The 144,179-nt window shown below is 38.5% G+C and overlaps 3 protein-coding genes and 1 long non-coding RNA gene across 5 annotated transcripts; 3 read left to right on the top strand and 1 right to left on the bottom strand.

Annotated features, from left to right (window-relative positions):
* The first annotated feature begins 355 nt into the window (after positions 1 to 355).
* Positions 356 to 60,043, top strand: LOC132013182 (uncharacterized). The gene is made up of 3 exons (XR_009402904.1): positions 356 to 475; positions 22,933 to 23,091; positions 59,635 to 60,043. It is a non-coding gene; the product is annotated as an uncharacterized LOC132013182 (long non-coding RNA).
* Positions 14,651 to 25,348, bottom strand: CA1 (carbonic anhydrase 1). The gene is given in 7 exon segments (XM_059392909.1): positions 14,651 to 15,079; positions 16,636 to 16,791; positions 17,721 to 17,913; positions 19,993 to 20,088; positions 22,549 to 22,667; positions 24,199 to 24,396; positions 25,225 to 25,348. Coding segments are annotated over 5 exon segments (540 nt in total). The 5' UTR covers positions 25,262 to 25,348; the 3' UTR covers positions 14,651 to 15,079; positions 16,636 to 16,791; positions 17,721 to 17,823.
* Positions 60,044 to 101,909: 41,866 nt separating the features above from the next.
* On the top strand, positions 101,910 to 111,256 carry CA3 (carbonic anhydrase 3). Its single transcript, XM_059394810.1, has 7 exons — positions 101,910 to 102,017; positions 102,822 to 103,019; positions 104,990 to 105,108; positions 105,953 to 106,045; positions 107,082 to 107,144; positions 108,373 to 108,528; positions 110,539 to 111,256. The coding sequence occupies exons 1-7, from the start codon at positions 101,984 to 101,986 to the stop codon at positions 110,656 to 110,658; spliced, it is 783 nt and encodes a 260-aa protein (XP_059250793.1). The 5' UTR covers positions 101,910 to 101,983; the 3' UTR covers positions 110,659 to 111,256.
* A 12,094-nt stretch (positions 111,257 to 123,350) lies between these two features.
* CA2 (carbonic anhydrase 2) lies at positions 123,351 to 138,971 on the top strand. Of its 2 annotated transcripts, XM_059394811.1 has the most exons (7): positions 123,351 to 123,441; positions 124,570 to 124,767; positions 132,642 to 132,760; positions 133,266 to 133,358; positions 134,455 to 134,517; positions 136,519 to 136,674; positions 138,157 to 138,971. In XM_059394811.1, exons 1-7 carry the CDS (start codon positions 123,408 to 123,410, stop codon positions 138,274 to 138,276), a joined length of 783 nt encoding a protein of 260 aa, XP_059250794.1. In that variant the 5' UTR covers positions 123,351 to 123,407; the 3' UTR covers positions 138,277 to 138,971. The 2 variants fall into 2 exon arrangements, with proteins under 2 accessions (XP_059250794.1, XP_059250795.1); XM_059394812.1 differs by lacking the exons at positions 123,351 to 123,441; positions 132,642 to 132,760 and having other exon boundaries at positions 124,592 to 124,767.
* The last annotated feature ends 5,208 nt before the right edge of the window (positions 138,972 to 144,179 follow it).

Genomic DNA, 144,179 nt, shown 5'->3' on the forward strand with positions numbered 1-144,179 from the left:
CGTCTAGGAGGGGACTCAGACAGACTAAACTATAGATGGAGGAATTCTGTGTAATAAGGAAATGTGTGTGGAATGTAAAAGAGGGTAAGAAAGGAGTACATGTAGGAGGTATATCGTTTGTAAAGGATTATGAAAATTATGTAGGAGAGATAACATGGGTATATTCATGGAAAAGTGCTGAAGAGCAAAGCAGTTGTACTCTGTGCCTAGAAGCCATAACTGGAAGGTCCATGGTTCAAAGTTGCCATGTCTGTGACTTGAGGCTTCACTGTAGAAAGAGAGAGAGAATGGATCTGAATTCCTTACACTCCATTTGCGGAAGGATGATCATACTGTCCCATTTCCCCTAGGACAGGGGAAAGCTCTTGAAATTAAAGATGAGGAACCCATTTCCCGAAGGTGCCTTCAGCTGCCACCGATGATCAGACCCAAGTACATAATGTATTGGCCCAATGGACTGGCTGTGTTTGCTAAGGTGAGTCTGTGAGGTTTTGGAAAGCTAAAGTTTTCCTCAAAAGAAAGCAAAAGCCTTGTGTTATTTTTTTCCTAAGCGGATTCTCTTTATTAAACTATTAGATGCTTATTTATCAAAATATTAGACCCCGTTTTTGGTTGATTGTTCCTGAGCAATGGTAAATGTGATTCCCATGTGGAAGAGCACTCCTCACTGTCCGTATGATACCACATCAGCCTTTCAGAGGAAACCATACCCCAGGAGTTGAAGATATGCACCCTCTTCCATATTTTGTAAATCCACACCAGGAAAAAAACATCGAAGCAGTGTACAAATATTTATGTACATGTTGTGTAAGATGATCAGCACAAATCTGCCTGTCAAGAGTCTATTGACAACAATCAAATGTCTAACTGTAAGGTCTTTATTAAACGAATTTGGCTCACCCTCCTGCTAAACTACTATTTTGCTATTAAATACTATTTTTTAGAAATGCATTAATTGACATGGGGGAGTATTAGTAAATGATTGACAGTCAAAACAAGCAAATTACAAAAGAATAAAGACTCAGTTTGTAGTATCTTCTATTTATCCTCCCCACTCTGGAAGACCACAGGTCACAATAGTGGTCTTTGGGTGGTAAGATTATGGGTAAGTTTTAGTCACTCAGTGGGGTCATTTGTATTTTATCGTTTTTATACAATAAACCTGTATTGCACCCCCACATCCTCTACCCACACATCCTGGAAAATGCCAGAGGGTGGCAACTTCACAATTCTATTTGTAAAGGGGGTTGCTTCTCCGGCACATAACCAGCATCATACCTTCCTGCCCCCCATATTGGGAAGAGTAGTATGGCATTCTGGGTCTTTAAAAAAAAAAAAAAGAGTTCTAATTTCTTCTTAGAAAAGACCAATGAGATACAATTCTACAAGGCAGCAAATGCTGCTGGGAACGAAGTGGAGATGGTTCAGCAATGACGAATCTTCTGGTTTGGTCACAGAAAAGGAAAGTGTTGCCAGTTCCCGCTGTCGGGATGCCTTTTGTGTTCTGCATCTTTTTTTTAGCTCAGGGATTATCAGGGCAGGGTTTCCAGGCCAGAGCATTCAATACGGCTTGCCCACCCAGATTCAGAGCTCAGTGTGCTTACTACCAGCTTTTAAAAACTTTGCTAGATGCGAATTTCGCTCTTGCCAACAAAATCTTTCCATATGGATGACTTGTTTGTTCAGAGAGCCAGCAGACAATGCTGTGGTGACATTAGTGCACCACAAAGGCATTCACTCAGAGTTAATTTCAGCAGAGGATAATCTTACAGTTGCTTTGTTAATAAAATGTCCAAATCGTCTTTTTCCACATTGACACTTTACATACTTGGCTTGCACAGCCTATAGGCGTCATGGAGACTGACAAAACCAGATGATCTAATTACCAGGTATGCTGTCAATAATGAAGTCCTAAGGTCAGAGCTCAGTATCTCTTAGTTCGTCTATCTGTCCATTTTTAAGATCTAAATAAAATACTAAAACTGAGTTTTCAAAATGTTATACCACAGAGTGAAACGTGTAGGCTTTTAAAATTAGTTTTTGAAGTTACTTCTGAAACAAATATTGGGCTGAGCAGGTGTTTGGTCTCTAAGTCCGTTTTTCCAGAGGCTTCCACTAACAAGGTCCTGAAGGGAATTATAACAAATCTAAAAACATCAGGTCACAGATTGAGAAAGCCATTTAAAAATTGAAACTATGCAGAGACAAGATTAGGTTCTTTACTCAATCAAGTTAAAAGTGTGCAAGAAAAGATGACTATCTTCATCCCAATAAACTAGAAAATGATTGAAGAGATTTTTTTAGGCAAAGTGATGTAGGGAGTTCATTAGCAAGATTTTTCAATTTTTTTTTTTTTTATACCCTGGTTAATTATTTAAACTTGAGACATCTTTCTTTTTCTTTTTTTTCTCTCCTAGAAATCTCATTTCTAAAAGACAATATTCACCAACGTTGCTGAACCATTTCTACTTCTACCCTCCACTCCCCCCCCCCCCCCCCCAGCATTTGCTGCCTTGTAGAATTATATCTTGCTGGTCTTCTCTAAGAAGTTGAGGACTCTTTTTTTTTTTTTTAAAGGTGGCCCAGAGTGTGTTATGCTATTCTTCTGAATATGTGGAGGCAGGGAGGTATGATGTGGTGTGCAGGAGAATCATCCCCCTTTGTGAACAGAATTGTTATGGAGTATGGGCTCTGCCTCTGGTTCTTTAATATTGGGTGCCTTGGGATACTCTTAAATCACTGTTGTCTCAGAAAAGTCTCAAAAAAAAAATCACCAATTTGTACATAAGGAAAAGGTCCAGGGTGCCTGGGTGGCTCAGTCAGGTAAGTGTCTGCCTTCAGCTCAGGTCATGATCCTGGGGTTCCAGGATTGAGCCCTACAATGGGCTCCCTGCACAGTGGGGTGTCTGCTTCTCCTCTCTCTGCCCCTCCCCCATGCTCTTGCTCTTTTAAATAAATAAATGGAATAAGAAAGAAAGAAAGAAAGAAAGGAAAAAAGTCCAGAGGGCTGCTTTAATCTGCCAGCCAGTTGGATTTTCCTCTTCTCGTCTTGTCTAATTACAATCCATCCCTTTCTTGCTGGTCATATGACTTTAAGTGGACTTGTCCCATAGAAAAGTTTGGGAATTTGGAAATTTTGGAAATTAAAAAAGAAAAGCAGTGTATTGTCTAAGTAAGCCTTGCTAGTGTGATATTAGAATTCTGGCAGACATTTTCTGTATGTTTCCATAAATCTGCTTTTCTTTTTCCCTCAAGAACAACAACATTTCACTCAGAACAGAAACAAAACACACTTGCCTTATTGACAAATGAATTGTCTGTTATCAATAAACAAATACTCATCAAGGACCTACTACATGGCAAGCAGTTGGAATGTGGCAGTGAAATGATAAGGAGCCTGACCTCATGGGAATCTCCGACATTAATCAGTAATTGTAAGCGTCATGTGTGCTGGGAAGAAGGGCAATATGGGAGCTCTATTACGTTCTCTCTGTTCTTTTAATACCTTCCCTTAAAAATAAATGCCGTCACTTGATCCTCTGTGATCCAGGACCTACGCTGAATACATGCAACAAATGAACTCTTAAACAGTAGAACAGTGACTATATAAACAGTATAAAGTGTGCTCAGCCAATAGAAAAGCAACGGCCTGAGGTATGAAGAATACATTCCATTTCAGGCACTGTGATTTCAGGGGTGGGGGGAGCAGAGGGGATCTCTGACCCTTCTATCTACCCTTCTTTCTTTTTTTTTTTTAAAGATTTAATTAATTAATTAATTTATTTTTAATAATATTATTTTTATTATAATAATAATTTTATAACATTATAATAATGATTATTTATTATTTAGTCATTACTTATTTATTTATTTGACTCACAAGTAGGCAGAGAGGCAGGCGGTGGGGTCGGGGGTGGGAAGCAGGCTCCCTGCTCAGCAGAGAGCCAGATGCTGGACTCCATCTGAGGACCCTGGGATCACGACCTGCAGAGGCTTTAACCCACTGAGCCACCCAGGCGCCCCTACACTTCTAATTCTAGCATACATCCTCAACTTTTCTGTTGGTAAATTATCACTCTATTTCAGTACGAATCAATGGCATTTCTAGTATGACGTCACCATCTCGACCAAATCGACCTCTGTGTACGTTCTTGCATCAATAAGGCGAGTGGCCTATCATCTTCTATGTATGATTCCTCCACTACCACTGCCTGTATTTCTTGTACGTTTTTCCAACTATCTTGTCTAGTTCAACCTGTGAGGGCAAAAACAGCATTGTACAAACTCCCGGGGGAAATGAACTTAAACCTCTCTCATTTCTGGCCATGTTAACAGGTACATATTATAAAACCGGTGCCTGACTATTTTGTTTTCTTTTTTTTTTTTAAATTTTTTATTTTTTATAAACATATATTTTTATCCCCAGGGGTATAGGTCTGTGAATCACCAGGTTTACACACTTCACAGCACTCACCAAAGCACATACCCTCCCCAATGTCCATAATCCCAGCCCCTTGTTTTCTTATGAGATTATACAACCCTTGAGGGGAGAGGATGTCTCATGAAAAGTTTATAAACTCAGTACTATAAGACACCATGGGAACCCCCTCAAATGCTATGAAGTCACTTAGTAATACATGTCTATGATGCCAGGATAATTCTAATTTCATTCTTGAAAGGAGCATTAAAGCCATTGTCTCAGCTCCAAAAACAACCTGCCAGAAATGATTTTATTTCTTTTTTTCACCAGGAAAAACTCATGTACTTCCTGTAACCATAGAATAAAGACCATAGTGCTCATAAAATACTTTAATATCTGAGGTCATTTAGGTGCATGTTGTATTTTTAAGGACTAGTGACTTCTATTTGAGCTCATTGCTTTCAGTCATATTTAGCAATAAAATAGTTGATCTTTTTTGATTTATTGCCTGCCAAAAGTCTATTGCTTTTTTGTTTAGATTCATAATACTTTTTTCCTTGAAATCTTTTTAGGGCATTATGACAATTTAAGAAAAAGTAAATAAAATTTAGCATTAAAAAAAAAAAAAGTACTGTAGGGGTGTGTGTGTGGCTCAGTCAGTTCAGAGTCTGCCTTTGTGTCATGATCCTGGGTCCCTTCCCCTGCTCATGCTCTCTCCCCCTCGTTGTCTCTCTCAAATAACTAAATAACACCTTAAAAAAGAAAAAAAAAGAATACTGTGTTTACCCACAGGTACTTTTCCCCCTAAAGTCCTTGAAGCCTCAACTCTTTCAAATGTGAAGGGGGGATAATAACTGTATGTGATTCATAGGGTGGTTGTGATGAATGAGAGGGTGTCGACTGTAACTTAAAGAGGTGTTCTTGAATTTCATTTAGGGATTTATTTAGTAAATACTGCTTCACGTGTAGCCACAGTTCTAAACTTTGTAAATATGACCTTATTTATTACTTTTAATCCTTCAACCCTAGTGACAACTGTATGAGGGGGGCACTCTTATGATTTCTATTTTATGGATGAGGAAACCGAGGGCTGAGAGGTTAAGGGAACTAATCTGGGTGAAAAGACAGTATCAGAGCCAGGATTGCAAATCTGGGCAATTAAGCTAGATAAATCCATGCTCTTAAACAATGAGGGCCTGTTTTATTTATGTATTAATTCAGCCAATTTACTTAACTCTGACTATGTGTGAGGAATTGTCCTAGGCACATGGGCTACAAAGCTGAAGAAATCTCTGCCCTTGAGATCATCGGTTAGTGGTTAACAAAAAAATTGTGAACAGATAATGACAGTACAATGTTGTACCTCCATAAGAGACATAAGTTCAGTAGCTGTGGGAGCCTCTGGCTCATTATTAACGCTTGGAGGACTTGGGAGGAGGTACAAATGAAGGTCCACATTCCATATGTTCAAATATCTAAACATTATAAATCAAATGTCACAAAGATATTCTTATAATGACAAAATTGAAAGTATGTGCATTTTTTATTACTAAGGGCTGGTACGATATCAAAGACAACTGAATTTAAATATTCATGGACATGTCAGTGTATCCCATTGAAGGGCTAGCAAGGTTTGGGTAAGTAATAAAATAACAATAAGCATAATTCATAAATAAAATTCATTTACCCATAAATATATTTTTCAGACCTTAGTGTTATTAAAATAACTAATTATGACTTTATAATCAAGATTTTCATATAACATATATATTATTTTTTAAAGATTTTATTTATTTATTTGACAGAGATCACAAGTAGGCAGAGAGGCAGGCAGAGAGAGAGAGAGGAGGAAGCAGACTCCCTGCTGAGCAGAGAGCCCGATGCGGGACTCGATCCCAGGACCCTGAGATCATGACCTGAGCCAAAGGCAGAGGCTTTAACCCACTGAGCCACCTAGGTGACCCCATATATTATTAATAGTAGTAACCTAAGTATCTAAATAGATGCCTACTCAAAAGTTTATAAAATTTGAACATATTTTCATCAAATTGTAAATAAAAACAAATGTGCCAAAGTTAAATTATTTTTATATTTTTTCTAAAAGTTCTCTTTATATAAAATATTCAGTTATTAAAATAAAATACAAAATAAAACATTAAAATTTTTAAAAAATTAAAGCTGAAACTTATAATTCAATTTCTTGAATATTTAAACTGTATTGAATATATATATTTTTTGAACATATTTGACACATAATATTACATTAGTTTCAGTTATACAACATAGTGATTCAACAACTTTACATGTTATGCTATGTTCACCACAAGAGTAGTTATACCATCTGTCATTATGCAAAGCTATTACAATCTCATTGACCATATTCCCCATGCTGTACTTTTTATTTCCATGGCTTATTCCTTCCAAAACTGGAAGCCTGAGTCTCCCACCACCCTTCATCTATTTTGCCCATCCCCCCCATCTCCCTCCCCTCTAGAAACCATCAGTTCATTCTCTATATTAATAGGTCTGATTCTGCGTTCTGTTTGTTTATTCATTTGCTTTGTTTTTTATTTTTATTTATTTATTTTTTAAAAAGATTTTATTTATTTATTTGACAGAGATCACAAGGAGGCAGAGAGGCAGGCAGAGAGAGAGGGGGAAGCAGGTTCCCTGCTGAGCAGAGAGCCCAATGTGGGACTTGATCCCAGGACCCTGGGATCATGACCTGAGCTGAAGGAGAGGCTTTAACTCACTGAGCCACCCAGGCACCCCTGCTTTTTTTTTTTTTTAGATTCCACTTAAAGTGAAATCCTATGATGTTTGTCTTTTTCTGTCTGACTTATTTCACTTAGCATGATACCCTTTAGGTCATCCTAAAGTATGTTAAATGTTTTATACAAATAAAATGATTCTCAATTCTAGTTACCAATGCCCATGTAGTAGCACATTGGATTGATGAGTCACACATGTTCATCTATTTATATACAAATGTAAGAGTAATGTGAATTGTTAAAGGTTGCAGAATGTTCCTCAGTGGCCATGTGTAGCTGTTGTGGATCCTTGCTAATTCCTGAGCAGCTCTGGAACCATAAATTTGAGCACATACACAAACAAGAAAATGGGTATTTGGCTCTATTGGGAATAATGGTTTGTGTTGCAAGAATCTGTTGCGCATATGCTATTTGAAAAGCATGATTATTGTTGGCCTTCTCTTGCCTAAACACGATCACTGCTCAAATTCTCCCCACACCCTACAGCAGGGTCTGTCTCCCACATCAGCAGTGGCCTGACCAACAAACATTTATGTGGCCCAGCTGCAGTTGCCTTTTGTTTCAAGGACGTACAGCTAGAGATATAAAGATGTATTTCTGTGGAGTCTGAATCACGAGTCATGGAATAGATATTTAGGGTTATAAGTCTTGCTCTGCTGGTGCTAAACACCAGACCCTGAGAGAAAGAGGTGTCCATATGTTCTTTCATAAATTTATTTTTGTGTTTCTGATGTATGAGGTCCTCCAAAGTGCAGTGTCCTTCTTGCTTTGGTCTTAGGGTAATACTGTGTAACTACTAGCTCCAGGACCAAGGAATTTTTATATGAGACAGATATTTGGTTGAGTCTTGAAGGAGATGAGCACTATGGGACACTTCACTGACAGCATATGCAAAGGCACTGAGGCACTTAGTAGTATAGCCTGCTCAGTCAACTGCAGACATGTCTGCATGGCTAGAACACAGGAGGCTTGAGGGGAGAGGTGGAGGTTCACCCTGAGGTTCACTCACTTATAAGAGATAAGTGAGGACACATCACACACGTCTTAAGAGCCATTAGGTGTTTATCTTAAAACAAGGAGGAGGGGCACCTGGGTAGCTCAGTGGGTTAAGCCTCTGTCTTTGGCTCAGGTCATGATCCCAGGGTTCTGGGATGGAGCCCCACATCAGGCTCTCTGCTCCGCGGGGAGCCTGCTTCCTCCTCTCTCTCTGCCTGCCTCTCTGCCTACTTGTGATCTCTGTCTGTCAAATAAATAAATAAAATCTTAAAACAAAACAAAACAAAAACAAAAAAACAAGGAGGAACATTAAAGGGTTTTTACAAGGGAGGAATTGGTTTAGATTGAGTCCATGTTTGGAGAAGGGCAAGAACGTAGCAAATAGGATAGCAATTATCCCAGGGAGGAATAATGCTTACCCAAACAAAGTTGGGGTAGTGGTAATGGAAATGAGAGAAGTTGAGAGAGACTAGGAAAGTGGCAAGAAGCTGGATGGACAGGAGGACTTAGAACATTGTAGTTGTTTAAATGTTTGCTGAAGTGAGTTGTATTCCTGTTTCCAATGCCTCCAGCATTTTAACTGCACTATCACATGCCTTTGTTTAACTGTGAATTAATTTGAATATATTGTTTTAATACTTGGAATTGCAAAGTGAGTACATTCTTACCAGAGAAAGATTGATACCAAAGATAGACATATCAAGTTCTCAGTTCTCAGAACACAACGATGTTCATTTCCAATAGGAGCCGTTTCTTGGCTTATTTCACAGTTCCATCAGGTCATAGACGGTTGGGTTATAATCTATATAGCTCATTAACAAGTTTTCTGTATATACCACACTGCCCTTCAGTTGGATTCTGTGTCTACTTTGCCCAGTGGGAAACGTTTGGAATCCTTGAGTTTTCTGAGTAGACTGTAAGTTTATAGAATGCTCCCTTTGTTCTTTAAAGTGCTGACTCATTTATTTGCAAATCAAGTTTAACCTAAAATAACTTTTTTGTTGTTGTTTGGTTGTGCTTTATTTGACTTCGGGTAACCTTTCAAAACTGATTGGGGACAGATTTATAACAAATGTAGCTTGAAAATTTGGAAATTGGACAGTTGCCGACAATGGGGATCGTGCTGTTTTTCTCTTTAAAGGTCCCTTTTAATTCATGCTTCTTATATCTGTTTTTTCATCAGAGCTGGGTCCACTGGCCCCCCTGATGCTCAGTCCTGCTTGTCTCTAAAACTTACCCTGACTTTATTTTTTATTTGAGATTTTATTTATTTATTTGACAGACAGAGATCACAAATAGGCAGAGAGGCAGGCAGAGAGAGAGAGAGAGAGGGAGAGAGAGAGAAGCAGGCTCCCTGCTGAGCAGAGAGCCTGATGTGGGGCTCAATCCCAGGACCCTGGGATCATGACCTGAGCCAAAGGCAGAGGCTTTAACCCACTGAGCCACCCAGGTGTCCCAGAACAAGCGGTGGGGAGGGGCCGAGGAAGAGGGAGAGAAGTAGACTGACATCTGAGCAGGAAGCGTGATGTGGGGCTCGATCTCAGCTCCTGGAGATCATGCCATTAGCTGAAGACAGATGTTTAACCTACTGAGCCACACAGGCACCTTAAAACTTACTATGACTTTAAATCGAGGGAGAAGTCCTGCCTTAACCTGGGTCTCCACACCTACTCCGGGCCACTGTTGCTAGTATGTGCTTTGGTTCTTGTAACTGCTGCTTCTGCCTGGGCTCTGTGTCTGGGTCTAGGCATCCATAGCCCACTTTCCCCAAGATATGGACAGACCGCAAGTCTCACTTAGCCATTTTTCACTTTACCCAGGAACGGAAGCCTGGCTTCTCAACTTCAGCTTTGATTTTGTGACCACATTCTGGATTTCCCAAATGGTCCCGGATTTCTTTAGGAAATGCCATTATCTTGTGCTTTGTGAGGTCTATTATTTTTTGTCTGCTGCCTTTACTCTTACGTATTTTGCTTTGAAATCAAGACGGCTTTCCACTGAATTTCACTATTCTCCTAGTATATTCTTCATATCAGGACACAAGGTTGATGATAGATTTCAAACCCTACTATCAGGCTCCAACTTGTTGAAGTAGGTGGGTTGTGTCCTGAAAGACAGGTAAATTTGTAGCTCATACATGGGTAGGAAAACCTTGCTGGATAAATAGCAAGAAGAAGTTAAGATTAAATCCTTTTTCCCTCTGCCTTCCTATAGCATTTGATCACGTGTATATCAGTATAAATTTAATTCTATTTTGGTTTACAGTTATTGACATGGGTATGTCTGCCAATAGATTATCTCCTCTGTGATGGGGTCTATTTTTATCTATTTCTGTATTCCTAGTAACATTGGCATAGTGCTCTTTGAGTGGTAAATACTTAGCAAATGACTGAAGAAATAAAGGAATTATAAAACCAAAGTGCATAAGTGTTGTGCTATCCGTATGAACTACTTAGTATACATTTGAAATAATAAATAAGAATAGAATTAGAGTATCATTTTTCAAATGTCTGTGATAATTATTTATTGTTTGTGATTTTTTCCCTGCATACAAACCAGAAACTGCTGTTAGACTGATTGTGCTTAATTTTCTGAGACAATGTATTATTTTTTTTTTTTTATAGTCAGAATAGCTACATCTGGGTTCAAGTCAAATACACAAAGCACTCATTATATCCTCTAACTTTTTGAGTTCTTCAAAGAGATACAAAGATGAGTGATAAGATGGATCACTGCCTTCCTGCTTTTTTTTTCTTTTCACTTGTTTTTTGTAGTGTTTATAGTCTGAAGGAAGAGCTCAATCAGGTAGTTAAGAATTATGAAACAAGACAAAATAAGAAGAGTGTGGGGAGATGCTCGCATAGTGTTCTGTGGGGCACTCCGTGCTAGGGAAGGCTTGTAACCAGCTGTGGGAAGATACTAAAGATACTTGTAAAGATACAAGATGTGAGTATGCTTGTATTTTTTTCCCCTAGTTTAGGGCTTTATTCTTTTTAATGCTTTAATTTTAATTGAGTATCATTTTCCCCTAGTTTAGGGCTTTATTCTTTTTTATGCTTTAATTTTAATTGAATTATAACTGACATACAATGTTATATTAGTTTCAGGTGTACAACACAGTGATCTGATATTTTTGTACATTACAAATTGATCATCTCGATAAGTCTAGTTTCTATCTGTCATAGGTAACGTTATTACAAAGTTATTGACTATAGTCTCTATGCTGTGTATTACGACCTCATGACTTATTTATTTTATAACTGGAAGTTTGCTCCTCTTAATCCCCTTCACCTCTTTGGCCATCCCCCTGCCCCTCTCTCAGCTGGCAACTACCAATTTGATCTGTGTGAGAGTAGACACATACATACCTTTAAGCCTCTAAGTTATTCCCATGAGTAACTTCTCTATTGAAATCAAGATTTGTAAGCAAGAATGCTTATGGTCATTTCTCCTAACTTGCTTTAAACATGGTATATATCTATTCAAATCTCTTTTATTTTATATGTATTCTCCTTAGCTTTATAAATATGTCCATATAATGAACCGTATTCTTGTAGTAGATTAAATATCTGCATTTCTATTTTGTCAAAGTAGACCAGTCTTGCAATAACGCATTTATTCATTTATATCTATATGTGTCTGTCTCTGCCTACCTACTGAGATTGAAAACAACCAAATCTAGTAAGAGTAATGAGGAAATCCTAATACAGTGTCTCACCGAGAACAGTATATAAATAAACATTTGTTATTTATGGTTAATCATCAAGTTTATGCTCATGAAATAAGTATTTCCATATGTGTTAAAGGCCTTAGATACAAAGAATGCTGATGACTTTCAGAGAGATCGGGCTTATTATTAATCTGATGAGATCTTCAATTGAATTTTCTACGCCTTTTGTACTCTCACATGTAAGCTTTTGTTAGTTTACCCACTAATAAATGAAACAATTCACTAAAGTTTAATTTCTCTTTCTTTTTTATTATTTTATATCTCTTCTGCAATGGGACCCTATACCAACTCAACATAATATTTGTAAAAGAGAAAAACAACAAAAAGATAATTCATGAACTATACTAGATATATAACTCATTCCATCTAGAAACCTCCTATAAAGAATTACATAGAAAAGCAAGAATAAATGTTAAAATAGGAAGCAAGATCGAGAGACCTGGAGTCCGATTGTAGTTCAACTTATTTTTGTCGTTTAGAGCCAGAATCCTCTCGGTGGTCTAGGATTGACTTTGTAACGGCAAAAGGAGAAAGGGGTTGAGTTTCTAAGTACTCTGAAACTCCATGCTAAATTTTGATTGTACCTAATTATTTACATTTTCAGGGGAGGTAGAGAGAAGTTTCATTGCTTTACTTACATATTCATAGAATCTGTGACCACAAAATGGTGAGGAACCACTGGATATAGTGTAACAAGTGTTATAAGAAATAGAAATTTCTTCCTTTGAGTCATGTACAAAATTAAATTTAAAGAATATGTTTGTTTCCTTTCCTTTCACTTTCCCTAATTCTGCCCTTGATGAATTTAATGTTCTTAGAGTTATTTTCCAAAACATACAGAAATGAACACTTTGGAAAATATCTTGGACTCACAAATCAGCAAAAGGATGCCATCAGTGTTCAGCACAACATTTCTGAAAGCAAGGGTAGGAATGTTGGGATGCATAAGACAGAAAATGGCAGGGAGTAGATGCACCTTTTTTACCCTTGAGCCTGGTGCTGCGCCTTTCAGCTGTCATTGTCATTCTGGATGACTGGAAGAAGGTCAGCTGCCAAACGTCATGGAAAAATCAGAAAATCCCTGAAGGATGTTCAAATCTTTTACCTATGTTGGCAAGGGAAGAGGGCTCAGAGCAGGAGGGTGAGTCAAAGAAACATACGAGTTGCTTTCTCAGATGATCCAATGTCTTGTCCACGTATCTCAGCAGCTGTTTTCATCGGCTACTTCAGAGACACATGGAAAGCCCCCATAATGCACCTCGTGAGTTCTGCCAAATAAATGAAATTCTGGCAGAAGAAGTAAGGGGAAACATGCTCCCCAGTTGGCATTCAGCTTAGGGAAAAGTTTGATGGTCATCATATATCTTCTGTCACTTTGTTGTCTTCTCCATAGCATGACTTAGAGATTTATATTTAAATTCAAGAATCCATTTTAACTTTCTTAAAAATATACATATATATATGGGTGATGAATTTAAGTATTTTTCAGGCCCCTCCCTGTTGTGAAATTTGTTTTTTTAAGTTGCTCAATTTCTTTCTAGAAAATATTTCAAACACTGTGTGCCTTGAGTGGCTATATTTTGCAGGTATCTTTTTGTAAAAATTTTTTATATCTTTTATATCTTATGCAGATACATGTCTCAAATTAAAATCATACCACTCTTTCTTTGGCTCTCATGATGATTCTTGATAACTTTAGAATTAAAGTCCTTTCAATGTGACTCATGTGAAATGAGAAGATCATAGGACCCGTGTAACTGTTTCAGGCTTTTTCAGTATCTGGCAAATATATGGTAATATACACAAATGACTTTTGCAAAGAAAGTATTTCCTATTTATATGATGCTTATGGGAGCAGGGCACAAGTATTGTTTGGATCTATTACATTTCAATAAATAGGATTCTTTAAATTCTGGGCCCCAGACCAAAAATTCAAAAGAAGTCTTTTAGTATGGTTTTAATACAACCTTTATAGAAAGGCTTCTTCAGAGCAATGAAGAACCTGCTTGATCTGTCTTTTTAAACTATGTTTATGTTTATTGAGAAGTTTTGACTGATTATGTAACATTAGACAACACTAAGATATTGGAATGTTTACTGCTCTGGTCTCTAATATGATATCTTATATTTAGTCAGGGAGGAGGAAACTAAACTAAATCACAAGACGACACACAAGACACAAGACCCAAGATTTAAATTTTGGATGTAGATATGACTTCAGAAACAACTGACTTCAGGTTAAGGGCACCTCTGACTAAAAGATTATATGATGTTTTTATATGATTCTAAGTCCAAATGACTCTATCATTTTTATAAACCATTCTCTGGTGAATATTCTTCAGCTTCTTCATTATAGATTCTCTAGTCAAGCTAACTTGTTATAATAATGGTGGGGGGGACCATTGGCTTTGCTAATGGGAGGAGGGAAAGTGGAAGCAATAACCAGAAGCAACATCTTCCCATGTAAGATACCATTTTTATCACAGAGAACACAGATGATAGCAATATTGGGCCAGTGTAATAATATTGATTACAGTTGCAATCTTAGCTGTATAGCTGCCTTCAAGAGTAAGAAAATTAATTTCTCAATATTTCATCTCAAGCTACTCTTAGGTTATTACATTTAAGGCAAAATGATATTACAAATAAGGCACTTAAGATTTTTGGAATGTACATGGGCCACTGATTATTTAACATTTAAAAAAATAGAGTACATACCAGACAAGAAAGGGATAAAGCTATTTTACTGGTTCAATAAAATGGAAACAGATACAAATCACTAACAAATTATTTCATATAATTTAATTGCAATTATAAAGAATTCCACAAAAATAAACTTGAATTTAGGACAAGTTTTACAAGCTTATGGATTATTATTTGAATTAAACATTAAGAATGAAAATTAAAACTTTGCTCTACAGATTGAATTTGCAGCTATGCTGCCTTGCTAGTATTGAAATGAATGCGTTTCTTAAAAACTGCTTTACTGGGTTATGTCCGAAGCAGGGCAGTGTTCCTGGAGTAAGAAGTTCCTTCCTGGTCCCATCAGAATGAAGCTCTCACTACTCTGCTGTTCAGAGGCTGGGGTGGCCGGTTGTTGTGATGAATGGGGACAGCTTTGTCACCTTCAACAGTTGATAGAAGGCTTCGGAACTGTGCCAGCTGGGAGGGAGGATGAAATATTTAAAGAATCAAAGGTTATTAAAGTTACACAGAACACTTTATTTCCAGTATTATTAATGCACTGATTTTTAGAAAATGGAGTTGCTCATTGCAACGGTCTCGCCAGGGGGAAGGGAGGAAGTAAAAAAATACCTTCACATTTATTTGAACTAGGTATTTGGTTTAGATTATTAATGATGGGCTGGAATAGAACACCAACTTTTTCAGAATATCAACTGGGCTACTTTGGGGGAGTGACATTCCGCTTGTTACCTCAGTTTCCGTATGATAAAATTACAATAACATTGCCTGTTTTCACTGTGCTGTGCCTTTTATTCCCATAACTTACTCATTTCATAACTGTACCTCCCACTCCCTTTCATCTATTATGCCCATCCCTAACTCCTTCCCATCCGGCAACCATCAGTTTGTTCTCAGCATTTATGTCCTATTCTGCTAAAAATCTAGCCTATTTAGAGTGACTTAAGCTATGGCTGAAGGCTTATTTTGTGGACCACAATGTGTGATAACTTATCAACTCTTACGATAATCACTTTGCCACCCAAAATATATTCCTACCTTTTACTTAAGACGTCACCTTACCAAAAAACCTGTCATTTAATATAGACAGATTTTTAAGAGATCCACAAATACAACAACTGGCTTATAAAACTATGGAGATGTAAAAAGAAAAATCACTGGCTCCATCAAAAGTGAAAATAATGATTGCACCTGAAAAAAACCTGGCATGGCCTCAACATTTCAATACTAAGTATAGGTTTAATATAGGTAAGATTTTATATGGATAGTGCAGTACGAAGCAGACTCCCTAAATAGCTAATAGGAAAAAATATTAAACACTATCAGCTATTTACCTTGGGTTGTTGTGAAGATTAAATTGGTTAGTGCGTAAAAAGTTCTCCGAATGGTACTCACCATGCAGCATACACTCAGTAAGCGGCCATTACCAGTGGGCTACATTCATTGCCTGTCCTATAGGTTTGTTATGAGAATTGGTTGACAAAACCTAGGTAAGGCACCTAATGAAGGGAGTTGCTCCATCAATGGTAGTTATTAATATAATTATAAACTATAATTAAAGACATATCTTGTTGGAGAGTTAATAACTAAAGCTTCAAAAAAAGAACAACAACAACAAAAAAACCCTTTGTCAGCTCTCAGGGTATGAGCGTTGTGAGGCATAGTTCCCCAAATTCTTAGTAGAAGGTCCTGTGACAATCTTTTCTTTGTTTCTGAAACTTTTAGGATGACACTCAACAGAGTTGGATTTTTCCTTAATAAGGTGTAAAAGATAGTAGGACTTCAGAATCTCATTGTTTTTTTCTATATCAAGTAAAAAGCAGTATTACAATGCACATTTCTTTATTATTCTTTAACAGACTTATGTCAGAAATGAATCTTTTTTCAGTAGGAATGGAAAACAAACTCCTCAAAAATCTATTTGAAATCATGACGTCCCCCATTAATACTAGGAACTGAAGTGGTGTTAGTGTTTTGCACTTCTAGTTCCCACTCTTCCACCTTTGATGTTCTACCTGCTCTGGGCTGATACTGATGCTGTCCTTGCGGATGATCCAGGTCACACTCTCATAAAGGGGAGGATGAGTCAGAGAGCCAGAGTAGGTCCAATAATCCAGGGATGAAGGAAGGAGAGTGGATGGGTCAAAATTTGTGAATGGGGCTCGTTTGTTCTGGAGGAAAAAAGAAAAGTAATATAATTATACCATGATATAAAATACATCATATACATATATGATGTCTGTGTTATATTATTTTGGCATATACACTGTCTTGAGATTTTAGCTAGGACTTAAATTAATTTTTCTACTATATAGTATATACTGATGTGCTTGAAAATATAAACAATAAAAGTAATCGAAGACTGGGGTGCCTGGGTGGCTCAGTGGGTTAAAGCCTCTGCCTTTGGCTCAGATCATGATGCCAGGGTCCTGGAATGGAGCTCTGCATTGGGCTCTCTGCTCAGTGGGAAGCTTGCTTCCCCCCGCTCTCCGCCTGCCTCTCTGCCTACTTGTGATCTCTGTCTGTCAAATAAATAAATAAAATCTTAAAAAAAAAAGTAGTAGAAGACTGAAAATTTGCAACACTGACATTTGGCCAAATAATCTTCTTTCTTCCTCATTTGGTGGAACATAAACAAAGGTTAGATAATTTTTAAATAATCTATTCTCTCTAAAGATATTTCATTTCCAAAATAAAACCCTTATTGTTTTTTAGGAATGAAGTCAGATACTGTTCCAGTGACAAATCTGTTATTGACATGCTTATTGGTTAAGTTTTAGCCCTCTTCTATTTATTCTTATATTCTTTTTTGATTGTTTATGTGTGGCCTATTAATTATATCTCAGAATAATACCCTTAACTCCTGCATTTTTTGTACTGCTAAAGAAGCAGAGATCATTTTCTTTGTGAAATGGGAAAAAAAGTCACATTTTAGTTAGATATGTTTTTTAAAGAAAATTTGAATGGCTATGGAACCTGTTCTCCAAATTTCATGCTGCTAAAATAGATTAAAAAAAAAAACTGGGAAAAAGAAAAGTATAAAACAAAACAAATATCTGAGTGAGAGACCTTCTCAGAAGCAAGTAATATCTAGTAGTACCTTGATTTTTCAAATTGGTAACTTTTGCTCTAGTCTTCCTACTCCCCACGTCAAATATATAATCAAATGATTTCAATAGTTCTGTGAACTCTTATTCTCTGTTTTAAACCGATGTATCTAGTCTATTGACCTTGGTTTTAACTGCGTTTAGGGCATCAAGTACTTTCTGCAGTCTTGGGTTGGCCCGATCAACCTGAAGATTAAAAAAATAAATAAAATGTGAGTTAGATATTGTTATAAAGTCAAACTATGTTTAGCTAATTTTTTTTTCAATTAAAAACAGTAACTGAAGAAAGGTAAGGTATTTTATCACTGTTTTAGGAGAAGGAATTTTGCTGGGCGTATGTCCTTGTGAGCCCTTGTCCTCTATAAATTGTTCATAACATGTAACCCCTGTCAACCTAAAAACAAGAAACCAGCTCAAGAGGCAAAGTGTTTATTTAAGAGCAAAGAACTGCAATTCGTGGTGCACATGTTGGGGTAGAAAGCCAAATAACATTCCAATTACAGGACACAGACTCAAGGATTTTATAGAAGAAAAGGGAGATCATGTCAGTGGTTTTGAGAGGAGTTCATTGGTGTTGACAAACAGGACGGCATCCGTACTTCACTGATGGGTCATGCGAAGTGGGCACTATGCAAAAGTTCAGTCTTATCAGATCTCTCAAATGGGATATTCTTGTTCTTGCTGACTTCTTGGAATGTTGGGCCGTTTGGCCCAGTTCAAAGTTTTAGAAAGCAGGGTGTGCAAGACAGTTCTCTTGGAAATGTTATTATGGCTCCGTTTTAAAATGGCTCTCTGTGTGTCATTTTTCATAGCACAGAGAAAGTGGCAAACAAAAAGCTCAGTTTTAATTTAATATGGGCAAGATGTTCAAGGATATACAAGTCAAAATCTAGGAACTTAGCAAAACTGTGACAAAAAATATAACCTCTTACTTTTGGCCCGTTTTATTAGTTATAATTGGTACAGTGTATAATGTGTTGTAAGTGTCCAATAAAGGTTAACTAGAATTACTGTAATTCCAAAAGTTAGCCACCTAAGTGTGACATTTATATAAGAAACATGTTTATGACACAGAGCTCCCGAGCCCTCAGGATTTCCTAAGTGATGAGGAGCAATAAAGGTGTCTTCTCTTATGTTAATTAGGGGACTTAGGGACTGAATCTGAGGATGAGGGCTGGTCACCAGGAGAACCAACCATGTGATTAGAGGGTTGGAACTTTCAGTTCCACTCTCAGACCTTTGGGGATGGGAGAGGGAATAGGGGCTAGAACTTGAATCAATGGCCAATGGCCAATTGAGTAAATAATGAGTAAATTGACAATGAGTAAATAATGAAGTCACCATAAAAACCCACAAAAACTGGATATAGTTTCCAGATTGGTGAATTTGGGGAGATACAGGAAAAACAGTGTGCCTGGGCAGGGCGAGGAAGCTCTTTGCCTGTCCCCCTACCTTTCCTTATGCATCTTTTCCATTTGGGTAATGCTGTTATATTCTTGTATAACTAACTAGTAATCTAGTAAGAAAATGTTTCTCTGAGTTCTGTGAGCTGTGCTAGCAGATTAATCAAACCTCTTCAAACCCAAAGAAGAGGTCTCAGGAACCTCTGACTTATAGTCAGTCAGGCAGAAGAGCACCTAACAAACAGGGCTTGAGAATGATATCTAAAGTAGGGTGGGGGAATTGTAACCTTTGCAAGTCTGAACCCTTAGCCTGGGAAACCTAATGCTATCTCTGTGTAGACAGTGTCAGAATTGAGTTGAATTCCTGAACACGCTGCTGGTGCCCAACAGTTGCTTGTTAGTGGTGGGGGAGGGAGGGGAAAACTGCACATTGGGATTTGGTGGATAGAACTCAAGAGGATCCAAGTATACACAATTTAATGAGAACTTCCCTACAAAACTTTTCAGGGACACTCCCATAGAGAATTTAAGTAACATCTGCCACTTGAAACATTAACTGAACTTTCTTCATGGAAAAATAATCCTCTTAATATTTTTCCCCCAATGATACATTAATTTGATAATAAGTTCAGGAAAGGGAATTTAGAAAATAGAAACTCACCTTCCCATTCTTTCCCTACCGGAAAAACTTAATTCTCTCTTAAAAAGGGAAAGACCAAGAGAAAACTGTAGCAAAATACCGTAAAATGGAAAATTTTTAAAAAGAAAGACTCAGATATCTTTCTGCCTTATTTTATGCTATTTTGATATTTGATTGGTAAGAAATAGTGTTAGCTGAGCTCTGTAACTCTCTCTAACTCACCTTCATCAAAACACCAATAATTGCCAAACCATCAGCCTGTGAGATAGCTTCAGCAAAGCTGGAGTACTTTGCAGAATTCCAGTGAACTAGGTGAAGCTAAAAATGATAATGTGGTCAATTAGTTATTTATACCACTGTGAAGACAAAAAATTATAAATTAACTTGTTAATGTATGAAGATGTGTCTTGGCTTAGATAACATTTATGTGAACATTTATCTAGTGGATAGGAAAGGTTATCTTCTCACTTTGTGGAAGGATTGCGGACATTGTGTAGAGCAGGCAATTTGCAACTTCCATGGAACCAGTGAGTAAAATTTCTTTTCCCAAAATATCATAACTATTCAATATACTCCTTTTTAAAAATTTCTTTTGAATGGAAAGACAAGGAATTCCAACTAACTAGCTTTCAACAAATCTGAAAGAATTTCTGTCAGGCGAGGTTCTTTTTTAGCAACTTTATAGGGAGGGATTCCTGGACAGTCTAGGAATCTTGGCCAAGAACACATTTTCTTAAGAACCTCTAGACACCTGTCAAGACATTATCTTTAGCCTAAGCTCTTTATGGAACTCTACATATGAATATCCAATATGTATGTCTGTCATCTTGTTATCTTCTTGATATCCCCACATGGATGTCTAACAGAGTTCTCAAACTTAGTAGGGCCAAACTACAACTCTTGATTTCCTCCTTGCCAAACCTGTTTCATTTTCCTATCTGTGGAAAGGTACTACCATCTACCTAATTGCTGAATCAAAAAGTACAATAGTTACCATTAATTTCTTACTTTCCCCACTTATCAACAGCCATCTCTCAGCACATCTCATAGATTAAAATTCTTTGCTTGGTTCACGACTTGAAGTCTTTGCATTGGTTGCTGATTTTCTTTGGCATGTCCCTCCCCATAATCTGTCAATGACAGCCTTTTGTCTTGAATTAGGGCTGAACACAAATGCCACTTCTGAAAGAATCTTTTTCTGACCTCCCAATGTAAAGTGATCATCTGGTCAATCATATCACTTTAAATTAATTAATTCTCCACATACCACTTACTTAATCTCTTTCGCTCTCTCTCTCCCTCTCTCTCTCTTGCTTTTCCTTCTCTCTCCTCCTCCTCCCTTTGCCCCAACTCCTGCTCCTCTCCTCTCCTCCCTCCTGTCCTCAGTTGAATGTTGAATTTTGTGGCTAAGTGCCTTTCTTCTCTAGCCGGGATTATTTTTATCTTTCTTAAATTAGGTGAGGAGATTTCTGATGATACTTCTTAGGTGCAACCAGATATGCCTCTAAAAAGGTAGTATTAATTTAGGCTCCCAACCCATTTGACTTTAGTCTACTTTCAATTTTTTAGGGAAAAAGGGGAAGAAACATTTAATAGATTTATGTAGTATTAAAAGTTATTAGCCAAGCTTTACAATGTAACATAAAGCCAATTATATTTGTGTAAAATTCCCAAATCTTCTATTAAAATAAAAAAATGCACATACGCTGTAACTTATCAATCCCTCTTACACAAACATCTGCCCTACTTAAGTGCTTTCACTAATGCTTAAGGTATATGTACAGATGCATTTGTTGAAGCACATTCTGGTAAAAGTAAAAAACCAATAAAACAAAAAGCAAAGGGCATAGTAATTGTCCATCAGTGGGGGCTAGTTAAATAAATTCCAATATATTCATATATTGAAATAAAATTAAAAGAATGAGAATTAAAAGAATGAGGTGGAATTAACTCCACTGACTTGGAAAATGATTATGATAAATTGGTAAGTAGAAAAAGAGGCACAAAACCACAATGTATTATACATTTGTTTTTGTAAAATTAAAAAACAGTCAACCTGTATATATGGGTATATATATATATACATATATATGTATATATATATATTTAATATTCATACATATAAAGAGCAAAAATTCTCTCTCAATCTCCCAGATGCTTTATTGATAGATTGATATAAATATTCTTGATTTTTGTATGTGTATATAGACAAAGTGTCTTGAGAGGGATCGCTGACTTCCACGGGAGGGCAATTCAAGTGGCTGGAGGTTGGTGGCCGGCGCAAGAACCCTCAGAGCCTCACTGAGGTGTACGCTACTCTCTGTGTCCATTCCTATGATTAAACTTGCACTCTTGGTAGAGTCTGACTAAAGTGTTCCAGCCCGGCCACACCCATGCTACCAGTGTGTCCTAACTTGAACATTTGAATAAGAAGCAAATGTTATGTTTACTTTAGAGTTAGAGCTTTAAAGGAGAGCAGCACCTCCTCTTGAGGCTAGCCTAATGTTAAGACAACAGTTTTTTGAGTCATTTTGAAGACAGATGATTCCTGGGCTCAGGACATCAACTCCAGGTTACCTTTTTCACATGAAAAATTCCCTTCTATTACCAAACTTGGTGTGTGTGTGCTTGATTTTAATGGGGCCTGGGAATTCCTTATAGGGATGAGAATCCTCATTCCTTTGGAGCCATTATAAAGGTGACTTATGTAATAAAGCAGCTGCTTCTGAAAGTAATTCTCAGCGCATTTATCTCTTCTCACTTACTAAGTTACATTACCTCTCCAGAATATTTGACTCCATCCACTGTATGTTCAGAACCATAGTCATTTGTGCTGCCCCAGTGAAAATGGAACTGACAGAGCCTATAGGTTTCAGAAAGAGGACCACCTCTCAGCACTAGAAGAAAAAGGAACCATTATTAGTTTTATGATCATAAGCTCCTGCTTGTTGTTGCATTTAACATAAACCAACAATAAATTGGATTAAGTAGAACTGAAAACAAACACCAGTGCCAAGGTTTTTTCTTGTTGGATTCCCCCCAACAACCATGATGATGGTGTTCATATGTACGGTGTGTCTCTGAGCATTCCATTGATAATATACAGTTCTCAGCACATGAGTTGTAATTTCATTGTTTCCTTTTTTCCTTTTTTTTTTAAAGTAAACTCCACATCCAGTGTGGAACTCAACATGGGGCTTGAACTCACAAACCCAGAGATCAAGACCTGATTTGAAATCAAGAGACGAATGCTTAACTGACTGTGTTACCCAGGTGCTCCTAATTTTACCTTTCCCTGCTGCCAAGGAAGTATACGGGAAGGTGAGTGAATTATAGTTTTACCGGCCTTACCTTGAATCTGCTTTAATGTGCAAGTTCATTCATTCTTTCAACAAAGACTATATAGACAATATGCATTAAGATCTTTAATAATTTATTTTGAGTAACAAGTTACACATGACATACTTTGTAATCAGTCAAGTAACTAGTCAAGACACAATGAGTATCTTGACACCTTTGTGGAGAATGCCTGTGCAGGAAAAAAGAGAAAGTGCCAGGGGGGCAATGGGGTCACTCTAAAAATTTCAACATTGAATGACTGTGTTATTTTCAGGGTCTATGTAATCTTATGATTAATTAAACACTCATAACACCAGATCTAATTTAATATTAAAAAATGGATATACCCCCAAGTTGCCTAAAATTCAGACTCAGAACCTTGTAGGAAAGAGGTAAAACAAGTTTTGCCTTTTGTCAATAGAGCTGTCTTATGAAATTGTCATTTAGTAAATTTTTCAAGAAACAGTTATGAAAACCTTACCATGTAGCAGGAAATGTGCTAAGCCTGGGGTATGAAGAATTCAGTCACTACAGTCTAGTAGGGGAGGGGGAGATAGCTAAGTGTCCTTATGCACAGAATAAATCTTGCAAGATTTATGTAAGCCTCATTTTCTTAGTGGTACCCAAGCACTTTACAGTGATAGACTCATTTTTCTGGACACAAAAAATAAATTCTTCAGTCCATTTGTCTTTCTTACTGTGTTCCTCCATCCTCATTCCAATTAGAAAATATTTGCCTTTTCAGTTTCTATATTCACTATGATGGAGCATTAGACCTTCTTGGAAAAAATACTGTTTATTCAAAAATATGAAGTGAGTATAAAGATATTAGAGACCAGAAGAGATAGGATGGTGTCATGGATGAGAAGGGCTGAAAAAAGACAAAGCTGGGAGTTCCAAAAATCATCTTTACCACTTGGCGGTTTTCCAGAAGTCCAAAATGCTTCACCAGATTGCAGCAAATTTACACACATGCACTACGCATGTGACAGAAGACTGAGGATGGCATTTACGTTTCTTAAAGTCCTATTGTTTAAATTTTCTTAGTAGGGTCAAAGAAAATATAATCAGAAGGGTCTTTTCGCTCACCTGATCAGTTATCATTGTCCTCATAGTTTACATGGAAAGAATGCCCCACGTTGATAATTTCTTTGGCTGTGGCTGGATCATAGGAGATACTGATAGGTTTAAGAGAGGTGTCATGTTTCGTTTCGCTCGTTTTAATATCAATGGGAGATTGCTTATTTCCATTTGCAATGGGATACAGCTTGCCCCATTGTTCAGGACCTACCAAGGCAAACACATGCATACAATCAAAACTTCATCAAATGTTTGACTCCCTGTTTTATGACTCCCACTAAGCATTTGCTTATTAGATTATGATTTATTCAAGTATCTTAAATGGTATTCTTTTTTTTTTTTTTTTAAGATTTTATTTATTTGACAGACAGAGATCACAAGTAGATGGAGAGGCAGGCAGAGAGAGAGAGAGGGAAGCAGGCTCCCTGCTAAGCAGAGAGCCCTATGCGGGACTCGATCCCAGGACCCCGAGATTATGACCTGAGCCGAAGGCAGTGGCTTAACCCACTGAGCCACCCAGGCACCCCTTAAATGGTATTCTGTTTAACTTAATATAAATTCAACATTTGAGAATGCATCTTTTCTATAAAATATTTGTCAACAAAACTATAACTATTTTACTATTAGTACTAGATTTCTAATATACATATAACATAAATATGTTGTATATTAATATATGTACATATATACATACGTTATATATTACAGATATATATATTAGTACTCTCTCTATAATATATCATATACTATATATATAATATATCTGTATATATATTAGCACTCTCTCTCTATATATATATATAGAGAGAGAGGAAGAGACAGAGAACGCATTTTATAGACAACCATATCCCAAAGGACAAGTGCTAAGATTACATGTAAAGTTATTATAATTATTCAAGTCAGGCCATTCTAACCATTAACCTATGACTATATAGTTACTTTATTTTATTTATTTTTTTAAATGCTCTATACCCTTTTTTGTTGGGAAAAGCAATGAGCTATTATTTTGATCTACATGAAGCAGAAGCACTTTACCGTTTTTGTCGTCATATCCCCAGTTGGAACTCGCCATGATCTTCTACTTAGTTTTCTTTTCTGCAAAGATAATACCTGGAATAACTGCCTGCAAGCCAGCATGCAGTAAACAAGTCAAACCGCCACTTGTGGGTTTTTATAGGAACTTCTCTGCCTTTAATAGGCCACTATTTCATCATCTCTGCCTATCAGGAAGTATAGATAAGTAAAAAAAAAAAAAAAAAAAAAAAAAAAAAAAAAAAAAAAAAAAAAAAAGAAGAAGAAGAAGAAGAAAGAAAAGAAAAAAAAAAAAAGAAAGTACTAAAAAAAGCCCACAGAGGTCAGATCAGTTCCAATTATTTTATTTTCTTATATTGTAAGGGAGAAATATCAAAATTGTAGGTTTTATAAAACCAAGCCCTATTTCTCTCATGTTAGTAAATGATATGGCTGAATATTATCATATATGAGTCTTTGGGTTTCCTAAATTCAAAATGGATTTGTGCACTTGATATTTCCAGTGTTACCCTTGCTTGAACTTAAGCAATACTACTCCTTACTATTTTAGTAAGGAGAATAGTTCATACATTTACAGGATGATTGTAACTAATATCATGATGTTAATTTAAAATCAGATAACAAAATTACTAACTCTTTGTGATGTATATTATCCACAAAGTACATTTTCATAAAGTACATTTTCAGAGACCCACAGGATGAAAATAAAGTATTTCATTTTAGAGCAATATTGGAATTCATAAGTGGAGATGGTTTTATTAATATTGAAATTGAATATAGCCTAATATTTATTTACACATCAAATTCAGCTCTCCTGGAATAGAAACCTTTCTTTTGTATACTTCATGATTTTTTTTTCAAAGACTTTATTTATTTGACAGATAGAGATCACAAGTAGGCAGAGAGGCAGGCAGAGAGAGAGGAAGGGAAGCAGGCTCCCCACTGAGCAGAGAGCTGGATGCAGGGCTTGATTCCAGGACCCTGAGATCATGACCTGAGCCGAAGTTCAGAGGCTTTAACCCACTGCGCCACCCAGGTGCCCCTTATTCTTGATTTTTAAGGCAATTTCACCACCACCACACACACATACACACACAAATCCTATCGAGTAAGAATTACCATTTTGTAGTTGAGAGATATTGAGGGACTTCTCCACCACTAGCAAGAAGCCAAGACTTCCTCAGCCCAATGTCCAGTTGCTTTCTTCAATATACCCATTGTGTGAGCTATGAGATGGGTGATCCCCTAATTCTCCTCTTACACCTACAGTTCTCTTAAGCCCAACCTCAGCCTGAACCAAGGTGAGAATTGCCACCTGGTGAGTGATAAGATCTACTGGGCTTTCCAAGTAGGCAAAGAAAACCAACTAGGATGTGTTAGACTCTGGCTAGGTCTACACACCCAAGGCCCTAAACATGCTCAAAGAAAATACAAGCAGAAAAATGAGCTTCCATAGTAATGTTTTTTTTTCATACCGTGGTAGTCATTAACTCCTTTCATGTTCTACAGTTGTCTGAGGTGCCTGGGCTTCCTGAAGGAAGAGGAAGATTCGGTGTCATTTTTAGCAGGGTTGACTAGAGACACCGTGTTTGTCCCTTTTTGGCTAATCATGGTCAGCTGCCCCAGACACAGAGTGGACTGTGTCTTGTGAACGTTGTGGGGAGAGGTCTAAGCTCCCGTTTTAGTAGATAGAAGGAGCTATTATTTAAAGGGAAATTTTTTGGGAGGGTTACTATTTATTGAGGGCCCAGTATATCTTAAATGCTATGCTGAAAACTTTACATGCATTAATTCATTAAATTCTCACAATAACCAAATTAGGCATTACAATCTGTCTTCTGCCTAAGAAGAAGGCTTTATAGAGGTGAAGACACATCTTAGGGTTACAAATTATAAATGGCTGCTCACATCCCATAAGCCTAGAGTTTAAATCTAGACCTGTTAACTAACTCCAGAGCTTTTACTCTGTCTTTACTGTCCACTGCCAGTAAATGCCCAATGACCTCCATTTAATTCTATTTTCTGGATGATCAGATTAGTTGATCTTTTCTGGTCTGGCTCAACATGACCATTAGCCAGACTTGATTGTTGGGCTCACTTCATTCCAGACTGTGAGTCTCAGTTTAGTCCAAAGTTGTAAAAGGCACACTTTGCTTTGTACTTGCTTCCTAATAGTTGCTATCTTGTTAAAGATAACTAAAAACAGAACTACCATATTGATCTGCATATTTGAAAAACATATTTGAAAAAGACGACCTCTTTTCATTATATGATTATGTGGTGATTCATCACATGGATATTTTAACATTCATACGGGATGGTAATTCCTTTAACGTTTTTGGCACAAAATTACTTTGAGCCCTGTTAGGATCTTTTGTTCCAATACATGCCTGGGTGTGTTTGTGTACAAGGAGAAACTATACAGAGAAAAGATGGAAAACTGAATGAATACCCCTTTACTTTCATCCCCCTTGTTCTGCTTACTAGCTTTGCCTCTTTCAGCTTAATACCCGTACTCAATCCAAGATGTCTCATTTTGTACTCATTTCACTTTCACCTATAGCCTCCCTCCCCCACAAGTGTCCCATTTCAGGGTTGTGATCCTTGCACTGCTTTTCACACCAAGAGTTCAATCTACACAGCTTCTGCTCTTCTAAACTAACACTTTATTTCCTCAGGCCATCAAGTATTGAAGAAGACTATGTGTTTTTCCTGATAAAATACTCTAGATAAGCATAAACATACTTCAAAATGAATCAGGAACAGCTAGGCTGATGGAAAAATATTTTTTTAAAAAGTAATACAAAAGTACATAAGTAATTTTCATAGAGAATTGCTTAACTAAGAACATTAAGAAGTATCAAGTCATATGTCAATTATATCTCAATAAAGCTGAGAAAAAATAAAAATAAAAAATATTTTAAAACTTTAGAGATTTTTAAATGTTGAAAGTATGAGGCACAGAAGGTTTAACTTTAATAATTTATTGGTTCAGTTAAAAAATTTGATGAAAACGTACTAATGGGCTGCGGGGGAGAAAGGAAAGCTTTCCTTTGTTACCTTATGAAATGGAATTTTAGAGGCCAAATATTCTAGAAAAAAAATGTAAAGATGAAATGTTAATTATCCTAAGGGGATCCACTCTTAAACTCTGTGCTACAGTTTTATCTCTTGACCTTCTTAATAAATAAAATTCATGCAATAAACAAACAGAAATATCAACTGTGCTGGAAGATTGACTGTTACTGGAAGAAGTGTTTCCCCGAGCACTCATGCTAGGGGTTAGTAGGCTGGCTAGAAAAGACTTTGTCTAAAGAGCAATTTTCATCTGCCAAGTCTTTGAAATAATGACCTTCGATCCTCACAGTAGACCCAGTGGTTAAGTTAGTCTCATGTCACTTTTTTTTTTTCCAAGATTTTGTTTATTTATGAGACAGAGAGAGAGAAAGAGCATGAGTGGGGGAAGGGGCAGAGGGAAAGGGGCAAGCAGATTCCCCACTTAGCAGGGAGCCCTACATGGGGCTCATTCCCATGAGGGGCTCTATCCCAGGGATCATGACCTGAGCTGAAGGCAGATGCTTCAGCAGATGCGCCACCCAGGTGCCCCTCACTACCTCACTCTTTTTTTTTTTTTTTTTAAGATTTTTATTTATTTATTTGACAGAGATCACAAGTAGGAAGAGAGGCAGGAAGCAGGCTCCCTGCCGAGCAGAGAGCCAGTTGCAGGGCTCGATCCCAGGACTCCAAGATTATGACCTGAGCTGAAGGCAGGGGCTTTAACCCACTGAGCCACCCAGGTGCCCCCCACCTCCCTCACTCTTGAAGAGAAAAAACTGAGGGTCACAAAACTCAAGGAGAAGAACCAAGATTTTAACCCCTTTCTGATTACCTTGAAAGCCCGTGTGTGCTTCCTCTTCTCAATGCCATCATGCCTTTAACAATCTGCCTATAAACATTTGCTTTAAAGTCAGCTAATTATTATGTTTATTTATTGAGCAACATCAATTAACTTTGATGAAGGCTTTTCAGTGCCCTGAATTGTTTTTTAAAAAACCAGCATCATTTCCTCAGTGTTTTTACAAAATTTAGACACCATTTTTAGCTGATTTTACATTATATTTTAAAGTCTTAGCATTTCTTATTTGAACTTTTCCCTTCTTGTTTCCTAAATGACCATTTTCCTCTGATAGGTTCTTTAACATTTTTAAAGCTAAGATGTAGGTGAAGAAATTGTAGGGACTCTCGAACTTAAGTTTGTGACTAAAAAGAATTCTCTGATGTAGAAGGATGTAAACTTGGGAAGATTGTACCTCCTATGGCAGAGATCTGCTAAATGTCCCTGGAAAGAAATTCCAAAAGGATATGGCTGTTCTCTAAAGCTTCAGAGTTCCAACAACGATGAGTGGCTTCCCTGGGATCCCTATTTCCCCCCAAATAAGAAAATCAAGTGTCATTTCTATTTTTTAAAGATTTATTTTTATTTATTTATTTATTTATTTATTTATTTATTTATATTAGAGAGAGAGAGAGAGAAAGCATGGGTAGGGGAGGGGCAGAGGGAGACAGAGAAGCAGACTCCCTGCTGAGTGAGGAGCTCATCCCAGGTCCCTGGAATCATGACTTGAGCCCAAGGCAGACACTTAACCACCCAGCTGTCCCTCAAATTTGGCATGACTCTCACATTGCTTTCTAACTTCCCTGCCCCTCCAGAAGGGGTACTGTTCAGGGTGGCAAGATAAACCTTATATCTAGTGGAGAAGAGGGTCATGCAGAATGGTGATACTCGTTCAGATGTTTCTGCAGTAAGACAACTGGAAATTCTGATCTATCAATTTAAGTGGTTTATCTGGACTTCACAGCTATCATTTCCCTCAAACTGGCCTTTCTTTCCTCTTGTAACAAAATGTCTTACCAACTTTATTCTTTCCAGTGGATGTCTTTATTTTCATCCATATTAAGCCTGTTTGCCTGTTTAAAAGCTTTTGCATCTGCTGTCTCCTCTGTCTGGATTGTTCTGTATCTAGACTTCCGCACAAGATCACCTCCTCAGAGACCATTTTTCCTGACCTCCAGATCCAACATATCTCTCCTCTTCTCAGTGACTCTGGTATATCATTCTGTCTCTTTCGTTGATATCACGTTTATTTGCATTCTGACACTGTGTGCGTTCTGAAATTTATTTATTTATTTCCTTAGTGTCTATAACCATCTCTACAATGACACCTCCATAATGATAGGTCCGTTTCAGTTTTTAAAACCCACTGAGTTCACTTACAACATGCCTGGAAAACAGTGGTGCTCAATAATATTTCACCAAAGTGAAAGGAGAATGATTAACCTCAGTTACTGTGTTTTTATAAAGACTTAGAAGGGCAGAATGCTTAGCAGGGACTGTGCCTTCCCAATGCACCATCTGACATGTCTCTGTCAGTCATTGCCGGGAGAGTGAGAATATTGGTCTTTATAAGTGTCAAATTTTTGGACATTTTGTAAGTGTCAAAACTTAACTCTTCAAATGTGGTTTGAACTTTTGATGTAAAAATTTCAAAGAACCATACTCTCTTTGCTTTTATTACTGTAATTAAAGAAAAAACTTTCAACCTTATGTTTCCTGTCTTGGAACATATATATATATATATATTTTAAAGATTTAATTTATTTATTTGAGAGAGAGGTAGAGAGCACAAGTAGGCAGAGTAGCAGGCAGAGGGAGAAGGAGAAGCAGGCTTCCCACTGAGTAGGAAGCCCAATGTGGGGCTTGATCCCAGGATCCTGGGATCATGACCTGAACCAAAGGCAGTTGCTTAATCGACTGAGTCACCCCAGGCACCCCTTGGAACACATTTTTGAGTGCAAATTTTTAATGCATAAGTCAATTTTTTTTTATTAACTATCAACTCTACATCGGAATCAACTCTACATCGGTAACTATTTTAATTCACAGCAAACAGTATTTACAGTTTCTTACAATTTCATATTTTTAAAAACATTACATTTTAAATATATCTAGTTGACTGATGTGCTTATTGAAATTACAAGTTGGAAAGATATACTGTGTATATTAAGAACATGGGCTTGTGCATTTTTAAGCTAATGGTTAGGAAGCTCTTTCACTGGATGAGTGGGTAACCTGAGCAGGTTAATTGTACCATCTTTATATTTATTTTTATAGCTGACAAAGCACTATTTATGTCTCATCTCTTGTCATTATTTGGTGAGATTATTGAGTACTTTTATAACAGATGACATTTTAAACAATATTTTTCACCTAAAAATAAAATAACATGAATAATGCTTTGTAAACCATAAAATATCATGCAAATTTAATGTATGTAAATTTTTGCCTTCAGCCTCAAAAAAAAAGTTTGATTTTAGAAATGGCTGGGTGGCTCTGTCCATTAAGCATCTGCCTTTGGCTTGGGTCATGATCCCAGGTTCCTGGGATTGAGTTCCGCATCAGGCTCTTTGCTCAATGGGGAGCCTTATTCTCCCTCTGCCTACCGTATTGCACCCCTCCACCCCCTTGTGAGTTCTCTCTCTAACAAATAAATAAAAACCTTTTAAAAAGTTTGATTTTAACTCTCGGATCAATACCTGATTAAGTAAAAAAAAGTAGTTCAAGTGATTGCGTATGGCCTGAAATTCAAACAATTGCGTAACAAAAATCTGCTTGCCACAGATTAAACTAAATCCTACAGGTAAATATGAAAGAAGATAAGTTCTCAGAGGTAAATATTAAAGGAGGTTAAGGTCAGTCATATAAGTCACCTTGTCAAAATATCTGTCATGCAAACTTTTTTGGGACCATCTACGTAAAATTTACCTTAAGATTTTAAAAAAGTTTCTGCCAATGCCCTTAACAATTTCATTAGCTCTTAAGCTCTTTCATTAAAGACTAGATTTTAAAAATACATTTGTAGGGGAGCCTGGGTGGCTCAGTGGGTTAAAGCCTCTGCCTTCAGCTCCGGTCATGATCTCAGGGTCCTGGGATTGAGCCACACATCGGGCTCGCTGCTCAGCAGGGAGCCTGCTTCCTCCTCTCTCTCTCTCTGCCTGACTCTCTCCATACTTGTGATCTCTATCTGTGAAATAAATAAATAAATAAATAAAATTAATAAAATAAAAAATAAAAAATAAAAATACATTTGTAGCTGAATATGTCCTTTTAAAATAGTGTTTTGTAATGTATAGTCTGTAGGTCACCTGCCTTAAATTCATGTGTGTGAATTAAATTAAATGCATCCCTTATTTTTGTGAAAAGACCTAAGTTGATTTGGATGACTAAGAAGTATCAAGTTCTGTTAGGAAGTATTATAGGATTTTTTTTTTCAAGATTTATGTATTTGTGTGAGAGAGAGTGAGAGAGAACGTGAACATGGGAGGGAGGGGTAAAGGGAGAGAGAGAGAATCTCAAGTAGACTCCCTGCTGAGTGTGGAGAACTGAAAGGGGCTGGATCTCATGACCCTGAGATCATGACCTGAGCCGAAATCCAGAGTCAGAGACTTAACCTATTGAGCTACCCAGGTGTCCAGGTATCATTAGGCTTTTTAGCTACATCTGAGGGTTATGTGAATCTTGCTCTGCAATCTAATTATCAAAAGATACGTTTCAATATGAGCAAGTCTCTGACCAGTCTCTCGAACTGTACATTCATGATTAGCAAACAGGCACAAAATAAGTCATATGACTTGTCTGTCTCACTGAGCACTTGTATGCCCAGTGCTCATTATATCACATGACCTCCTTAATGTCCATATGACTTCAGTCAAGAAGACCCGACTACAAGTGAGGCTCACCCACCAGCCACTCGTATGAAGGACTCACTCTAAACAGGCTTCAGTGACATCATGACGGGTGTACTTTGTTGTCGGATCAGGCGTCTGGGTCCACCGGGGCCGAGTGGGGCCTTCACTTACAAAATACATTTATGGTATTCAAATACTAGACTTGCCCATTAATATATCTTGTTTATGCAAGAGCTATAGGTTCAGCAAAATTTCCCTACTCAGTTACAAATCTGTTACCACTAATTTCATGGGCACAAAATTATATCTAACATATTTTATAGTAAACTACAAGCCTTTCAGTGTTGATTCAGTTGCAAATATGCTGAGTAGCCACTTCTGAAGATGCCAGCGTCTAATTAAGACTCTGTCGAGCATTCCTCTTAAACATTAGATTATGGGAACAAATACATTATTTATGCTAAAAGAGTATATAACACCTGATGAATCAAAATCTCTGCATATGAGGCCCTGGAATCTGTATTTTTTGCTAAAGCTCAGATTTTATTAAATTTAAATATGATATGAATTTTATATGAACACATAACTTAAAATTTCTAGAACACTAATGAAAAAATAATTGCTTAACGTTTTCTTTTCCAGACTGAGAAGACCCCTATTTTTCTTCCCATTAAGCTATCTGTAAACTATACCAATTTGGTTAAAGTGTTTCTTTACAACAAAGTTTGAACTATTTATCTTTTTCTCCCCACCTGATCCTCCAGAATTCTGAAACCTATTAACTATTTTTATTTTTCACAACAATGTATGTATTTACATAAGTCTAGTAAGTATCTATTGGATGACCAATACACCTAACCCTGCTTTTCTAAAAGTGTAATTTTTAAAATTTAAATTCAACTAATTAACATGTAATGTATTATTAATTTCAGACACAGAGGTCAATGATTCATCAATTTTATATAATGCCCAGTGCTCATAATATCACATGGCCTCCTTAATGTCCATCATCCAGTTACCCCATCCCCTCAACCCTTCCTCCTCCAGCAACCCTCAGTTTCCTAAGATTAAGAGTCTCTTATGGTAGGTCTACCCCTCTGATTTCGTTTTGTTTTTTTTTCCCTCTCTTTCCCTGTGATACTCTGTTTTGTTTCTTAAATTTCACATATGGGTGAGATCATATGATAATTGTTTTTCTCTAATTGACTTATTTTGCTTAGCATAATACCCTCTAGTTCCATTCAACTTGTTACAAATGGCAAGATTTCATTTTTTTTGATGACTGAGTAGTATTCTATTGTATATGTATACCATATCTTCTTTATCCATTCATCTGTTGATGGACATCTGGGCTCTTTCCATAGTTTGGCTATTATGGAGATTGCTGTTATAAACATTGGGGTGCAGGTATCCCCTCAGATCACTACATTGGTAGCTTTGGGGTAAATACCTAGTAGTGAAATTGCTGGGTCATAAGATAACTCTATTTTCAGCCTTTTGAGGAACCACCATTCTGTTTTCCAGAGTGGCTGCACCAGTTTGCATTCCCACCAGCAGTGTAAGGGGGTTTCTTTTTCTCTGCATCCTCAGCAACATCCGTTGTTTCCTGCGCTGTTAATTTTAGCCCTTCTGACGGATGCGAGATGGCATCTCATTGTGGTTTTGATTTGTATTTCCCTAATGATGAGTGATGTTGAACATTTTTTCATGTGTCTGTTGGCAATTTTTATGTCATCTTTGGAGAAGTATCTGTTCATGTCTTCTGCCCATTCCTTGATTGGATTATTTGTTCTTTGGGTGTTGAGTTTGGTAAGTTCTTTGTAGATTTTGGATACTAGCCCTTTATCTGATATGTCATTTGCAAATATCTTCTCCCATTCTGTCAGTTGTCTTTTGGTTTTGTCAACTGTTTCCTTTGCTGTGCAAAAGATTTTTATCTTGGTGAATTCCCAATAGTTCATTTTTGCCTTTCTTTCCCTTGCCTTGGGAGACATGTCTAGGAAGAAATTTCTGTAGCCAAGGTCACAGAAGTTGCTGCCTGTGTTCTCTTCTAGGATTCTGATGGATTTCTGTCAGACATTTAGGTCTTTCATTCATTTGAATCTGTTTTTGTGTATGTTGTAAGGAAATGGTCTAGTTTCATTCTTCTGTGTGTGGCTGTCCAATCTTCCCAACACCATTTGTTGAAAAGTCTGTCTTTTTTTTTTTTTTCCCACTGGATATTCTTTCCTGCTTTGTCCAAGATTAGTTGGCCATAGAGTTGGGGATCCATTTTTTCGTTCTCTATTCTGTTCTATCAATCTATGTTTCTGTTTTTGTACTGGTACCATGCCATCTAGGTAATTACAGCTTTGGAACAGAGCTTAAAGCCCAGAATTATGATGCCACCAGCTTTGGCTTTCTTTTTCAACATTCCTTTGGCTATTTGGGGTCTTTTCTAGTTCCATACAAATTTTAGGATTATTTGTTCCATCTCTGTGAAAGAAGTTGATGGTATTTTAATAGGGATTGCATTGAATGTATAGATTTCTCTAGGTAGCATAGACATTTTAACAATATTTGTCCTTCCAAATCCATGAGAATGGAACGTTTTTCCATTTCTTTGCGTTGTCCTCAATTTCTTTTTCTCATTTATTGTCAGAGAGAGTAAGAGCACAAGCAGGAGGAGTGGCAGGGCAGAGGGAAAGCAGGCCTCCCACTGAGCAAGGGGTCTGATGTGGGACTCAATCCCAGGGCCCCAGGATCGCAACCCAAGTTGAAGGCAGAAGCCCAAATGAATGAGCCACCCAAGTGTCCCTGTGTCTTCCTCAATTTTGTTTTGATGAGTGTTCTATAGTTTCTGAGTACAGATCATTTCTCTCTTTGGTATCTTGTGGTTTGGGGTACAATTGTAAATGGGACCAACTCCTTAATTTCTCTTTGATCTGTCCCATTGTTAGCATACAGAAATGCAACTGATTTCTGTGCATTGATTTTATATCCTACCACTTGGCTGAATTCCTGTATGAGTTCTAACAATTTTGGGGTGGAGTCTTTTGGGCTTGCCATGTAGAGTATCATGTGATCTGTGAAGTTTGACTTCTCTGCTGATTCGGATGCCTTTTATTTCTTATTGTGGTCTGATTGCTGAGACTAGGATTTCTAGCACTATGTTGAAGAGCAGTGGTGATAGTAGACATCCCTGCCATGTTCCTGACCTTAGGGGAAAAGCTTTCAGTTTTTCCTCAATAACAATGATATTCGCTGAGGGCTTTTTGTATATGGCTTTTATGATATTGAAGTACGTTCCCTTTATCTCTACACTATGCAGGATTTTAATCAAAGAATGCTGTATTTAGTCAAATGCTTTTTCTGAATATATTAAGAAGATCACATGATTCTTGTCCTTTTTTTACTAATGAAGTGTATCACATTGATTGATTTGTGGCTGTCAAACCACCCTTGTAGCCCAGGAATAAATCCCTCTTGGTTGTGGTGAATAATCCTTTTAATATACTGTTGTATCTAATTGGCTAGTATCTTGGTGAGAATTTTTGCATTCATGTTCATCAGGGATGTTGGTCTGTAATTATCCTTTTTGGTGGGGTCTTTGTCTGGTTTTGGGATCAAGGTAATACTGGCCTGCCTCATAGAAAGAGTTTGGAAATCTACCTTCCATTTCTCTTTTTATGAAAGAGCTTTAGAAGAATAGGTATTAATTCTTCTTTAAATGTTTGGTAGAATTCCCCCTGAAAACCACCTGGCCCTGGACTCTTATTTGTGGAATTATTTTGACTACTGCTTCAATTTCCTTGGTGGTTATGGGTCTATTTAGGTTTTCTATTTCTTCCTGTTTCAGTTTTGGTAGTTTATATATCTCTAGGAATGCTTCCATTTCTTTCAGATTGCCTAATTTTTTGGCATATAGTTGCTCATAATATGTTCTTACAATTGTTTGTACTTCTTTGGTGTTGGTTGTGATCTTTCCTCTTTCATTCATGATTTTATTTATTTGGGTCCTTTCTCTTTTCTTTTTGATAAGTCTGGCCAGGGGTCTATCAATCTTATTAAATCTTTAAAAGAACAGCTCCTAGTTTCATTGATCAGTCCTACTGTTCTTTTGGCTTCTATTTCATAGATTTCTGCTCTAGTCTCTATTAATTCTCTTCTCATGCTGGTTTTAGGCTTTATTTACTACCTTTCTCCACCTCCCTTTGGTGTAGGGTTAAGTTGTGTTGAGACCCTACTTGTTTCTTGACAAAGGCTTGTATTGGTATATACTTTGCTCTTAGGATCACCTTTGCTGCATCCCAAAGGTTTGAACCTTCCATTTTTCATTTGTTTCCATGAATTTTTAAAAAATTCTTCCTTAATTTCCTGATTGACTAATTCATTCTTTAGTAGGATGATCTTTAACCTCCAAGTATTTGAGTTCTTTCCAAATTTCCTCTTGTGATTGAGTTCAAGTTTCAAAGCATTGTAGTCTGGAATATGTGGGGAATGATTACAATCTTTTGGTACCAGTTAAGATCTGATATGTGATCCAGTATGTGATCTACTCCAGAGAATATTTCATGTGCACTCAAGTAGAAAGTGTATTTTGTTGCTTTAGGATGGAGTGCTCTGAATATATCTGTGAAGTCCATCTTGTCCAGTGTGTCATTCAAAATCCTTGTTTCCTTGTTGATTTTCTACTTAGATGATCTGTCCATTACAGTGAGTGTGGTGTTACCCTACTATTATTGTATTATTTTTGATATGTTTCTTTAATATCATTATTAATTGGTTCACATAATTGGCTATGCCCATGTTAGAGGCATAAATGTTTACAGTTGTTAGATATTCTTGTTGTATAGATGCTTTAATTATGATATAGTGTCCTTCCTCCTCTCTTATTATAGACTTTGTTTAAAATCTAATTTGTGTGATATAAGGATTGCTACCCCAGCTTTCTTTTGATGTCCATTAGCATGATACATGGTTTTCCGCCCCCTTCACTTTAAATTTGAAGGTGTCTGAGATTACTCTCTTGCAGACAGCATATTGATGGATCTTGTTTTTTTATACAATCTGATACCCTGTGTCTCTTGATTGGGGGTATTTAACCCATATACATTCAGAGTAACTATTGAAAGATATGAATTTAGTGCCATTGTATTACCTATAAAGTCACTATTTCTGTATATTGTCTCTGTTTCTTTCTGGTCTATGTTACTCTTTGGCTCCCTCTTGACTTAAAGGATCCCCTTTAATATTTCTTGCAGGGCTGGTTTAGTGATCACAAATTCTTTTAGCTTCTGTTTTTCCTGAAAGCTTTTTATCTCTCCTTCTATTTTGAATGACATCCTTGATGTATAAAGTATTCTTGGATGCATATTTTTATTATTTAGTACACTGAATATATTATGCCAGTCCTTTCTGACCTGCCAGGTCTCTGTGGATATGTCTCTGCCGATCTAATGTTTCTACTCTTATAAGTTATGGACTTCTTGTCCCAAGCTGCTTTCAGGATTTTCTCTTTGTCTCTGAGATTAGCAAGTTTCACTATTGTATGTTGAGGTGTTGACCTATTTTTATTGATTTTGAGGGGGATTCTCTGAGCCTTCTGGACCCAAACACCTGTTTCCTTTCCTAGAATATCAATGTTCTCTGCTGTAATTTGCTCCAATAGACCTTCTGTCCTCCTCTCCTCTTTCCTCTTCAGCTGGGATCCCAATTATTCTAATATTGTTTGGTTTATTGTCTGACTTATTTCTAGAATTCCCCTTTGTTATCCAATAGTTGTTTATCTCTCTTTTCCTCAGCCTCTTTATTCTCCATCATTTTATATTCTATATCACTAATTCTCTCTTCTGCCTTATTTATCCCATCAGTTAGAGCCTCCATTTCTTATTGCATCTCATTAATAGCCTTTTTGATTTTGACTTGATTAGATTTTAGTTCTTTTGTATCTACAGAAAGGGATTCTCTAGTATCTTCTATGTTTTTTTTCAAGCCAAGCTAATGTCTTCATAATCATTATCCTGAACTCTTGTTCTGGCATCTTATTTACATCCATACTGATTAGGTATGGCCCTAGAAGTCAGTACTGACTCTTGTTCTCTCTCTCTCTAAGATTTTATTTATTTATTAGAGGGAGAGAGAGCATGAGCAGAGGAGAGAAGGCAGATGGAAAGGAAGATGCAGCCTCCCCACTGAGCAGAGAGCCTGACTCAGGACTCTATCCTACGACCCTGAGATCATGACCAAAGGCAGATGTTTAACTGATTGAACCACCCAGGTTGTTCCTTATTGAGATGAATTTTTCTGTCTTGTCATTCTGTCCAGAGAAGAATATAAGAACAAAAGAACAAAATACCAAAATTGCAACAATGACCCAGAGGAATATACACTAAACAAATCAGAACAGACCTGAAAACAGAAAAAAATATGTGTGTGTGTGTGTGTATATATATATATATATATATATATATATATATATATATATATGGTTAAATACAATGAAAGGATAGAATATAACCATAAAGAGGAAAATTTAAAAAGACTTTAACTAAAAAAATTAAAAATGAAAGAAAGAAAGAGAGAGAGAGAGAATATGAATATGATCAGACAGGTGAAGAGAGTAGAGCCATACACTGGATTCTGGGTGTATTTTGTTCTGTTTGTTAAGAAAAACTGCATCCCAGGGCGCCTGGGTGGCTCAGTGGGTTAAGCCTCTGCCTTCGGCTCAGGTCATGATCTCAGGATCCTGGGATTGAGGGCCACATCGGGCTCTCTTCTTGGAGGGGAGCCTGCTTCCCCCTCCTGCTCTGCCTGCCTCTCTGCCTACTTATGATCTCCGTCTGTCAAATAAATAAATAAAATCTTAAAAAAAAAGAAAAAGAAAAAGAAAAACTGCATCCCAAAATTATAAAGAAAGGAAAATTTACACATATATATAATTAAATACAATGAAAAGATACAATGTAAGTGTAAAAATGAAAATTAAAGCAAGATTTTAAAAAAGAGCTGATAAAATAAGAAATTGGTTGAAAAAGGAAAGAGGAAAAAAATTAAAATTGAGACTAAAGAATTGTGGGGAAAAAACCATGAATTCTCTATACTATTTTCCCCTTGTGCTGGAGCTTTGAAGTTCTTATTGATCGATAGTCTTGGTCTTGGCTGATCTTCTTGGGGAGGGGCCTGTTGCTTTGATTCTCAAATGACTTTGCCTAACAGCCTTCCCCTACCCATGGAACTGCACTGCCCTTTGCAGGGTGCCAGGCTGAGTAAGTGGCTCTGGATTGCTCTATGTAGCTTTTGTTCCCTGAAGGCTTTCTGTGCCACTTTAGAGGATGGGAATGAAAATGAGGGCCTCCTAGTCTCCAGATCTGGAGTTGAACCTTGGATTCCCACTCCTCAGTGTGCCCTATGGGAAAAGCAGCCAATCACTGCTTTTCTGGTCTCCAGCTCACTCCATCCCCCCTCAGCCTGTGACCCAGCATTTCTATCCCAGGCATGCGACCCCGTCTGAAGTCTACAAACCCTGCAGACTCCTATGTGCACACCCATGTTGTTCCTCTCAGGGGAAGGAGGAAGTGAGGGTCTCACTGTAGTTCTGCCTTGCTTGGAAAGCAGTTGCCAGACTGTGCCACTGTTAATGGTATATGGCAACCCCCAGCAGAGACCACATTCCTAGGCTCACTGATTATAGCTGGCTTCTGTATTCTGATGCCTGATGCCTGTGACCCTGGGGTTACTGAGACCACATTATCTCACCTAGCATTCCGCCCCCTCTTGCCAATTGGGCACTTTTCAGGCAGAGGTGTCTCTTACAGGAGTAGACTTCTAAAAGTTCTAATTTTGTGCTCTGCTGCTGTATCACTTTCAGGTAGCTGGCTTATGGAGCCTCCTCACCCCACAGTGAGCTATCTTCCCATATATCACCTTGGATTCACTTCTCTGTACCTCCTACCTTGCAGAAAGTGGTCATGTTTCTATTTGTAGAGTTACAACTATTCTTTTCTTAGATCTCTGGTTGAGTTTGTAGGTGTTCGGAATGATTTAATAGCTACCCACCTGAATTCCAGGGACCAGAGGAACCTAAGATCTCCTACTCCTCTGCCATCCTGGACTATCTCTGGAATCAGTATTTTTAAAACAAAAATTCCCAGGTGATATATATTTTTCAAAGATTTTATTTATTTATTTGACAGAGAGAGATCACAAGTAGACAGAGAGGCAGGCAGAGAGAGATAGAAGCAGGCTCCCCGCTGAGCAGAGAGCCCAATGCGGGACTCGATCCCAGGACCCTGAGATCATGACCTGAGCTGAAGGCAGCGACTTAACCCACTGAGTCCCCCAGGCACCCCCCCCCCCAGGTGATATTTTTAAAAGCATTTAGATTCTTTTACTGACACTTTTTTGAGACCCTGAATGCTGTTTTCCTGACATGCCTTTTCCTTTAGAAAAATACTAAATATTAGTGTCTACTTCAGAATATACTACTTTATGAATTGGTCTTTTTTCCCTGCAAGATTTCTTCAATCCTTTAATGCTTTTACTAGTATGTAACTCCAGGAAAGAATTTTTTTTTTTTTTTTTCCCCTAGGGACATCTGTGTTGGCTCAGCAGGTTGAGTATCTGCTTTTGGCTCAGGTCATGATCCCATATTCCTGGAATCAAGTCCCACATCAGGTTCCTTGCTCAGCGGGAAGTCTGCTTCTTCCTCTGCCTACCCCTCTTTCACTAGTGCACTTGTGCTCTCTCCCTTGCTCTCTCTCTGGCAAATAGATAAATAAAATCTTTAAAAAAAAAAAAGAAATTCTTTTTTGTTAATTCACTTTTTTTTTTTAAAAGATTTTATTTATTTATTTGACAGATAGAGATCACAAGTAGGCAGAGAGGCAGGCAGAGAGAGAGGAGGAAGCAGGCTCCCTGCGGAGCTGAGAGCCCGATGCAGGGCTTGATCCCAAGACCCTGGGATCATGACCTGAGCTGAAGGCAGAGGTTTTAACCCACTGAGTCACCCAGGTGCCCCTGTTAACTCATTTTAACTGTTTTATCTGTTGGGTCAACTTGCTAAGTACTGAATGGTGAACTTCTCTACAGCTCTTTTTTTAATTAAATGCTCAGATCAGATCCATGGTAAGTAGAGACAGGTACATTAACCAAAATGCCTTTTAGTAGTGGAAATTTTCATTACTGCCGACATGGGTTTGTTTTTTAATTCACTCTTAACTAGTGACTGTCCCAGTAGGTCTATAAAAGGAAAATGGCAAGAGCACTGATTGCACCAGTGGTTTGCAAAATGACTCATTCAATGGCAGAGTGCACAGAAGTACATTACAGAGACCCTCTTTATTGATCTCAATAGAGTGAACAAAGACACCTAATGGGGTGAAATAGTATCTACAATGCTCCTTCAGTTTCAAAAGACTTTCTTTTCCTTTGCAGCTATTTTCAGGTGTTAGCATTAACTATAAAATCCCTTATCCAGGCACCCCAATTTATTTGAGTCATGCTCTTTCTTTGTTGTAAACTAGGTTAATAATAATACTCACCTTGAAGTTTTTTTTTTTTTAATGATTATTAGAGATAAAGCCATATAGCAGATACACAGTAACAAAAAGTTTTTTTTTTTTTCTTTTTAACTGAATGTACTACTAATAATGGAACACTGCATGGGCTGTGGTTAAATAGGATGAGAGAGTCAAATGCTGGGGTGAATTGAGGACACAGGGCTGGATCAGAGTTTCTAAGACTTTGATTGATGAAATATATTAGCTAATCAGCTTTGAAACCATGAGACATAAATGTCCCCAGGGCATTTTCTAAGAAATGAGTAAGGAATAAAAGGAATGTTTACAAGTGCTTTTCAAGAAAGAGATTCTTTTAGATTAGCTGCCTAGAATGGGGGCTTTTATGCATATGATCTTATTTATAAATTTTAAGACTTTTGTGGGTGGGGTAGAACCTGTTTTAGTATCTTCAGTTCAAAATGAAGAAAGAGGTTTTCATGGATGAGGAAATGAAACCATGTATCCAAACTCCAAAGTAAGTGTTAGAACTGGAACACTAAGTCTTCAAACTCTGCTAAGTGTTCTTCCCACAATGACAAATTGTAAAATCAAATTAACAGTAGCTTTCCTTCTATCACTTTTTACTTCATTATTATGAGGGTTCACTAATATGGTGAGCTCTTACCCCAAAACAGTCAGTATAGTTTCCCAAAATAGACCCAATAATGTAGGATTTGGTTTTGTCTGAGGGGGTTCAGGGTGTGATAAGGACCATCATCGCTCCTGAGTAAATGGAAGCTGTGGTTTTTTGCATTTCTACAACCAGTCTAGTTAGGCCCATAGAGTCATCCCACACACCCCTTCTCAGACTCTTTCAATGCCCACCTTCCCTACATTTCTCTGGAGAAGCCGCGCTACATGTGATTCAAATCCCCTAGTTTCAGTATAACTGGTGAATGTTTATTTCCACATTTCTACAAAAATTTACTTTATTTCTTCTAGTCCTGGGGGTGAAGCATCAGAGCACAGGATAGAGCATAACAGCTCCTCTTCCCTTATATTTCTAGAGCTGGAAGAAGAAAACAGTAAATACATATTAGGCTACCCACAACAAGATTTCAGAAAAGATTCCTGTCCTTTTAGCTGAAGATGAAACAGCAAGCTCTTAATGAAAGTCCTTCCTGAACTTGTCTCTTTTTATACAAAAGTTTACTTGGGCAATCGATTTAGCTGTTAGAGGCCATATGTCTTATTCTGAGTCTCCTCTATTTTTCTTTTAAGATATTTTTTCAAGTTGCTCCAGGCAATTGAGAGCTACCTAAATATACAACTTACACTATGCTGATATCTTAGATGAGTTTGGCTGTAAATGAAGAATTTTAAGGACTTCTAAAGTCTAATTCTTCCTTTAGCAACAACTCCATAGAGAGAGTGCACAGGGTTTCTCCTATGCAGTCTGAGGGCTCCTTCAGTTTCTGGAATCAGAAAAGAGTAGAGAGGTTGCTTGAACTGTGGCCTCAGACCTCAAAACACCAGAGGTAAGAGTGAAAGGCTATTGAAAGAAAACCTTCTGGTCGCATTCCCTTATACCTAGTTTCTCTGATCCTGTGGTGGAATTCTTTAACATGCAATATTTGGACATTGCAGTAGTAGTCCTAAATCCTTTAAGACTGCCCCAGCCTCTGCATTTCACTAGTTGGTAAAGTTCCACATAACATTTGGCCAAGTGCCCAAGGATTACAAAATGAGAGGATGACATGTTGGCAAGTGCCTTAGTTTTCCATCATCACCCAGGAGGCAGCCGGAACCAGTCTGGTGAGACAGAACTCCAGGAAAAACACCTCCTCAGGTTCATATCAACAATGCTTTTAAAAATGGAGACCCAAAGAATCCGAAGGAGTCCTTAAGAGGCATTGTGACTGAGAAACAAGCTCCAGTTAGAATGAAGCTTGTGAATTTGGACTTCCTAGCACAAATAGAGTTGATTTTATGCAGTGATCTGATCTGGAGAAGATGAATTCCTGGCAGTATTATCAATTCCTCCTGTTGGTAATTCCTGAGGGTGCTAGCTAGCTAGGTTTACATTCAGCGTTCTTTCACTGTGATCTTTCATTGGTCCTGTCTAGGCTCCAAGAGTTCCCATGGCTTGCCTCCCTGCAGAGTTGGATGAGATTCTACTGTGTGGTTGCTTGCAGCTGGCATCAGCTGGTCATACACTTTTCTATCCTAATTTTGCATTTTGGTTAAGATTGTGTCTCTAGTCCTCCCTCAGCTTTTGATACCACCCATATAACCCCAAGCTCTCTGCTGGTAAACACGATATTGTTAATAAAGTCCAGTGGCTTCTTCCAAAGGAGCCTTGACTATAACATAAAGTCACTTCTGGGCATGGGGCTGACTGCCATTTGTTTTGGTTACCATAATGGCTTCAAAGGAATTAGTGTCACTTTAAAATAAAAGGTGACAAATAAAACTTTTCCTAAGGTTTCAAGTCCTTAAAACATAAAGTTGGAGTGTTGAGGAAGAAAAGAATCATTTTTAGCAGCAGGTAGACATCATGAAGTTTGAAGAGAAGAAAGATAAGGTATCTTTTATTAGATCAGATATTAGCATCATGTTCTGGCATGATGAACATACCTTCTGTATGAGATGAGTATGACATACACTCAAAAAACAGCCTAGAGAGGAGAGAAATGCCAACGATAATAGATGTGACCTTTCAGTGCCTTGGCCACTGGCATGGCGTGAAGGTAATCCTAGATCCCCCATTTTTCCATTTGGATGTAGCAGAGACTGACAGGGCAGGTGTCCTGCCCAAGGCAACTGATGTATGATTTGCCTTCAGTCTCCTTCCTATTTGCCTCTTGCAAAGCGAGCTTGAAAATCCAGTTCTTTCGCTAGCTCTGCAGAGAACCTACGGGTGAGGACCTGATATATTATCTGTTTCTTGGCTGCAATTTTCCCAATGAAAAGATTGATGATAAATAGAGGCACCTTAGAGATTTTTATACCGTTATTCAATTCCAAAGGATTGAAATGCAGCTCTGACAGATGACTTGAACTGCAGTGTCTAGATGAAGCTAAATTGAGCACAACTTAATCCCTTCATCATAATATGAACAAGGAACAAAACAAATGGCACCATGGCAGTCAGGCACTGCCTCAGGCACCACAAGTCTGGTTGTTGAAATTAGCTGTGAATTTATTTTGTAACTCACAGTTATTCACCTGCTGTCACTGATGTCACCAGCCTGCCTCATTAAACCTCAGGGCTGCCATCAAAATTATTCAACCCAACTCCATGTAGGGATGGGAAAAGTTTGCTGGGAACTCAGTGACCCATGCATGGCTTCCTTGGGGATAAAATCAGGATAAACAGCACTAAATGTAAGAGGGGAGAGCACCACATTCTGCCCTATTGTATGTTACCAAGCAGCCCTTATAGAATCTTCCTTCTCTCTCTTATCTGTCCCCACCAGGGAAAATGCTTAAAAGCAGGCCAGGGGGAATGTTATCATTCCATTCTGCAGTGACTGTGTGTGAACCTATCTTTTCTGGAAGCTGGACTCTGTTTCTGGTGCCTAGCTTGAGTCAGGCCTACTCCGGTATGCTTGGTTTTAGCTCTGTCTGGTGCCGTCTGGAGCAGCTTTTCTCCCTGGACTTCCGCCCCAGTGTTCCCACATGGACTCTAGCCTTGCCTTTGACTTGCAGTAGATGTTCCACCATGAGCACTGATGGCGACCTGCCTAAGGATGCATGCTCCTGCCCCACCCATCCCTGCCTGTCAGCTCAGCCCCCCTTCCAGCCGAGGATCCTCTTCTACCCAGTTCTGTGACTTGATACCAACCATTAGTTGAGCTCAGGTTCAGGTGACCGGAGGCCGAGAGGTTAGCCCAGAGAAGAGTTTAGGTCTCAGGAGCGAAGAAACAGGAGAAAATACAGGTTTCCATGAGCCGGGAACAGAGGCCAGTGTGAGCTCTCCAGTGATCAGAAGTGTGAGGAAAAATGTCTTGCCTAAATGAGAAAAAAGTGCAAGTAAGAAGAACATGAGCCATTATTAATTATGTGCCACACTAATGACTAACACGAGGCTATGCGTGACTCAGCTAACTTGGGTAGCATTTACGTTTTGAGTTTCTCCACATTGTGAAAAATCATTTATGAACATTTTTATTTATAACTTTCATTTTGGGGAGTAGTAAGTTCAGGTGGTTCTAAAATCAAGGATATAAAAGAGTACAACATTAAAAAAGAAAAAAACCCAAAAACCCTTTCCCATTCTCTATCCCAGAGAGAACCAAAGTTATCAATTCTTTTTGTACTCTTCTAGAGATACTTGATGTAGATATGTGGAGATAATTGCATATATTTTCTCTTTTTAAAGAATACAAGTAGTGTTATACTATATGAACATTTTTGGCCCCTTTTCTACTTACTGTGTTGGAATCACTCTGTAAAGAATATTTTCTTTGGGCTTTTCAATATTCTGTTGCATGGACTGTCATTGTTTATTTAGCCATTCCCCAACTGAGAGACATTCAGATTACTTCTAATCATTGTAAACTGGTAATATAATTATGTTATAATTGTATAAAGTCATTCATAAATATGACTTACTACAGATTCCTGTTGTTTGTATGAAACCCTCGGAGCCACATGTGTTTTAGAATTCAGAATTTTTCAGATCTTATAAGAGCAATACATTTCAGATAGTACATAAGTAATGGGGTCTAGAGGAGCATCCTATAATTTAACACATTACAATTTTTACAGCAAAATGTATGAATAGTCATAGTAAGTGGAATAAATAAGGACCATAAGTAGCATCACATCGGTTCAGGTCAAGTTTCGCTCACATGTGAGTTCTGGACAAGTCAGTTCAGGTTTCTTGCAGAAAAAAATTTGGTTTTCAGGAAGTTTTGGATTTTAGGGATGAAGCGAGGCATAGTGGACCTACATTTTCCTCCCCTATGTTAGGTGTGTCACCACAATGGCAATATGGATGAAGGAAGATGATCAGATTTAGACTTGGGGAGACTGCCCTTGGGGACAATTTACTCCTTGTGTGACATTGTAGAAGTTGCTTGTATCTTTAAGTCTCTGTTTCCTTGCCTGAAAAATGGAAACAAGAATTCCTACTCAGTAGGATTGTAGTGAGGGTTAATGATAGCATGTTTCAGGTGTCCGGCCTGGGATGCCCGCTACGTTTGATAGTTGCTATCATTCTTCATGGCGGGGGGTGTCTAATATCAAAGAATTATGTCATTTTCTGCCGTGAACATTTGAAGATAGCAGGAGGAAAAGACAGGAATTTTATATAAGATTCCTAGGAGAGTTTTTAAGAAAAAAGGACCAATACCCCAAACTTTGTCTTTATGGTTTAAGTTTATTAAAAATCTTTGGGCTGGACAGGGCAGGGCTGACCTAGGCTCAGAGTCAGGGAAATTCCAAAGACCCTTTGAAAATAAAACCTCCAGAAAGAACCTGCACAGTGGACTGGTCCCAAACCCAACAGGAGTCTGGGCCCATCAAGAACTGGGCCTAAGAACCTATCCTGCTCCAGACATCTTGTGGTTACACTTCCAGTCTACGGGACTTACTATTTTAGTTTATTTTTTTCGTCACTTAACAATTATCATTGATTATCATTGAATAATCACACGAGACTACTCAAGAAATTTACAGACATGGCTAAATCTTTGTAGGCGTAATAGTTTATTGGGGACTTATAAGAAAGAAGTAAACAACAAGCAAATCACTGAAAACTGTAAATTCTCTAAGGGAGTAAATTAAGTGGGAAGCAACAGGGGCAGGAATGGGCTATTGTAGATTCGGCAGACCGAGAAAGTCTAGGGAAAGAAATGCTCTTCAGGTTGAGAGGAGAAGGCACTAGCTATGCACAGAGGCAACCAAGGAGGAGGAGGGGGCAGTAGGGCAGTGGTAGAGGTGTGTGAGCCATTTTTTCTATCTGGAACACTCCTTGCCTATAACATCACATGACTGGTTCTTCTCATCTTTCCAATTTCAGATCCAGTGTCATCCCCTCAGAAGGCCTTCCTGACCTCGCTAAACTTAACTTGTCCTCTTTTGCTAGTCACTTGCTACCATCCTGATTTATTTCTTCAGAGCTCTAATCACCACAAAAATTTTCTTGTTTAGTTTTGGATTTGCTTATTGTGTGCTTTTTCCCTTTAGAAGGAAAACTGCATGAGAGCCCTGAGCATTTTGCTCAGTATCTGTGGGTGTCTAAATACTTGTTGAAAGAATAAAGGAAGAAACTTATGCAAAGATGCTAAGGTAGAAAAAAAAAAATCTCAGTTCACTCTGGGAAACAAAATTGGCCTTTGGGTCTTGTCCCATGCATGGCCCCCAGGGAACCCTGCTTCCTGGTATCCATACCCTAATGTAGCCCCCTCCCATTATTGGCTTTGGGCTTAACCTTGTGACTTTTTTGTCCATTGGGGCCTCACCATAACACAAGCACAGGCTTGATATGTGCTTGTTTAGGACAGAGAGGAGCCACGAGGAAAGTCCTACCTGGTTTTGTCTCCTCCAAATAGAAATATTACTTGGAGAGCAAAGCCTGCTCATCCCAGAGTCCCAACTGAACTTAGTTGCCTGCCAATACTCTAACTAAATACAGCTACATGAATGAGTCCAGGCAAAACCAGTAAACCAACCCTCCTATTCCTTTTACCCCTCATTGCCACTCCATAGAGTCATGAAAAAAAAAAGGTTGTTTCAAGTCACAGAGTTTCTGGAAGTCTGCTACATGCAAAAGAGCTGAAGCAGAGCTGAGACATAGTTGGGCGGGGAGTGGTTTGAGGTGAGTTTAGAAAAGTGGACGGGAAGCGATCACTCAGGGTCTCCCACATATAAAGTTAGTTTATATTAAATGTGGTGGGAAGTGTTAACAGTTGGAAGGAAGAAATTATTTCTGAAGAGATGAGCTAGGAGGTTATCTACTGCTGCTTCAACAAAGAGGAAAGTCTCTGCACCAATTTCAAGCCTCAGGCCTTGAAACTGACAAGTTCTTTTTCTATAAGACCCTGCTATTATCTCTTACTCCTCACAACAACACTATAGAGTAATAAATAGTATTCTAATTTTAATGGATGAGAAAAATTAAGTTTAGATGGATTATACAACTTTGTTTAAGCTTTCATAGAGGTAGAGGCAATATTTTAACTCAGATCTGCTTAATCCCCAAAGCAGACTATTTTCACTATAAGAGATTGGATGGACTCTTGATTGACCATAAAGGGGGCTTTTGGTGCCAGGAAAATGAGGAAGTAAAAAGTTGTGAGACTTAGGGAGAAGATAAGAAGAAAGGAAGGGATGTCCCAGGAAAGCAACTCTGTCCTCCTACCGCATTTCTCCCAAACTCTACCCAATTATTGTGACCTTGAGCAAAAACGAAAACTATGATCTCTGAAGAACAATACTTCCTCATTCTAAATTTTCCACACTTACAAATTTTCACATCCCTTTACAAGCAAAAACAAAATTATTGAAGCATTTCTATAGTAGTTAATAGCTAAAACTTTCCTGGAAATAACTTAAATATCAACCAACAAGAGACTAGACATACATTGTGACATTATCATATGAGGGGATATAAACAGAACTACATGTATCAACACATAAATCTTAAAAACATAGTTAAGCAAAAAAAGTTAAATTGAAGAACAATGCACATAGTATAATACAAATTGTACAAAGTTTAAAGCATGCATAACAATGCAACATATAATTTATGGATCTGTACTATGTAGTAATCACAAAGAATATACTTGAGAAAATATACATCAATTTCAGGTGATTGTTGTCACTTTTAGGAAGGAAAACAGGGAGGGAATGGGAGTTGTAGATTAAAGACTTTAACTATCAACAAGTTCTTATTTTCTTAAACAACAACAACAAAAAAATACAAAATACAAATATGGCAGGTAAAATCAAAGGGGTTATCTTCAAGATGGATTTTGTGAGATCCACAGGGCAAAGCAAAGTTGGTTAAGGGTCCAGGTGACAGACTGCAACAATTTGGGCACATTGAGCCCATCAGGTCACAAAACACTACATAGAAACTTGAACACAGTGAGAACTGAAAGATGTCAAGTGTCACTAGATACCTTGAAGTTGGGAAAGAACCACCAATTATACCCCTAGTCAGGGAAGTAGCCTTCCTGGGGGATTGCCAGTAGCCAAGGTGGTGGGGTGGCACCTCTTTCAAATTGCATTCAAACTGAGTTAACTAAGGCCACCATAGGAACAAGAGCAGCCATGTTTCAGAGCATCTGAAACCTCTTGAAGGATGCCAAGAATGAACAGGGATGAGGTTTCGATTGGCATAGAAGGGTGGGGGAATCTAGTCCAGCAAGTCAGAGCAAGGGACCAGTCACTTAATTTGTCCTTATAGGTTGGTGGGTGGAACCTGGGGAAATACAAGTTACACTTAAAAATAAGAAGACCTGGAATAGCTAACCCATAACCAAAAATGAAGTTCAACCAAATGCTAATGCTAACATCAGGATTTTTCTTATCTTAATTGGTGGAGAAGGTTTGAAAGGAGAAAGACACTACTTGGAAATTGAGGTGAGGCAGAAAAGGAAAGCCTTTCAGAAAGGAAAAGAACAATTTTTTAAAGGGTTGTTTTCTGTTTCTCTTCATCTGTGCAAAACCCCGTGGCAGCTGCTTGCAGTGGTACTTCTCAGCTTCTGGACAGCTCAGTGGGAGTTGCAAGGAAGCTCATTCAGCCAAGGCCCATGATAATGTGAGCACAGGTAGTATCTCTGAGCTCTGGCCTCTTTTAGATACCTCTTTTAGATACCCAGATTCTTGGAAGAACGAGTTCCAAGATAAACATAACTGGCTCGAAACCAGTTACTGGTATTATATATGATACACCAATAAAATAAATTCCTTGAAGAAATGTGGAAGTGTGTGCTGATGTTCCATACACAATATGTTTCCTGGTTGTAACATTTGATTAAAAAGAAGAAATCAAAACAAAACAAAACAAGAGATAAAGATACAGAAAGAACAATTTAGGTCTCCTGACATCCCGTTACATCAGCTAGTCTGGGGGACAAATCCCATAGCCATTCTTTCATAAATCCTTCCAGAAAGATTAAAAAAAAATTATGGGATTTTGAAAATTTTATCTTCTTTAACCCTATAATAATTCTGAGGCTTGGGTCCCTGGAATCTGAACCCATGATTCTCCTACTGAGCCAAGTCTCACAGGAGAGCTGAACTGTTTGCTGATGGTCATTGTCTACTGACCTCTCTGAAGGGAAGATGGCATAATTTAGGACTTCCACAAATAACAATCAAATAATGAGCTCACAATTTAAAGATCATTAACACTCATGAAGACAAGCAGTGGACACCTCAAAGGTATTTAAAAAGATAATAAAGAGAAAAAGCTAAAGAGATAACATGTGTAAAGCATTTAGCACAATACCTGAAATGCAGTGGGAGTTCACTGCTAGAAGCTCCATTCGGATTCCACTTCCTTTCTTCTCCCAACCTGCACTCTTAGCACGCGTTCTCCAACTACTATCACCCTGAGGTGAGCAACTGATCATGCAAATTCCCTCTCTCTGAACAGCTTTATAGTCCAAGGTTTGCGGCAAATGATACGTAGAGGGAACATAGAAGTTTCCTATTGGTGCTGCAACACATAGCAAAAATTTATTGGCTTGAATCAAAGCAATGGATGGAATTTTATTCTCTTAAGAGTTCTGATGGTCAGAAGACTGAAATGAGTCTTGGTGCTAAAATCAAGGTGTTGGCAGGGCTGTGTTCCCTCTGGAGACTCTGGTGGCCTTCTGGTTTCTTGCCTTTTCTAGCTTCTAGAAACTGCCTGCATTTCTTGGCGTGTGACTCCTTCTCCATCTTTAAAGCCTGCTGGCTTAAAGCATCTTCTCTCTCTCTGCTCTTCCCTCCTATATGGAAACTTGGGATTTTATTAGGCCAACCTGGATAATCCAAAATAATCTTCCCATCTCAGCATCCTTAATTTATTATCACTTCCGCAAACTCTCTTTTGTCCTGTAAGATCACAGATTCATGGGTTCTGAGAATTAGGGTATAGGTATCTTTGGAGGTCATTACTCAGCCCAAGGTAAGTGGAGGCAGAGAGCACTTTTCAAGGAGTCATTAAGTAGTGGTGGAGATTGGTGGTGGTAGATGGGGCTCTGAGGAGGAAACTGGATAAATGGGAATGAATTTCAGCCCTGGGCATAACTGGATTGGCACATTTAGGAAAAAAGATTCAGGGAAATTAGCTTCATCTTGAGCTGAAAAAGATCTAGGGATTTTGCTTTTTAAAGTGCCAGTATAGGGGTGCCAGGGTGGCTTAATCGGTTAATTGACTGCCTCCAGCTCAAGTCATGATCCCAGAATCCTGAAATTGAGCCCCGCATCGGGCTCCCTGCTCAGCGGAGAACCTGCTTATCCCTCTCCCTTTGCTGCTCCCCTGCTTGTGTGCTCTTTCTCTCTGTCAAATAAATAAATAAAATCTTAAAAAAAAAATAAAATGCAGGTGTAATTGTGTGTGTGTAGGCAGGTATGGGAAGAGAGGGAAGAAGAGGAAGTTGAAATAATATTATAAGCTAGTAGTTTTATTATTACTGTGAAGTATATTGTTCTTTGGATATTCTTCAATTGATTATGGTTGATATAGCAGAAAGAAGTGGATTTTTCCACACTGTTATTTTATCTGGTGATCTTACTGAATTTTCTAAATTCTGATTGGTCACCCACTGATCCTATTGGATATTTTAAGCAGATAACATGAAGTATATTATTTTGAAGAAAACGTCAATCAATGCTGGTGTCAATAATGGACATACACACAAAAAACAGAGTGATTGAGAAGAACTAAGAATGTGTGGTTTGGCAAAAAGATTACCAATAAAATCATCCATGGGCACTGTTCACATTTATTCTCCTGTGGCACAATATCATGAAAGTGAGTCAGACTGATTTGGATGTGAGTCACATTTAATAAGAGCTATTAAGTCTATATTGATTTGCTAAGTCATTATGATTGGTACTTTGTTGCACGTCTATTCACTCACAATTAGGAATGAAAGTAAAGGGAACATTTTTCTTTCTCTACATTTTTGCTTCAAGTCGTCCCTTGTTGCTTTTACAACTAATGAAAAAAACCTCCAGTTTCTTAACTTAAAAACTAACCTTTGCCCATCTTTTTCCAGCCCCGGTAGAGTCCTATGCACAAAGGCACAGCACAATAAATATTTCTGTTCATGCAGATAATAGATGCTGTCAAATGTTCTATCCGCTGGTCATTTAAGAAATGCAGATTTACATACTTTCAAGTCATATGTGTGGAAATGTTACTGTGTTAACTAAAAATTCATCTCGTCAGTCTTTCTGCTAAAGCATCGGCACTGAGTGACTTGCTGGTACTCTGAGCTCTTCTGTCTTTCAATGAACTCATGACTGTTCCTCCTGCCTCCAATATGGCAGTTAATATCGGTCCCATCACTGAGGGGCAGGGTCTAAGCCCACTAGTGTCTGGCCACTAAATGGTAAGATTCTAGGAATCTTCCACTACCTTTAGCAGATACTCAATCATACTCAATAAAGAGTTGTTAAAAGTTGGGATAGATCAACAAATGAGGTGAGTTTATTCATTTATTTCCATGTATCACTTGTGATATTGTGAACAAGGACTTGGAGCCCACCAGAATAAGCCCCACAAAGAACTGGAATAACAGAATTTTCAATCAAGTAAGACTGCTCTAATATGCACGAAGCTATGAAATATCTCATCTCTGGAAAATGTGCCAGAATCTTAGTACACCATTTTCGGGAAGAGATATCATCTCTCTACCTAAGACTTGGTCTAATCTTAGTACCAGAAACTTGAAACCTTCTAACTGGAGAATAAATAAGTTTCAATTTTTAATAGATCATAAACTGTGACAGAGAGTATCAAATTAGCCCAAGCATTAGCTACTCTGCAGTGGCAGCAGAGGGGCCTGTGGATAGAGAGCTGCAGAGAAGCCTGGGAAGGAGGTGTGTGCTCAGTGTGTGCTCATGGGACTGGCAGCAACAGCTGTCCCTGGGCTTTGTAGGCAGCCCTCTGCCCTCCCTCTAGGACCAAAAGATGGATGAGAAAAGCTCCAACAGCTCAGAAGTCCAAGAGGAGATGGTGGGAGGGCAGATGGGGCAGGGGCTTTGGGTGAAGCAGGATAATTAGATCGTCAGTCTATAAAACGGCAGGGATCTCTGAATTGAGTTACTGTATCTGCTTGAGAGTCTCATTGACATCAGTTATGAGAAAGGATAACTCCTATTATCTGGGGAGTGCACTTACTGGTGCATCACTTCAGAGCAACATGAAAACATGACGGGCACATAAATCTAGAATTAGATACCTTCAGCTCCACCATAATGGTTGATGAAAGGTGAGATTAAATGATTCTGAAACTTTGCCTGACCTGATAAACCTCCATGACTTAAGAAAGTGAACCCTGCTTGGCTGGACACAGCCGCCCTCATATTATTATGGTAAAAGGAATTTCTCACATTGCAGCCTGGGGAAGCCAAATATGGTCTTCATGCTGCAGTGTTCTGCACGCATCCGCACACAGAACTTTCAATTGAAGATTTGCAGTTGGAAGAATTGGTACAGCACTTAATAGACTTTGCAGGTGTTTTATTCTAAATAAAGTTATAAGCGTTGATCCACTTTTAATATTTAATTTTTTTTCTCTTTTATCTTTAGTATAGCCTGGACTTGTTAATTTATTTTTTAGCTCATGGAGAACAACTGTGGCCATAATCTCTGAGCACACAGATGGAGAAAACTTAGATATTGGGAAAGATGACAATCTGATTGCATATCCATGAGCCCTCTGCAGTTAAGCCCAGTAGATCCCCCTTAGTCTTTGGAGAGAATATGCCTCTGCCATCTTCCAGTGTGCAGCCTTCAACTCCATCAGGCCCAGGGGAGAACTGCAACTCTGAGCTGCACCTGTTAATCCACACAGCAGAGGAGGGAAGAAGCCTACCATCCCTTTCTTCTCCTGGAACATACGGAGGTCACCCCTTTCCCCCTTTGCCTCCAAAAAGAGACTTTTTAGGCCCTTTGCTCACCAATGGCCCCTAGTATGTGAAAAGATATTCTACGTGATCATTGTGTAGGAAGATTGTGTAGGAAGATGAAAATCAAAACAATGGGAGACCACTAAGATGGGGGAAAAATTCAAAACCTAGGTAGTATTCTTTAAATACTAAACATGAATCATTGGTTTAGCTCGAATCATTGGTTTAGAATATTTATTTAAATTATAAGTGGACATAGAATTGGGCCCCCAAATCTCATCTTCAGATGAGATTTCGGGCTACTGAAAAACTAACAGGAGAAATTTGAAATATAGGTACAAGGATGTTAATTGAATCAGGGTGTATAAAGGCAGGCATTTTGAAATAACTTTAAGGTAGATGGATGAAATAATGACAGTAGGCAGTTGTGTTTATATTATTTTAGATGTTAAAAAATGAATGGCAGAACAGCAGCACCATATGAGGTTGATTTTGTATATAATTTTTTTTATATATACACATGCGTTCAGTGAAGAGTGAGAGGAAGGATAGACCCCAATCTTATATCATGTGTTACCTCTAAGGGAATATGATTGAAGGGAGGAGAGAAGAGAGAGGCAATGAGCTTTTATTCAGTGTATTATGTCTATAAACATTAACTATTTTTGTAATAAAATTATTTAATAATTTTTAATTAAAAACCTCATATTTAAAAATTCACAAAAGGAACAAGAACCATTTCTGCAGTTTTCCTCCATCCACAGACACATGTGAATCCAGCCAATGTGCTTCCTTCTGAAAACTGTTTTATCACCTTAAAAAATGGGGAATCTCCTCACCAGATGAACACTTGGAAAGATATTTTATTTCACCTGATCGACATGACAATTACACTCTTAGGTGAGAAAAAATGTCTTTGAAAAAACCAAGGTGAAAAAGTCCCACTCAGCTCCATGGCATAAGAAGTGAAAACATTCATATTTAGTGATTAGGGAAAAAAAAGGAGTCATAGTTCTGCAACACATAAAATCTTTGTTCCATGGTTCCTTTACATCACTGGCTCAAAGGTTGGCATGCATCAGAATCACCTGGAGGATTTATTAGAACACGGATTGCCTGGCCTCACCTTCAAAGTCTGATCGGTCTGGGGCAGAAGCTGAGAATTTGCATTTCTAATGAATCCCCAACTGCTGCTATTGGTGTAGTTCTGAGAATTACACTTGGAGAACTGCTGCTTTAAAAATATCCCTTATATGCCCTTTGTCAGAAATGACCGAGATCTCCAGAAGCAAGAACAGAAATAAAAGCAAGAGATACACAGGTGCTACCTGATACTGGATTGGAAAATAGGTATTACCCGCCGTTTAAGAAAAAAACGATACTGCGGCTGAACTCTCTGTTACCCTGCATTTGTTGTGATACTACAAATGCACTGAACAAATCCAAAGCATGCAAGCAAAATAGAAAGTTACTTATATGTCATCAAGTTTTATCTATTTTCTCTTCATTGTTTTTAAGAGAATATGAATTGTACGGTTTCCAGCTAGTTAGTCACATTAGAAAATTTAAAAAAAAAACAAAAACAAAAAACAAAACCAGAGCATATTGGAAGAAAAGAAAAGGGAGAATATTTGTAAATTGCACTTCTAATTAAAAAAACTTCTGTCTTTTGTTGCGGTATTTAATTCCTTTAAGCATATGGAAGTATATCTTCCCATTTTCTTTGCATAAAACAAACCATTAATGCCTTTTTGATGATTGCATTTCACTATGACTGAGACACTTGACATGCACAGTGTGTTCTCTTGGGTTTCTCTACAATTTTTTCAAGACCAACCCTTTGTCTTTCTTAAAATAAAACTGTATTGAAAAAAAGAAAAACGATGTTAAATATAATTTTGAGATATTTTGGGCGGCAGCATGCTATCCCTAAGATGTTGCAAGAGCTATGCCTTCAAGCCAAGAGGTTCCAGACTTGTCACCATCATGTCAATCTTACAACTTTCCCAACAAGGTCCTGCCTCCCAGAAATGAAGCCAGACTTTCTCCCCAGGCCAATACCAAGTCCTGGACAGAACTTCAACGGGAGGGCTTGGGGTCATGGGTTTTCTCCAAGGAGGCTCAAAAAATGCTTCCCTTGCAGTTGGAATCTGAAATGTGCAGCTCAGTGGCAGACCAGGACACCTACGGACATTTTCAACAAGTAGCCACTTTCCTTCTCCTCGAAAAGATTTGTACTCTGATCTCGGGCCCTTCTCCCTAAGTTTCTGTCCTGTTGCAATTAAATGGTACATAATAATTGCATGGCCATCTTAGATACTACTTTAAAATAACATTGTGAAAGCTCTTACTCATTTTAGGGGAAAGCAGAGGTCAAGATTGCCGTTTGTTAACAGATCTGTGAAATATCCATTTTCTCTTTCATGGTATTCTCTTTTATAGGTTCACAGATTCCTAACATTACCACTTGGCTACACTACTTTCGAAGTCATCCCAGATTGCCTATAATATATCTCTTACAACTTCCAGCCCATGTCCAAATTTTTCTAACCTTGGTTAGTTAGCCATCTTGAAACAAATTCACAAATTCTGTATTAATGACAGAAAATAGTTTAATAACCATAATTAACTTCTCCCAGTCACATCTGTGTTTTACATGGTGATTTTAAAATGAAGAAATACATGTAAACAAAGGAATGTCATGAAACAGTACAGGACAGCAAAGAAGAGATTTTTGGCCAGAACATCTTCCCAGGATCCCTCATTCCAACTTGACGTGCTGTAAGAGTTGTACTTAATAGGAAACAAATGAACAACCTGTATTCTTAGTCTCTACCTGAAGGGCACTCTGCACTCTGATGGATTGATCTTTTTAAAAAAATATATATTTTATTTATTTTTTGAGACAGAGAGAGCACAAGCAACAGAGAGGGGTTGAGGCAGAAGGAGAAGGCATCCCTGCTGAGCAGGAAACCCAACACAGGGCTCAGTCCCAGGGCCCCAAGGTCATGCATGACCTGAACTGAAGGCAGATGCTTAACTGGCTGAGAGCCACCAGGGCACTCCGTGTGATGGTTTGAGCTTGAGGTCCTCCATTCGTCCTCAACTCCTGTAACTCATGTTAGTGTATTCCTTACGATTTGTAAGTTACATTTGCTTATGATTAAGAAACTGTGATAGTCTTTGACCTGTATTAGAGGTCAGGATTATAGTTCTATAAGTAGCTTATATATGACCAACTAACTAACTTATATATGACTAAACTTAGTATCTTTATATGACCAGCTAAGCTAAGGTCTCTGGGTTTTGGCTGCATAGATGTTGAGGTATCCATTTCCTGTGTGGTAAGAAATCACATGCACTGATGCTTTTGGAATTAGACTGAGAACTGAAAGGCAAGGGAGCTGAACCAGGTGCCTGTGATGTACCTTCCTTAGGGCTAGATGGTATGTAGAAGGGGTGAAGACTATGAAACAGAATGAGGCATGGTTGTACATGAAGTGTGTCACAAGCCCATCAGGACTTGTGTTTCATGTTCATTTATATTTTTTCCCCTTCTCTTTGAAAATCCCTTCCTAACTCAGGTCTGCAGGGGAATAAGTTGAAGGTAAGCTTTGTTCAGACTTCACTAAGGTTCCTGCAGAAAAGAATCACAGTGACAGTGTTACCATAGGAAGAGTGAGAATCAGAGGAACCAAGTCAAAGTCCTCCAGACTTAGAAATTTCCCTTCTAGGACAGAAGCTTCAGAAGTTCTTTAAAATTTTAAAAACGAAAGTTTCTCTTTTTTCTATTTTATTTTAATTTTTAAATTAAGGCTGATGGAATCCTTATGGTCACTTTGGGTGATTTTATTGTAGTTAGTGAAACATCCTCACTTATTTCTATAAGCATGGAACTCAGAAATCATTTCTCGGTCTGTGTATTTGGCTTGGCTTGCTTATAAAAGTAGAGTTGTTTGTTACTTATACAAACTAAATAGAAAGTAATTTCAGCTTTCTAAAAACATTAAGTACTATCTCTATAATGTGTACAGATACGCTATTTTTTTTATGTCTTAGGATTTTTTCCTTTTTTAGTCAATACTTATTTTTTGTCCTTTTCCAGAAGTTATTTTATCAGTCCTATATTAAGGATGCACAATGTCATAAATCAATGAAACAGAACAGAAAGCCTGGAAATGGACCCACAACTATATGGTCAACTATGGAAAGAACCTAGATGTCCATCAACAGATGAATGGATCAAGAAGATGTGGTATATATACACAATGGAATACTATGCAGCCATCAAAAGAAATGAAATCTTGCCATTTGCAACAACATGGATGGAACTAGAGCGTATCATGCTTAGCGAAATAAGTCAAGCAGAGAAAGACAACTATCATATGATCTCCCTGATATGAGGAAGTGGTGATGCAACATGGAGGCTTAAGTGGGTAGAAGAAGAATAAATGAAACAAGATGGGATTGGGAGGGAGACAAACCATAAGTGACTCTTAATCTCACAAAACAAACCGAGGGTTGCCGGGGGGGAGGGGGTTTGGGAGAAGGGGGTGGGATTATGGACATTGGGGAGGGTATGTGCTTTGGTGAGTGCTGTGAAGTGTGTAAACCTGGTGATTCACAGACCTGTACCCCTGGGGATAAAAATATATGTTTATAAAAAAAAAAAAATTAAAGAAAAAAAAAAAAAGCAGGAAAGAATATCCAATGGAAAAAAGAAAGCATCTTCAATAAATGATTTTGGAAAAATTGGACAGCCACATGCAGAAGAATGAAACTGGACTACTTTCTTACACCATACATAAAAATAAGTTCAAAGTAGATGAAAGACATAAATATGAGACAGGAAACCATCCAACTCCTAGAGAAGAACACAGGCAGTAACCTCTCTGACCTCAGCTGTAGCAACTTCTTACTGGACATGTCACTGGAGGTATGGGAAACAAAAGCCAAGAATGAACTATTGGGACTTCATCAAGATAAAAAGCTTCTGCACAGCAAAGGTGACAATCAACAAAACTAAAAGGCAGCCTAAGGAATGGGAGAAGATATTTGCAAATGACATATCTCATGATAAGTGATTAGTATCCAAAATCTATAAAGAACTTATCAAACTCAACACCTCCCCCCAAAATGATCCAGTTAAGAAATGGGCACAAGACATAAATAGACATTGTTCCAAAGAAGACATCCAGGTAGGTAACAGACACACGAAAAGATGTTCAACATCACTCATCATCAGGGAAATACAAATCAAAACTACGATATCACCTCACACTAGTCAGAATGGCTAAAATTAACTACACAGAAACAACCAGGGTTCGTGAGGATGCAGAGAAAGGGGAACCCTCTTGCAACATTGATGGGAATGCAAACTGGTGCAGCCACTCTGGAAAACAGTGTGGAGTTTCCTCAAAAAGTTAAAATTAGAACTAACCTACAGTACAATACTATTTGGTATTTACCCAAAGGATACAAAACTATTGCTTTGAAAGCATACATGCACCCCAATGTTTATAACATTATCAACAATATAATATATATATATATATATATAATATATATATATATAGTACACACACACATATGCACACACACACACTGGAATATTAGTCATCAAAAAGAATGAAATCTTGCTATTTGCAATTATGTGAATGAAGCTAGAGTGTATTTTGCTAAGTGAGGTAAGTCAGGGAAAGATAGATATAATATGATTTCACTCATATGTTGAACGTAAGAAACAAAATAGATGAACATATGGGAAGGGGGGAAAACAAATGGGGAAACATACGGTAAGAGACTTTTAATGATAGAAAAGAAGCTGAAGGTTGATGGAAGAAGGTGAGTGGGGGAAGGGATAGATAGGTGATGGGTATTAAGGAGGGGACCTGCTGTGATGAACACTGGGTATCATATATAAGTGATGAATCACTGAATTCCATTCTTGAAACCAATATAGCACTATATGTTAACTAACTAGAATTTATTTATTAAAGATTTTATTATTTGACAGAGAAAGAGACAGCAAGAGAGGGAACAGAAGAGGGGGAGTGGAAGAGGGAGAAGCAGGCTTCCAGCTAAGCAGGGAGCCGGATGCAGGGCTCAATCCCACGACCCTGTGATCATGACCTGAGCCAAAGGCAGACACTTAATAAATGAACCACCCAGGTGTCTCAACGAACTGGAAGGTGAATAAAAAATTGAAAAGAAAAGAAAAGAAAGATGAACAATTTCAAATTGGATCTTATCAGATCGAAACACAAAAATAGGTTAGTTAAGTCATGAGCGATAGATACAAATAAAAGCCTTTTTCATTTTAATGAATGTTAGAGGTATTAAATTTAGTTTTCATACTATTTTGGATACTTTTGGAATTTTTAATTTGACGTCATAATTCTATGATAATTGGTTTCCTGCATCTAACATATCAAATTTCAGGTGAGTGTGATTCCTGCTGCCTTTTTGTATGGCTGCCAGCTATTATGACCTAACTACCACCTTTAGGATTGATCTGCAGGTTATGGATCAAACTTGTCTGTATGTAGAGGGAGTTCAAAGAAGACTTAAATTATCCTTGGAACTGGTTAACTAATTCTATGGCTTAGTCCTCATAATTGGGGTTCTATCTTGCATAAGACCTGAACCTATATCACAATTTGTATAAAGATCTGGCTTTCTCTCCCTAAACTTATGGCTCTGGCTTGATAATGGATCTTGTGCTCCAGGGCATCCAGATCTGTCATGCTTTTCTTTTTCTTTTCTTTTTTTTTTTTTTTTTAAGATTTTATGTATTTATTTGACACAGAGAGAGAGATCACAAGTAGGCAGAGAGAGAAGGGGAAGCAGGCTCCTCGCTGAGCAGAGAATCTGATGTGGGGCTCGATCCCAGGACCCTGAGATCATGACCGGAGCTGAAGGCAGAGGCTTTAACCCACTGAGCCACATAGGTGCCCCTAGATCTGTCATTCTTAATCTTTTTTTGGTCATACACTTCTTTGAGATTATAAAAGATGTTGTATCTTTGTCCCCTGAAATGCATGTATTTGCAGATACACAGACATAGACATACACACCCCAGTTTTAGGTACCATTTTAGGATTTTTATGAACCTAAGTCCCACCTAGGAATAGGGTATCCGAATATTGCAGGCTTTAATGTCACATGCAGTGGACCTAAGTGGCAATCAGCTCAGCTGAAGCAGTATCTTAAAGCCCATACCATTAATTCCATCTTGAACTTTGAGCACCCAAATCTTGCCAGCCATAGTCAGGTAGAGTCCACCTAGGACAAATATTTGCTTAAAGCAATACCCAGAAAGAGTTCTTCATTTACAACTTTATGAGAAAAATAAAATCACTCCCTGAGCATGAGAGAACATTAGAGAACAATAAAGACTGTACTATATTGATAAGAACTTAATTGCACTCAGTGAGTTACAGAGCATCAAAGTTCTGTTATATGCATTCAATTCTTCTAAACTTAGGAACTTTGAACTCCTATGTTCACAGTAGCTGAAAGAACTGTAGACTGTGGTCTGCAGATAATTTAAAGCTCAATAATCAAATATTTATTAAACACTGTGTGTTAGGTCCCCAAGCTAGGTTTTGATGATAAGAACATGAGTGAGGAAATTAAATAAATAATAACAAAGTTATTTCCACTTTCTCGGTATCTACGCCATGTTAAAATTTTCATATATATTATTTCACCAAAGCTTCAAAACAATTCTAGAGACAAGCTTATTTTTAAATTTTATTTTATTTATTTATTTGACAGAGAGATCACAAGTAGGCAGAGAGGCAGGCACAGAGAGAGGGGGAAGCAGGATCCCCTCTGAGCAGAGAGCCCGATGCGGGGCTCGATCCCAGGACCCTGAGATCATGACCTGAGCTGAAGGCAGAGCTTTAATCCACTGGGTCCCCCAGGTGCTCCAAGAGAGACAAGCTTATTATTACCCTATTTTACAAATGAGGGAACAAAAAGCATAGAGAAATTGAGTAAATCAACCATATAACATGGCGAAGCTGAAATTCAGACCTAAGTCCAGGGAAAACCAGGTTTGGGGGCTTTTCTTTGGGGAAAAAAAAAAAAAGAATACACTTTGCCCCCATTAGATGGATATTATTATTATTATTTTTTTAAAGATTTATGTATTTGAGAGAGAGAGAGAGAGAGAACATGAGCTGGGGGACAGGCAGAGTGAGAGGAAGAGAAAGGGAAGGAGACTCCTCCCTGAGTGGGTGGGCTCGATCTCAAGACCGTGAGATCATGACCTGAACCGAAACCATAAGTAGGATATAGTTAAGTGACAGAGCCACCCAGGAGCCCTTAGGTGGATATTATTCAAAGCAAAGCAAAGCAAAGCAAAACAAAACAGAACAAAGCAAAACAAAACAAAATATACCGCCCCCCCCCAAAAAAAACCCTAGAAAATAACAAGTGTTGACAAGGATGTGGGAAAATTAGAAGTCTCTTGCCCATTGTCTGTTCAAATATAAAATGGTGCAGCTACTGCAGGAAATGTATGGTGATTGCTAATTGTATGGTCCAGCAATTCCCCTTCATATATACCAAAAATAGTTGAAAGCTGGGACTTGAATAGATATTTGTACACTCATGTTCCTAGTGGCATCATTCACAATAACCAAAATGTGGAAACAATGCACATGTCTCTTGACATAATAATGGATGAGCAAAATGCGGCATGTACATATAATGAATTATTATTTAGCCTTCAAAAGGAATGATACATGTTACAACATGGCTGAACCTTGAGGACTCTGGTAAGTGAAAAAAGCCAGACTTGAAAAGCTAATACACATATGATTCTGCTTATATGAGACACCTTAGAAACTTGAAAATCGCAGAGGTGCGAAATGGAAGAGTGGTGAGTGGTGACCGGGGGCTGGGGAAATGATTTGGAAATCTGTAGTACTTTGAAAGTCTAATGTTATTGTCATGTTTATTCACTAATTATTTTACTAAGCACTTACTATGTACGTGAGGGCTTACATGTGCAATTAAGGTTCAGATGGTTTGGGGTTTGCCTAAGATCAAAGGTAACATAAGAGTTGAAGGAGTTGGTGTCATAATTCAGGTCAAGGCCTTTTGATTTCACAAATTCCATGCTCTTTTCCTCTCTTACCTCCTTCCATAAATGGTAGAGGAGGAGTTCTTGAATTAGACAGAGGTGGACTTAATGACCTACAAGTTTTGGGACTGTGTTCTGTGAATAACATCACTGACATGCTTTGACTTTAAATAATGCTATGATGGCTTCTGACCCTCTTGGACGGTCCATCCAGGACACCTGTCTGCAAACACTTTGAAGATGGAGCAGTTGTTCTAGAAAGTTTCTGAAATAACTGAGCAGTGAGTATAAACTTTAAACATGCACAGGGAATGTTTTAATATTCTGTTCTTATATAAATGCCAGGATCAGCCTGGCTGAAGGTCACTTCAGAGGACACATAGCTGGACTGAGAGAATCTGACCTGGGCAATATTTGAGAGCCATAGACAACCTGCACTACTCATGGGGGTAATGGCAATGCATTGGCCTGGAATTGCAGACACTCAAGGAAAAAAGGTCCAAGGTCAAGACACTAGGAGTCAGCAGGGGATGAGCATAGAGCTCCAGGTTTACTTTAACTGATCTACAGATAAGTAAGTGTGTGTGTGTGTGTGTGTGTGTGTGTAAGACAAACTAGATTACTGATCAGTTGATCACCAAAAATGATAAAAAGGGCACTCTGTATTGATTTTTCTCATATTTTTTCTTAAGTCATTTTCATTTTTATTTTTTAAAGGGGGAAGTGTGTGCTCACTAAACCCCAAAATGCTATGATTTTATTTAAATTTTAGAACACAAATTTAAATATACTCAAAGAAGAAACCTCTGTAAACTTTTTTTTAAAATCAGAGGATAACAGGCATAGGTAACAAACATGAAAACTTTATAAATAACTAGAGTGCAATTGTGTTCAAGTTCTTTTCTTTTTAAAAATCATATGCAGTTTTCTTCCCCATTACTTTTTTCCTCATGCAGCTTTTAATAGCTGGCCAACAGGTTTATAGGAGAGACATAGAATCTAGATAATTTGTAGATTCTGTGTTCAGCTTTTACTTTAGTTTAGAATTGGTTATGAATGGCTTAGAGGTATTTTATCCTAACCTTTTTTGTTATTATAATATCTTAAACATGCATTATTGTGGAAAAAATATTAAACTCTTTAGTGTTCATAAAAGCTTCTGAGTCAGTCCTGAAGTTAGAGTGACACTAAAGCCATACAGCATTTCTCTATAGGTAAGAAAATGTCCCCCATAAAGTGTTTTCTATAAATCTCAGAGGAAGGAGAGATGAATGTTGATTACCTTGTCATCATTGTGAAAGCATCCAAGTCTGCAAATGTACGATCGGTCCATCTTGCTCTTAGGTTCGTGCCATGACTATAAAATTCAAAATGAAGCTCTTTCTGATCTCAGAGTTTAATTGGCCATTTGGAACTGTCACTCAGGGTCCAGGCCTCTGAAGCTGGAATCTAAAAATCCTTATTGGTGACGATGACATTTCTCTCAGCAGACAAGTGGCTCCACCTGAAATCCAAGTCTGGCTGAGGCTATGTTTAATGTCCGGTATCATATCCTTGCTGGCTTTCTCTGACTACCTTGCCTTTTGGAAAGGTAATTTTATATTATGCAACACTGAGTTTGCTTCTGACAAAAAGGAAACCAGCGAAAAGAGATCAGCCTAATCTCTTAGAAGATAAATGATTAAATAAACAATCAAAGATAAATGTTGTGGGGACACCTGGGTGGCTCAGTTGGTAAAGCGGCTGCCTTCAGCTCAGATGATGATTCCAGCATCCTGGAATCGTTTCCCACATTGGGCTCCTTGCTTGGCGGGGAGCCTGCTTCTTCCTCTGCCTCTGCCTACCACTCTGTCTGCCTGTGCTCGTGCTTTCTCTCTCTCTAACAAATAAATAAATAAAATCTTAAAAAAAAAAAAGATAAATATTGTGGTAAAATGTCCCTCTTTTGTATATCTGACTTTACATTACTTTATTCATATCATGCACTATATTGGTGCCACATTGGCAGGTATCAATTATTAGGAGCCCTGCTATGTGAAGTCTAGTCATCTGTCAGAGTGATGGGTTCCACCATGAACCAGTCATGACTGTGGGTCTCTGATAAAATTCCCAATATTTCATAGATTAGTTTCTTTATCTTTTAAAATAGTGGTTGTAAATACCAACTGCATAGGATGCTTGTAAAGCTTAAGTAATAAAACATCTTAAAGTACCAAGGCAGTGCCTAGAATTTAGCAAGTTCTCAATAAACTGTAGCTGCTATTACTTTAAAAAATACAAAAATTTTGTATATTTGTATGCATAACTTTTGAGCTGAATTAGATTTTCTATCTAAAATGTTTGATTAATAATAGCCCTTTTTCATGAATAATCACAACTCCGAGCCTGGAGTCCATTTAAAGATTTAAAACCTCCTACATTTTGATTTGTTCATTTGTAAATGTAGTGGTCCTCACTCAATTTTTTCTCTACCTTCACCAAATCTTCTGAAATCTAGCATGCTACATGTAAATAAGATATTATATATTTCTAGTGTAAGTAATGATAAGAACTGAATTATAGTTATAATCCTAAAATATGCATATTATGCACTATTCATGTTAAATTCTCTTACAGCTCTTTCTATAAGATTTTTTAAAAACTTTTAGGTCTTAGTGACAGGAAAAAAAAAAAAAAAAACACAACAAACTTTGTGTCCCCCACTGAACTGGTAAACTTTCTCCTTTCTGGAAATTGGAACTGTCCAACAGATCATGTTTCCCTTTCTGGCCCTGGCTTCCATATGCCCAACTCACTATTCCTTAATCCTGATTTCCCAAGTCTATTTTCTTAAACTCATATCCATACAGTTTAATGTGAGCAATTTTCAAAGTATTTGAGGATTTTATAGTTACTATCAATTCAGTAATATAATATGGGCTTTTAGGGTTTCCAGGAAAATTTCAAGATTTTTAGGACATCTGGGAGAAGTCCTACTGACTTTCTCCTCCTCTTTCTCTCTCTCTTTTTTTTTTCTTTTAAAAACAGCTCCATTGGCTATAATTAGCACAGTGTGGTACTGGCACATGAATAGGCAATTTAGTGAAATCAAATAGAAAATCCAGAAATAGACCCAAATACATGCACAAATTTAGTATATAATTAAGGTGACATCTTAAATCACCCAGAGAAAAGATCTACTTTTAAATAAATTTCTGGGTAAAGAGGAAAACCATTTGAAATAAAGTTATGGTCAGATTAATGCCTCATTCCTCACACAAGAATAAACATCAAATGGATCAAAGATTTAAGAAAAAGAAAGAGAGAGAGAGAGAGAGAGAGGAAGGAAGGAAAGGAGGGAGGAAGGAAAGAAATGAAATGAAACATTACCTTTAATTTTTCTTACAGATACTCTTCTTTGTTTCATAGGACTCTCCCTCAGGAAAACAGTTTTTGTAATAATTAAAAATGAATAGTTGACCACTCTGGAAAACAACATGGAGATTCCTCAAAAAGTTGAAAATAGAGTTACCCTATGACCTGCTTACTGCACTAATGGGTATTTACCCTAAAGATGCAAATGTAGGGACCCAAAGGGGCAACTGCACTCCAGTGTTTATAGCAGCAACGTCCACAATAGCCAAACTATGGAAAGAACCTAGATGTCCATCAACAGATGAATGGATCAAGAAGATGTGGTATATATACACAATGGAATACTATGCAGCCATCAAAAGAAATGAAATCTTGCCATTTGTGATGACGTGGATGGAACTAGAGGGTGTTATGCTGAGCAAAATAAGTCAATCGGAGAAAGACAATTATCATATGATCTCCCTGATATGAGGAAGTCAAGAAGCAACATGAGGGGTTTGGAGGGTAGGAAAAGAGTAAATGAAACAAGATGGGATCAGGAAGGAGACAAACCATAAGGGACTCTAATCTCACAGAACAAACTGAGGGTGGCCAGGGGGAGGGAGGTAGGGAGAGGGTGGTTGGGTTATGGACATTGGGGAGGGTATGTGCTATGGTGAGTGCTGTGAAATGTGTAAAACCTGGCGATTCACAGACCTGTACCCCTGGGGCTAATAATACATGATATGTTAATAAAAAAAATACGAATAGTTGGACAATAGTTGGAGGATAGAACACAAGAGGTCATTAGCAAAATGTATCACTTTCCTCCACTTTATAACATAATCTTATTCAGAATATTGCAATGATCGATAAAAATGTTCTTTTCTTAACATTGTATTTTTGTCTCAACAGAAATATATTTATAGGAAGGAAAGTTACAAAGCCTCACTATGCTGTCTGATGTGTTGGTATAAGGGAGGTCTGAATGATACCAACATTTTGGGTTGTCCTTTTTTAGCTGCGGTGATGCATGATAAAATTGAAAAGGGTAAGAAAGATACTTTTCTTTTATAAAGTGAGAGATGGTCAATTATGAAAGTGGAAACAAGAAAGGGTATCAAAGTTTTCAACCACAAGAGCATTCTTAGACAAATGAGTATTAGAGAAAGCACGCATTGAATGTAAGGGTCTGGAAACTGAGACTTTTAAAACTCATGTCATTGAACTTACTCCTTGAATTATTTTCATGTGTTCCTAAGTCCTATGTACTCCAGCTGGAAGAAGCCATAATACAATTTGTCAAACTTTTCATATAAATTAAAAATTAACTTAAATAGGAAGGAGAACATAGATTGGAAATATTGCCTCTGCCAGTAAATTACTCAGACTTCGGGCAAGTGACTCTACATTCCTAGGCCATGATAGTTCATCTTCGATAAAGTTGCAAGTGATATACCTAACTCCCTTACAGGTATGACATAGTTATATACATAATTCTGCATGGGCAAATTTGTTCACTTAAGAGGTCTGAAAGGAATCAATTTTTTTAAACAGAGGCATCAGAGAGATTATAGACATGGCAGGTGGGCACAGAGCTGTAGATAATGCATTACATTCAAGAACCTTTCAAATTTGCACAGTTAAAAAGCTGAAGGAAAATAGTATCTAGACCCAGAGTTGAGGCAGTAGACATATGGCTATCAAAAAAACAGTAATTTAGGAGGGAAAATGAGAGAACAAATTCTTATTTTACTTATTGTATGTATGACCTCTTCCGTAGTTTGTCTATGTTTGCCTCAGCTCAAGATGATTACTCTGATACACGTTTGCAGTATTTGTATGTCAGCTCATTTTACAGGACCATAGGAATTTATATCTGACTTTTGTTCTCTCTTAAAGCTGAATTAGGAACCAGTAGTATGCTTCTCCAAAGGGATCTGAAAGTACCAATTCGTCCAGTTCTTTCTTTCTTATCCATCAGGTTTCTTCTTTTTATGAAAACCCTTTTTCTAATACTTTCTTCTCGTATAATCCTTATTTAGAGAAAAAAGAGAAAGTGCTACATTTCCTCATTTAATTCACTATAATTATGAAAATAGAACTGTACTAAGGTACTAAGTACTCTATTTTTGGATTTATGAATAATAAAGCATAGTCTTTAATCAATTGAATAAAAATCGAATTGAGAAATGATTAAGTAATTACCAGGAATTATGTCTTTTTTTCAAATGGTGAATTCCGTTTTTAAAAATATGTTATAGTTGGAGAAAAATGAATTTATTATTTTCCAGGTGTTTTTAGTGCAAAGCAGTTCATTTTTATGTTTTTTGTTTTTGGTTAAGGAAAATGGAACTTCATTGTATTCACTATGAATAGTTGCTAAAATGGCTAAATTATTTGCCTTATCCAAACCAGCTATGCTTTGGCCTTAGTTTCCAAAATATACATTACTCACTAGGTATTTCAATGACAGGTTACTGAAGACAAAACACGTTAGTTCAAAGGTTTCCGTCTGTTTGTTCCTCTGAAAGTGAAATACTGTTGAAACAATGATTTCCAGCCTTACCCCACACTCTTCAAAATACTAATCTGAATTCTAGAACCTAGGCATATATGAAAACCTTGTTATTTAAAATCTGTTTAGGTCAGAAACTAACACTTCAGCTTATAACTTCTATTCAGGGCATTATAACAATATAGATTTTTTCACAAAAAGGCACCTTCTGGTCCGTCTTTTTCCTTTCCTTTCTTTTCTTCCCCCCTTCCTTCCCTCCTTCCTTCTTTCCCATTTTCCTTTATCCTTTTGCCCTTCTGTCCCTCCCATGCTTCCTTTTTAAATTTGTTTCCCAGAGTAGAACTCTACTAATTAGACGTTGGTCCTTGGGTAAGATCATATTTTCCAAGTGTTTCTAAAAAATAACACATCTTAATATCACCAGAATATACACATTTGTGAAACAGAAGACCCATTTCCCCCCTCAAATTTAGTATATCTCACACCCCATTTTTTGCTGAACCCTAGTTTTGCTGAACACTGAATTTTTCTGAAGTGTCACTTCCTTGTCTACTCATCTCTTAAGAATTTATATATTTTTCTTTGCCTATTAAATTAAGTCCTCACTCCTCAGTCTCATTAATTTTGGGTTGATTAATTTGAAGGACCTTAAATATAGGGCAACACAATTTCAGTACTTGTGAGACATACATTTACACTTTAGTAGTGAAAGAACTAGAAACTGAAGTTGAATATAGGTGCTATGTTCATTTCTCCTCACTACTGCTGCCTGTGAATCAAGTTAAACAAGATTTCTTTCTTTTTTTTTTTTTAAAGATTTTATTTACTTATTTGACAAAGCGAGACAGTGAGAGAGGGAACACAAGCAGGGGGAGTGGGAAAGGGAGAAGAAGGCTGCCCGCTGAGCAGCAAGCCTGATGCAGGGCTGGATCCCAGGACCCTGGGTCATGACCTGAGCCAAAGGCAGAAACTTAATGACTGAGCCACCTAGGTGCCCTAAACAACATTTCTTATTGAAAAGTGTATAGAGAGCAGCTTGGAAATTGAAAGACCAAGAATGTGGGAGAAGTCAGTATGGCAAAGTTAATGGGTTAAGTTGCTTTTGGAGATAGTCATAATTCTTGGAACTGTCTTAGCAAACTGGAAGAGAGGCAGAAAAATCACTTCTTTTTGTTATCTTCTGGGAATCCATGTGCTAAATTCTTCATCAATTACCTCTTTTAAACCTCACAACAAGCTTGTGGAGTAGGTACTCTTACTGCCCTATTTAGTGTATGGTGAAAGCAAGGTTAAACAACTTGCCATGGTCAAACAGTTAGAAAGTGGTAGAGTTGAATTCAAAGCAAGGCAATCTGACATGAGAGACTAAATGAATACTTTGTGTAACTAGAGAAGGCTATGAAAGACCTCCCCAACCTGGATAAGACACAGACTGGTTATAAAGTATTTACAAGTTTGGGAAACTGGTAGGATTTGGAAGATTTTTCTGGTATTTTTCACTTTTGCAGCTACAAGTCCCAAAAGAAAAATTTTAGATTCTTATGTCTGGTAAAGACCTTGAAAATTATTCAGGAAACTGAGACACAGAGAGGAATAATGATTAGCCCAAATCGCCAAACCAGTAGGTTGAAGAGCTAAAACTAATGAAATGTTCATTTTTGGACCTTCTTTTCACTACTTTCACCTGCTTAAATGTAGTATACTTGAAGCACCAGATGGCACAGGAAAAAAATGTAAAGGAAATAGTTCTTACAAAGGAGCATGATTAGGGCTCAGCTGGGGAAGGGAAATGCGTTATAAACACAGTCTTGAAGAATGGATGGAATATATATTATTATAAAAGGGGAAGGGAATAGAAGGGATTTCCAAGCAGGAGAAATTTTCTTTTTCTCATGACTCTATCCAACAGACTTATAATATAATCATTAATATTGTCTATAAATTTCCATTTCCATAACCTTGTTTAGTTTCTGTCACTATATGGAAAACTCTTACTCTTTTTGTTAATTCAAATCCTGTCTCTTCGGTTCCAACTCATTATTCTAGACATGAAACCTTGCTCAGGCCAATTGAACCCTAACATGGGTTCTTTTCCTTCTCTGGAATTCCTTAGTCCTCATTGTCAAAATGGACAGAATACTGTCTTGGGCATGACTACTTGCCTTACAGTAACTTTCCAGTTATGCAATGTATATGATTCTTCTCTACTCAGACTTGAAGGCAAGAGTTGTCTTGTCTACCTTTCTTGCATTTTCAGAAATCTTTACGTAAGCGTTCACAAACCATTTATTAAGTGGCTTCTAGGGATCAGGCAGTAGGCTGGGTGCTGAGTTTACAAAGATGAGTAAGCGCCAAGCTGACCCTCAGTGAGGGTGCAGAGTCATGGAAGTGACAAGAATGCAAACGAATGCTTATAATTCAATCATGAAAATTTTATTATGGAGATATGTTCCAGATACAGCAAAGAGAAAAAAATGAGAATATAGCCAATCCTATTATTTTCTGCAACTCTCTCATTCAAGATGTGTTGGGACACAGTAAATAAAATAAGCCAGATGCAAATGATTTACATTGTGAATATGATTATGAAGGGCTCCACCAACTGAACAAAGTATAATATTGGAAGACTTTTGGAATAGTGCTCATAAAATTGCAAAATTTGTACTCTAAGTCCTGCCAAAACTAATCAATCTTTTTCATTTCTCTAGTTTCGGTCCTCTTGAGCCTTTCTGTGGCTGACAAGGTGCCAATCAGTCTTTCAAAGTTCCATTCATTTAAGTATAGTTCCATAGGTGGAAAAGGATGAGAATGAGCCCCACCTCACTCTATCGAGAAAATATAGATCTATTTGCTTTTCCTAGAGAAACCAGAAACAGAAGATTTTTTTTCCTCCATTTACACCAGGGTAGTAAGAAGAGGGTAATGAATCCATTCAGGGATACTTGGGCTCAGACTTGAAAGTAAGGGCAAAGTTCTGGGCACACAGTAAATGTTTAATAAACTTTTGGTCCATGAATGCCCTTAAAGCACATGACCCTTAGAACTCTCTCTCTAGACTATAATTTTTAAAAAGGCTATCAGTTCTCTTAACTCTCTGGTTTAGGAGTGCCAAGGCTTGTAGGTTTAAGCTCTATTCTAACATAACCTGCAGAGCATGCTCCAAAGTATCGGCACAAGGATCAGCTTTGTACTCTAGGAAGCTGCCAGCACAGAGTGTCATAGAGGTTGGAGAAATCAGATTTGTAAAAGGGAAAAGGAACGTGCTAGCCCTGGAGATCTTTCAGAACCACCCACAGTTGGCTGTCAATGGCTATATAGGGCATTGTGAGGGTGAGGAGGGACAGAGAAAAATCCTCTAACTACACAGGACGTCTCTGTAAATGGCACATGGAACAGAATCTTTCCTCTACTTTGGGATCGTGGAGGCTCACGGAAAAGGAAAAAGTGATGTTAGATCCCTATATCATTTGTTGTTAAAGGAACCATCAGCATGGATGCAGTGTATAAATATCATAAATATGGATAAATGATAATGCAGAGGACATTGTGAAAAGGAGTCATTTCTGCATTTCTTATAATTTTTTGAAGTCAATGTTTTGATTAATAAACATAACTTCCAGGGAAATATGTGAATGTATTAACCTAATGTGTGTACTGAAAGAGGATGGAAACAAGATTAAGATCTGAGAGAAACACTTGTAACTTTCTAAATATTATGTATTGAAATTTTGGGGTAGCTTGCCCCTGAAGGGTGAATCTTGACACTAATAGTTATGATTCATGTTGTACAAGAAAATATCTGAACATTAACAACTAAACATGAGCAATGTTGAAGAATTTAAAGCCATTCGTTCATTAATTCAAGTTTAGCACTGAAGGAGAAAACATGGTAACATATGAGAAATGTGCAAAATGAGCTCTGCTGTTGTAAAGATATGCCCTCCTTGCAATGGAAGTACCTACATCTGTTTGGGAGTGGAGGAAGATAAGTAAGAAGACAAATGAAATTTAGGACTCTCATAAATGGCAAAATGGGAAAGGCATGAGATATGAGAGAGCACGCTGAGTGTACTAGGCAGGATACTTTGCAAGCAATAGAAATTGACGCTAGTTAGTTGAAGCAGAAAAGAGTTAACTGAAAGGATGCTTGCCTAGCTTCCAGAATTCTCAGGAAGTCTAAAGTACTAAGCTCAGACTAGAGGAAAAACCAGGGGACACTGGGTGGCTAGAGCTGACACTGTTGGACCGTGGGCACCCCCACCAGTGGTCTGCCATTCCTGGACCTGTCATTGGTTGCCATCACTGCTTCCTTTAAGATCACTCACTGCCTCTTGACATTGGACTCCACTGCTGCCAGAGCCACACCTGAAATGAATTCTGTGCTGTCCCCACTTCCACCTCTCATTCCAGGGATAAACTCATAGGAGGCGCATTAATTTGTATGAACAGAGATGCTCTAGTTGCAGAGAGCTCAGAGAGATGAGTGCTCTTCCCCCTTCATCCTTCAGAGTAAGAAGCAGGGGCTCCACTTCTCATCATGAAACCATCAATTCCATGAGGAAATTGGCATTTCCTCAAATAGGGACGTTGTCTGGATGCCAAGTACTCAGCTATTGTCCTTCCATTCTTGCTTATTGGTACTGGGACTAGGACTCTGCAAACCACGTTTCTCCATTGCTGCCTGGACTCCTGATAGATTAAAAGGCCAAGGGAGAGAGAAAGGGCTCTTCCTTCCCCTTTTGCTCCATACTCCTGTTGGAGTCATTCCAGAAATAGTTATTAAACCTGAAAGGGCCAGTCAGTTCCCATCTTGAGTTTGTTACCACACTCAAGGAATCACCTTATAACCACCTGCCTCCTGCCCTGAGATGCCAGCTCCAATCAGCCAGTGTGCCCTCTTCAGAAATCTGGGACTTAGCTTGGTGGGGACTCATTTCTGAACTACTAAAGCACCAGGGGGGCTGAACCTCCTGCTAAAATACCTGGATTTCAATTCTCAGGACCCTTTACCTTAGTTTCCAGTTACCATGAACCCAACCCCAGGTGCAGGACTGGCCTCTGCCTCTTGCAGCTACTATTTTTGTATTACCCAGCTAACTCTTTTGACTTTTCAGGTGCCAGAAGTCACTGGATGAGACCAAAGGGCAGGGGTGGGGGATAAAAATTGGGAAAGAAGTTAAAACCCAGCACCAAAAGCAACTGGAATAGACCCAGAACAAGGCTGAAAAGTATTCACTGGACTTTGCAGTTAATGAATAACTGCTGACCCTAAAGAATACAGATTCAGTGGAATAGGCATGCAAAATTCAGCAAGTGCAACACTGAATGGTAAGAGAACAGGTTGTGTTAAGGGGGTAGACCAACTGCTCCTAGGGGAGAAACTGAGAGGGCAAGGGAGAAGACAGGGTAATTGGTGGCTTTTAGTTTTGTATGTTGTCAGATGTGAGTGAATCAACTTTATTTGCCTGCTGAGAAGATATAGGTGAAGAGGAAAGTGTAGAAGACATAAAAGGAAAACTGAGAAAAATATGTGGATAGAGTTGTGGTTTAGAGCTCAGATAAATGGAGTGTGTGTGTGTGTGTCTGTGTGTCTGTGTGTCTGTGTCTGTGTGACAAAGGGAAAGAAGGTAAGGAGGGAAATACTGGGCAGGTAATTTTGCAACTAGGAAGCGGCAAGTAGTTGGAGAGGCTCAAGTCTGAAAGCCTCACCTCTGAACCCGCCATCTTGGATGGAGATGGGTAATGGCTAATATATGGCCATTGCAACAGTGTTGTAAAGAAAAAAAAAAGGCAAAAGATTTTTATATAGTGATTAGAGCACAGTTGAGTCATTTAAAAAAAAAGTCTATCTAGCAAAAAAAAAAAAGTCAACCGATTAGGATCTTAAAAGTTCCTGTTCTCTTTAAAACAAAGGTTAAGTTAATGAGTATGAAAAGCTCCAAAGGAATGTAAATTTCATCCTTCAGTCTTATGCTGACACAACATTGTTTTCCAAAAGAGTGAGATAGCCAATATCAGGGCTGGCCCATAGCTTCGGAGCAAACCTGTGGAAAGCTCTAGACAAAGGTGAATTTGAATTCAGAAAAATGATGCATATCTGTACACTGACAGAGGAGACTAGAAGTTGACTGGCTACTCTGAGAGATGCCATGAAGGGAGTCAGGCCAAAGTCATGAAAATTTTAATTTTGATGTAAGCAGAGACCTCAGGGCAGAGAAGCATAGAGTAAGTAGTGGTAGAGAGCACCAAGGTAGGTGACTGGAACGGGGTTAGGGGCAGAACATAGGGACTGTTGTTGGCGATGGGACAGATCATATGGTTATCACCCTTCCAGTTTCCTTCTCTGTAGTTGTCCTGTAGTTGTTGTCCTCACAGTTTTTCAAATAAGGATCCTGTTGGCTTTAGTCTTGGTATCCTTACAGTTACTCCTTTGCTTGAGCTATATGGATGGTCTTTATTCTACACATCCAAGAGAACTTGCTTACTGTGGGTACCTTAAAAAAGGAGAGAACACTGGGGTGCCTGGGTTGCTCAGTCGGTTAAACATCTGACTCTTGGTTTCACCTCAAGTCGTGGTCTCATGGTTCTGGGGTTGAGCCCATGTAGGTTCCATACTCAGCAGTTTGCTTGAAGATTCTCTCCCTCTCCCCACACACGTGCATGTACTCTCTGTCTAAAATAAAGAATTTTTTTTAAAAAAGAAAAGAACACATTGGGATAATAAAGCAAATTTAATCCACTGCATAAATTTATCCAGTTATGTCTGCTAGCCAGAAGTATGGTCTTTGAGCAGGATTGTATATTATAAATTCATTTGCCAAGACAGAATTGCTGTTCAATAAAAACATTTTCTCCTTCATAGCTTCCTTCTTAAATGTAGTTGTTCCAATAAGAATAGACCTTTTGGATTTTGAACAAAATAAGGATTTGATAAATCAGAGCATTTGGGGGTTACCTATCCCACAAATCTTTATGATGACCTTAACCCATCTCTTTTATAAGCTCAGTTATGACCAACTTTGTTTCCTTAATGCTAGCACAGTGCTAACACATGATTGAAAATGAACTTAAATATTGTCCTCATGCATATTGTGTAACATTTCTATGTTTTTATTTTGATAAGAAACAAACGCTTAGTAGAAAATAAATACAAAAAAAGAAAGGAAAAAAGGAAGGAAGGAATGAAGGAAAGAAAGGAAAAAAAGAAAATAAATACAGTCATGCAACTAAAATGTATGGACCTGTCTTTGGCCCTGGCTACTGTAGAATGAGTGGATTTCTCTCCCTTCCCAAGGAGATTTACAGTGTAGTGGAGGAAATGAAAATGCAAATTAAGTTAATATAATGTGACAACTGCTAAAAGGTAGATAGGTGCAAAATGCTAAGAAGTGTGGAGAAGAGAGTAACTCTGAGGTAAGGGAGAGAAGGAGAGGAAAACAAGATTGTTGAATCTGGCAGGGGTGTTTTGAATTGGAAGATGTGAAAAACTAAGTAGGATTGGGGCACCTGCGTGGCTCAGTTGGTTAAGCAATTACCTTCGGCTAGGTTACTATCCTGGGGTTTTGGGATTGAGTCCCACATCTGGCTCCCTGCTCAGTGGGGAGCCTACTTGTCCTTCTCCCTCTGCTGCTCTGACTCCTTGAGCTCTCTTGCTCTCTCTGTCAAATGAATAAATAAAATCTTAAGAAAAAAAAAAGTAACTAAGTAGGATTGTTCCTAGCTGACAAAAATGGGAGATGAATGCTAGGAATGGAGGTGGCCTATACTGACTACGGACTAAATTCAGACTTACTGTAAACAGAGGGGATATTATCTTTAAAAATAGTGAAGGCAATTGCACTACTGGGTATTTACCCTAAAGATACAAACGTAGTGATCCGAAGGGGCATGTGCACCCAAATGTTTATAGTAGTAATGTCTACAATAGCCAAACTATGGAAAGAACCTAGATGTCCATCAACAGATGAATGGATAAAGAAGATGTGGTATATATACACAATGGAATACTATGCAGCCATCAAAAGAAATGAAATCTTGCCATTTGTGACGACATGGATGGAACTAGAGGGTATCATGCTTAGCCAAATAAGTCAATCTGAGAAAGACAACTCTCATATGATCTACCTGATATGAGGAAGTAGAGATGCAACATGGAGGGTTAAGTAGAGATGCAACATAGGAGAAGAATAAATGAAACAAGATGGGATTGGGAGGGAGACAAACCATAAGTGACTCTTAATCTCACAAAACAAACTGAGGGGGAAGGGAGGGTTGCTGGGAGGAGGGGGGTTGGGAAAAGGGGGGTGGGGTTATGGACATTGGGGAGGGTTTGTGCTATGGTGAATACTGTGAAGTGTGTAAACCTGGCGATTCACAGACCTGTACCCCTGGGGATAAAAATACATTATATGTTTAAAAAAAATAGTGAAGGTATTAAAAAGTGTTTGTGTTCAGGAACTAGAAGGAGTTTGGTATGTGTATCAGTTACCTTTGGTCACACTAAAGCTGTGTAACAGATCATCCCCAATCCAGCAGCTTAAACAACAATGCTTTATTATTTATCATGAATCTGTGGGTAGATTCGGGTAGGAGCTGGCTGCATTCTACCATCTAAACAGGGTTCCCCCTTATATCTGTGATCAACTTCTTGTAGATGGGGGCTAACTGGTCTAAGAGGGCCTCAGGTTGATGAAGTATCCATGCTATGTGACATCGCATCCTCAACCACACTGTCCTGGGCTTGTTTATGACAGAAGCAGTGTTAGAGCAAAAGCACATCAGGCCTTTTGAGAGCTACACGTGGAACCAGCACACCATGCACATTCAATAAGGCAATGGAAGTCACCAGGCCTGGTAAACCTGACAGAGGCATAAAACCCAAATCAGCAAAAAATCAACCTGGTGACCATTCTGACTTTGAAGTTACGTGCTCACTTGTAAAGTGACTACCTTACTGTATAATATTTTAGAGACCCCCATCTACTGTGACTTGGGAAAATTCTTTAAATTATATATGAAAAGGTCACTCTTCAAAATCCTGTCACCCAGCTAAAACCTTAGGTTGACTTTTAGAGGAAAAACGATCCTTGTAGTTATCAGAATTGTGGGGGCCAGATGAGATAATAACCATGTTCTTGGACACTGCGACAGCAGCATTATTGCTTGGAACTTTAACCATTTTAGAGTTAGATCCTAAAGAAACTAATTGGTCCTCATCCTTTTTTCATTTTTCTTTTTTCTTTTGATTTTTTCCACCTTCATATATCACTAAACAACTAGTTTCTCCCTTTTGTCACTTCCCATTGTGTATTTTTCAGAAGTACTGTATTCAGATGCCAGCCAATAAATTGTCACATAATGGAAAATGATACGCCACAACATTCATTGTAAGGTCTAATAAAATTAAATTTGCACAAAAAAAAAAAAAAAAAAAAAAAGGGCCAGCGCAAATTCAAGGAGTGGGAACGTCACTAGGGGATACAGAGTCACAGAGCGGAGTGTGAAGAGGCAGGAAAGGAGTCTCATTTTTGCTATCGATTTATGTCATTGTGTAGGAGCAGAAGGGTGGTGGGAGAGGAGTCTGGGAAGCTTATATACTCCAGGGCTTGTAAACACAGACAAGAAATGGGAACTGGAGGGTCAAGTGAGATGTGGAAGGGTTAGAGGGACAGCGGCGATAGGATCACTTGTCTCACTTTAGGAAAATATCTCTGGCAGCAATAAAGAGAATGGATTGGAGAGATCAGACCTTTTCCTTGTAAACAAGTATCTGAGATGGAACTCTGTGGATTTACCTATTTATTTATACCCCACCTCATTCCGGAGAAGATAAGATGCAGCGACTCTTGCTGCGACTTGCTGTCAAAACTATATGGGTGTATGCCTTGTCTACTTCCAAAAGGAATTTGAAGCAGCTCTAGTTGAATTCTGCCCAAAGGCCATCTTAGAAGTGTGTATGAACTGAGCTTCCAGTAAATGAAACCCCAGAGCTTCTAGCCAAAGAATATTCCTGGAGGTGAGATAAACAGAGGTGAATTCGGCTGCTTGAAAACACATGTAAGTTCTCTATTTAGAACTCTGATTCCATGATGCCTGAAGAGAAAGAAAGGTATGGCAGACAGGGTAAGTTCAAAAAGAATAGTTACCATTCCAGTCATCTTAGGAAACGCTGCAAGAATTTCTGCTTAGCAGACACAAAAATAGACTGGCAAAACTGAGAGCCTGCCTGTAGAATGAAGCTGAACTAACCAAAAACACTGCAGAGATGAAACAAGTAACTGGCCAAGTTAAAGTTGCTTTCAGCCTGTTGTTCTTGTTGGAACTTGAAAAGGGCTATTTTGCATATGAAAGCAAAATAAAAGAGCAGCGAGGAGGAGGGACAGGGGACTTTCCCAGGAGGTTCTTTCTGAAATTCTATCTGTTTTGTTTTTAGTAGCCAAAGGGAAAATTCATTTCTTCAGTTCAGCCTCTGTCAAGGAGGAAATCCTTTAGCTTCAGGATTAGGAACCTAGATCCTACGGCTTCCGTTCACCTTGTATACTTGAATTGAAGATGCGCTGTGCAGCTGTGTACTAAATACTGGGGCTGCAGAGATGAGTTAGATACGATCCTTGTTTTTCAGTGGCTCATGGAGAGACATGGGATAAGACAAAAGAGCCATAGATCTCGCTACCTATTAGTACCTAAAAATGCTGTGAGGCCATACAAAAGAGGGCCTATACCTTGGTTTCTCTGCATTACTGCCCCTTGGTCTCCAGTTCATAATCTTGAGACAAGAGGCAAAGGAGAACTGTGCTCTTGCTTGCTGTACCCTAACATGCCCAGAGGTGCATTTAATCACGAACCTCTGTTACCTAGACAATAGACTATGCTTCCAGCTGGTACTAACATGTAGACTTCTTTCATCCGAAATGTTCTCAGAGAGCTGGCGGCACTCCGCGGTGTGGATGTACCATTTAGACGTTTGTCCTCTTCATAGAAATGATGCGGCCAAGTAGGATCACAGACGTTCCCCACTGCGTGCGACCCCAGTTCCTACGTGCTATCCCAGAGGATTGATAAGAACATCCCCCTCAAAAGCGTACCGGCTTGGATGATAGATTATATGGTCACCATATTAATTCTAATGACAGATCCTCAGTTGAACCTGAGCAACCGAGCTGGTTTCTTCCAGAAGTGATTCTTTTTGGTGGATTCCAAGTTATCCACACTCTCTTGCACAATGCCTTTTCTGGCTGGGGATGTGAACTTTCGTGATGTCTGCCCTAGTTTAAGAGTGTTGTTTGTGCTTGTGCAACCAGTTTTTCCTCAGGGAAGAGGTGGCTACTCTGTGTGGAGATCAAGACCATGGGGGACCCATCACTGCCCTTCAAGGGGAAAGCTGGCTCCAGTAAGGGCTTGGTAATTGCAACCTTGACAAATGAGACACTCCCTCAGTATACTTTGCACCTGAATGAAAATTCACACACCAATCTTAAAATTTCATCACTGTGTTATTTTAATGCTCGCATATTTGTTATATACTTGTCATGCATCCTCAACTATGCTGAAAATAAAGATTTAAAAAAGAATTTTTTAAAAAGCAGTAGGACAAAACCTTTTCTGCCGTGTGTGGGTTGGTGGAGGGGGAGCTTGGGTAGGAATTTTGGCCTCTGTTTTCTTTTTCTGTCACAAATTATGCATCAATTTTTCATGGCAATTAGTGGCTCAACAATGAACTATCTTTGGGCACTTTACAAATTGGATGTGACTCATCCACTTTTTTTGGTCTAGTAAGCTCTTATGGTTAGAATTTATATAATAATTACTATCTGGTATGAGCCTCGCTTGAGTTCTATTATTACATGAACTACTGGAAAGACAGACTCTGACCTTTAGACCGGTTCGAGTAGGAGCTTAGCCAGCTTATAAATGTGTGACCCACAGTAAGGGATATTAGGGTCTAGGTGCTTTGTTGTTGAGAGGACCATAAAAGGGTTTTACATCTAGTAGATGCTTAAAATAATAATTTCTTTCTCTTTGCACCCTACTAAAGAAAATATCTCTCCCAATCTTTGACTCTACAGTTTTATGGATTTTTTTCCTTATCCCAAGAAACAACCTATAATTAAAAAAATTCTTGATTCACCTGGTGGCTCAGTCAGTTAAGTGTCTGCCTTCAGTTCAGGTCATGATTTCGGGGTCCTGGAATCGAGTCCCGCATTTGGCTCTCTGCCCGGTGGAGCATCTACTCCCTCTCACTCTCCCTCTGTGCCTTTCTTTAAAAGAAAATAATAAATAAAAATTTAAAAAATTCTTTGATTATAAGTACCCTTAGATAAAATGAATATCCTTGGAGAAATAACATCAATGTTTCTTCAAGGCTTCAGATTTGGGGGACTCTTTTGCTAATGCAAATGAAGATGTCTATCCTTTTTTTTTTTTAAGATTTATTTATTTATTTTAGAGAGAGAATGCATGAGCAGAAGGAGGGGCAGAGGCAGAAAGAGAGGGAGAGAAGCAGACTCCCTGCTGAACATGGAGCCCAACACAGGGCTGGATCTCAGGTCTTGAGATCATGACCTGAGCAGAAATCAAGAGTCAGATACTTAAAAGACTGAGCCACCCAGGCACCCCTGAAGATGTCAATCTTAAGAAAATAAGAAAAACTGGCAGGTTACTGTCTAATTTTATATAAAAAGTATTGGATTTAATGTTTTTAAATTAACATAGCTTTCTAAAATGAGCTGAAATTATTTTTTGTGGAAATTTCTAGAACACACAAAAAGACAGGTTGCTCTAGTAATAAAGAATCATTGTCCATATGCAAATAATAGAAACTGGCACCTTGTTCTGGAAGAAATACATGACAATATATGAGGAAGATTTAGAAGGGTGAACTTAGAGTCCATGCCCAAAAGGAGAAATTCTTTAAAGTACATGTATCTATTATGAGACACTCATGATAAAAGTTAAATGCTTTTTAAAAATGCCATCGGAGGAACAAATCTCTCTTCTGCTGGGAGGGCATACCCTCCATAGTAAGCATTTTGGAAAGCTATCTGATGAGGGCTGGAGAAGGGACAAGTATGCATGGAGGTGTTGGAGGAGGAAGAACAGGGCACACAAAAACAGGGGGCGTGTTTTCCATGGGATAGAAAGGTAGGGCTCCTTGTCAAAGGGAGGCTTTGAAGGAGGACACATGTGATAATACCAATTTGAACAGGGAAACTATATCACGAAAATATCTACTAGTTGTTTGTGCACAGGTCATCTTTGCAGGGAAGAAAATGAACACCCATTGCGAAATCATACTCTTACATCTCTGTACTGTTAGCCTCACACTTTTTTCATTTTTCTCCAAAGTACCCATCACATTTTAAAATGCTATACAATTCAATTAATTGTGTGTATTATTATCTCACCTTGCTAAAATGAAGAACAGGTGCATCCGTCTATATAAAAAACAACATATTAACTATTCTGTCTGACATATCAAATATAATTGTAATAAACAATGTTTCTTTGTGATTTTTACTAACCTAGATATTTTTCAAATATTTCGACAATTTCTTGGAATAGATGTTAAAATTGTAAAGGGATAAAAGGAAAACGATCAGTTTCTATTTTCCAGAAAGGGGAATGACCTTTGAAATGTAAAGGGTAGAACAAAGAAAAGAATTATGAAGGAATACAATGAGAAATAGTATGCCAAACAATGAAGTGACCTAGACAAAATGGGCACATTCTTAGAAAGAAATAAACTACCAAAACAAACTAAAAAGGTAATAGAAAATCTGAATAAACTCATAACAAGAAAGTAAATCAGTACTTGGTAAAGTTCCAACCAAGAAAATTTCAGGATCAGTTGGCTTCATTGGTGAATTCTGCCATTTGAAGAATAATGAACACTATTCTTTTCCAAATTCTTCAAAAAGTTGAAATCTTTTTCACACTCTTCCAAGAACTTCAAAACTCATTCCTTAAGACTGGTATTACCATGATACCTAAGCCAGAAAAATCACAGGAAAACTTAAGACCAATATCTCTCATGAATAAAGATGTAGATCAAAAACCAAAATAAAATAGTGCTTCACAAGTGCTAGGATGGCTATAATAATTTTAAAAGAGGGGAGATGGTGTGGCTGTTCCTCACATGTTTAAGGTTGAATTAACATATGACCCAGCAATCCTACTTCTAGGTGTATACCCAAGAAAACTGAGAAGAGACTCAAAAGATAGTTGTATACCAATGTTATTTATCTATCTATTTAAAAAAAAAATTTTTACCACCTAATGTGTTTTTTTTTTAAATTTTATTTGTTTACTAGAGAGAGAGAGAGCATGGGTGAGGAGAGGGGCCGAGGGACAGGAAGAAGCAGCGAACCCTATGTGAGGTCTCAACCTTAGGACCCTGGGATCATGACCTGAGCCAGACACTTAACCGACTGAGCCACCCAGGTGCTCTAACAGTAATGTTTTTTAAAGTATTATTCATAACAGTTAAAAAATGGAAACAACCCAAATGTCCATCAACTGCTGGGCAATTATGGTTAAATAAAATGTCATATACTCATACAATGAATTATTATTCTGTCATAAAGAAAAATGGAGTACTGACATATGTTACAACAAGGATGAACCTGAAAACGTCGTGTTAAGTGAAAGAAGCTGAACACAAAAGGCCACGTTCAATTATAAAATTGCACAATTCCCATTTATATGACATGTTGAGAATAAGCATATCCAGAGAAAGCAGATTTGTGATTATCAGTGTTGGTAGAGAAGGAGAATAGGAAGTGACTTCTTAATAGGTGTGGGGTTTCTTTTGGGGATGATGAGAACATTCTGGAATTAGATAGTGGTGATGGTTCCACATGTTGCAAATGTACTAAAAGCCACTAGACTGTACACTCTACAATGGTTATAATGGTGAATTTTATGTTCCATGAACTTCACCTCAATAAAAATCCCAAATGGCTGACAGGGAAATAGAGTTAGGGGTACAAAATTCTCAGTGACTCATAATAAACTTCTCAGTGACACATAATAACAGGTAGAAAACAGGTTAGAAGACAAAAAATAATCTAACATGTTACACATGTTAAATGGTTAAGAAATGAATAAATACTATAATACACACAGTAACTTGAAAAATACCCGATATTTGCATGTAGGAATGGGTGCTTACACTTCCACTTGGATTGCCTGCTTGGGCTCCACGCCCATTACCATATATGTACCAGAGAAAGTGAGCAAAAAGAAAAAGGCAAAATAGATGAAGAGAGAAAAAAAGGGAGAAAAAATTATAAAATAAGCTGAAAGGAAATGAAAATATTGAAGAAAGTTTAGGGCAGGAGCCATGGGTCCATCAGAAGGCTTAGAGCTTGAGGGTTTTTATGTATTAGTGACAGGAGAATCATTTGAAATAAAAAAGAACCTTTTTTTTTATGTGAATGGGTGGATGTGGTGGTCCAACATACTTATGAGGTGTGTGCCTGGATACATTTTACATATTTTACATATTCCTACACAGCGCCATTCAGTGGATTCTGCATTCACCTAATGGTTACAGCTGGAACAAATTTGGATTTTTAAAACATGCATTAAAGCAAAACTGACTATAGTATAATAGCCTTTTCATGTAATTATGAGGTTTTAAAAAATATTTTCCTAAAACTCAGCAAATTCTTAAAGATTAGCTTCAGTGTAGAATCTTAAACTATATTAATAAGCTTTTCACGCTCTGTTACATTAAAATTCATGTCCTATCTTTATTTTGAATAGATCATTTACCCATGCATGATTTTATAATATTATCCTTTGGCCACTTGGAAAGTATTGTTCATTGAGTTAATAGCAAATGAAATTCAACTACATTAAAAAAAAAAAAAAGATTATATTCCTTGACCAAGTGGAATTTATCCTAGGATGCAAGGTTGTTCAACATATGAAAATCAATCAACGTGATACACTATATTAAAAGAATAAAGGATAAAACTAGATGATCACTTAAATACATGCAGAAAAGCATTTGACAAAAGAACATTCAACAAATTAGAAATAGAGGGAAAATTTCACAATTTGATAGAGGACATCTGCAAAAACCTACAGCTAATACTATACTTAATGGCAAAAAACTGGAAACTTCCCCCCAAATCAGGAAAAGAGCAAATCTCTCTACTCTCACCACTTCAGCATTCAACATATGAGTCAACATTGTACTGGAGACTTAGCTACCATAATTAAGCTAGAAAGGGAAATAAAGGGCATCCAAAGTGGAAGGAAGGTGTAAAACTATCTGTGTCTGTAGAGGACATCATCTTACATATGGAAAATCCTAGGAAAATAAAAAAGAAAAAAAAACTATCAGAGCTAATAAGCAAGTTTAACAAGGTTTCAACATACAAGATAATTATGCAAAAATTATATATATTTCTATACACTAGCAATGAACAATCTGAAATAAAATTTTTAAAAATTCCATTTACACTATTATCAGAAAGAATAAAATTGTTACAAAGAAAATCAATTAAAAGGAGTTCAACATATATACTCTGATAACTACAAAACACCACTGAAAGAAATTAAACACTTAATAAATGGAAAGACATTGTATGTTCATGGATTAAAAGACTTGATATTGTTGATATCAACTTAAGATGGTAATACTCCCCAAATTGATCTATATAGTCAGTGCAATTTCAGCTGCCTTTTATTTTTTTTTTTTCAGAAATGGACAAGCTGATCCAAAAATTCAGATAGAAAGGGATTGCCTAAACAACCTGAAAAAAATAAAACCAAAGATGGAGGGCTCACACTTATCAAATTTCAAAACTTACTACAAATCTCTAATATTCCAGGCAATGTAATAGTGGTATAAGGATAGTACAGAGCACAGGAAGAAACTTGAAAGTGTAGGAGTAAACCTCACATTTGTAGTCAATTGATTTTCAACAAGGGTTCCGAGAATATCCAATGCAGAAAGAATAGCCTTTTTAACAAAGGGTGCTGGTAATATTAACTGTCCATATGCAAAAGAATGAAGTTGGAACCCTACCTCACACCATATATCAAAATAACTCTAGATGAATAAAAGATTTAAATTTAAGGGCAAAACTGTAAAAATTTTAGAAGAAAATATAGGCATAAGCCTTTCTAATCTTGGATTAGGGATTTCTTACATATGACACCAAAATCACAAGAATAACAGCAATAAAAATAAATAAATAAGTAGAAATTCATCAAGTGTAAAATTTTTGTGCTTCAAAAGAAATGCTCAAAAAAAAAAATTAAAAGACAAACCACAGAACAGGAGAACATATTTGGAAATCATACATGTGATAAAGGACTAGTATCCAGAATATTAAAGACCTCTTATAACTCAACAATAAAAACACAAATAATGCAACTGAGAGATGGGCAAATACTTTGGACAGTCATTCTTCAAGGAAGATCTATAAATGGCTAATAAGCACATGAAAAGATGTTCAACAACATTAGTCGTTATTGAAAGGCAAATCAAAATCTCATTGAGATACCACTATACACCAATAAATGGGCTATAATCAAAAAGTTGAAAAATAACAAGTGTTGGCTAATACGGGGAGAAATTAGAAGCTTCTTCCACAGTTGGTGAGAATGTAAAATGGTGCAACTGGTTTGAAAACAACTCTTCAAAAGATGAAGCAGAGCAACCCTGTGACCCATCAATTCTACACATGTGTATACATACAAGAGAAATGGTCACATATGTCCATACAAAAACTGGTATGCAAATGCTCATAATAGCATTATTTCTAACAGCCAAAAAGTGGAAACAATTCAAACGTCTGTCAACTGATGAGTGGATAAATAATACAAGGTACATCTACACAATATTATTTGGCACTAAAAACGAATGAAGTAATGATACATGCTACAACCTGGATGAGCATTGAAAAGCTTATGTTATGTAAAAGGATACAATCACAGAAGACAAACTATTAAATGATGCTATTTATACAAAATGCTCAGAATAGGCAAATCTATAGAAATAAAAAGTAGATTAATGGTTGTCTAGAGTTGAAGGCTTTAGAGGAAATGGGGAGTGACTGCTAATTGGTACGGGATTTCTTCTCTGGGTGATGAAAATTTCTGAAATTAGATTTTGGGGTTTGCACAACACTGTAAATATACTAAAAGCCACTGGATTGTACACTTTAAAAGGGAGAAAATTATAATATGTAAACTATAACTCAATAAACAATGAAGACTGTAGTGATGTTAGGAGTTAGCAATGGGTCATTTAAGAATAAATAGTACTTTACTAATCTCATTTATTATCACATTTCCATATGTGGACTAGACAAATAGATCAGAGAAGTAATATAGACGTAAACAATGTACCTTGATTTAAATAACTAATTTGACTTAATGTAGCTCATTTATTTATTCAGTAATTTATTTTTCGCTGAAAATTTACTAAGAATGTACCTGAAGTATGCTGGCTATTTGAGAACCATTGATCAATATGACACAATTCATTGTGGAACTAGCTTATTACAAAAAACTATTTTGTAAATTTGGAAAGAGAAGTGCAGAGAGGTTAAATAACTGGCCCAATAGCACACTGGTAGCAAGTAACAAAGCAAGGATTTGAACCCAGTAATATTGTTCCATTACATCACACTCCCAACAGCAAAATGCTTATAGGTAAGAATGGTTAACACTAATTAGGGAGATTCACAAAGGTTTGAATTAACTACATGCAAAGAATATTAATCCATTACTGATCTCAAGCTGGAGGGACATCCCCAGAGTGGGCAAAAGTTTCTTTCCATGGCAAATTCTGTTTGATAGCCTTATCAACAACACGAATGAAGACACAAAAAGCAAGCTGACCACAACTGCCTTTGACACAAAGCTGGAAGCGATAGCTGATATACTCAAAGAAAGAATCAGGATTCAAGAAGATTTCATCAGACTGGAACTAGGGGCTGATCCTAATACAGGATGCAGGGAGAACTGGCTTAACGGGAATCCACATGAAAAAGACTTGGATATTTAATTGAGAGCAAGCTCACTATGATCCAAAGGTGGGAGCCAAAAAAGCTAAGGCATTCTTATCCTGCATTAGAAGAAATGTAGTGGCCAGGAAAAGGAATAGAATTGTATTTCTGGTCATTGCTCTTGTCAGACAAATTCTGAAGCATTTTGTTCAGCTGTTAGAAGAGGATTGACAAAGAGGAGTATGTTCAGAGGAGAGAGATCAGGAGAGTTGGACACTGGGCCAAGTGAGGAACTGGAGATGCTTAGCTTAATCTGAAAACTTGGGCAGTGCAGGCGAGGTGAGAGAAGAAAAGTAGAATAGCTATTTTCAAAGGTTTGCAGGGATATCTTTAGGCTGATGGTTTAATCTAATTCTGTTTACTCTAACAGAATTAGGACTCAATGAGATAAGAAAATTGCATCAACTATTTGCAAATAATTGGATTCAGGAAAATAGAATAATCTACTTCATAATTTAGTGAGCAGTCGCTCTTGGGACTCATTCACGAAGAGTCTGGATGACCTGTTGTAAATTGGAGATTCTTGGAATTTCACTGAAGTTTGGACTCAGGGACCCATAAGACCCATCTGAACTCAAAAAGCCAATAATATGTATTAAGAAAGCTACTCTAGTAACTATTCTATATGCACTATCATATTTAGCCCTAACAAGATTGTAATGAAATATTTTATTATTCCCATTTTATTACCAAGGAAACTGGGGCCTTAGACAGGAAACGCGATTTCCCCAAAGATAAATGGCTTGTAAGTTCAAGAGCTTGCTCTCAAACTAAGAGTGCGGTGATTTCAGAGCCTCAGATCTTAAGTGATCTCCTAAAAACTCTTAATTTCTAGGTTAGTTCATGAATTATAATTGATTGTGATTGTGAGATCGTTTGGTCCACATTCTATTTGTTCAGAGTGTTGTACTGTTAGACATCTGAATAACTCAAGGTCAGTAGGAACTCTTACCTTTGTGGAAAGTAAATGCCTGTCTAGTGGAATTTCAGGATTGACACGTTCAATGTTTAAAAAAGCACACAGCTTAGCTCATATTTTCATTCTTGGATCATCTTAAATAACGCAGTGCCAGAGTACACAAAAGCAGATAGCTTGGTTTCAGATTTTCATTCCTGAATTGGGACTCCAACATGCATGCCATACTGGCAGATGCCTAGCAAAGAATGATGGACTAAGGGATGGAAATTACCGTAATTACTCTGGGTTAGGCTGACGACTTTCCTGCAACTTGCATAACAGGTGCTCTCTAACACGCTGTTTGGAGAAATCATGTGCTTAACTTCAATTTGGAGATCCCACCACAAAGTTTACGTCTTTGGAAGGGAGAAAGGTCAGTAGCGGTTTGCTTCAATAAATTATTATCTATTTCAGAGTATCTGCAAGGCAATCATATCAGAAATAAATTCATTTATTGATTTTTAAGAAAGATTTTATTTATTTATTTGAGGTTGGGTGCACAAGTGGGGAGAGGGGGAGAGGGAGAGGGAGAAGCAGGCTCCCCACTGAGTAGGGAGCCCAATGCACAGTTTGATCCCAGGACTCTGAGATCATGACCTGAGCTGACTGAGCCACCCAGATGCCCCATTCATTCATTCTTCATTCATTTTTCGAAGCAAACAGATAAAGGAAATTATTATAGATTTTGATAAGTAGATGGAAGAATATACATCTGGCGTTCTCATAAAAATTAAGCAGAATCCACTTTGATGGAGTGGCCCAAGGTCTGAATTGGTGACCTTTCTAATGAAGCCTGAATGATGAAAAAGAGCCCTGGGGAAAAGTGCTTTCTACAGAAGACGCAGAAGCTGAAGGAGACTTCCCTGTGGCTGGAAGGAGTTTAGCATATCCCAGTACACATGGGAGAGATCAGTAGTTCAGATGAGAAGTCTATGGTTTAGACTAGGATGATAGCAGTGGAAATGGAGACAAGTGGATAAAGTGGAGGCATGTTTTGGAAGTTGAAATCAAACACTAGAATTCACTCCATACATAAAAACAATATCCTTGGTGCATCACACACAGACACACACACACACATATCACTCTCTCTCTCTTTCTCACACTCACACATACACACACAGCTCTAGTTCCATATTATCTCAAGAAATCTTCAACATGTTTCAGTCTTTTATCTAATAGGTTTGAATAGAAATAATTGCTTTTTCTTAATGGGAAAGAGACAATTCACTCTCTATTAGAAACTCCCTCTCTCTCTCTCCTTCCTTCCTCCCTTTCTTCTTCCCTCCCTGAATCCTTCCTTCTCACCTGCCTGCCTACCTGCCTTCCTTCCATGGCATTTATTACACGGCTACTTGATGTTAAGCCCTGAGCTTGGTATTGGGCCTGTGATTTATAAGCCCAATATATATGTAAAACAGTCCTGGTTTCTGTCTTCATGAAGTTCCATTTAATTGGAAGTTAATCATCCAGGATAAAATTTTATCTAATTTATGTTTCTATGTTTTTTAAGTTAGTTACTGAATACTTATTAACACCAGTCAGTATTTCTAAGTACTCTACACGTGTCATCTGAATTTGTAAAACAAACCCATTCCCATTCTACCAGTTCTGCTGATGAGGAAGCAGATGATCAGGGAAGCTCCTGGTTCTAGTATGTGGCAGAGCTGAGGGTTGGCGCCCAGGTCTCTGGAACTCGCAGCTCTAACTCGTAATTGCAATGCTTTGTGGTATCTTTAATTCTATTTTAAAGCTAATCAACCAAATACATAAATAAAAGCAATTGAATGAACAAACAAAAACTTGCATTAGCGGCTACAACCAAGTTTGTGGTCTTCCTTTAGCTGGGAGCAGACTGAAGAACTTCTAGCTCCCTCTCTCCTCTGGGCTACTCACATTTTAGATATTTTTTTTTTTTTTTTTAAGAGAAGTCATAAAACGGAGATCACCAGGGGCAAGAGCACTGATCTATTAGGTCCCTGAATCTCTCACTGATAACTACTCCTTATCCCCTACTGTAGAGTAAAACAGTCACTGTTCTGTATTTTCACTGTCTTATTTTTTTTTTAAAGATTTTATTTATTTATTTGACAGAGAGAAATTACAAGTACACTGAGAGGCAGGCAGAGAGAGAGAAGGAAGCAGGCTCCCTGCTGAGCAGAGAGCCCGATGCGGGACTCGATCCCAGGACCCCGAGATCATGACCTGAGCCGAAGGCAGCGGCTTAACCCACTGAGCCACCCAGGCGCCCCTTCACTGTCTTATTTTAATGGTGATCATGTTGAATAACAGAACGGAGTTTTGTGTCTTGTTTCTTCCTTCATGTGCAGACAGACACATTTCACTAATGGTATCATGAACTCGAGTTGAGATTTGTAGATTCGTCACTCGAAGGAAGTGTTTTACTAGAATCATAACAATGCAAATTGTATTCCCGCTAGCTTTCTACACCTACTTCCACTTCATGTTAGTGATCTGCAAAGGAAATCTGATCATGTCCTTCATCAGGATTACACTGATAGCGCCAAAGGGGAAGATCCGCTCTTCACCGTGTCCTCCTTGGCCTGGCCTCTACCATCCTTTGCCGCACTACTTGGCAACATCCTCTCCTGGAATTACTACCCTCCAGTTATAGTGTTCTTAGGGTTTCCTCCACCTGAAGTCCTCTTTCTTGAATTCTTCCAGTGGTTAATGCCTTTCTATGCTTTAGTTCTTTAATTTCAACTTCTTAGGAAACTCATTTATGAATCATATCTACAGAAGATGTCTCTTTTCCAGTCTCTCCAGTGAATTATTCCTTAGAAGCCATGTGGTTATTGTCTCCTCCCTTTTTGTTGGGACCACCAACTAGACTGTGAATTCAATGAGGGGCACTCTCTTCCTTCTTAATATATCTCTAGCACCTAGACCAGATAGCAGGCATTAAATATCTGTGTTGAATATGTGAATAAGTGACATTTTTTCAATTACATTCTTTTGATATATTTAAAGAACCTATTGGATTTTGATAAAATATTATTCCATTTGGAATTTAATTGATTTGGTATGTCAAATGCACTAATAAGAACCTCAGAAGTAATAGTTACTGTGATTAGTCACCTGTATCACAGGCTGGAGAAAGGGTTGAACCAGTCACTGAACAAAGTAAATACACTTCTGCAATGCAGTGACTTAGAAATTCTGGTGTGGAAGGTAGTAACCTCAGAGTTTCTGTCTGGTCTTTGGCAAAGAAACAATTTCAAAGAAATAGGATTTATGCCAAGACTTGTGACATGTCTTATCTATACCTATAGTAAAATCTAAATTGAAGATATGTGCTCATCAAAGTACATTAAATTTATGAAATACATTATTATAATTTATATTTTCCATGCAGTTCTACACTTATATTTAAGTAACTTTTATTACTTTATCCTTGTTAAAAGAACAATAAAATTCTCTACAGGGCAAGTAATAATGGACAACTCTTTCTAGTTTACCACTGCCAAAGAGAGATCCTTCTTTATTTCCTTAGATAATATACCTTTAAAAAATCAACACAGATTTTAGTAACACAGCATTGCAGCAATGTGAAAGTGTGAAGAAATGATTTTTCCTGATTCAGAACTGAGGAATTAATTTTTTTTCCAAGTTCAGTTTTGAGCTCACGCCATTGTTTAATTATGGCAAGGGGAGAGCTTGTATAATATCAGACATACTAGGCTGCCATTTGTTTCTCTCATCACCCTGTCCCAGACGAGGCAGTGTTGCTGGTTGCCAATCTGAGCACTGAGCCCCAGGTAACAATGCCCATTACTCATCTCTCAATCAAATATCAATGTGGGAAGTTTGTGACTTAGGCCAAAGATGAAAAGATCCGACCAGCTGTTCCTCTCAGGCTCAGTTCTGATCCCTGTGTGAAAAAAGAATACCTCAGAAAAGTAATTGTGAGTCTGAATGCAATGGTTGCCAAAAAAGACTCCAGCGCTGTTTATTTTGGAGGAGCCACGTGCATCAGTCTGGCTGTGAGCAAGGTATTCATGTGTGTGCTTCTGCCCAAGAGGGACAGCAAGATTCATCCATCTCATTTGAATGGAGATTTCTCTGCGTGAATTGTTTGTCTTCTCTACCCCTTCCTTGGTATCTTCTGAAAAGAAAACGTCTTTAAGGTCAATACTAAACGATCACTAACTGTAAAACTGAAAACTGAAAATCTGGTCAGAACGATCACCCTTGAGGATTCAAGCTCTGATCTTGCAGACGGATAAACTGTCCTAAGAGTTAATGTCAGTATAACATCGGCGTTTGATGAGGGATTAACTGTGGAGGTGGCAGGAGAGATCGTCTCCACACGGGAGCGTGGTACTCCTCGCCTCTGGCCATGTTATTCCCCAACCAGCCCATGGTTTTCCCACTGGTTTTGTCTGTCCTTCTTATGTATCAAGTTTAGATTGAAACTTTCTTGGCCCTGAAGTGTGGTTACGTTTTCCAGTTTTTCCATATTGTTGACATCATAAATATTAACCAGCAATAATTCGGTTCTCCTTCTAAAGAACGAGACATGAAATGCCTTCACAGCCCTGAGAAAGAAGCTTTTGTTCTTCCGTACATTGCAGATCACTTTTATATGCCATACAAATACATTTCATTTGGTTATATTCCATTTTCAATAGGAAATTCTGAGACTACTATACTATGCTTTCTTCTTGGGGAGATAACTGAGCTTGCATTTCAAAGAAGTCATAGTAAAAATTTTGTTGTATACATAGCCCTACAAGGTAGATAGCTGATGTCACACAAGAGCAATAACTCAGTGCAGCTTTTTGCTCTTCTGGTGAAATTTCCCCCTTCCTGATTTTCTGCCTCATACCAGTGAGTATGTATTATAATCACTTTGAGGAGTGTGTGGCTTACCCTATTGTGTTTCAGAGGTGCATTTTTCTCTACAGTGATCATTGTCAACTAAGAAAGTTTTTGTTTTGAGAAAATTTACACCAAAATTTCATACTAGTTTTAATTTATTTAAATGCTAAAGACCAAACTATATGTAGGGATTTCGGTTGACTGTAACTGATAAGCTAATTTAACATTATATCATAGAAAATAATTATTTTTTCCCAAAACATCACAAATCAAGAGGACCTATTAGATTGTGTAAAACAAAGTAACAATATTATAAAGCTGATTCTAAACAGAAATTACATCTCTTTTAAGATGACAAGATAGCCCTTATCTATGGACATCTGAGCTCTTCCCATAGTTTGGCTATTGTGGACATTGCTGCTACAAACATTGGGGTGCAGGTGTCCATCCAGATCACTTTGCTTTTATCCTTTGGGTAAATACCTAGTACAGCAATTGCTGGGTCATACGGTAGTTCACAGGTCATAAGGGTACCTGAACCCCAATGTTTATAGCAGTAATGTCCACAATAGCCAAACTATGGAAAGAGTCCCGATGTCCATTACCTTACCATTTCGAGGCAAAACGTGAAGTGCTGAAATAACTTTTTCTAAAGACAACAGGTAAGAATTAATCACATTTTAGTCTAGGGGATGAGGCGTGCTAAGACACTATTAATAGGATTTTTTAAAAGTAGTCTGTGATGGTTTAATTGACAGCATTTTTTTTTTTCTTAATGGAACATAAAATAATAGTTCATACTAGGGTCAATAGTATCTACACTAGAGGAAATGAAGATACTAAGTAGCTTTTCTTACAGAAAGAAATTTACTTTTCAAATACTGAAAATTGGAAATACAGAGAAGTTGGCAAAAGTATACAAACTTTTAGCTGTAAGATGAATAAAGTATGAGGATCTAATGTATAATATAGTATTATAGTTGATAACACTACATTGGATAATTGAAATTTGCTAAGGGAGTAGACTTAAATGTTCTCTTACACACACAAAAGATAAATAGGCAGGGTGGTGGATATTTAATTAACAGGATGTGAGGAATCCTTTGTCATAATGTATATGTATATCAAATTATCATTTAAATATAAATATAAATCATTTAAATAACTTACAATTTTGTCAACTACACATCAATTATAGCTAGAAAATATTGAAAATTGTGTGATTATGACAACATAAATTTTTTGAGATTATTTAAATTTTACTATTTATTTAGAATAGATATAATTAAATAGCTGTGTAGCATACGCTGCTAATGCAAAGATTCCTATTAGTCTTGATTACTTAATTTTGGAAAAATAAATATTTAATGACATTAAACATTCAAACAGTTGATGCGGGGCGCCTGGGTGGCTCAGTGGGTTAAGCCTCTGCTCAGGTCATGATCCCAGGGGCCTGGGATCGAGTCCCGAATTGGGCTCTCTGCTCAGCAGGGAGCCTGCTTCTCCTCATCTCTCTCTCTGTCTGTCTCTCTGCCTATTTGTGATCTCTCTCTCTGTCAAATAAATAAATAAAATCTTCAAAAAAAAACAGTTGATGCAGGTAGTTTTTGGTTCTGTTATTCAGAAATTTGATGAAAATCAATCTATTTTTAATGTCTTTAAGATGCAATGATTTTAAGTTTATCAAGTTTGTGCCTTACATTTCTATAAATGATGCTTTGAATTTCTTCTTGCATGAAAACTCCACAGCTCTTATTTATTTATTTATTTTCCCACAGCTTGTGAAAGAGCAAATGGGGGGAATAGGTGGAGGGTCAGAGGGAAAGGGAGAGAATCCCAAGCAGACTCCTCACTGGTGGTGGGTATGGGGGACGGCTGAGGCAGGGCTCAATCTCACCACCCTGAGATCCTGACTTGAGCCGAAACCAAGAGTCAGTTGCTTAACTGACTGAGCCATCCAGATGCCCCCCGAACTCTACAGTGTTTAAACATTAATTTAATTAAATTTGTAAAGTAATAATAATAATAATAATAAATATGAAATATTAGTTTCATATGTTCATATATATAGAAGTATAGTGCTTTCACATCTATTATTTTGTTTGTTGCTAATAACCCAGTAAGTGTCCAGGGCAGTTATTATTATTCTGAGAAGTTAGCTGACCAGCCTAGGGGAACAATGCTTTACAGGAAGAGCCAGAAGTGGAATTGGGTTTTTCCAGCTTCTATAGAGGTGAGGCTGATGTTTGATTTTTCCCAGAGAAGCAAAATATAATTTACATTGCACTGGAAACAGTACCCCAAACCTCGCCCTGAGAAAATTAAAATAATACGAAAAAACAAAACAACACAATTCTAACAGTGGCGTGGCCTTGAATTGGAGGGTGGAAAACTTTGGAAGGAAAGGATAGAACAGAGCTAAAAAGTACGGAGGGTTGACTTCTGAAGATCCCGAATGCCATTTAGAGCAGTTTGATCTCATTTTTAAAAACCTGTGTATCAAAAAGTATACTGAAGATACAAATCAAAACCACAATTAAATACCACCTCCTACCAGCCAGAATGGCTAAAATTAACAAGTCAGGAAACAACATTGTTGGTAAGGATTTGGAGAAAGGGGAACCCTCTTACACTGTTGGTGGGAAGGCAAGCTGGTGCAGCCACTCTGGAAAACAGTGTGGAGGTTCCTCAAAAAGTTGAGAATAGAGCTACCCTATGACCCAGCAATTGCTGTACTAGGTATTTACCCAAAGGATAGAAGCAAAGTGATCTGGACGGACAACTGCACCCCAATGTTTATAGCAGCCATGTCCACAATAGCCAAGGTATGGAAAGAGCCCAGATGTCCATCGACAGATGAATGGATAAAGAAGATGTGATTGATACACACACATACACACACACACTGGAATATTACTCGGCCAACACAAAATTGAAGTCTTACTATTTACTAGAGGGTATTATGCTAAGTGAAATAAGTCAATCAGAGAAAGACAATTATCATACGATCTCACTCATATACGGAATTTAAGAAACAAAACAAACGGTCATAATGGAAGGGAGGGAAAAATAAAACAAGATGAAACCAGAGAGGGAAGCAAACCATAAGAGACTTTTAATCATAGGAACAAACTAAAGGTTGCTGGAGGGGAGGGGGCTTGGGAATGGGCTAACTGGGTGATGGTCATTAAGGAGGACACCTGATGTAATGAGCCCTGGGTGGTGTATGCAACTGATGAATCACTGAATTCTACCTGTGAAATTAATAATACCCTTATTGATTGATTGATTGATTATTAATTAACTTATTTATTAATTGAACTTAAATTAAAACAATAAAACAAAGTTCCTTCATCACAGGGGAACCCAGGTGACGCAGTGGGTTAAGTGTCTGCCTTTGGCTCAGGTTGTGATCCCAGGGTCCTAGGATCAAACACCCCCTACCCCTTTGGCTACCCGTTCCTTGGGGAGTCTGGTTCTCCCTTCCCTTCTACCCCTCCTCCTGCTTGTGCTCTCTCTCTTAAATAAATAAACTCTTTAAAAAAATAAAATTCCTTCTATACATAAACAATAACAATATGATGAATTCCCAGATTTTTGGTCTTGCTTGTTATAAAGATTTTATTTTATTTTCTTTATTATTATTATTTTTTTAGATTTTACTTATTTGACAGAGAGAGAGATCACAAGTAGGCAGAAAGGTAGGAGAGAGAGAGGAGGAGCAGGCTCCCCGATGAGCAGAGAGCCCAAAGTGGAGCTCGATCCCAGGATCCTGAGATCATGACCTGATTGAAGGCAGAGGCTTAACCCACTGAGCCACCCAGGTGCCCCTGGTATAAAGATTTTATTAAACACTTTATCTGGACCAGAGCAGACATTACCCCAAAGATGTACAAATGACCAGCAGATGCATGAATAGATTCTCAACATCCCTAATCCCCAGAGAAATGCAAAATCAAAAATGAGATAAAATATCATGCCATTTAGAATGGTTAGTATCAAAAAGACAAGAAATAACAAATGTTGTTGAGGATGTGGAGAAAAGGGAGCTCTTGTGCACTGTTGGTGGGAATGTGACTTGGTGAAGCCACTATGGAAAACAATATGAAGATTCCTCAAAAAATGTATGATCCAGCAATTCCACTTTGGGTAGTTACCTGAAGAAAACAAGAGCACTAGTTCGAAAAGATATATATACTCCTATGTTTACTGAAGCATTATTTATAATAACCCAAACATGAAAACATTCTAAGTGTCCTTCAATAGATGGATGGATAAAGAAATAATGGGAGATATACATGATGAAATATTATGTAGCCATTAAAAAAGAATGAAATCTTGCCATTTGTGACAGCATGATAGACATAGAGGTATTATACTAAGTGAAATAAGTCAGACAAAGAAAGGCAAATACTAAATGATTTCACTTATTGTGGAATTTAAAAAAACAAAACAAATGAAGAAAAAAAAACCAAACAGAAACAGCTCATACAGAAAACAAACCAGGGGTTGCTAGTGTGGAGAGATAGGGCAGTAGATTAGTAATTATGGGATTAAAAGGTATACACTTCCAGTTATAAAATAAATAAACCACAAGCAAGAAAAGTACAGCAGAGGGGATATAGTCACTAATATTATAATAGCTTTGTATGAGAACAGATGGTAACTATACTCACATTGTGATCATTTCATAATGTCTGTAAATGTCCAGTCACTGCACACAAACTAACACTACACCCAAAACTACTATTATATTGTATGTCAACTATACATCAATTAAAAAATCACTTTATCTGTATTACTACTATACCAATAACGTGAAATGTAGTTAACAACCTTTAGCCCCACGCACCAGAAAAAGAGAGATTATAGTGATTTGATGAATTGAAAAAAGATCACAGTTTACTGATACAAATAAGTATGCATTCAAAAAGAAATAGAAAACACCTCCATTAACCACAACTATAGCACCACACTATCGCAGTAAAGCAGAATTGGCCACAGAGGTCCCAAACCTGCAGGCTTTCTGATCCACCACTGACATAATTGAGCTCAGAGTCTAAGGGCATTTGCTTTGCTGTTTGCTTGGATTTTCCAAAGGATCTCAGTTGATTCCACATTGTTATTGTGTGGATCAAATGATCCTTGCTCACAAAAATACGCTGGGAAATGACTCCCTTGGCGTCTAGGTTATGAGTGTGGTCAGTCATTCCACATGCCTTGGGGATGAGCTATCTTTACCATGATGAGAGATTTCCCTTTTCAAGTTTAGTAATCTCCAAATACAAAATACTAGCATCAATAAAAGTCAAAGTAATTAAGGAAATTTATATTGCAACCTCGTTCAAGATAGCACTGAACAGGGCTTAAGTCTCTTTACTGTCTTTTTTATGAATAAAATTATTATTAACCTAGAACAAAGAAGAAATTTACAACATACTCTTAATAGAGCTATAAAGATCTACTACACGGACTTCTTCAATGTAAACCATAACAACATTTAAAAATATATCTCTGACATGTGCACATTGGATATGCCAGTTCTTCTCTCCTTTTGCATGGGTCATATTATAAAACAACTTGAGTGGGGAGGAAAAAACACACACACACACACACAAAACAATTCTGGAAGCCTTTCCTCTTCCTTTTCTTCTAATCTCTCATTATGTACTGGGGAAAGAGGTCCTGCATTTTAAACACCATGACTCATTTTATGTTTGCGGCCTTCCAACACTCCAGAATAGTCTCGACTTTTCGTGAGCAGAGGTACAGCTCACACAATAGAGGTAAGTCAGTCCCAGGCTCCTGCTCAATGTCAGCCTGGGATGCAGACCTCTCCCGGATTCCCGGAGCTCTCCGAGAGATCTAGCTCTCAGCGTCCTGCAGACCAAAGGAATCCGCTAGGTTGGGAAATGCTGCCTGGCGCAGTTCCAAGAACAAGCTTTTGTCAATCTCTTTAAGGATAGCGGAGTTCTAGAACTTGCCCTCCCGGCCTCTTTCTTCCCATCCTCTGCTCCTGAGATTTTACAAGTTGCCTGCAAGGGAGTCAAACACGAGTCAGGCAAACAGACCTGTTCTTTCCAGCTACCGTAATCGGATCGCTGGAGCGAAATAAACTTGCAGAAGCGTCCAGAGACCGCAGCCAGACAACCAGCCTGCGCTAAAAGCAACTTGCAAGTGAGGCTACAAGTGCCGCGGGGGCTGCAGATTTTAGCTGGTGGCTAAGCACTGGTCGGATCCCCCATCTCCCGCAAAATCAACAACGAAAAGCCTGGAAGAGGGAGGAAGGATGAAGCAAAAGTCGCCCGCATTTTTGCACGTCGGCGCCACTCGTTAGAAAGCCAGGCAGCTTCAGGAGGCGGGAGGGAGAGGTAGGAGAGCCAGGCGCCGAGGTTTGGAGAGGGTAGAGAGAGGGTGGGGGCCTCCTTCCGCCCATCTCCCCCCCCCCCCCCCCCCCCCCCCCCCCCCCCCGCCTTCCAGCCCCCGGAATTCCTTTGGCTTCCCCTCCCCCGCCTCCCAAATACCCCCCCAATCCAGTTTAGCCCCCCCCGCCCCACCCTCGCTGACCTAATAAGGCCATGCAGTGTGTTGGGGACCTATATAAAAGGCGTGGGCTCGAAGGGAGGCTGCACAACTCGGGGGACAAAAGTCAGCTGCGGTCCAGTGCCTACAAAGACTACCATGGCCAAGGAGTGGGGTTACGCCAGCCACAACGGTGAGTCCGAGCAGCCGCCGGCCCCAGCACCCCAGCCTTGTCCGGGATGGTGTCGGAGGATCCCCTGGAATTGCACAGAAAGCCAGCAACTCTAGGGAGTGCATGGGAAAATATAGGCGGAGGAGTCCTTGGAAACCAAGATTTACTGAGCACTTAGCAAGTGCCAAAGCTGCTGACCCTTTTACCTTTATCTCATGTAGTTCTCCCTGGTTTCAAGCCCTTATTACTTCCGCTGCAGGAAACTGAAGTGCAGAGAGAGGCTGGGTAACTTACCCAAGATCACACTGCCTGTGACCTAGAAATCAGACCACCCCAAGGTCCAGTTCTGATTGTCCCTTATTCCAGGATACTGGGCAAGCTGTTCACCTCTCTGAACCTGGTGTCAATTTAAGATCCTTGCTCTGCCTACTGGTTTCTGCCTAACCCATAGTAAAAAATAAATAACTAAATAAATAATAGGAGTGTGCTTTGAAAACCATATGTGATCAGGTTATTTCTTCCAGCTGTATGGTGGAAGATATCATTGGTAAAACGTGTGACGAAGTGCGTTTCAAAAATTAGCCTTCAGGGTTGTATTCTTGAGCAAGCAGGGGAAATACGCTTAGTTAAATATAATTTCTAGGTACACTATTAAGGAAACAATGAAAAGGTCTTAAATGCTAAGCCTTGTCTTGCCCAAACTGAAAACCAGGACCTTTGCATAATCACCGACTAGCCTCTGTGTATTTTGCTGATTTAGTCGATTAGAAAGAGGGCTTGGAATGTGCCACCAAATGAATCAGTCCTGTCAACTTGATTTCCTAGGTCCTGACCACTGGCATGAACTTTATCCCATTGCCAAGGGAGACAACCAGTCGCCCATCGAACTGCATACTAAAGACATCAAGCACGACCCTTCTCTGCAGCCATGGTCAGCGTCTTACGATCCTGGCTCTTGCAAGAGCATCTTGAACAATGGGAAGACCTGCAGGGTTGTGTTTGATGATACTTTCGATAGGTCAAGTAAGTATGACACTTAGGTAGAGGCACAGGGACGTTTTCGATGCCCGTATTGGCAAAAATGAGGTTGATGACACAGAAATAATTAGTGAGAAGAGGTGATGGCAATGAGTCTAAATGAATGTCCATTTGGATGGCCTACACCTGAGGTTTCTGAACACAGTCTGGAGAGCAAGACTCCCATTCCCATTGTGTGGCAGAGATTCCATTCTACAAAGCCAGGAACCCAGCAAAGAAACACTAATGTAGACACTTTCTCCCCTGGTATGTGGGTGGGGGCCAATCCAGGGGAAAGAATGAGGTCATTATGTGAGTCAAGAACACTGTCTTCAAGGCTTCAGTGGGGTTCTGATTAATCCTTTTGGTGAGTGTTTTTGAAGTTCCTGACAATTTCGTGAGTTGTGATTTCTGTGCCATGAAAAGGAAAAGTCACCATGTTTAAAAAACTCTTTACTTACACTATTAAGAAAATCAATGAAATAAAAGCAGACTACTTAGAAATACTTTATTTCAAAGTAAATGAGGTTAGAAAGAATCTACCTTTAGTATTTTGGTGCTTGATGTACAATAATACTTTTTCTTATAACCACATTTGTAAAAAGGTTAAAATTATTCTTATTGATGTACATAAATAAATATTCTCAGTAATGTTATAGTAGAGAGCAATAGTGGCATAATTCCTACCTGCTAGGAGGCTCCAAGTAATGAATATCATAGAAATTTTATTTTCGTAAATGATAATTTCATATTGCTGTTACTTTTTCTCCCTTCTCCATTTAAATCAAGTTCCACTCTGAAGGATAAATGACAAAATTAAACAATACCTATTTCTAGACCCTCATGAGAATATCATTTTTGTAAGCGGAGATGAGGAAATATTGACTATTCCAAAGGAGTTATCCTAATCAGTTGGACTCCTATGACCAGAAAGTAACTGTTCTAGTGTTTGCACCAGAAAAATGCTGTGAATCAGACCACTTAACTTCTACATGACTAAGCTCACCCAAGTCTAGCTCTATTGTTTTAGATTTATATTATGGGCTTTCAGTTTGCCATTTCAGCACCAAGAGTTGGTCAATAGCTATTCTGAATTCTGTTTTGATCTAGTTTATGTTGCTAAATCTTGATTTGGGGAGGGGGAGGGAGGTACATAATTTCCAATGTCCTGCAGAAAATATTTGAAGGCCTAATTCACTCCCCAGGTAAATGAAGTGAGATCAAAGTAATGTGATGCGGTGAAGTATTTGGACAACAAACTCAAACATTAATGCTACCAAGAATTACCTCGTTTGGCTGTCCACATTTATTGATTGCTTGGGAGATGTCTAAATTTTCCTTTTTACCTCATTCCACAGACACAGTTCAAGTTAGAAGTGAATGAAAGCTCTTGCTTGTAGTCTTAAAGAAAAGTGGAGCTGGAGGCATGATATGGAGAAGAAATTCACATTTGCATGGTGATTGGTGTGCTGGGCAATGTGATGAACACTTTAAAGTCCCTAATCTCATTTAATCCTCACGGCTGCTTTGAAAGGTTGATATTATTATCGCCTTCAACAGAGTTGCAAAAACAGGTTCAGAGAAGTTTAGCAACTTACCTGAGATCACACAATTAGCTAGGATTTGAACCCACATCCCTTTGGCTCTCAGCCCTCACGTTCTTCCCACCACTCCACACAACAGACTCATTTGTTGACTGTCTGCATCCTTATTGCCCTCTTCCATTTGAACTTTGTTGTCATGTTAAATTGGCACTTTAAGCATAATAAAACAAGCAAAGAAAACAAGACAGAAAAAAGAAGTCCTTTATTTTGACATATCCCGTGGGAAAGAGACCAGTGTGCTTGAGAACCATATAATCTACCCAGCACACTGACCTTTGCCCATCGAACTTCGACTCTAAGAGCACGAGTTTAAGGTAGGAGTCTGTAAACGAAGCACGAGTTCACTGTTGACCTAGTGTCTCTGAATCGCAGTGCTGAGGGGCGGTCCTCTCACTGGACCCTACCGGCTTCGCCAGTTCCATCTTCACTGGGGCTCCTCTGATGACCATGGCTCTGAGCACACCGTGGATGGAGTCAAGTATGCCGCAGAGGTAGGAGCAACTGTCTCCCAAAGTGAAAACTGAGAAGTGAAAAATAGCCACAAAGTAGCATCCACTTCAAGCCCAAGGTTGTGAAAAGAGCTGTAGTACTTTTAGCATAAGCTGTAGCTGCCGAACCTTCTAGGCTGGACGGTTAAGAGTGTAGGTTAGTGTCATGCATGAAAATTTTCAAGGTTATATTAAGAAATTGGATAGCGGGAATGCCTGGGTGGCTCAGTGGGTTAAGCATCTGCCTTCAGCTCAGGTCATGATTTCAGGGGCCTGGGATGGAGTCCCGCAATGTGCTCCCTGCTCAGGGGGAAGTCTGCTTCTCCCTCTACCTCTGCCCCTCCCCCTGCTTGTGCTCTCTCTTTCTCTCTCTGGCAAAAAAATAAAATCCTAAAAACAACAACAACTGAATAACGGTTTAATAATTTTTTAAAAAAGGCCAAGGTCTTGACTAGAAGAGAAAAGATAAGAATAGTGAACATTTATGAAGTGCTTACAAATATGAACTCATTTGATCCTCTCAGCAACTCTATGAGACAGGTTATACAAACAGGCACAGAAAAGTTACATAACAAAGTTACAGAATTAGTTTAACGAAAGTTCAACTTTCAATCATTGCTTATTACAGTGTTCTAGGTCTACTTATAATAATTTCATACACTTTTTATTTAAATCCACTAAAAATTTCAGCAAAATATTGCATGTTGATATTTCAAATTCTATTGACTTCCTTTGAGAATGTCTGGCAACGTCAGCATTGTAAAGTTATTGGTTTACTGTGAATACTTTTATACGTATTTTCTTACTCTAGAAATTTTACCTCATGACCTGCATTCTATGGTTTCAGCTTCATTTGGTTCACTGGAATCCAAAGTATAACACCTTCGGAGAAGCTCTGAAGCAACCTGATGGGATAGCTGTGGTTGGCATTTTTCTGAAGGTGAGGTAAAAACTAACCATCTTTTTCTTTCAAAATTTAGTTCTTTATTGATGGTTAGGATAGCATGTGTTTCCCCTCCTTCCTTTTATTTAAAAGGGAGAGAGGAATGAATTTCATTATTCCTTCAACTGACAAGACATTTCTGGTAAGATCAGCTCAAGATATTTAGCTCTCCCTCAAAAGTGTCCCTTTTACCATAGTCCAGTCCCCCTAACACTTCTAAATTCTCTCCAGAATGAGTGTGTGGACGTGCGGAGGGGTAATGGAGACAGAGCCTTGGAAAGAGCTTGTTGTGGTAGTGGGGAGGGCCAAGTCAGCCTTGTTGCATTATTCTTTCCTGTTACTCTACTTTAGTTGCACTGGAAACCAGAAAAGCTGATGTTGGAAACTGCTGGGATGCCAAGTCCCTGGCTGGACATCCCCTCAGCTCAGGGCGGCCACCACTCACATGATCCCAGGCTAACATAGCCCACGGAATGTGTGTGTTGTTGGGCCAGCTTTGGTTTAAAGGGGACTTAGTGTCATTAACACATGAATTTAGTGGTAACACAATCTAGATTTTAAGCCAGAGGTGAAAATCTAGCTTCTTTCTTTTTGAATGACCTAATTTGTTTTATGTCCTGAACTCATTGGTTCATTTTCAGTGATTGAATGCAACACAACAGGAAGTGGAGTGGGTCTGCACTCCAGACTGGACAATAAATTTAGTTTTGCATACATTGAGTCCATCCTAGCTTGAATTCTGTAAAAGAAAGAAAAAAAAAAGGATGATGGGCGAGACGATCAAGGACATGGAAATAAATCAACATATAATTTTGCGGGTTTGCACTTCAGAGGCCTGGAGTCTAAATTTAGTTCGGAAAATATCTACCCTAAAATCTTGGGGGAGAAATAAACTTATGTTTTGTTTAGTACAAGATTTCTGGCAGATTTGTAATCACTAGTTGCTGATGGATGGATCAAAGTTAGTTTTCAAGACAATCATAAATTATGAAGAAGGGAAAGATATAATTATTGGTTTTTGATTTTCTTACAGATAGGACGTGAGAAAGGCGAGTTCCAGCTGGTCCTTGATGCACTGGACAAAGTTAAGACAAAGGTAAAAATAAATCATGTTTCCTCCTAGAACATAAAACAGGGTACGTCATTTTTTCATTATTACATTTTCTTTCTTTCTTTTTTTTTTTTAAGACTTTATTGATTTATTTCTCAGAGAGAGAGCATGCACAAGCAGGGAGAGTAGCAGGCAGAGGGAGAAACAGGCTCCCAGCTGAGTGGGCTGCCCAAGGCGGGGGCGGGGGGGGGCGCCAGCCCAGAACCCTGGAATCACTAACAAAGGCAGATTATCAATGACTGAGCCACGCAGGTGCCCCTATTATTACATTTTCAAGTGTATTGTTTATATCTGTTACTATGTCTGATGAATATACTAAGCATATATCCACAAACAAATGCTATTATATTTGTATGGTTTATAATTTTTAGTGTAATTTTACATATATCAGCTTATTAAATTCCCAGTCTGTCAGATAATGACTTTCTTACTGAAGTGAATAATGCAAGAGAAGTTGAATGTTTACCCGCCTTGCCCCCCAACACACATACATACTTGCAGAAGTACTAAACATTTGGGTCCTGGTGCTGCCCTTTCTCTCTGGGGTGATACCTGCATACTTTAAATCTTAACAGTAGATTCTTCTAATTAACTGATTCCTTTAAATTGCCTTTGGAACTTTTCTAATCAAATGCTATTAAATCTTAACAGTAGATTCTTCTAATTAACTGATTCCTTTAAATTGCCTTTGGAACTATTCTAATCAAATGCTATTAAGTTTTACCACCAAAGTATTCTGAGTATAATATTCAAGTGAGCCTGTTTTTTTTTTTTTTTTAAATCATTGAGTACCTAAGCATTTCTGAAATGAAACATTTCTGTTATAGTTAGATGTGAGTTTTCTTCTTTTCCTTGAGAAGTGAGGAATTGTAGTTCTACTGACAGGTAATAGGGAATAAAATGTTACATTGACTGTGCCAAAGTCAAAATATAAACTGGCTTCCCCCCTTTAACTTTTATTTCTGAAAGGCATAAACTTTATTTAATAGTTCCATTTTCTTGTGGTGCCTGGGTGGCTCAGTTGGTGAATCATTCCATTCTTGATCTCAGCTCAAGTCTTAGTCTCGGGGTCCTGAGTTCAACTCCCAAATTAAAAAAAAAAAAATCTGTTTTGTTTATTGTATTTGAAATCCATCTCACAAAATGGCAAGACCGTTGGGGTGGGCGGTATGGGTGCACCTACTCATCGTGCCTGTGCCCTGTGCTCCCCCAGGGCAAGGAGGCACCCTTCACACATTTTGACCCATCCTGCCTGTTCCCCGCCTGCCGGGACTACTGGACCTACCATGGCTCCTTCACCACGCCGCCCTGTGAGGAGTGCATTGTGTGGCTCCTGCTGAAGGAGCCCATCACCGTGAGCTCTGACCAGGTAAGCCCTAGCTCCAGACAGAGACTTGACAACATGCAAACGTGCATCGCTGAATGGCTGTATAAGATATAGATGCCAAATGGAAAATGGATAGCTGCTAAAAGCATGCTTACAGACCAGCTCTATGACCAGGCATTTCAGAGTTTGCTTTGATTAATTACAGTTTGCTCAACTTACTAAAACTTACCTTCCAAAAGTACCAGGATAAACACAGATCATTTAAAGGTGGTTGGAATGCTGAACAATGACTGAGTTTATGCTCTGGAAACACTTAAGGGTTTACATTATTAATATGAGTTAGCTTTTGTTAATTTGGAGCTCCCTCAACTACTAAGGACTGGTTAGAAGATTGTAAACACAGGCCTGGGGAGAAGGATACTAACAGAAGGGATTTAACATCTTTGTGAGGATCTGAGATTTTTCCAGTTCTATAGATATGTAAGTTGTGGCTCAGAAAGGTTAAGTAGTTTGTCCATGATCACACAGCCAAGTGTAGGAGCTGAGAGTCCAGTGTCTGTCTGCTTCCAACACCTCTTGACCTCTTTGCTCAGGACTTTCTTCTTAGTGTTCATCTAAAGAATGTCCTTGCAACATTTATCAAAGAGACTTTCAAGGAAAGACTGGGAGAAAATATGTAAGAAGAGATATGGAGAAGAACAGATTAAAGCAAGTACGCAGCACAGAAACTCACACCGTAGATCATGAATGTCTACTTTAATGGTAAAGTCAGTTTTCTAGTACATTTCCATATTTAAGACAGGGGTTTTCATATTTCTGCCAGTTATAGACTCAAATATATACACGATCACTTTTATCAAAAGATCAGATTTAATGGTCAGGTTCAGTCATAAACATATTTTGAAGGAGGAATGAAATTTTCTTAAGGAGAAAGCTGTAAACATTTTCATGTAGAAATACAGTACTGATGATAACTTTCTTTTCTTTTTTTTTTTTTTTTAAAGATTTATTTATTTATTTGACAGAGATCACAAGTAGGCAGAGAGGCAGACAGAGAGAGAGGAGGAAGCAGGCTCTCTGCTGAGCAGAGAGCCCGATGTGGGGCTCGATTGCAGGACCCTGGGATCATGACCTGAGCCGAAAGCAGAGGCTTTAACCCACTGAGCCACCCAGGCACCCCTGATGATAACTTTCTATATTCCTTTCCCTTAAGAAAAAAAACTTTTAAAATGTTCTTAAAATTTTAAATATAGTATGACTAATCTCTTTCTGTCTTTTAAAAATAGAGACTCCATAAACTTATACAACGAAGGCAGTTAAGCTTATCAATTGTGCCGGTATTGTCATCCCCTGCTACATAAAGCATATACTTCATACGACCCATCCAATTGAAATAATTGCTTCAGAATTCAGGAGGAAACACTTGGACAGAGGGCATGGTGATCCTATATAAAACAAAGAAAAGAAAAGTACAGAAAGCTTCTATTTCACAGGAACTCATTACCAGATAATTCTGAACCAACAGATTTCGTGGTTTGTTTTGTTTTAAAAGTCAGAATTTAAAAAGGGGCGCCTGGGTGGCTCAGTGGGTTAACCCTCTGCCTTCGGCTCAGGTCATGATCTCAGGGTCCTGGGATCGAGCCCCGCATCGGGCTCTCTGCTCAGCAGGGAGCCTGCTTTCCTTCCTCTCTCTCTGCCTGCCTCTCTGCCTACTTGTGATCTCTGTCTGTCAAATAAGTTAAAAAAAAAAAAAAAGTCAGAATTAAAAAAAAAATTTTTTTTAAGATTTTATTTATTTATTTGAGAGAGACAGAGATAGGGAGGGAGAGCACAAGCTGAGGGAGAAGCAGGCTCCCTACTGAGCTGGCTCCCCACTGAGCCTGCCACGGGGCTTGATCCCAGAACTCTGGGTCATGAACTGAGCTGAAGGCGACGCCGCTTAACGGAGCCACCCAGGTGCCCCCCAAAAGCCAGAAATTTCTATCTGTCACGTACCGAATGCGTCCAGTTGGTCCGAGTGTCATGCTGACAGTCTTCCCTTGCCCCTTGCAGATGGCAAAGCTGCGGAGCCTCTTCTCCAGTGCTGAGAACGAGCCCCCAGTGCCCCTGGTGGGGAACTGGCGCCCTCCACAGCCGATCAAGGGCAGGGTGGTGAGAGCCTCCTTCAAATGAGGCTGCCGGAGCTTGCCCTCTTCAGGAAAGGAAACCTGCCATTGGAGAGCTTGGCTCCTTGTCTCCTCTTGGTGCTCCTTCCTCCAAGTAAATTTCAGCTTTCCACACCACGCAATGAGTGCCAGAGTGTAATAACCGAGAAACCAAAGTTACTTTTGACAAGACATAATATGAAAACTTTTGGCCTTTGTAATAATCACCTTTCCTACAAAAGAAGCATTGTTAGTAAGGTTTCAGAGAAGAAACAGGTGGGAGAGTAAAGACATAGAAAAATGGGTATTGGGCACCATTTTTTTTTGTCTTCTTAAATTTCACAGAACTTCAGTTTGACTATTTTCGTATTCTGAGTTGTGTCTCTTGAAGAAATAACAAAAACTTCTGTATGTAGGAGTGGATGTGTATGAAGATCATAGAGCAATTAAACATAAGCCAGAAGTTAAAATGACTATGCACACCAAGCAAAGAAATGATGCGTTTTAACCCCTAAATAAAACCAACAAGCGGTCCATTATTTATTACAACTCTAGGTACTGTAAGGATGATCTTGTTTTGATTATCAATGAAAGGAAAACCCAATCAACTCGAGGAGTTTAAAACATTTGATCTGGTGTCTGCATTTCTTCTTCATAAGGATGGCTGACTTTATCCTAACATTTTTCTTTCCCTGAAGGAGGGCCATTTATTTTCAATTTTACTACTTTTCTCTTTGCATGCTTATTAATATAAAAATCGCCTCTGATATCTTTCTAATTTGAGGGTGGGATAATAATTCCTGGAACATGAAGAAGCGAGTGATTACACTTGAAGTGAAAGCGGTTGCACCAATCATCAAAACTAATAAAGACGTGAGTGAAAAAATCGTGTTGTGTTTTTCAGGGAAGAAAAGGGTCATGAGGTGACAGACATGGAGTAAAACTAAGAATGGCAAAGTCTGTAAGTTTGTTTTTATAACCGACGGGTGATGATAACAGACTCAGGTTCTGATTTTAATCGGATGCTACATTTCTCACAGAACAGCTAAGAATCAGTGAGGGGCCCTCGGAGAAAATCACAGACCAGAAGAGGAATGGGTGGCCATGTATTTGAGAGTGGGGACTAGTTTCCGGAAGTCTCAAAGTTGGGTTTAGGAATCTGGGGTCCATACCTTGGTTGCTACTGAAGGGCAAGGAATTAAGTCAGATTGTAGCTTTTACGTCTTTATTTTTCTAAATGTGCATTGGATAACACTAGTCTAACACTACAAAACCCCGTACATTGAGACCTTCAAAACATTTAATATGTTTAGACATGGAGTCTAATTTTGCAGTTAGTGGCTTTGATATGTCTTCCATCACAAGACTGGCTAATACATTAACTTACCTTAGAAAATGACAGCAATGATTTCATTACTCTGAGGAATGAAAATGGTATTGGGTCAGGAGAGTCCTGTGATGCTGGAAGTGAAGTCAGGTGACAAAGCCCTGGGAGACTCAAGTTATTTAATAGATTACCACTTGGGTGAAGTAAAACCAGGTTGGTCAGTGCGAAATGGGTGTGTTAATTAAATCCCTTGAAATTAGGAGGTGTGGAGCTTTCATCAATTAGTGGTAATACACAAGCTGATTCTCTCAGGGTACTTACTTAGTAATGTTTAAAGCACCACAAAAATGCATCCAAAACACATTCTGTGTAGGAGAGGAACATATAACCCAATACCAGCTGCAGTGGTCCTTATTAAAGAATGCAGGCTAAACAAGCCTTGAACCGTTTTGGGAGAAAATGTCCAATCAGGAGAGGCTATCTCCCTCGACCATGAGTTCCGTGAAGGCATAGATGTGAGTCTTATAAACTATTCCCCTATTGCCTAGTAGTGAGTCTGGCACTTAGTAAGCACTCAGTAAATATGTGGTAAATAGATGATGTGATGAACACCGATGACCCCGGACAAATGCTTGTCTTCTTGAACAACCAATTACTCTGCATAATTAAGGTTAATACTGGTTTTTGCTCATCTTATGTAGTTTAGACCTCCTTGGGGAATGTTCTCTTCAGCTTCAGATGACAGCTTTGAGTCACTGTCAAACTCACAATTATCACCCAACTTAAAACTTCCAATTTCTCCCTGCACTCACAATGCCGAGTCATTATACATGCTCATTAGAATATTGAAACCACATGTATGTCCTTATTCAGTGGAGGAATCATCTTCACGATCATGCATAAGATTCCAGACGATTGCACTTGCGGCATACACAGCCTACACGTGTGTTGGAGATATGGCTAGGAGCTGTGCTGGACATGTTTCAGCATCTGCCAAATTTTATTCTTTAGAACATAATCATTGTAGACATTTTTAAACTTCAACACAGAACAGAAACTAACTTGAATTAAGTATGTCGGAATATTCAGATAGCTATATCCTTAAGTCTATGAATGGCTCATAATCAATAAGAATTCACTAAATATAGGGCACTGTTAGATTTGAGAGTGCAAATATATTATAATCCTACCCCTTCAATAAGGAGGCAATATACTTATGAAAAAGTAAATATTCATGACTACTGACTGAAAACTCTTTATGTGCCATCAGTGAATATTTATGTAGATGAATGAGAAGTATTTTACATAGGGTATGTGGGTGTCAGCATCCAACTGTACTCATTTATTGTAATCAAATAAAGAGGGTGAGACTGACCAGCTATTAACTGTTTTGGATACATGTAAAAATTCGCCACAAACAAAATTGTTTTAAAAGAAGTACATAGAGTCCAAAACCACATCAAAGATTGCATATAAATAAATTAGACTTTAGTTTCTCTTCTAAGGCCTTCTTATTTGTTACTAAAGGGGAATTCTAGAGATTAAAAAAAATATTTATTTTAGTAGAGGAAGAAAAAGTGAGAAAAAAATGAAAACTGGGGCATCTGGGGGCGCTGTTGGCTAAGCCTCGCACTCTTGCTTTCTGTTCAGGTTGTGATCTCAGGGTGGTGGGACCAAGCCCTGCCTAAGTCCCGGCTCACACCGAGCCGCTGAGTGTGGGATCTGAGATTCTCTTACCCTTTTCCCCTCTGCCGCTGCCCCAACTCACTCTTTCTAAAATAAAGAAATAAATCTTTAAAAAAAAAAAAGAAGAAGAAACTATTAAAAAATGAGAACTGTAAAATGTTTCAGATTTAATGAATGAAAATTTAATGATATTTAAATACTACCCCTAAGCTAGCACTTAACAGATATAAAATGAAAATGAGAAGGCAAAATCATGTTTGCCTTTAATTTTCACTTGGGTCACTAGATGGCAGCAAAATAAATACAAAAATGACTGAAATGAAAAGCCCAGCTTGTTAAGTGGCAGAGCAATGAGAGGTTTTGTTTGCTTACTTTTAAAAATCCAGAACACCCCTTTTCCTTTTCTCAAGTGATTAACATTAACCATTAATCTCTATCTACAAAAGAAAAGACGGTGAGGGATTCTTATTTTTGACCATGTTAATAGCCAACAGTGAGGCCTTAGAGATTAAAGTTTAGTAGTTGTTGAATCAAAATGTAAATAAATGAGAGGCAAGCGTTTTACAGCCCTGTTCAGTCTTCTGGAGGCCTCGGTGCAAATCACCCAGCATTTGCTGGATATGTACTCTTGAGCAAGTTAATTTCTCTGGCCTCAGTTTCTTCTTCTGTAAGTAGGAATGATAATGATACTTGCTCAGAGAATTTTTTTTTTTAAGAATTTGACGAGTTGATACATATAACTTCTTAACATAGTTATTGTACATGTAATAAAACTCTCAATAAGAGTTAATTCTCTCCTGAAAATTAATTTTACTTTAACCAGGAAAAATTCTAGTGGCTTATTCGATACCTAACATCATGTTTTTTCTTTATGTATCTATTAGTTACAACATGAATTCACTTCTTAATTCAGACGATGATAAAGGAGTTACTGTAAAGGACTCCCCTAATGGATTTCCCTCTGTGCTTGGCATTGACAATGACAATAGCTCTTACCCCGTACTATGTGACAGAAAATCAAAGATGTGGTCACGTTAGAAACCAGCACGATGCTAGAAGGGTGATTTGGAGGAGGACCAGAGAATCTTTCCTGAGCAATATTCTGTTCCAGGAGCTCTATACCTTACCTGAGGAAGTGTATGGATGTTAGAAAAACATCCAGAAAATAAACCGAAGAGGAGAGGTGGGAAAACCATAGCATTCATTCTGCTTTACTGACTTTCAAATGTTGGCAGGATAGAGGCCCTTAGAGTGCTGCATGAAGTGGAAAATCTATCCTAATTGTAAATGCAGAAAGTCTCCTGCCATGAAATTAATTTGGGTCTTGTCTGGGCATGTCAGGAAGTCAGAATCCTGAATAAGGTGTGTTAGTTAACTTGGGAGAAGAGTTTATCCATTTGGGGGGTGACTTAAGTCCAATTATACAAAAGGAAATAAAGCAAGCATAAAGTCAAGGATCAAGGGAATGAATGACTGGAGAGCTGATGAACTACTTTAGATTCAAAGGTGTTTAATGGCAGCCACCTGACAACTTGACCAGGTAGATAATCACAGGTAATCAGCAGGAGCAAGAGCGAGTCTAACTATGCAGTCCCAGGGGACCAAGTGTGCTGCAGAGGCATAAAACCCAGTGATTTAAAAGCTAATTTTAGCCCTGTGAGAATCAACTCTGTGCAGTAAACAGAGAATCAGATTCTCCCTTGTAGTTAAATCATTTCCAGGTAGAGAAGGCTGGAAACTTAGAGAAACATTTAGGCCATTAAAAGCACATATTCTCTGTTTCAACATGTCCATAAGTTTCTATCACACTCACTCAACTCTTTTTAAATTTGGATGGTTCCAAACACATTTGTTCAAGGGAAGTCATTCCCCTAAGGACACTTGACTCCCATGAAAGTATATTACAAATGGAAGTGTTTGAAAATACTATGCAACTCTGGCTTGCAAAGTTCACATTTCTGCTCCTCTGTGTGACTGGTTTAATGGAGGACCTAAGACATTCACTGGAGACCCCAACCAGTGGGCCCGGCAAGGGTAGGAAGATGATACAAGCCAAGCAGAGTAGATGTAAGTCAGAGTCCAGCCAGGGGGCAGAACTGAGAACTAAGTGGGAAAAGGGGCAGGCAGGAGGTTAGCAATAAGGAGCCTGCTGCTCAGGGAACATAGAGGGGCCTGGTTCTTGCACCAGGAGCCACTCTTGGGAGTAATGATATTTTTACATTCTATCTGTAATGTAGGCATCATGCATGTGTACGTGTATATACATGTGTGTGAGATGAACATGGGTGTGGGGAGGTTTGAGTGTATAAGAACTTTACCTGTCTTGTTATGCTATGGAGGCCACCCACACTAACACAGTATCTGGAACCTTGTCACTGCTCAAAAAGTATTTGTTGATAGAGGAAGGAATGGGCAGATGGATGGGCGGATGGAGGGAGGCATGGGGCAATAAGAATCTTAAAGGACCAAGTGTCAATTTAAGATCATGAGTTGATGGGACCTGTGCTCTCCTCCTGGGAATGGCAGAGACCCGCATCTCAAAGAGTTCTTGAAGGAATGCAGGAGTTTCTTTGTTGTAACCCAGGCTTCTCCATAAAGAGAGTAACGACGGGACAAGAGAAGCAGTTTCTCATCACATATATTCAAAACTGATCATTTGAAAATTTAAATTTTTAAAAATGAACTTAATGTAGAAGAGACATGTTTTAAGAGATATAAAAGGAGATCCTCTACCCAGATATTTATCTTCTTTACCACTCATGTTCTAATGGGCGAGTCGAAGACCTAGGTTGGCAATGAGCCTGTGGCACTGGCCTCTGGTGATACTGATAGGCATGATTCATACTAGTGCTGGAACTTTTATGAGTTTGCCTTCATTTTCTCAATAGTGACTTCAGTTCCCCATTTCATTCAGCTTTGTGTGAAGATGCTCAAGGTTATTGTACATACATCTGGGTGGCTCAGTGGGTTAAGCCGCTGCCTTTGGCTCAGGTCATGATCTCAGGGTCCTGGGATCGAGCCCCACATCGGGCTCTCTGCTCAGCGGGGAGCCTGCTTCCTCCTCTCTCTCTGCCTGCCTCTCTGCCTACTTGTGATCTCTGTCTGTCAAATAAATAAATAAAATCTTTAAAAAAAAATTCAATAAACATTTTCAACTAACACATTCTGCCCCACCTTAATCAGTGGATGTTCAACTCAGGTAAATTTCCTGCCCTATACAAACAACACAGACCTATACACTTAAACACATGTACTCATGTACTTGTAATTACTTCCCAGAACTTACTTCATAATAAAGTTGAGAATTCTTTGAGAAAAATGTTTACTCACACAGTGAATTTACCAGAAACCAGACTCAGGGTCTTTTTTGGTTGTTAGTTGTGGTTGGGGGTAGGTGGTATATTGTGGCTCAACTTATAATTTCATATGTACATTTCTGGCTGCCTATTCTAAATATTTTTTAATTTAAAGTTATTTTCAGATATTTCATCAGAGAAGGTCTCATTTCTTCCTTCTGGTTTGGTTTCTCTAAAAACGATCCTGTTGTCAAGATTGCGAGGTGTACTAAGCCTCTTGTCCTTAGCAGCTTAATTGGTATGAAACATTGATTAGGCCCTCAGAGGGGTAGAAGAGTTTCAGAGGAATTATGAAATAACCACAAGGAACAAAGAACAAACTTTGCAACTTGCTAAAAGGGCAGCACTTTTAGCTGGGAAAAAAAATAACATTCAGTATCTAATATATCATTTTACAAGTATATGCAAGTGACTAAAAGGAACCCTTTTTTTGAAAGGATTTCATGCTTTTCAATAGTGTGTCCAGTTAGAAAGAAAAGTAAGTCAAGGAACTACCAAGAAACATCAAGGGGAAGAAAAAAATAGAAAAGAGCAATGTCTAAACATTACTGGAAAGAAATTGTACTAAACATGGCTGTGACCACAGAAGGGAAGGGCTTATCAGGCATAACCACAGTACCCAGCACACTGGGCACGAAATATATGTTCAATAGCGATATCGGTGCCATTCAAAAGAGGGAGAAGATAGTCGAACCAAGGGTTCAGGCAACCCACAAAACAAGGCTCTGGGTCACCTTGGCCTCTAGGCCAGCAATGGACTCCATACTCCTTTTGTTTGTTTGTTTTTAAAGATCTTATTTATTTACTTGAGAGAGACCGAGTGAGTGAGCTTGGGCAGGGAGAAGGGCAGAAGGAGTGGGAGAAGGAGAAGCAGGCTCCCTGCTGAGCAGGACTCAGGACTCTGGGATCATGACCTGAGCTGAAAGCAGATGCTTAACCCGCTGAGCCACCCAGGCACCCATCCATACTCCCTTTGGATGATGCAGGCCACTAAGACATAGTTTGAGGGAAGGAATCCCCAATTTTTATAATCTAAAAATAGATTATATACACACTATTATATATATTAAAGCAAAGGAGACACTTCTAGAGGGTGAAAAAATAATTATAAATATTAGTGCGTACATTTTCCTCCTGCCAGGGGAGTGGCCTCTAATGTGCACCCCTGGGGTTGATGCATTGCACCGTGGAGATAGATGCTTTGGAACCTTCCGCTGACAAGATCAGGTTATACAGTCTCTGGCCAGCTGTCAACTTTCTTCTGTTCTAAGGTTCCACACGGAGCTGGGCCACTGTTTCATCCACTGTCTTACCAAAGGGGGGATTAGCTGAGGAAGGAGGTAGAGGAGGATAACTTGGGGAGGGAAAGTAAGTTTTGCCTCTAGTTTATGACACTTGTGACTCCTGATGCTTGCCCTTGGTCAGGAGGAAAAACTTACTTGTAATGCCTATAATTCCCCTTGCATGGAAAATGTTCGATTGTTCTTGTTTCTAAAAGGAAGTAAAAAAATTCCACATACACCATGGCGATGTATAAGCAGAAGAGAAATTCAATCATGTGACAAAGCTACTATTAACAAAATCAAGCGATCACGATTTTGGTAGGAAAGCCATCGTGGGAAATAGGCTGAGGCAAAGCGGAGAAACAATGATCTTAAGGTACAGGGGTGGGATTTTTTTTTTTCTGTCTAGTCTAACCACCCCACCCCCTCCCCCCAAAAAAATCAGTGAGGGCATACTATGGGCAAAGCACGATTCCAGGGCTCCTCTTTTACTGGACACAAATATAACTCTTTTTAAAAACTGTCCACAAAAGCCTAACGTTGTAGATACTCTTAAGGCAGGGTTTCATGATCTTGATCCTATTAACATTTTAGATGGATTAATTCTTTGTTATAAGGGGCTGTTCTGTGCAGTGTAAGATGTTTAGCAGCATTCCTGAATGCCAGCTTGCACATCCCTAGTCGTGACGATCCAAATTGTCTGTATTGTCTGTGGGGCAAAACTTCCCCCCATGATTCATGAGAGCATAATGAGAACCAATGCTCTAAGAAGAGATAGACTTTTATTCTTATTAAACTGAATATTTCTTGGTGCCGCATGTGGTAGCTATCCTGGACCATAAAATATTTAAAATGCAGAATTTATATTTTTTTCCTGTAATTGTCCCACTGAATATTTCCATTCTAGTTCCAGTTGAAACTGAAACTTGGTAGCGATGTTTGAATTCCCCAATGACTCTTAAAACCTAAATGAATTTAATTACTTATAGTAAAGTTTAAATGCTACTAGTTGTCATAAAAAAAAATAAAGACACATTGAGGAACTAAATTTTTTGTCTGAAAAGCAGTTTACTAAGGAAAGTGAATTTATCTGTTCATTACGTACAGAGTTAATGTTATTTCCTGCCACTTTAATGGTTAGAAGGTGTTTGGTAGGAAACCCTAAAAATGAGCAGCAGGTTGAGATAACTTTTCCGTTTTACAGAGTAGTGTTGCAGACAAAATCCTAAGGCATTTTTACTATAAGGGCAAGAGAAGGAGACTTTACACACTCCTTAAAGTCACATAGCCTGCCCTCAGTGAGGCTCATCGCTAAGAGCTCCAACTTCTAAGTAGGACCACTTGGTTACACACATGGCCCATCACTTCCTAGTGACACCTGGGGTAAACTGACTTATATCTCTGCACCAGCATCCCTGGCTATAATGTAGGCCCATGTGAGACATTTAGAACCGTGCTTGAAGCGTAATCACTTTTCAGTAAGTGCTTTTTTTTTTTTTTTTTTAAGAGTAGGAACTCCGAAAATCAAGAAGCAAATGTGATTTTTTTTTCATGTAAGCTAGAGAAACAGAGAAGCCCATCTATTATTTTACAATGGAAAGTACTAAATAATAATTGTTATTTATTCAATTTTTAAAAAAAAAACATAAGTGGTATCTTCCAGATATTAGTTCTTATCATAATGATCCACAGCTTTAATTTCCCACCTAGTTTACAAATAAGGAAGTGAAGTTCAGAGAGATTACCTAGCTTGCCTAAGTGATGCAAGTGAGAGTTGAAATAGAATCTGAACTCAGGTCTGTCTTCTTGCAAAGTTGATCCCCATCACAAAATTCTACATCTCTGCTGAAGGAACAAGAATCCTAATAGAGCAGCTAGTAGCATACCAGGCATCAGGCTTAATTTACACGACAAAATCACACAAATTAGTCCATTTAACATTTCAACAGCCCAAGATACCTTTTTTTACATTTCAGCTGTTGAAACTGAGGCTCAGAGAGCTTCCGAAATAAATCATCCCAGGTTATATAGAAGAGAAGTCCTAGAAGTTGAATCCAAACTCACAAAAGCTTAGCCCTTAGCATCTATGTGATATTCCCTCCCATCCCATTGCAGAAGAATGTCCAGAAACTCAGAGGCTGAGAGAGGAAAGCCAGAGGCTGGATTAAAGTGGCTTTATATGTCAAGAATTGAAGTCTGGATCATTTTGTGAAAGGTCATTGTCAGATGATCAAAAACAAGGAGGTGGGGGAATAGCAAGGAGCATTCTGGGAACTTCTGCCAATTTCCTCATCTATAGGATGAAGAATTGGGCCACATAAATCTCTCAACTCCCTTTCCTTCTGAAACGCTATATTGTTGCAGTTTGTATCATTCCCTTTCTTACAGCTTCCTGGAGGCTTCCCTATGTAATTAATTGCTATCAAACCCTTCCTGGTATCACAGTCTCAAGCCTTTGCTGCCTGCCGCACCTGCTCTCTCATTTTGGCCTATACCTACTTGTCTCTTTTTCATTCACAACGTTCCCGGCACAAACTCTTCTGTTCCAGAAATGTCCTCAGTCAGGGCCTTTACACTTACTGTTTCCTTTGCCTGAAATGTCTTTCCCTAGATCTTTCCTGAAATGACACTTCACTACAGTTTCCATAACCACCGACTGCATCTAAAGGAATATCCCCCCCCCCCATAATTTTCTACCTCATTCCTGTTTTATTTTCTTTGTAGTAATCAACACTGTTGGAAGTTCACTTTTTTGTTGCTTTTTAATTTGTTGTATACTAATCCCATCCATCTCCATGTTCCATGAAGCCAAGGATCCTGTTGATCTTGTTCATGGCTGTACCCCCTGGGCTGATTCCTGGCACTTTATAGTACTTGATAGATTTGTTGAATGAATGGAGAGATGACTAAAGTTTTTACACCTTACGTCGTACCTAAAAACATTAGGCATGTAATTGGAGCTCAAAAATGTGTAATAGTAATAATGATAACCAATGTTCATCAAGCTCTAATTATTGGCACTGTACTAAATCTGAATCTTTGCAAGACCATGCAATTTGTCCAAGGTCAGAAGACTACTGATTTAGCCCAGATTCAAAAGTAAGTCTAATTTCAGCACAATGTTATTCGTTAGTTTATGTAAAGAGAAACTAAGGTTACCTCCATTTGGATTAGTGACTACAATAATTTCAAAGAGAATTCTTGGGTAGTTACCACTTGTGTCCTGGGCCTCCAGCTTTGCAGAAATTGACAAAGCAAGGATGCCAGCCTGTCTAATAGCCTGGGTACCATCACAGAACCTTTAGAACTCACTTTACTCAACTCTCAACTCTTGGTACTTGTCAATTTTACATCACCAGGGCCTAGAGAAGAGGCTCATAGCAACTGCAAGGCCCTCTCCTTTTGAGTTAAATAAATATCCTAAAATTGTGCAAAGAATCAGGATTATTTCACTGAACCCCATGAGAGTCCATGTAGTTAGAGAGCCATAAATAAAAAGTTTTTCGTAACTATTAACTACATTTTGTGATGGTCCTAGAAACCAAAATAGTTCATTGTTACTCTTGCCTAAAAATTCACTGTGATATCAACAAATAGAACTCCCTGCAAAACCAGAGGTATACACTTTTCTAGATTCTTAGATTCTAGATTCTTAGATAAATCTAAACATGAATCATATTTGTTTCTCTCAAAGATCACAGAGATCCACAAGACAGAAAATCCTCCTCCCATTTTTGTGGCAAATTCCTTTGAAGGAAATGAATTCTGCCCCCCCCCCCCCAACATCCTGACTTATCTATTAGGTATAGTAAGGACAGTGCTTCAAGCCCACAACCCTTTTAGATGGCAATACAAATTTTTTCTTTTTAAGTCAGACCATTAAAAAAGAAATCAAAGAAAATATTGAAATACATAATGTTAAAATATTAATCTTCATTTCAATATAACCATAAATATACGTGTATAGGTATAGGAAGAAGGGGACCCATTTTGCCTCAAAAAATCCTCTCTCTCTCTTTTTAATTATTTCTTACGTATTTCAGATGCCAAGTTCCTTTTTCAGCTAGGGAAAGTTCCCACCTCTTCGCAAGAAATGCTTGCTTTTACCTAATTTCTCTGAGAAAAGAAATTTGTTTTAGAAGTTTTGGGGGACAAGTTTTAAATTAATATATATTCAGCGAGGAAGTCTCTCCCCCAAAGTTAATTTTTTTAAGAGAAGGAGGAAAGTGGGAGGAGATAAGCCCTTCTTCATACTCGACGCTGACAGCCCTGACTGGCATCAAGGAAATGCAATCTCCCCTGCTCGCCTCTGTGGACGAAGGGCAGAAGAGACTCTCGCTCCTCTTGCTCGCTTTATTCCACGGCCGTCCAGCAGGGGGCGCGTGGCTTTCGGTACGCAAAGCTGCTCGCTCCCCAGAGCCTCAAGGACCGTATCCCTATTTGCCCCAAGGTCATAGCTCCTAACCTAGCTTGCCAGTCCCCGCCCGGGGACACCCGGCAGTAAACCCTCGGGGCTGGAGACCCTGGCGCCGGTGGGGTCAAGGGGGTGGGGCGGGAGGGCTCTGAGGCCGGGGATGCGATCACAATGCGGACGACGGATGAAAAGAACCAGGGGCCCGGGTCCCGAGCAGTCAGCACGGCCGCCAGACTCCGCACCCAGGAGGGGGATGGGGTGCTCCTAGACGCTTGCCAGCCCCAGTCCCATCCAGGAGCCCGGGAACCGCCGCCGCCGCCGCCACCACCACGCGCGCCCAGAGCTTGGAACCTCGTTGCCAGCCCAGGGACCCGGGGCCCGGGCCGCGGGCCGAGGGGAGTCGGGGGGCAGGAGAGGAGGTCCTAAGCCCGGCAGAGCGCCCGCCGAGAGGGCGTTCTCCCCGCCCCCGGTGCCTCGCCCGCCTGACCCGCCCCAAGCACTGGGAGATCACCTCCGCCCGTCACCTCCTCCTCCCCTCATCCAGGTCCACCCGGGGCTCCCTCCCCCTGGCCGCCCCCGAAACGCGAAGTTGGCGGGAGCCTATAAAAGCTGGTGACGGCGCGACCCGCGGACACACGGTGCAGGCGCCCGAGGAGCAGCCGCCTCTAGAACGGCGCCAACTCCTGCCCTGCCTCGACCAGCCGCACGACCATGGCCCATCACTGGGGATACGGCAAGCACAACGGTGAGTGCAGCAGGAGGGCGGCGCGGCGGCGGCGGCGGCGGCGCCCGGGGCCCCAGGGTCGGCCCCGGTCCGGGCCCCGGCCCCGCAGCGCCCGCACCTGCTGTTTACCGCGGCTAGTCGGAGCACCCGAGGCAAGGTGTGCCCCCGAGCCTGCCCCGCCTGCTGCTTCCTGTCGCTGGGATGCCCCCGCTGCCGCAGCCCCCGGGGTCACTGTCGAGGAATCCCGGCGTCCAGCGGTGGCGCGTAGGGCGGGAGGGAGGAGAAGCGCAGCCTCAGCCTCGGGACTGGAGGACAGCTGCCTTCGGGTCCCGAGCCGAGACTATCCTAACCAGACCTAGGAGGAAGCGAGGAAGGGTTGTAACGGGAAAATTTTAGTTGTTGATTGCAGAAAAATTAGGGGACTCTCCCTTCCCCCTACACACTTCATTCTCAGCACCACCTGTGGCTAAGGCGCTCAGCACTTACTGTCCCGGGGCGTTTTCATGGGCTGGTTTGAATCCATCGTGGTGATTTCTGAGTTTACCCATCATCTCTCATCTCTTAATGTTAGGGGGTCACCAGGAACCCGGGTTTATCATGGCTACTGATCTGGGTTCTCCAAAGCCAACCGACGCAAAATAAAGATGCGCTGGCGCCCCTTGCGCATCTGGGGGTGGCGTGGGGGCTTCCCTGATCTTTACAAGAGAGGTGCCCGGGTCTGAGCAGTGACTCGGCCTTTACATTTAGTAGGAGGACTCCAGGGAGAAATCCCAACCGGCTCCAAGGTCTTAAATGAGCTTGAATATCCTAAATGCTAACCACAAGCCCTGCGGTAGTGTCTGCCCAATTTCAGTTGCGAATTCAGTAAAATGAGGGTAAAAATAGGTAATATTTATATGGCACTCTGTTTGTTCGATGACCTTTCGTGTATTGATTCCAGTTCTCACAACTTCTCCGATGCCGATGTTATGACCCCATAATACAAATGATGAAACTGAGGCACACATTGTTTTCCCAGAGGTATTCAGCTAAATGGGGCCACCAAAATTGCAACAGATCACATTGGCTCCAGAATTATTGCCCCCTTCTAGGGCTCTGGTTGTGCCCTTCCCCACACTGGGGGATTCACACATCTCTTCTGACCGCTAGGACCCGAGCACTGGCATAAGGAGTTCCCCATTGCCAAGGGACAGCGCCAGTCTCCTGTTGACATCGACACCAAAGCAGCCATTCATGACCCTGCCCTGAAGGCTTTGTCTCCTTCCTATGAGCAAGCGGTTTCTCGCAGGATCATCAACAACGGTCACTCTTTCAACGTGGAATTCGATGACTCCCAGGACAAAGCAGGTCAGTGTTTAAAAAATAACATGTGCCTTTTACCCAGTACTTTCCCAGCTTAATGAGAGGAATCAGGAGCAGTGGCTTAATACTACAGTTTGTCTCAGTACTCAAAGATGCTACTTTGCTAATCTTTGTTAGGGCCCAGGCTCTGAGAAGTAGGCCAATTACTTTGAAGTGGCCCAGGGCTGTTGCTCCTCTATACAACTCCTGGTTTCTATGTAGGGCACCGAATAACTGTGATCTGCTTGTGACAAGTCACAGAAGGCAAGGTCGCTGCGATGTGAAGATCAGCAAGGAGGAGATTTGCAAAAACTGAAATTTTTAAGATTCTTTCTAAAATATTTGCCTTCCAGAATGGATCCTATCCAATAAAAAGTGCCTCTTTAGTGCTCTCTTCAAGGCAGCAGACAGGGGAGTGATGAAAACCTCACTATTTAAAATAGTGAAAATTTTTTGAAACATTGTATTTATGGGTCCAAATGTGCTAAGAGGAGGCAGTATTTTTTGGTATCCACCCAGAAATTCATTCCACAAATGAAGATGTTTTAGAGTGGGTGGGCCTTGGCCCACCTGGCCCATTGCTGACAAAACCAATTACTGTAATTTATCTGTAGCGGGGCTGTTTACATGATGCCCATTGAATGCTTTTTTCTTATTTAGAAACAGGAGAACAATCCCATTCAGACATGGTAGCAGCTTTCTTTGCCCACTGGTTGGTTTAATTGCCAGTGCCCTATTTTCCTGAGTGCTTTCCTCTGAAGGTCGTTGCAAACACATGATGAGCGGTGATGGTATGGGAGCAGGGAAAGCATGGGGCAAAAAGAGAACACAGAGAAACAGGGATGCATTCAATAATGCTGTCAAAATTTTGGAGTAACGGTGGATAGTACTAATATATAAGTGTGATTATAATCGTCATAGCCTAGTTGACCATTCTTTTTTGTTAGCTCTCTTGTATATTCCATCCAATTTGGAAAAAATCCCTTCTCCCCCTGCTTCAAACACTTTTTTGACACTTGGATTTCTGAAATAGTGATTCTGGAAGACAACTTGTTGGAGGGTGATGTGCAGCTCACCTGAGAAATGTTTTCAACCTACCTGTGCCCTGGGTGCACCTCCCCCCAGTACACACACAAGCACACACACACACATTCTGGCATAGTATAATGAGTAATTAGACTTTGATTATTAGGTTTAATAGAGGATATTTCCTGAAGACATTCCTTCAATCATTCTGCTATACTGCCTTCCCAAATAAGCCTCCCACTCCAAAGAAACAATGCTCAAATGATTAGGCTAAATATGAGGGAAACAAATTTCTTCCCTTCCTGTTAAAAATATTGTATACTTTGATTATAATAGGACAAGACCATAGGTCTTGGTGGTATTATACATACAGAAAGGATGCTATAAAAGTTCATATTTAGTTATTCAAAGACCAAAAAAAGTGAGCTATTTTATTTTATTATTTATTTATTTATTTTTAAAGTGAGCTATTTTAGTCTGTACCTATCAAATTCTACAAAAAGAGATGCAATGAATGTATGTTTCAGTGTTATCAGTGAGATCATCGTTTTCAATGAGAGTCAAGTCTACCAGTATATACCTCCTTTGGTGCAACATAGACATTGGATACTTTTTTTGGAGCAATGAGGAAACAAATGTCTAACAAATAGAACCAGATGAGATAATTCCCTGTATTCCTTACAAATCTGGTCATGAAGTAATTGCTCCAGTAGTATATTATTACTGGAAAATGGATTTCAGCATTTAGAATAGCAACTATGAGCATGGAATGGGGTCAGATAGCCATGGGCTCAAGTTCCATCTCTGCCACTAACCAGCTCAGTGGCCCTGGGAACAACAGCAACTTAATCTCTCTAATTTTTAGTTTCCTTAACTGTAAAATTGGAGTAAGAGTAGTTTCTACCACAGAGGAAGTATTAAATGGGACAGTAGATATGAAGCACCTAGCCCAGCACTTGGCACGTAATAATTCCACAGTAAGTGACCATTGCTGTTTCCATGTCTTCATACCATTTGACTGCTTTTATTAGGCAATTGTTGTAGGGATTGCACCTGTGATAAGATTTCTGAAGAAAGTTTCTAATGAGCTGTAAGATTACCTGCCATCACTTAATGGGATTTAAACATTTTATTTTTATATGTTCCTGGACATCCCATTTATCATATTAAAGTATATACTTATTTTATATGAGATGTTATATAGTTACATATTTTAGCATGGATATGTCGAGTCCTGATGGATTTCTACACAAGCAGTAACTGATTAGAGTTAGCCCCACTTTTCTAAGTACTTCTCCTGGTGAGTAACACATATATTATTAAAGCCATGTTTAGATTGTGAAGAAAGTGTTTCCAATGGGGTCTCAAACCTATGTCTTTAGAGACACACGTGTTCTTCACTCAGTTCTTATAAAAAAGCCAAACACCACCACAAGAAAACCCTTCCTAACGCCAACTGAATGTAAGATCAGCTAGGTACCATGAAGGCAGGATTGAGGCCTGGTCTCTTTCTTGTATCCCTTGAACTCATGCTGGGCAAGCCTCAGGTGGAAAGGCAGAGAAATAACAGATGCTGACCATGACTTTGGCAAGTCCAAGAAGGACATGTGTTGTTCCATTCCAAGGAACAATGGAAACATGAAAGAGACTTAGGAGTCATCCTGTGTAAGTCAGGAAAGACTTTACAGGGTGAATAAAACTTGTGAGGCTTGAAGGATTTTGGTGTCTTGGAGGAGACTCCAGGCCAGGAAAAGTTGGAAAGACCCTGCGATTTGAAATTGTGGAGTATTTACTCTGACAGATGTGGAAGAGTTAATGTTAGAATGACCTGCTCTCCTTTATGTATGAAAGATCCCTTTGTAACTTTGCCCAAACTTCTTCAACATTGTCAGTTGTTCCGGTTAAACAAGGAAGCGTTCCCCCACCCCTCCTAGGATGAAGACTATATTAAAATGTTGGCATTAAGGAAAAACACATCTATAGAATAAAACAAACAATCATACCATGTCGAGAAACGCCCTTTTGACTTTTTTTTTTTTTAAAGAATCCTAGACTCTCAAGTTAGAACAAATGATGGAGATATTCCATTCAAATTCACTTAGACATGAGGAAACAGAATGCTAAGGAATTTAAATGCCCATCACTTAAAAATAGAAGTTGAATAAGAATCTTTGAATGATAACCAGAGTTAATATTTAATGTGTACATACCATGGTTTTAAAAATTGATATGCTTTTCTATACACTGAAGTCTAAAAATAATTTCTTCATTTTGGTCACTCGATATTTTAGGTCGACAACTTAACATCTTTTTTTGTTAGGAGTTATTTTTATGGCATTAACATTTTTAGATGTCTTTTATGTCTTGTTTTCTACATTGATAGTGCTTCAGTTCATTTTAATTGATTTATTTTTATTTTTAGTGTGGTTTCAGCCTTCTAGAATTTCTCATAGATTTAAGTTTTCAAATACATCCTAAATATTATCTTAAACTTGAACTTAAGTGCTAAGTTATCAGGAAATGAGCTGGTTGTGTTTATTAGTATATTTGAGCTTGAGATAATTATTTTTAAGTGTGGAGTTAATAAAAAAAATTGTGGGGTTAATAGGCTTTAACTGGAAGCTCTCATCAATCTTCTAAATTCTTTTAAAAATAAACCACCTTTAATAAATGAAAAGTTGCTAATCCTGTTAGGCTTTCAAAAAAATTATTAAAAAATAACTCTCTCTGCTTGAGTTCTTTTATTACTAGCTTTATCTGGGAGAAAAAAATACTAGTCAAATTATTAACTTCTGCTAACTCATTAAGTTTTAGGGAAGAGTTTAAAACTCTCCTGCTTTATTACAATGTTAGATGCAAATATTGAAAAACCAATGCCTGAAATTATTGAGCCAGTCTATATACAACTCTCATATCATTTCTGTTCTGAAGAAATGGAAATATTTTTATCTGTTTATATTATTTCAAGAAAAAAGGAAGGAAACAGTTTACTTATGCTCATTTGAAACAGACCATTGTCTATATGACATAATAGAGCTTCATACATGAGTCTTGCTTGATTTTCAAGGACTTGCTTTTGAAACTTTAAAAATTATCCTTCCATGAATAATTTTAAGTTAAAAGGAAGCATAATAGCAACAAGTGAAAGGGTTTGTTGTGCATACTGTTAATGTTATAAGCAGAAACCTAAGTATTTATAAATCTGACCAAAGCCTTCTAAGTTCTGTATTTAATTATGTTCATGTCAAAAGAGTTTCTTTTTTTATACTCTTCTATGATTTCCATAGACCTGAAACTAAAAATTTCTGTTCTGTTGATTTTTAATTGTTGTTTACCGTAGTGAAAGTGACAGCTAAATATCTCACTATTTAAAAGAAATAGATTGTCGACATCTTGTCCTCATTCATTTTCTTGATTTTAGTATGTCAACCCTAGGATTATTGGCTACTGCTAAAAAAAAAAAAAAAAAAAAAAAGCAATGTATGATTTAATAATTTTAAAAGTATTCATAAAAGAAGATTGTTTACCTTCTGGGAAATGCCGCAGTTTTAGTAGACTTAGTCCTTTACTTCATTAATAAGAAATCCCTCAAATTTGAATTTTAAACTAAAGATTATTGAAAATGATCTGTATATCTGTATATTGGATTTAAGAGAGATTATCAATATTCATTAAGATCTTTAGTTGGTTATTTGGGTACATCTTACGTTAAGTAATAATAAAGTGGGAAGAAAAAATTTTAAAATGTTAATTTTTCAGTTTTTAATATGCATAGATAGTCTTATTACTGGAGTGATGTCTTAATTTTCACAAATAACAGAATTTACATAACTTCCCTAAGTAATATGTATAGGAAGACAGATTATAATATAATTAGTGCTTATTTTCTGTGTTATGTATGCAGAATGTATAACTGACGGGAGATCATCGAAATTAAAATTAGCTGGTGTTGAGATTTGGATTTAAATTAAGTTTTGGGAATCTTGAAAAAGATATCCTGGTAGAAAACCCCATTTATATCTCTCCCATCCCTGTGGAACACATTTCTATGATACAATAAATTATTGACTCTTCAGGGCCCCCACCAGCAGGGCTGGATTTTAAAGAGGAAAAACAGAGTCTGCAGTTTCTATTACCTTTTCAAATTACTTTTGCATCAGAAAAACAGACTTCATTTTAAACTGGAACAGTTTAGAAATGGCAAGTAGCAATCCAAATAAGTAAATAAATAAGTAGATCTGGAAAAAGTGCAAACTCCATATCTCTCAACCAAATATCTTTTTCATTTTGCAAATAAATAAATAAATATATATATATATATATATATATATATATATATATACACACACACACATATATGTGTATATATATGCTACCTTTATTGGGGTTTGTGGTGATTTATTATTATAAAGATGTTTTCAGGGGGACTTCATTGACAAAACTCCATGCTAAGAATTTGCTGAGAAATAGCTAACTAGCTGAAGAAGACAAGAAATGCTTCTTTTTGTAGCAATTAAATTTTAAGAATTTAATAATCTCTCCTAGGTATGATGGGCTTCTAATCTACATAGCAACATAGTTTTATTTTAACAAGAGCTAAAGCAGGTGTCTGGTAATAATAGATTAGCACTGAGTAAGTTTAATCATTGAACCTAGAGCATTCTTTTTTAATTAACAAAGCTTATTTAAGAAAAGCTCAAATATATTCTTGACTAATTCTAAATATTCTCTGAAATAAATAAATTAGGCTGGAATCTTAAGGTCTTCAAGAGAGTGAATAAGAATAAGAAATAGCCAGTAAGCTTTATTATTTTTAAAATTTAAGATTCTGATATGATTCTTTGAAAGGGAAAGGAGATTCATTTAAAATGGTAAGTTACACTGGTTACTCAATATGGTTTATTTCATTTATTTTGCCACTTGATAGAATTAATGATGTTAGGATATCTGCTTTTTAGGATCAGCCAGTTAGTAGCTTTAAAGTAATGATAAAGGAATTGTTTCAGTACCAATTATTTCATAAATATATATCTTGTTTTTAGGTTATATCATTATGAAAAATGGGAATTTTCTCATTTTTGAAGAAGCCTAGGGGAGGGGGCAGATAAGGCTAAATCTTTCCTTACAAGATTATTAGATTAAAAAAATTTTTTTATAATAATTTGTTTTTAAGGTTCAAAAGATGTGATTTTATCAGAATATACCCAAATCGATGTTTCTTAGAAGATCTATAACACCACTTCTGATTGGTTCTTTTTCTTTTTTTTAATTCCTTCTTTTTTTCTCCTGGTGTATTGTAAGGCAGAGCTGGCAAGGAGAGATTGTATCAAGAGCTGTAGGAAAGGCCTAAATGTCTTCCAGCCAGCTCTATTTTTTCCTTTGGGTAAATGAATGGATATTGCTACTGTTTATGTGTATTTGGGTGAAGTTAAGAAAATTTGATTGTACAGACTTTGTTGCTTTGTTTTGCAAAGCCAAAGTAAGTTTGGGCTCACTGTTTTATAGATTTATAACCCAAAGCTATTAAAATATACTTATAAAAACAGATGGTAGAACTAAACTAATTGTAAAAGCTTTTAAATATATTGGTAAAATTTCATTAATACATATAACTTAAAAAAAAAAGATTATGGAGAGGATGGGGAAACTGATTTCATACTATATTAATTCTCTGTAACACACAAATCATTAATTATCTGCAAACAGACTGTGGCCTAAGAAGATGACATCTAGTCCCATTCTTACATCTTGTGTTCTTCTCTAACAAAGTTATATTAATACCAGAACAGTGGAATCGTTAGACTGTCATTAAAGTTAGAATTTTAAGGTTTTGGAGACAATAGAGTACTGCATATGTTAGATGATCAACAAACTCTTAGTGAAGTAATAAACAATTGAATGTATTACACTTTACAGATGAGGACATTAAAAGTCAGAAATGTTCAATAAAAAATTTTAATGGGAGGGGCATGTGGGTGGCTCAGTCAGTTAGGAAACTGACTTTCGGTTTCAGCTCAGGTCATGATCTCAGGGTCCTGGGATCAAGTCAGTGGCTTGAGATTCTCTCTGCCTCTACCCTTCCCCCCAACTCATGCACCCACTCTCTCTTTCTCTTTCTAAATCAGTCTCAAAAAAAAATTTTTTTTTTAATGTACCAAGCTAGTTAATACCAGTGACCATCCAAATTCTGGAGAATTTGGAAGGCCAGAGCAAGGAGAATTGGATATTCTACTAAGATCAATAGAATGCTTATGGTTTCACAAATTCTGGGGGGTAAGAACTGGCCTCGGAGGTTGGCAAAGCAGGTAGTAGGACAGCCACTGGGCCATGTAGAGCAGGGGTTCCCACGCTGGTCAGTGTGGGCCACAGACCTGCACTGGCAAGCAGCTGCACGGGCACTTCCTCTGTGATTCACAGAGGACTTAATAATTCCACCTAAAATTTCCTCTTTCTCAACCAGCACCTCTGACTCCTAACCAAATCCAGAAGAGAAGTATCACTGTGCTCAGAAACCAGACGGGAAAAACATCCATCCTTCAAGCCAACACGAGTGAGGAGAGAAGCCAGCTGAAATGATTTTGTTCAGCACTATAGACTAAACTTGAGTCTGGACTTAATTTTCCCAGAGCGAAAATGTTGCTACAGGCATAAAGTTAGAACTACAAAACAGGGTTAAATTAGACTGTAATATTTAATACTGTGTGTGTTTCATGTGCATATGTATGTATATGTGTGTAAACACATGATTGTGTGTATGTATATACATTCATATACATATAAACACTCACACACATATGCACATATATAATATACATATACATATATTTTATATATATATATATTTTAAATTTTAGTGCTGAAAGGAGGACCCCTCACTGGCACTTACAGATTGATTCAGTTTCACTTTCACTGGGGTTCATCTGATGGGCAAGGTTCTGAGCACACTGTGGATAAAAAGAAATATGCTGCAGAGGTAAGAGACGCTTTTTTGCTTTCCAGGGAAAGATGTAAATTGATATTCAGCTTTAATTTCAAAACCTTAATTTTGTAAATTTGACTCAATCTAAATGAACTTTTTTTTTTTTTACAAAGGAACTTCATATTTGCTTCTTATAACTTTTATTTGTGATATTACAATGAATGCTGCAAAACATTCTCTACTACTTCCAAGGACATCATTAGCAAAAAATAAAATAAATTCAAATTGGAGGATCCCGTTTTAATATATATCTAGAAATAAGCTTTGTGTCTTCCCACAAGAACATGTAACTCTTTGTCTTGAAGTTGATGAAGTCATTTGCTGTTATGCCAAATTCTAAATAATTAGAATTAAAATGAAAGAAAAGTTTATTTTTTAAGTTATCCACACGTTTACTTTTTTTAGTAACCTTTAGCTATGAGGAAAAAGATCACTGGATGAAACCTGTAGGATTTATTATGTGTCTCATTTATTGTGGTTTTGTCTCCCACTGCTTTAGCTTCACTTGGTTCACTGGAACACCAAATATGGGGATTTTGGAAAAGCTGTGCAGCAACCTGATGGACTGGCTGTTTTGGGTATTTTTTTGCAGGTTAGTTGATGGTCCAGTTCTTTTTTCCCCTGTTTTTTTAATTTTTATTTTAATTTTTATTTTTTTTTTAATTTTAGAAAGATTAAGCAAACAGAACATTCAGAGTAAACAGGACATCCTCCAAAGAGCCTCGGAAATGCCTTTGGCTCCAAAATATTTTCAGGCACCTGTTTCCCCCCCGCAACCCCCCGCCTCCCCCCCCCCCCCAGTAGCTAGTAGCAGTGGAGAAACAATCTGAGAAGTATTCATGAGGTGCTATTTATATTAAATGTGAAGGGTGTATACATGGGAAATGTGAAAGGAAAAAGAGGTATACTTAAGGTGACTACCGGTTTTTGTTTTAAAATTCGTCCCTAACTAGATAGTACTGTTTCATGATAGTCTGCTAAAGTAAGATCAGGTTTTGGAGGGCTCAAGGGCAGTGACCCAGTATTGGAGAATTTCAGGCAACAGTGGGACTTACAGGTTGAGCTGCCCTCCAGACAGTTATAAAGCAAGTGGAGATAGGTTTAGGTTGGAGATTCATGGAGCCTGACATCATATGTCAAGGTGGGAGCTACACATGAGTATGAAATCATCCAAGAAAAGCCTGAAGAGGGAGATGGTAAAGCTGCTGAGCATGCAGTCCCAAGAAACTGCAAAATGTAAGACATTTAAGGCAGTGGAAAGATGCTAATGAAATGGCTAAAAATGACAAGAGTCAGGGGAAACTGCCGAAGTTGGAGGGCAGAGGGAAAGCCAAAGGAGGAGAGAATTTCAAAAAGGAGAGAAGTCAATAGTATAAAATCCTGCATAACGAAGGTAAGCACTGAACAGTGTTCTTTGTTTTGGCAGTTAGAGGTCACTGGTGATTTTTAGGGGGTATATTCAGGAGAACTATAGGGTGGGGTGGAGGGATAGAACTCGGAGGGAAGTTGTCCGTGGAAGTGGGGAAGTTCGTGGTGCCCGTGTTGTCAGAGTAAGATGGTTGAGTGGCACGTAGCAAGTGGGAGACTTTGGTGCACTACTTGGAAAAATTTTATGGTAGAGCTGCTCAAATCAACACTGATGTAGTACCAACAGGATTCCAGTACCTTCTATGTCGTGTCTTTCATAGATTGGTGATGCCAGACCAGGCCTACAAAAAGTGCTCGATGCCCTGGATTCCATAAAGACAAAGGTACAGTTGAATTTTTTGCCACCTCAATAGAGTACTTTCATATCCCATTGGTTTTAGGAAACTTTTTGGATCAAAATGAATAGTCTTGGTTTGACATGTGGTGTTTTAATAAGGAGTTAACAGAGGTGAGCCTGAAGAATAACCCATCCCATGTTTGAATTCTCTCTACGGCAGAGCCACATTTAGGTCATTGAACATCTGCTACGTATGATCACCAAGGACAGCTCTGGCTTTATAAAGCTTATCCTCAAACTGAAGCCACATTTATCTTCTGAAAGGCTCCCTTATTACTCCTAGCTGACCCCTTTGGATTATGTGGAATAAACCTGATTTAAAATGCTTATTTAAAAAGATATATGTATCTTCATGTTCATTATTTACAATAACCAAGATCCAGAAATAGTCTAACTGTCCAAACTGGATGACTGGATAAAGAAATGGGCTATATATAATATAACTATTTATGTAACATATTATATATAAAATATAATAATATATAATAATATTGTTATATGATTACATATTATATACAGTATAATATGTGATAATATTATGATATAATAATATATATAATTATATATAATATATTATATATACACAATAGAATATTGTCCAGTCATCAAAAAAGAAGGAAATCTTGTCATTGATTACAATGTTGGTGGACCTTAAGGCCATTATGCTAAGTGACTTAAGTCAGACAGAAAAAGACAAATACCATATGATCTCACTTATATGTGGAATCTAAAAAACAGACAACAAAAACAAAAACACAAAAAAGTGAGCACTAGATACAGAAAACAGATTGGTGGTTATCAGAGGTGGGGGGAGGTAAGTGAAGGGGGTCAAAGGGTACAAAGTTCCAGTTAAGAAATAAGTAACTCAGGCACCTTGGTGGTTCAGTCAGTTAAGCTTCTACCTTCAGCTCAGGTCATGATCCTGGAGTCCTGGGATCAAGTCCCACGGTGGCTCCCCACCCTGTGGGGAGTTTGCTTCACTCTTTAACCCTCTTGTGCTTTCTCCCTCTCACTCTCTTTAAATAAATAAATAAAATCTTTTAAAATAATAATAAATAAATAAGTCATGGGGGATATAATGTACAGCATGGTGACTATTCATAATATTGCATTGCATATTAGAAAGTTGCTAAGAGGAGACTTTTTTTTTAAGACCAGATTTTCGAAGTTCTCATCATAAGAGAAAAAAATTATTAGTAACTGGGCTGTAACTTAGTAACAGACTGTTACATGTTAACAAGTAGACTTATTGTGGTGATCATTTTACAATATACATAAATATCAAATCATTATGTTGGGCACCTTGAAGGTAATATAATATTATGTGTTAATTATACCCAGTAAAACAAAACAAAACAAAGTAAAAAACATGGTCCTTCTTTCTTTTGACCCCTTTCTCTAAGAGCATTTTACTTACCCTCAGGCTAGTTATCTTTAGTGCCCTTTAACTATTCCCATACAGCAAATTTTCTCTCTTTGTAACAACCTTGTCACTGTTCTTGTAGCTCTCTGCCTTGTACATCTAATGCTTTGAAAGTGTAGTGTCCAGAAAGGAAAGGGGTTCCTTAGTCCTGAACTGGTGATCAGATAGAATAGGAAGACAATTACCTCCTTATCAAAGATACTATATTTTTGCTACTGAAGCCTAAAATTGCATTATTTCAGTGGCAGCAGTTTTGTTGTAAGTGCTGGATGTGATCAGTTAATAACAGTGGAAATTATAAGGGATGATTTGAGAGGACAAGATGAGAATTGGACATGAAAAAATTAGAGAGTAAGGCTCTCTTGCCCATATCTGCTCATCTCTATTTCCAAGTCAAATATCTCTCTTAATTTCTTTTTTACTTTGTTTTCTGGTCAACATGGGACCTCTTAAAAAAAAAAAAAAGTTTTGGCAACCAGAGGGGAATAGCTATTTCCTAATCTCCTGCCTTCCTCCCGCTCTGATCTTGTGGCATTTGTAACCGGTGTGTTTGCCTTGTTCCAGGGTAAGAGTGCTGACTTCACCAACTTTGACCCTCGTGGCCTCCTTCCTGGAAGTCTGGACTACTGGACCTACCCAGGCTCACTGACCACTCCTCCCCTTCTGGAATGCGTGACCTGGATTGTGCTCAAGGAGCCCATCAGCGTTAGCAGTGAGCAGGTCGGTTTTTTCAAGTGAGATCGAGCCCTTCGTCCAGGCAGAGGAGCGTAGCTTTTGGATTCGGACAGACCTGGGGTTGAATCCTCCTGCTCCTGCTTCTAGATGTGGAACTAGTGTCCATAACAGTGCTTAGCAGATAAACAGCATTCAAGAAGTATTTGCTGGGATTAGCCATAACTTTAGGGTAGCTTGTTTGCTCTCTATAACTGGATAATCATGAGGGTTAAGTGAGAAAGGTGTCTGTCACCTAATAAATTCCTTTATATAAGCTACAAGGAAATCGAGGCCCAGGACCATGAGATTTCACATTCAAGGTTCCATAGATATCAATGGTAACTCACAGGTAACCGCTCACTCACATGAGAGTTTACCCAGTTTTATTTCTTTTTTTTTTTCCAATTTATTTTATTTTATTTTTTTATTTTATTTTTTTAAATTTATTTTTATTTTTTATAAACATATAATGTATTTTTATCCCCAGGGGTACAAGTCTGTGAATCGCCAGGTTTACACACTTCACAACACTCAGCATAGCACATACCCTTCCCAATGTCCATAACCCTACCACCCTCTCCCAACCCCCCTCCCCCCAGCAATCCTCAGTTTCCTTTGTGAGATTAAGAGTCACTTAAGGTTTGTCTCCTTCCCAATCACTCTTGTTTCATTTATTCTTCTCCTACCCCCTTAACCCCTGCCACTCCACTTCCTCATTATTTCTATCAGAATACATTTCTGAATTCTGACAAAAGGAAAAGCCATCCCTTGGAGAAAATTATCTATCAAAACTCACTCCAAATTGCTCTAAAGCCCAGACCACAGATTCTTACCTTTCCCATACAATATAGTTTATGAGGTTCAAGTTATTAATGTAGCTTCTGGGTCACCAATAGTCCCATAGACTGTCTCTATTCCCCCCACAGTTGAAATGTAGAAAACGGACAGTCCTCTGTAAGGTCCACAAGAACTTGGATCCTGGATAATTTAACTAATGTTAAATTCATTTATGTGTTTCTGTACATTAAAGCAGAGATGCGCACCAGTCACTTATCTCCTGGGGCTTTTGGATCCTGGACCACTTTATCCAGTAGTACAGATGCTGTAGTTTATCTTCCTGGGGCAGAAAGCAAAACTCTATAATTTGGATCTAGAATTTTTATTATTATTTTACATCTCAGAAATGTTTTATAGACTTTTGATGATTGATTTTAAAATTAAGAGGGGATAAAAATAAGCCCACTGAAAATTTCCTTCTGAACGACACCAACAATCTTGTGTGTATTTTCCAGAAATTGACTTGTCACTAAAAGCATACATATATAATGTTTATGTGATTGTATATTTATTGGGAACCAAAGTGAACTTTGAATTTTGATACATACAAAGTATAGTGACTATTGGTGAATATGGGAGAATAAGCACATAAGTGAATACTATTGGGAAACTTGTATTTTAAAATCTTTTCTCTTGTATTTTGCCTTTTAGATGATGAAATTCCGTAAGCTTAATTTCAATAAGGAGGGTGAGCCTGAAGAACTGATGGTGGACAATTGGCGCCCAGCTCAGCCACTGCACAGCAGACAGATTAATGCGTCCTTCAAATAAGATGGCCCCAGAGCCCACATCCAGATAGTGGATATTTGGGATATTAGCTAAGCACAAATCTACCTTGGTGAATCGGACCTTGGCTGCTTTGCGTCTGGTTTTCTAGATCCTTATCTCTCACCTGTTGTCCTCATTAGTAAAATGTGAAGAACTTGACCAGTTGTCGTGCTTGACCGAATTGCTGTGACTGGTGCTTTGGTTCTGGTAATAGCCTTTCTGTAGGAGAGAATATAATATAAGGAATAAGAGAACAAAGCATCTTGACTTTGTTCGTAGCACATGGGGTGATGAGCACAGACAATTGTTCACAAAAATGCTAACTTTAAAACATAGGAAAGTAGAATAATTGAGTGCAAATCCATTCCATGACATAAATTGAGCTGTGTAATGTAAATCAGGTGAAATAGTCATGATTCTATGTAATGTAAATCAGATGAAATAAATGTTTATGATTCTGAGATATTATATTCAAGAAAAAAATTTTAAATTCTTATATATTTGTAGCAATGTTATCTGGAAAATGAATTATGTTGTAATTTAGTGACTTTTGAATTACAGAGATGTAAATGAAGTATTATCTGTAAAATTGTTATAATTATAATTGTAATACAGAGTATATTTCCATTCAAATAATATATCATAATTTAATAAATATTGTATTTTAGATATATTCTCTAATAAAATTTGGACTTCTATTTGGGCTTATTTTATTCTATGCTGGGTATTGGGTAATAATGGAAGAGCAAAATGTGTTCTTTTATAACTCCTATTAACACATTATTAACAATAAGCCATCATAATTGGGTACTCACAATTGTAGGAGTTTCCATAAAAGGAAAAACCCTGAAGGTCATGTACTAATTGCCAAGAGTTGTTTTAAGTGCTTTCTGAGCACTCATTCACGTGACCTTCATGATAACCCTACAAGAATGAATCCTGCAAGAGAGAGAGGAACGGGTTAAACTAGAGCAGCAAGCCAGAGAAAAGTGTATGTGCAGAATCAATATATACTCCTTGGAAATAAAACAAATAAAAGTCCATTTTATTTAAAGAAGGGAATTTAAGTGGTACCCACAAGTAAAAGAGTAATTCGAAGCTTAGAAAGATAAATTATACCCTTTACACATAGGAAGAAAAGTGAGTACATGAAATAAAAATCTCCCACTATTATGGCTGTTCTGGATTTAGCTGTGCGCCTGGACCATGGAATGAATTTTTGGCTGATGAGTTATTCTGGAAAGCCAAGTTTAACACATAACTCAAGTTCTACCCTTCATGGAATAAAACCTCTTTGGTATTGGAGATTTAAAAAAAAAAAAAGAAAAAGTCTCTAAACTCAATACACTTAGGTGGCTCAGTTGGTTAAGTGATGGACTCTTGATTCAGCTCAGTCATGATCTTAGGATCATGAAATCGAGTCCTGCATCAGGATCTGTGTTGAGTGTGGAGCCTGCTTAAGAGTCTCTCTCTCTCCCTACCCTACTCACTTTCTCTCTCTCTCAAAACAAAACAAAGTAACCTAAATTCATTTATACCCCTCATTTGCTTTACTAAAGAACTATGCTGAGTTTTCTGTAAGAGAAAGATCACAAGCTTTGGAGCTTGGTTTGTTTTGAATCCCACTCTTTTCAACCTCTCTGATCCTGGCCATAATTCCGGCCAGGATTGTGATAATTATATGATATCATGTCTGGTGTATAGGAGTTGGTCAAAAGTACTTTTCAAACTTCGTGTGTGTGTGTGTGCGTGCGCATGCGCGCGCGTGTGTTATTTTTTTAACAGTACCATCAAATTTCCTTAGTTTCCCGGAATGAGGCTTCCCCTCTAATTCGCTGGTTATTGCTTTGGGTAAGGAAGCCATATAGCCAACCTTAACTAGAATTATTTGTAAAGTAAAAGTAAACCTATTTCAGGTGAATTGCTGAGGACCTCTTCTAAACATAAAAGCAGTTTAATTTGTGCATATCTTTACATACTGGTTTTCAGTTATATACTGAACCAGAAATTTATCAATAACTGAGTTCTATATGTAGATGAATGATTATGTGCTTAGCATATAACAGATGATCTCCAAATACTGCAATGAAAACATTTTGCTTTTGGCTAAAATTAAATTTAACCAGGAGATAGTATTTATTTTATTTTTTTGAGCAATTTTCTTGTCATATTTGTAAAGTGCCACAAACTATTTTAATTTAAATAAGTGCTTTTCAAATGTTCCATCAAAATATTCCTTAAAGCAGAGAAGTAGTCTTAGTACTTAGCAGGCACAGTTCAAAACAAACCATTGCTTCTTTAACGACTCATTTTTATTATTAAGTGTTTTCAAATTTTACATTCTAGTCTATATTATAGCCACATTCATCTTTAATATAAAATGTTTCAACTAGCTTATTATAATTACTGAAATTGGCACTCTGGGAATGTTTATCCTGCAACTTATTAGCTTTGGTCACTGGGTGTACCTGCTGAGACCCTGGAAGTCCCAGTTTGAAAAGTGTAACCTAATATTAAATATCGAAGACTGTGATTATATTTGCTCCTGAAAGACAGTCGTTCACTTTAAATAAAGTGTGTACCTCCTTTATGGATATCAAAACTGGTATTAGCATGTTTAGAAAACATATCTGAGGGATGCCAAGTGCCTCAGTCAGTTAAGTGTCTGCCTTCAGCTCAGGTCATGATCGCAGGGTCCTGGGATGGAGCCCCATGTCAGGATCTCTGCTTGGCAGGAAGCCTGCTTCCCCCTCTCCCTCTGCTACTCCCCTGCTTGTTCTCTCTCTCTCTCTCTCTCTCTCTCACTCTCTTCCAGATAAACAAATAAATAAATAAAATCTTTTTAAAAATGTATTTGAATTCTTCTTTTGAATTTCACCAAAAAGATCCCATGTCAGTTACTCACACTCAAAAGGGAGGAGACCTAAATGATGCTGTAGTAGACAAAATGATGGCCTTCCAGAGATGCCTACATCCTCGTCCCCGGAGCTTGGGACTACGTTACCTTAGCTGGTAAAAGGGACTTTCCAGGTGTGACTCAGTTAAAGATCTTGAGATAAGGAGATTATCCTGTGGGTCCAAAGTAATTACAAGGGTTCTTAGAAGGGGGAAGAAGAAGGTCAAAAGCAGAAAGAGATAAGACAACAGAAGCAGAGACTGGAGTGATATGGCCACATGCAAGGAATGCTGGCAGCTTCTAGAAGCTGAAAGAGGCAAAAACCAGACTGTCCTCTGGAGCTTCTAAAAAGAACCAGCCCCACTGATCCCTTAATTTTAGTCTCAGAAAACTCCTTTTGGACTTCTGACCAAGCCCCTAAGTTTGTGGTTAATTTGTTACCGCAGCAATAGGACAGAAGTAGAGAGACTGGGTTAACAAGAGAAATCCATAGGAGAATAAATTGTGGGTAGCCAGAAATTTCCAGCCCAACCTTCAGGCCCTGGTGGCGATTATTCCTTTGTCCAGAGTGTCCTTTCTCTCTATCCATAATTGTGAAAGCTTAACCATCCCTGGATGCCAAGCTTGAGTATCAACTCTTACCACTGACCCCAGTATCTCTCATTCAGGAGACTTTGTGCTTTTGTGCCTTCTGACATCAATGACCTCCTCAACTTGGTGCTAATTGTGATGGCAGCTGTTTCCCTATGGTTCTGGGAGCTCCTGGATGGCAGCTTTTGTTTAACCACAGGCTCCGGGCTCCCCGTGTAAGTAGCTGGTGTTTCGTATGCGCGTGCTGGGGGGAATTAGTCAGGAAAAGCCTTCTGAGGGGCGTAAACTTTGTCTCAGAGCTGAAGTAAGTGGAGTGGGTGAAGGGCGAGAAGGAGCCGTGATTCATACATGCACTCCATGCTTCAGGGGCAAAGACTATGTAGCTCTACTTACTACGGCTCAGCCTCTCTTCCCTGGGATCACCCTTGTCTCCAATCCCACACGCAGTGAGGGCAGGATCTGGTCACTGGCATCTCAGTATACTGAGATTTTAGGGTTTTTTTTAGTTGTTTTTTTTTTTTTTTTAAGATTTTATTTATTTGAGAGAGAGAGAACATGAGTGGGGTAAAAGGGAGGAACAGAGGGAGAGGGAGAAGCAGACCCCCTGACTGAGCCACCCAGGCACCCCTAAGATTTCTTTACTCCCACACTAGCCCATACAGATGGCACCTTGGTGACAGGGGAGCAGGTCAAGGTGGTTATGTTGTTCCCAGATTCTTGTTGGCCTCTGCTGTGGAGTGGTGGCCTGGGCTGGTCCTGCACCAATCTGATTTTGCTGACATGTTTCACTGGGTCTTTGGAGATGCCTCTAGCTTTGGAGATGCCACTGCTCCCCACCACTGCCTCCAGTTGCAGAGCCTGGAACTCCCCTATTACCCAGGGGGACACAGGGACACCTATGTCTTCTGAGCCTAGGTCCTGGAGCTCTAGATTTCCCTTACCACCCAGACTTGACCCTGAAAGACTGTATGCGTTGGAGGGGGTGAAGAATTACAACATCAGCACCTGACATCTTTGCTTCCTCTCCCCTCACCACTTTCCGCTGGGTCAGAAAAGGCAGTGTCCCTTTTTCCTGTGTGACAGGAGGTTCCCTTATATTCCACTTCCTTCTGGAGGCCACGCACATCTGGACCCTGCTCTAGGGGTCACAACCGCACATGGCACAGAAAGAAAATTACTTTCATGGTAGGGGAAGGTCCATCAGAAAATATTTTTAAATTCCTATGTACCTTACACCTGGAAATACGTCGTCCCTGAAGGCTTCAGAGAGTTTCTTTAGTCTGTTTCGTAAAATCTAGTAGAAAGGAAGAAATTTAATTTGTGTTTCTTCCCCTTTTCTCCTCATCCTCTCTCTGCCTCTGATCCCTGCCTTCATTACAAGGGAATATAGTACTTAAATATGTTAACAGAGGTAGTATCATTACCTCTCATCTGGCATTTTTAACAGTTGGTGGAATGAACCGAAGAAAATCCTGAAGCTCTAAAACTGGAAAGTTCATGTTCCATAAAAAGAGAACTAGTCAATTTCCTTTATGTGTGCGAAACTCTAGGGTCAGGATGGTTCTTCTATGGGATCTGTGGGGAAGAGCACGCCATATTGGCCGGAAACCACATCCAGACCCTCCAATGGAATTATATCCTGCAGAGTGGCATGCTGGCCTCATTATCAAGGACTTGTTTTATAAGAAGAGATGTCTGGAGAAGGTCTAGGAACAAACTTTCAGCCCTGAGGTGACAGGGGCCTGCACTTGCCTTTGGACAGAGTGGGGCCTGTGCACACTGGGGCCCTTGCACACTCACCTGTATGGTGACTGGAACCGCCCCCCCTCTGCCATCCAAACCCGTGGCCCCAGGTGTCTGGAGATTTCCTCCACACACCTTGCCTTTGGAAAGAGAAATGTTTCTGATGTTTTTAGAGAAGGTATTATTCCTGGTCCTCCTCTGAGAATGAGGTTTCTGGCTTGTTTGGCAGGGGTCTACATGCTCGCCCAGGCCAGGTCTCCCCAGTTGGTGTCACTAGTCTTTTCTCTCCCTCCCTTCACCTGGGTTTCTGTTTTCTCAAAGGTTTCAAGTTCTGGCAACAAGAATGGTGCTTTTCAGCCTGAGATCTCTGCATGCAGCACATATATGTAGAGCTCCAGAACAATTTTCTGTCACACACACACACACACACACACACACACACACTGGCTGGCAATGTGTGTGTTTATGATGTATAAGATACTTTATTTATAGCTCTTTTAGCGAGCCACCTGGTCCTTTCAGGAGCCAATAATGCAATAGAATTTAGTGCTACAATTTTTCCACGTCACTCCCCTGGCCTGTAATCTCAAAAATAAAGAGAAAATTCAAATATTGCTCAGTAGTGTGGACTGAAGTTATCACAGAGAGAACAGAAGTGAAGTTTTTTATCATATAG

Source organism: Mustela nigripes, chromosome 3 (assembly GCF_022355385.1).
Source record: "Mustela nigripes isolate SB6536 chromosome 3, MUSNIG.SB6536, whole genome shotgun sequence".
In the NCBI taxonomy this organism is placed as follows: domain Eukaryota; kingdom Metazoa; phylum Chordata; class Mammalia; order Carnivora; family Mustelidae; genus Mustela; species Mustela nigripes.

Coding starts and splice junctions, on each gene's coding strand:
- CA3 (XM_059394810.1), top strand. CDS start 101,984: ATGGCCAAGGAGTGGGGTTACGCCAGCCACAACG. Junction 103,020..104,989: donor TGATACTTTCGATAGGTCAA/GTAAGTATGACA, acceptor TCTGAATCGCAG/TGCTGAGGGGCGGTCCTCTC. Junction 107,145..108,372: donor TGGACAAAGTTAAGACAAAG/GTAAAAATAAAT, acceptor GTGCTCCCCCAG/GGCAAGGAGGCACCCTTCAC.
- CA2 (XM_059394811.1), top strand. CDS start 123,408: ATGGCCCATCACTGGGGATACGGCAAGCACAACG. Junction 134,518..136,518: donor TGGATTCCATAAAGACAAAG/GTACAGTTGAAT, acceptor GCCTTGTTCCAG/GGTAAGAGTGCTGACTTCAC. Junction 136,675..138,156: donor TCAGCGTTAGCAGTGAGCAG/GTCGGTTTTTTC, acceptor TTTGCCTTTTAG/ATGATGAAATTCCGTAAGCT.